The sequence below is a fragment of the Polypterus senegalus genome, chromosome 1, assembly GCF_016835505.1.
Source record: "Polypterus senegalus isolate Bchr_013 chromosome 1, ASM1683550v1, whole genome shotgun sequence".
NCBI lineage: Eukaryota > Metazoa > Chordata > Cladistia > Polypteriformes > Polypteridae > Polypterus > Polypterus senegalus.
The window spans coordinates 33526555-33670733 of record NC_053154.1 but is presented as its reverse complement, the minus strand read 5'-3'; the positions used below and the strand labels follow the sequence as shown (position 1 = coordinate 33670733).

The window sequence follows — 144179 nt, the reverse complement described above, 5'->3', positions numbered from 1 at the left end:
GCTCAAAAGTAATTGGAGAAATTAAATAACTGGAAATAAAATGTTCATTTCTAATACTTGGCTGAAAACCCTTTGCTGGCAGTGACAGCCTGAAGTCTTGAACTCATGGACATCACCATATGTTGGGTTTCCTCCTTTTTAATGCTCTGCCAGGCCTTTACTGCAGTGGCTTTTATTTGCTGTTTGTTTGTGGGCCTTTCTGTCCAAAGTTTAGTCTTCAACAAGTGAAATTCATGCTCAATTGGGTTAAGATCAGGTCACTGACTTGGCCATTCAAGAATGTTCCACTTCTTTGCTTTAATAAACTCCTGGGTTGCTTTGGCTGTATGTTTTGGGTCATTGTCCATCTGTATCATGAAACGCCGGCGAATCAATTTGACTGCATTTAGCTGGATTTTAGCAGACAGTATGTCTCTGAACACCTCAGAATTCATTTGGCTGCTTCTGTCCTGTGTCACATCATTAATAAACACTAATGTCCCAGTGCCACTGACAGCCATGCACGCCCATGCCATCACACTGACTCCACTGTGTTTTACAGATGATGTGGTATGTTTTGGATAATGAGCTGTTCCACGCCTTCTCCATACTTTTTTCTTGCCATCATTCTGGTTGAGGTTGATCTTGGTTTCATCTATCCAAAGAATGTTTTTCCATAACTGTGCTGGCTTTTTTAGATGTTCTTTAGCAAAGTCCAATCTAGACTTTCTATTCTTGAGGCTTATGAGTGGCTTGCACCTTGCAGTGCACCCTCTGTATTTACTTTCATGCAGTCTTCTCTTTATGGTAGACTTGGATATCGATACGCCTACCCCCTGGAGAGTGTTGTTCACTTGGCTGATTGTTGTGAAGCGGTTTCTCTTCACCATGGAAATGATTCTGCGATCATCCACCACTGTTGTCTTCCGTGGACGTCCAGGTCTTTTTGTGTTGCTGAGTTCACCAGTGCTTGCTTTCTCTCAGGATGTACCAAACTGTAGATTTTGCCACTCATAATATTGTTGCATGGAGAGCTACTTTGACCGCATGTTGTCTGTTCACAGCAAAATCTTCCACTTTCAAGCACCACACCTCAAATCAACTCTTTTATCTTTTATCTTCTTAATTGATAAGACATAACGACTTGAACACACCTTCCCATGAAATAGTCTTTGAGTCAATTGTCCAATTACTTTTGAGCCTCTGAAATGAAGGAATTGTTTTAAAAAAATGCTTTAGTTGCCTCACATTTTTATGCAATCTTTTTGTTCAACCCACTGAATTAAAGCTACAAGTCTGCACTTCAACTGCATCTGAGTTGTTTCATTTAAAATTCATTGTGGTAATGTACAGAACCAAAATTAGAAAAAAGTTGTCTCTGTCCAAATATTTATGGACCTAACTGTACATTGACTTTTATATACAGGTATATATAGATTGAGGTGACCATTCAACGGTGACATGAACTTGGCCCAATGAGCATGACAGAGTTTTGCCACCCTGTAATGGACAGGCGCTCCATCCATGTTTTTTTTTTTTGTATTTTTTACCTGGTGTCTCAAGAATAGAAAACATACCCCCACAACTCTGAACTTGACTGAGAGGGTTGTGAATTGAAATGGATTGGTGGATTGTTGCATTTTTAATGGTGTGCCACACTGTCTGTGTTTTACAATGTGAAAACAGCATGTTAGGGGTGTGCAACCTTTTTAAATCTTGAATCCTTTCATCATATGACTGCCCCATAATTGAAGTTGACAGACAACCAAATGAGATGAGGTGCTTAAGAGTCCAAAGGCATGCAATATGACTGTTGGCAGACTGGCAAGTTGCCGGGATTACTTTATACTTTGTACCCGATGCTACTAGTACTAGGGTGTTGGACTGTGTTAGCCTTTATGGATGTAGTGAAAAGTCAAGCAAAATGACACCTTTTATTTGCTAACTGAACAAATTACAATATGCAAGCTTTTTCAGGCCCCTTTTTCAGGCAACATGTAATACAGAAACTGGAGTTCCCTGTGTTTATATACACACTAGGACAGTGAGAACATTGGAAAACCTTTACATGAGACATCTTAAATGTAAAAAATGAATTGACCTCTGGGAAGTTAAACTCATACTAAAATGTAACTCACTACAACATGGTTTACATAGAGACAAGAGTTTTATGGCCATATATGAGGATTGTTTGCATCTCTTGGACTGACACAGATAACCTGACCACATCTCCACATTGTATGGAAGAACTCATCAGAAACTTCAAAAGGACGGTTATCTTATCCAAAGATCTCAACTATATATTGTTCTCCTCTCTTGCTAAAAGAATCTGAAGAGGTCCTGGAAGAAATAATCCATCTCAATATTTGTAAAATTGCTAAATTTAGGCTGGTGAGCTGAATGTACAGTGCTAAACTCAGCAACACATTCTTGAGAGCAGTAGGGTAACACGTAAAGAAACATACATTATATTTTCTGCTAACTTTTTAAAGTAGTGAGTAACCTAATGAAAATCTAATTGAAGTAATAATACTTGCATTATTATTATTCTAGCAGCACTGGGTGCAAAACAAAAAGACATGTATTGTGTCCTTTACGGGGTGCAGTTGCACAGCCAGGCAGAAAAGAGTGAGCCGTACTCAATCCAGTAACAGGAACCTATAAATAAAGCATCTGTTTGACTAAACATAACTATAAGACACAAGAATATAATCACGTGTGTTGTGCATATTTCCAGATTCATGGTACCTGATGATGATATCATTTTCTAGTGAGAAGTTTTTCCATCCATCCATTATCCAACCCGCTACATCCTAACTACAGGGTCACGGGGGTCTGCTGGAGCCAATCCCAGCCAACACAGGGCGCAAGGCAGGAACAAACCCCGGGAAGGGCACCAGCCCACCACAGGGCACACACATACACACACCAGGGACAATTCAGAATCACCAATGCACCTAACCTGCATGTCTTTGGACTGTGGGAGGAAACCCACACAGACACGAGGAGGACATGCAAACTCCACGCAGGGAGGACCCGGGAAGTGAACCCAGGTCTCCTTACTGCAAGGAAGCTGCACTACCCACTGCGCCACCGTGTGTTTATATATTTATTTAGGTATTGTGGACCCCAGGGGGTGCTCCAGCTCCCCAAATACCTGACACAAAGGCTCGGATACAAGTTTAAAATGAACAAGAGGAATTTAATTTGAGAAGCGTTTCCCACAGCACAGTTACAGTACAAAGCACCAGCAATAAAATACAATACTGCAGCTCTATATCTTCTTCCTCTCTCTCTTCCACTGGTCACTGCCTCCACCTCCTCCACTCCTCCTCTCAAGCTTCATCCACCTTCCTCCTGACTCTAGCTCACTAGAACTGAGACAGGCAGCACCTTTTATCTACCACCCAGAAGTACTTCTGGTGTTCCGTACATGTGGTCTGAAAGCACTTCCAGAGTGAGGCAGAAGCCCAGTCAATGTGGGCTCCCCAGTCACTGCAGCTCCTTCAGAACTCAATGGGGCTGAGTTGAAGAACTCCATGTCCCATGATGCCCTGTGGCAAACTGAGGCACTGCTAAATCCCAAGGGGGGTTATCCAGGTGAGATAATGCCCTGTGCATACTCTTTCCCCCGGGCTTTCCATCTTGATGGAGTCCCAGCTGAATAAGGACGCAGACTCTCCCTCACAGAATTGATTTATTTAAAGAACTTCTGTTTAACTCTTTTTATTTGCAGTTTAATGATGTCACATTTCAGTGCAGCAACTCAAAATCATACTCAGTAGTTTGTATGGCCCCCACATGCTTGTATGCATGCAACGTTGGGGGGTGGAGGGACATGCTCCTAATGAAACGACAGATGGTGTCCTGGGGGATCTCATCCCAGATCTGGACCAGGGCATCACTGAGCTCCTGGAGAGTCTGAGGTACTACCTGGCGGCGTCAGATGGACCAAAACATAATGTCCCAGGGGTATTCTATTGGATTGAGGTCAGGCGAGTGTGGGGGCCAGTCAATGGTATCAAATCCTTCATTGTCCAGGAACTACCTGCATACTCTCACCACATGAGGCCAGGCATTGTTGTGCACCAGGAGGAACCCAGGGTCTGACAATGGGTCCAAGGATTTCATCCCAATACTTAATGGCAGTCAAGGTGCCATTGTCTAGCCTGTAAAAGTCTGTGCATTCCTCCGTGGATATGCCTCCCCAGACCATCTCTGACACACTACCAAACCAGTCATGCTGATCGATGTTACAGGCAGCCCAACATTCTCCATGGCTACTCCAGACCCTTTCACATCTGTCACATGGTGAACCTGCTATCATCTGTGAAAAGCACAGTCCGTCAGTGGTGGACCTGCCAATTCTGGTATTCTATGGCAAATGCCAATTGAGCTCCATGGTACCGGGAAGTGAGCACAGGGCCTACTAGAGGATGTTGGGCCCTCAGGCCATCCTCATGAAGTCTGTTTCTGATTGTTTGGTCAGAGGCATTTACACCACTGGCCTGCTGGAGGTCAATTTATAGGGCTTTGGCAGTGCGCATCCTGTTCTTCCTTGCCCAAAGGAGCAGATGCCAGCCCTGTTGATGGGTTAAGGACCTTCTATGGCGCTGTCCAGCTCTCCTAGAGTAACTGCCTGTCTCCTGAAATCTCTTCCATGCCCTTGAGACTGTGCTGGGAGACATAGCAAACCTTCTGGCAATGGTACGTATTGATGTGCCATCCTGGAGAAGCTGGACTACCTGTGCTAACTCTGTAGGGTTCAGGTTTTGTCTCACGTTACCAGTAGTGACACTGACCATAGCCAAATGCAAAACTAGTGAAAAAACAGATGAGGAGGGAAAAATGTCAAACCATTCATTCCTGTTTTAGGGGTCATCTCATTGTTGCCCCTCTAGTGCCTCTGTTATTTATTTCATTAACACCAAAGCAGCAGAAACTGATTAACAACCCCCTCTGCTAGTGTGGTATATGGCCGGCCATTCATCCTGGCCAATACCCCCAGGCCACCAGATGGAGCCCTCCCTGCAGCATGGAGGTGCCCTGACTGCCAGCAGGGAATCCTGGACAATGGAGTCTTTATCCACAGCCCTGCTGGATACCATGGGGGCTGCTAGAGGACGCTGCAGGGAGGAACAAGGAATATTTTCCCTACAGCTGGGAAGTACGTCCCAGTCACATGGACAGAAGAAATGACCGGGATGAAGAAAAGGAGTTTTCATCTGACCTGGAAGTGTTGCCAGTTACATGGACAGAAAGAGAGAAACACTTCCGGGTCAAGGACTAGAAAGGATTGTGGGAAACCCAGAGTGTCGAGCTGAGTTGGGAGGAAGGGAACAACGCATCTGGGAGAGGAGGATTATTGCGTTGATTGAGATTATTGATTTATTATTGTGTTTATTGGGTTTATGAATATAGTGGAGTGGAGGGTGCTTTGTGCACTGTATAGTACAAATAAATTAATTATTTGGACTTTTATCTGGTGCCTGGCATCTGATCCAAGGGTTTAAGGGTTTAACTGACCAGATCAATAGCCCAGAAGTTTCATTGACTTGATGTTATACTCTGATTAAAAAGTGTTCCTTTAATTGTTTTGAGCAGTATATAATAGGCTACCTAGCAGGACAGAATAGATCAAGAAAATCTGAACTCAGCCTGTGTCACTGTACAGCAAGAGTCCTTTTAAAATCAGTAGCCTATTGGTATTTTACAAACCTGTTACTACCTATTCATTGTTATGTATGGCGCATATTATGGATCTAAGTAAAAGGTTCTTCCATAAAGTTTCATATGCATAGTCCTTTTGGGAACCAAAAATGGATGTTCTATATCATTGTTCTGAAGATCCACTCTGGGACCTTCATTATGATGAATGTGGTCCAGTTCAGTCTGATGTAGAATTCTTCTTAAAAGAACAACACTGGGAAGAGGGAAGAAAACCTTGTAAAAAAAAAAAAAAGAACACAGGGAGAATATGCAAACTCCACATAGACAGTAACCTGGCCTGAGATTTAAACCCATGGCACTGAAACTGTGAGGTAGCAACCCTAACCTCTATGCCCCATGACTTGCTCTGTTGATCGTATGGGCTTTATTATTATGTATTGTATGTGCTATTATTTTATATTTGTCCACTGGATTGCTTCTTGTCAAACTGGAACTTCTAATATCTTTTCCTTGAAAGAAACTCTAAATTGATTCATTGATTGGCATATTTAAAGTGAGCCAACCCAGCAATGCCAGAAACAGCCATCTGCTAGCTGCATAAGTAGGATGTAAGCAGGATGACAACGACTCTGCTCACATTCAGGTGCGCCGATCGCCGACATGTAATATTTTATGGAGATACAAGAGCAGATGAAGTGAAGGTAAACGTCACCATGCTGAGAGAATTGCTTTTGTGCTGCTGGGAGACTTAAAGCCGTCTTTGGGAGACGTCGGTTGGCAGCCTTGTACTGTGTTACCATGTAACTAATGCATTGGTTTAAACAATGAAAAATGACAGGTGTCTGGGCTAATCTCCGCCAGCAGGCCAGACACACTCTGCATTTATTTGGCGCCGTGAGTTGAACTACTGGGCTGATTTAATTTCTCCTAAGTGTCCTGCATAGAATAAGGTTTGAATGAGTTGATTATGAGGTATCAAGTATATTTAAAATACAAATGACATGTGAACAGGGACATTAGAAAATAAGCCTCCCTCATCATTTTTGAAAGCACAAGATGCAAGAGGTGACACAGAGCACTATTATTTAGGGAGGCATGGAAATATAAATTATCCAGTGGGTGACGGTTACATCATCCTGTGGTCAGTGTCCTTCAAGGAACCCATCCACCTAATCTGTGCAGGCGTGCAGTGTCATCAGTGGCTGGAGAGATTGGTTGTACTGGCCTTACTTACTGAGGAGATCGCAAACAGGAATCACCATTCGAATATCCATCTATAGGTTCTTCTGGTTTCTGAAATCATCTACCGTACAACCCAAAAGCACTGAAGGCAAGGTAGGAAACTGTCCTGGATGGGATGTGTAGCATGCGGCTGGGGCTCTTGCCCGGCTGGGATGTCTCCACGCTGGGAGGAAGCGTGGCCAGAGCATTACCTCCCCCAGGACGCTAAATGGCAACCCCCTGGGTTGCAGAAGTGCCTCCTACTCCCGCAGGGCTTCATGGGAGTTGGAGTGTGGTGCAGCCCTGTTGGGATCCGCAGGTGCCGCCAGGGGGTGCTGCAGCAGGAGCTGCTGAGCCCTTATGGCCAGTTCTTCCGTCACACCTGGAAGTGCTGCCGGAAACGAGTAATCAAGCACCTGGAGCACGTTATAAAAGGAGCCAGCAGCCACTACTCGGGGAGCCAGAGTTGGGAGGAGTAGCGACGAAGTTTGACCCGAGGAATGAAGGAGGAGAAGGAAAAGAGTAAAAGAAGGGATTAATTGTTTGTGCTGTGCTTGTGCTTGGACTGTGTCATGCTTGTGGGGAGCAGGGAAGGTGTTTCCCACAAGGGGAAAAGAAAAAATAAACCGAGTGTGCATTGAACTTGTGTCCCACACGTGTCTGTGTCGGGTTCAGTTGGCAGTGCCAGCCTGGTGGGCCACAGATGCTAAACCACTCAGTTGCGCTGTTTTATGTAGTGCCTTCCTCTGTCGACTTTGTCTGTCCAGCCACCCATTTTCTGAAGCTGTTTTTACCATCACATAATGTCAACATCAGGCACAAGACCAGAACATTTTCCAGATGGCATATCACACCATTCTAGGTTGCTGCTTTATGTAGTGCCTTTCATTTTGCACATTGTCTGCGTAGCCGGCATTTACTAATCCCACTATTTACACAGGGAGTCACAGTTAACCACTACAGCCTCAGATGCCAGCAGGAAGCCATCTCAGATGGTATAGTGAGCAGGTGGGTGAGGCACCCGGGCGATATCATGTGGCATCTTGGTCAGGGCAGCATTTTCATACAAGTATATTTTTTTTAACATTACAAAAAATAACACAAAAAATTACAGTTAAGTATAAACCATAAGAGTTACATACGTATGAATTGCCTTTAAAAATTATAACTAATATTTTCCTGGTAAAGGTTTCAGATATCTCACAACTGCAGTTTATACCATTTTGCTGCACTGTGAGTATTCAAGCATCAAGACGGCATAATTAGTAACTAACACTGGCGTTCCTTTGCCTTTTGTTTCACATGCTGTATCATGTTGTATACATATATTGATTATCAATTTGTAAAATGTTCTGGAATGTTATTAAGGTGTCAGTTACAAGTACAATATCTCTTTATGTCTTGTAACACACATGTTTAGTTAGCTAGGGCAGGAGCCTTTTTACCTTGACAGACAGAGTTGAAAACTGCCAAGAGGACCGGCCAGGATGAGCGATAACTGCTGAGCTTCATTTTGTGCTCAATTTCATATACAATACAATACAGTTTACTTTTGTATTGCCCAAAATCACACAGGAAGTGCCGCAATGGGCTTTAAAAGGCCTTGACTTTTGACAGCCCCCCAGCCTTGACTCTCTAAGAAGACAAAGAAAAACTACCAAAAAAACCTTGTAGGGAAAAATGGAAGAAACCTCGGGAGCGGCAGTTCAAAGAGAGACCCCTTTCCAGGTAGGTTGGGCGTGCAGTGGGTTTTAAAAGAAGGGGTCATTTCCAAAAGTAAATGAAAAAACATATTTGGGTCAAACAAAGGAAATGAGAAATGTATACATGTGTACTGTTTTTAACGTCTATTTAATGATAGATTTAATGATTTTAAGTTAATTTTTTTTCCAAAAAGCTAAATCATTTATTATTTTGCCCATTGTTCTAAAGAAGTACTGTGTCATGGGAGTGCTGTAGCACTTTATAGCAATACTTATCGTGTGTGGATTAAGTGTGTTGGCTCATGCCTGGTAACGATATTAGTAGTAAACTGTACCTTGCCTCAGGTGACTTTATTTAACAACTCGGCCATATTGCTGATCCACTCAGTCTCGCTATTGAATATTCTGCATTGAGCTGTGAACGCTGTCTATCTTAAGGCAGGAACTCAATCCAGATGGGATGCCATGCCATTCTATATTGCTGTTTGTAGTGGACAGCAAAAAAATAGTAATAGTTAGCATATCTAGTGATGAATATGTTGTAGGATTGTCTTTATTTCTGGAGAAGAGGGATACTTGGTATATTTGGATAAGGATGCTAAGGATAGAGCTGCCGGGTAAAAGGAAAAGAGGAAGGCCTAAGCAAAGGTTTATGGATGTGGTGAGAGAGGACATACAGGTGATGGGTGTAACAGAACAAGATGATGAGGACAGAAAGATATGGAAGAAGATGATCCGCTGTGGCAACCCCTAATGGGAGCAGATGAAAGAAGAAGAAAGAAAGTCTTTATTTGTTAAATTGTCTTTAGACATTTATTTTGATTTTACCGGCTCATTTATCAGATCAAACTTCCACATGCAGATAGGTCTTAGCTGATGCAGGCAGTCCCCGGGTTACGTACGAGATAGGGACTGTAGGTTTGTTCTTAAGTTGTCAGAACAGGTACATTATTTTAATAAATGCTGTTGTTGACTGACTGTAACCAAGTGCTCTGCCAATGAATGATGGAGTTTCACCTTTGTCTGAACTTTTTATTACACTGCACAACAAAGTTTTTGCTTCTTGAACACTGTTGGTTGTTTCTTATAGATTTTTGGGTGCTGCTCACGAATATCACATCAAAATTTACCCATCACGTACCGTTTCAGTTTTGTCATGATTTTTTTCTTATATTTGTATCTAAACATTTTTGCTCCCATAAGTGACTTATCAACAATGGTTAGTGCAGCCTGGGCATATCCAGACATCGAATCAGGCGAGGTTGGAAGCTGTTCTGTGGAAGTTGACATCCTGGGCAGGTCTGAATGAGCTTGACGCTGTCTCAGCATTCTATAAAGGTGGCTTGCATACACCGATCCTTCTCGTTTGGTTTATATAGGTAGTCAGTGTACATGTATAGCATCAGTACAGTAAAGTATAGTAACTGTAGCAATATAACAGTAAGTAAGCTTGATGCTATAAACATTTTTGTGTCAGGTGATATGTCTCGTCAATGTCGTAACAGCCACGATACATTCTGCTATATCTGTGGCGAATATACACTTGTGCCTCAGAGACACTGGATGACTGCTCTTGTGAAGAAAGCTTATCATCTGTATTTTAGCTGCAAAACTGGTGTAGCTGCGTTTTTCCAAAATTACCAAAGTTCAGCAGCTCTAACTCAAAAAATGGGATTCAACAAAAACCTGACGTGCAGAAATGATTCCACAGACAAAATATCTTCATTTTTAAAAGTTTAGTTAAGTTTCAAAGTAAAACAGTTCACACAAAAAAGAAAATTAAAATAGCAAAAAAAAAAAGAAAAAATTCATGTTAAGAAAAGTTCAGTTCAAAGCTTAATCTTATTACATCTCAAATCATTACTATTTACTTAACATTTCTGAACCATTTCAAAACGGTCAGAAAACTTTATGCTTATCCCATTTCTGAGTTGAAAATGGGTCTTTCAAGTCCCTCTTTACTGGGACCTGCTCTAAACACAACCGAATCTATTATCACAATGTTTCTGAGTTATAGTAAGAAGGTTCTATCTCTTACTAACTTATAGAGGGAAAAGACCATACCATTGTCTATGACTATGGAAGAAATTTATATTCTATTCAAATCAAGCAAACAGTAATTTGAGTTTAACTCAAAACTTTAACTTTCTAAAATTGGCTCTTACAATTGGTGATCAAGACAAGGAATGGGCACCTCACATTTGCTGTGTGACATGTGCTGTCAGTCTGAGAGCCTGGCTCAGAGGCACTCGAAAGACGATGCCGTTTGCTGTTCCGATGATATAGCGAGAACAGACAGACCATGTGACGGACTGTTACTTCTGTTTGACTAATGTGTCTGATTTCTCTGCCAAAAACAAGAAGTAAATTGGATATCCTAATCTGCCTTCAGCAATGAGACCTTTGCCACATGACGACAGTCTTCCAGTTCTGAAACCACCACAGGATTGGACCTCAGACGAACAAGATGAAGAAACTGCAATGCAGGGTACTGACAGTGACACTGGCCCGGATTTTGAACCTGAAGAGCACTGAATCCTATAACACAGTCCGAATTTAATGATTTGGTCAGAGATTTGGGTCTGTCAAAAGCAAAAGCCGAGCTGCTGGGTTCAAGACTGAAGAAATTGTGTTTGCTGTTCACCAGGTACGAAAATTTCTGTGATTCGAAGCCGACATCATGATATAACCAACTTTTTTGCACAAGTTGACAGTCTCTGTTTCTGTTGTGATGTTAAATGATTGTTCTTGGCCTTGGGTTGTGATCACAACCCAGAAGAGTGGCGTCTCTTCATAGATTCATCAATGTTAAGCCTGAAAGGTGTTCTGCTACACAATTGGCAATGTACCTTCAGTACCTGTTGGCTATGCAGCACACATGAAAGAAACATATGAGAATATGGAACTGTTGCTGAAGCACATCCAGTATAGCAGGTACAACTGGAATATCTGTGGAGATCTTAAAGTCGTTGTTCTGTTACTAGGACTACAGCTCGGCTATACAAAGTACTGTTGTTTTATCACACTATTCTCGACAGAACTGGCCACTCCGTAAAAAGCTAATTCCAGGACAGAAAAATGTGGCACATGAATCACTTGTCGACCGAGCAAAGATATTTTTTGCCTCCTCTTCACCTAAAACTAGGACTCATGAAGAATTTCCTGAAAGCACTAAACAAGGAAGGTGAAGGTTTTTGTTATTTAAGACAGATGTTCCCAAGAATAACTGACGCCAAGATCAAAGAGGGCATTTTTGTTGGCCCCCAGATCAGACATGTTATGAGTGACAAGTGGTTTGAAGATCTGTTAGTTGGGCTGGAAAAAATTGCCTGGAAAGCCTTCAAAGATGTTGTTGACACTTTTCTGGGCAATTAAAGAGCCCCAAACTACATTCAGCTGGTAGACAAACTTCTGAAAGCATACAAGACAATGAAGTGCAACATGTCACTCAAGATTCATTTCCTACACTCACACTTGGACTTCTTCCACCCAAATCTCAGTGCTGTCAGTGATACACACAGTGAAAGGTTTCACCAGGACATTGCTACGAGGGAGAAACGATACCAGGGCAACTGGAATCCGCCAATGCTTGCTAACTACTGTTGGACACTGCAACGTGATGCACCGGACATTGAATACAAAAGAAAATCAGGTGCAAAATACTTTTAATTCTGTTGAATTTAATAGCTTAAGCAAAACATAAACGTGACTAAATACGTTATTATCAGTAAACATTTAAATGTCTATTTGTCAGAGTACCTACGTGATGCAGTAAAACCAAAACTATATTTGTGCATACCCAGTAGGTACCTGTCACAACCAGCAAAATCTTTTCAGGACGCAAGACTTTTCAAAAAATTGTTGTGCAGTTATTTCTACTTTATTTTCAATGGTGATGGTTTTTCTCTTCTTTACTGTATCACCAGCACTTGAATCAGATTTGTGTTCCAGAGACATTGTTGAAGGGTGAAGACAGAAAGTTAAGATGAGCTCTTCTGCACAGCACTGTACACGCTATCACAAAAGGTTAAGATGAGCTCTTCTGCACAGCACTGTACACACTATCACAGCAGGATGGCACCCCTCGTCAGCACATCTAGCGTACTGGACGAGAGACAGCTTCCTGCTATGTGCGTAATAGTACAATCAGACTTGCTGTTGAGAATGAATGGGGGCGGCGAGGGGTGATTCACCATTCACCCACCACATAATCACCTCCACTTGCATACAGTATGCTGCCTGCATCGTCTGCCTACCAAGAACGAACAAGGCGGGTAGTGAATTGCCCACCACTGCCCCCATTCAACAGGCAGCCACCTGAGGCACACTACAATGCTGCCCCCACCACCCCATTCACCCTCAATGGCCTCCGTTTGGTCACAACAGGGTCACTGCTTGCAGCATCACCAGTCACCCAGCAAGAACGAACAGGGCAGTCAGGAGCAGTAGCTGCGGCGGCGTGGTGGGTGGGCAGCGAACTGCCCCATCAAGCCTCCGTCCTGTACACGAGTGGTAGCTGTGGCCCCGGTGACTATGGACCCTGGGTCACCACTTGCTGTGCACCCAGCCTCCCACTGAGAATGAATGAGGTGTGGATCCCACCACCCCATTCATCAACTGGAGCCGCTCGAGGGACACTACACTGCATGAGCAGCAAAATCACCCCCTCCAGCCACCGCTTGAAGCATCCCCAGGCCAAAGATGATGGAGCGACAGTTACTGAGGAGCCTGCGTCGCATCCCCCAAACAGATGAAGGAGCGGCTGCAGCCCCGTTCATAAGTCGTATGTCGAATGTCCGGAACTTGGGGACTACATGTATTCCAAAATAAGAACTGACTCATAGCAAACCTGAAGGAATAGAGGTAACTGAGATGAAATGACATGGTGCTGACCAGTAGATGAATTTAGAGGGTTGAGTCTAATTCTGCCTGAACTGAGTCATTGGGAACTACACACTCACTGGTATAAGAAGAATGTCAAAGACTGTTAGAAATTGATAAAACTAAGGTCTGCAGAAGCATGTGGTGTCCCTCTCTCAACTGCATATACTATACAGATGGCCATGCCATCTGTTTCTACCGTTCCATGCAAGTGCCATGCTGGACCAAGTTGGACCAGAAACCAATAAACATACTAAGACAGAGAATCCCCTGCTAGCCTATTATTCAGGTTCCATAAGAACAAAAGAAATTTGACAAACAACAGGAAACCCTTCAGTCCATCAAGCTCATTTGTTAATAGCTACACAGTCTCAAAATCTCTGCTTCTTAAAGGTTGTGAAGGTTTCTGTTTCAACCACATGTTTCAGTAGTCTGTTCCAGGTCCCCACAACTTCAACAAATGCACTTCCCCTTAGTTTCCACTGGTGTCCCCAAGGATGTGATTATTGCTAAAATTGAAAAAATTCTGCTGGATCTACTTCATTGATGCCTTCAAGGATTTCAAAGATGTGGATTAGGTCCTAGACTAGACTCCTAGACTGAACAGGTTTAGTTCTCTGTGCCTGTCAGAGTAGGACATATCCTTTGTGCTGGATGCTCTCCTCTGCACAGCTTGAACAGCTGCCATGTCTTTCTTGTAGCGCGGTGACACACAGTACTCCAGATGTGGTCTGATATAGTCTGACCATAATGTCTCTTGACTTCTATTTTACAGTTTTTTATAGTATAACCTAATATTATATTTGCCATTTTAATTTCTTCTAAACATTAGATTATGAAAATAGTGTGTCAACATAATCCCTTAAATCCTTTCTGTAAGAGCCAATCTTAGAAAGTTAATGCTTTAAGTTAAACTCGTATTAGTGTTTATTAATTTGAATAGAATAGAATTTTCTTTTATAGCTATAGATTATGGTATAGTCATAGTTAACTTGGCTATATCTGTAATACAGTGTGGTAATTAAGTCAGTTTGGAATAGGCACATTGCTAGCAGGGACTGAAAGATCCATTTGTAGTACATAAATGGGATAGGCATACAGTTTTCTGACCATTTAGAAATGGTTCGACTGAATGAGCAAACTTAAGAAACAGACAAGATGAAAGCCATGAACTAAATTTTCTTTAAACAAGGACTTTTCTTTATTTTGCAATACCCTTTCTCTATTTTTGTGTGAACCGTTTTACTCTGAATCTTTACTAAAGCTTTTAAAACAAAGATATTTTGTCTGTGGACCATTTCAGTGTGTCATACTTTTGCCAGAATCCCATTCAGCAAACTAGAGCTGCAGAACTTTGGTAATTTTAGGTAAACGCAGCTACGCTTTTAGAGCAGTGTCTCCCATCTTGCATTTATAATTGTTGTTTCATTTGTCCACATATCGCATGTTGCACTTTTCTATCTAAAAATGCATGTTCCAAGTGTTCACCTAGTTCTAAAGCTTGTCCAGGTCTTCTTGAATTGTTTTAATTGTCTCTGCAGTGCTTGCCATTCCTTCAATTTTATTGTCATCTATGAATTTCTGAAGTCATTAATACAAATCAGGTAAAGTAACAGGTCTTGGACAGACCCCTGAGGGACTCCACTGATGAACACACTCCACGTGGAGCATTCTCCTTGTATATGAACTCTTTGAAGGTAAGAGGCAGATGGTTGTATTGGTATTATTTGCCAACATTGCTACTTGAATATGAGCACATCTCTCCAGTTTTGATGTCACTACATTGGTTACCTGTTTCATTTCGAATTGACTTTAAAATGCTGCTTATGGTTTGCAAAGCCTTAAATAATCTCTGCTCAGAGTGATCTGAGACAGAAAGCAGGAGGTAATGTCATAGGCCAGGCTATTATTATTAATGTTATTATCATTATTTTGCATGACCTTTCACTGTCCACATCCCAAAGACATGCGTGTTAGTGGTGATTCCATATTAGCCACCTGTGTTGCCAGTGGACCCTGTGATGGACTGGACACCAAGCCTAGTCTGCTTTGTGCCTTTCTTCTGATTTTTCCACCCCTGGAGGAGATTAGGTGGGTTTGGTTAAGTTACAGTATGTTATGTTATGGTATGTTTCAGCTGTTTCTGCGAACACCACTTTAGTGCAAAATACACAAAGAGTTGCAGTAAATATTTTTAATAAAGCCTTACAGCCAAGAAAAGTGAGTCTCAGACTCAGCAGGGGGATTCAGGGTCGTGTCTTTGTCATTCTGAGTGTGACCTCTCAGTGCACCACTTATCCCAGTCTAATCCTTAGTTCTGTCTGTGCCATTTGCCATCTTCTAGTTCTGTCAACATTTGTCTGCAATTTCACCTGTCAGTGCCCTTCTGTTTCAAATATATTGGAACACAAAAATTACTCAAGAATAAAGCTTTCCAGTAGGCCTCAGAAAATAAATCCTGCCAGTGTAGTTAGCCTTAGAATAATGTAACCTCTATAGGCAGCCACTGGAGAAAATGTCTTACGAGCAGGGCATTATTTTAGCCTAATTGTGGACTTTTGTAAGGCCAGCTTGCTTACTTATTTTAGAGAGGGAGAGTGAAGAGCAGAAGACCAATACTCAGTGCTTCCTGCCAGTTTGAAAAATCACCCACTGGATAACAAGTGGAAAATACACCTTCATATGAAGACAGAATCTTTGTTGTAGAGTATCCATCAGCTTTTATGTTACACCATTCAGATATCAAGTCAAGTCAAGCTGGGGAGCATGCACTGGTACAGTCCGTTGCCACATCCACTACACGTAGAAACAGCTCAGGATCCCAGTTGGTAACCCCCTAGGCAGACATGCGATCCACTCCCACCCTCCGCAAATGGCCCTCTATCTGCCGCAGCCAGGTGTTACGTGGGTGACCACTTGGCCTGGTCCAATAATGAGGATCCTACAAGTTGGATCACCCTCAGGGAAATGCGCCACATAGCCATAGTGCCGTAACTGACACTCCCTCACAATGCAGGTAATGTGCCTCATTCGGGACACAAAGTAAAACCAATGGTACCCAAGGATTTTCCGGAGAGATACAGTACCAAAGGAGTTCAGTCTTCGTCTCAGGTAACTGGATAGCGTCCATGTCTCACAACTATATAGCAGAACAGGAAGCACCAGGACTCTAAAGACTTGGACCTTCGTCCTTTTGCATGGATATCAAGAGTGTCACACACCCCTTTCCAGCGACTTCATGTCCCCCCATGCTCACCCAATCCATCTACTGACTTCACAGGAAGAGTCACCAGAGACATGAATGTCACTGCTGAGGTAAGTAAACCTCTCAACAAGGTTGACACTCTTTCCGCAAACAGACACACTGCTAATGGCTGTGCCTAAGAAGTCATTAAAGGCCTGGATCTTAGTTTTTATCAGGACACTTGTAAGCCCAGACACTCAGACTCCTCACTCAGTCTCTCAAGCGCCCCGATCAGAGCCTCCATTGACTCCGCGAAGATCACAGCATCATCAGCAAAGTCAAGATCTGTGAATCTTTCTTCACCAACAGATGCCCCCCACAACCTTGCCCAACACCCAGTCCATACAGGCAATGAACAGAGTAGGAGCAAGAACACACCACTGACGAACCCCAGAATCAACTGGGAAAAATGCAGAGGTCCTGCCTCCACTCTGCACAGCTCTCATAGTACCAGTGTACAGGCCTGCCATAAAATATCCAGCAACCTCGAGGGCATCCCGCAAACCCTCAGGATTTCCCACAGGGCAGCTCGAACACTTTGCGAAAATCAACAAAGATTCAGATATCAGATTCAGATATCAAAATCGCAAAATGTTTACATTGTCACACACGTGTGATTGGGGGACAGCTGAAAGGCCTTAAGTATACTAATACCATGCCAGACCAGTGGGTGGTGAGCTGCACTAACTCTTTTTCTCAATCTTCTACAGACATCCATGGGAAATCTCATTAGGTCCTGACAGCAGTGAAGACGTCACTTCCAGTACCAGCACCATAGATGACATCACTTCCGCCCAATTAACCCCTCATGATTCCAGTGATGACATCACTTCCATTCAAGAAGACATCAGTTCCGACGGCAGTGATGATGTTACTTCCGGTCCACAAGGCGTCATTTCGGTCCCTATGACATCGGACATCAGACTTTAAAGTCACCATCATTTTACAATCAGTTCTGTTTTGGACTCAAACCTGTGAACATCACAACCAAATCAACCCATTTGCAGCCAAGGCATAATATACAGGTGGCTGCCCAAATCTTTTCGATATCTGCGGTCTGCTTTTGTGACATGTATCTTGTTAAAAATATTCATCGTGACATCCATCGGTTTTCTGTACCCAGGTCAGGGTTATGAAGCAACAGGGTAGTGCTCCAAGCAGGGATTATCCATGAAGAGGTAACCAGCCGACTGAAATGGGTGTCAAAAAGAAGGGGATCAATACAATACAATACACAGAACAGAACAAAAGTAATCGTCAATACAGTATAAAAATAAAAATGTTACAAGTACGGAGCAGAATTTAAGAGTAGATGATTTGTATTTGTTTAGAGTTCTGGAGACCTCAGCCATCAAGCTGCCTTCGCCAACATCTCAACAGAAGACTCATGGGAGACTCTGATGTCAGCCGAGATAGTGTTCCGAGACCAAAATTGAGCATTTGGCCATCAATCAAAATGTCATGTTTAGGGTAAGCCAAACAGCAAAAATTATAAAAACACACACCATTGCGAATGTGAAGCATTGTGGGGGCAGCATCAGGCTATGGGGGAATGATGTTGTGCAGCAGGCCCTGGTGCACTTTTGAGAGTAACATGAATGGAGTAAAATATGGGGAAATTCTGGAGGAAAACCTGATGCGGTCTGCAAGAAACCTGCCCCTTAGGAGAAGATGTGTTTTCCAGCAAGACAACCGCCCCAACGGTAAAGCCAAAGGTAGACAGGAATGGCTTAAAAGTAACAACGTCAATGTCCTGGAGTGGCCAAGTCAGAGTCCAGATCTCCATCTAATGCGGAGTTTGTAGCTGGATTTGAAAAAGGCTGTCTATTCACAACCTCCATTCATTCTGACAGAACCTTAGTAGTTTTACAAAGAAGAATGGAAAAAAAATGGCCAGAAATGCAAAGCTGATAGAGTCAGAGAGAAACCTGTGCACACAGATACAGATGGCTGCCATAGCGGTCAAAGGTGCACCTACTAAATACTAACTTGAAAGGGAGTAAATATTTTGTATTTATAACATTTGTAATTCATTTAGATAACTTTGAACAGATCTGTTTCTTGCTTTCACATTATTCTGTTCAGTTGTCTCTCAGTGACACAGAAGTCAAACTAAATCCACCGTGATTGAGTGTTGTATAAGAATAAAATCTGAAACCTTCCAAGGGGTGCTGAGGGGGGTGAACACTTTTATAGCACTTGTATTTACTAACTAGAGGGCTTTGCCCCGTGCTCGCTTCGCTCACCAACCCCTGGGCGGGCGCTACGCACTAGCCACTTTATGGATCTGCAGCTTGCATATGGGGAAGCAGATATACAATTTAAACAGATTGTTATTTTCATGGGAATTGTTACATATGCATAACAGAACTATTTTACACTGCAGTGAGTAATTAAACATAGTAAAAAAACACACAAATACTTTTTAAACTTACACTTTTACTGTAAAACATTTTTTGAATGAACTTTTTGACAATATTGCATTGAATTTTGATTCCATGTTTGGACTTACATTGTAACAATGCAACGTATAACTAGTTGCCCATGAATGAATATTGTTTTTTTCTCTCTAATAAATAAACCAACTTTTTCAAATGTTTGTCCTTGTGATTTGTTAATTGTCATAGCAAAAGCTATTCTAACTGGATACTGTAAATGTTTTAATATGAATAGCATATCAAGTTCCCCTTTGGTGTCTAATGTTATTCGTGGAGGATGTACTACATTACCTTTTTTGCCGCCTGTTAAAATTTTACATGTCAGAATTGTTCAACCAATTTTGAATACAACTAATCTTGTCCAATTTCATAGCCCATCACTCAGACATAAATTACACAATGACATTATGATACATCCTTCTTTCAAAAGTAATTTGTGGGGTGGAAAACCGGATGGTGTTAATAGTTGCAGATATTCTTTGGAATATTGCAAGTTGATGTTTTCATCATCCACAACATCAGCACCAACTGTTTCAGCATAGTCTATTGATACGTACTTAACCAATTTGCTGTGTAACCGATCGATAATTTTTGCATTAATTCGTTTGACTTCATTGTTTCTCGGCGCTAGGATTGCCCGTGTACTCATTTCTTCTGTTGATAACCCTTTGGGATGAAATTCTTCAATAAGATTTGGACATAATACGTCTTCTTTTATTTGGAACTTAAAGTGAGGAAAACGTGAAAATTTATAAGAGCTGAAAGCACAGGAACTGTGTCTGACAAAAGCAATCACACGAATGAGAGGTGAGAGGACCGCGGGCGTGGTTGAATATGGTTGAGAGAAGAAACATGAAAAAATCTCTTGGCAATAGTCTCGTCTTGTCTCAAGATTTTCTTTTATAATAGAGAGGTATATTTTGAAGCAAAGGTAGGCTATGTGACATGGCCTAAAAAGTTGTTAGCTGCTTGGTTAAGTACTCTGAAACTGTGTCAAATCTCTCATCCATCCAAAATGCAGTAGTTCAGTCTATAAATCTCAGCATGCAAGTATCCTGTTTATTGGAAAGCCTTTCTCTAAAGCGCAGCAATATCCTTAATGAGACATCATCCACTTGGTTTTGGGCCAACATCCGTGCTGTAACTAACCTAAATTTTCATAGCAATGAGAAAACTGCAAAAATAAATGGTCAAACTTGCAAAAGATACTATTCAAGACACTGACAGTACACAAATATACTTTCTTCCATTTCTTTTTATTTTTATGATCCTGATAATTCAAAATATCAATAATGGGTGATGGCCTCAAAAACAAAATCCAGTTCTGCACTCTCACACTGGCCTGAACTAAAAGTGAAGGCCTCACCACTGCGAATCAGTCTTGTCTCTAACTCTACTGGCAGACTTATGGCCTGCACAGGCCCACAACTGAGGCAAAGGCTTTAAAATGACAAACTGTTCTCAAAGGGTGAGAAGAAAGCCATAACAAAAACATCTCAACTATAAAAATGAAACAGAGTTCCTTTAATATTTACATATTTATTATAAACATTCAAAAATTATTCCAAAAGCAACTTAACAATAATACAAAATAGGTTAGTCTAACGGGTTTATCTAATAGGCAAACAAATTTAAATGCAATCAATTGAAACATAACATGTCATGCTAGTGACCTGGGGCCTCATGTATAAACGGTGCGTACGCACAGAAATGTTGTGTAAGAACGTTTCCACATTCAAATCACGATGTATAAAACCTAAACTTGGCATAAAACCACGCACATTTCCACGGTACCTCATACCTTGTCGTATGCAAGTTCTTTGCTCAGTTTTGCAGACTGGCGGCACCCATCGTCAAAACAGTGCTACTGTTCCTGTGTGGTTATCCTTTCTTTTCCTGACACGGCTTTATAAATACACTGAAATTAATCGCATATTGTTTATTAGTGTAATGCATCTGATTGTAATTAACTTGTAACAATATAATGGTCCAGGGAATAGCCATAGTATTCCAAATACCATAACTGCTTTAGCGTTGTTACTCTCACTGCACCTTCTTCTTCTTCTTCTTTCAGCTGCTCCCTTTAAGGGTTACCACTACGGATCATCTTTTTCCATATTACTCTCACTGCACCACTCGGAGTATTTATATCACTGTATCTGAGTGTGAATCACAGCAGCAGTTGATCGTAAAGAGAATTATCGGTATACAGTATCAAGCACACGCTGTCTCAGCCATGGCAAAACATTTCAAAGCCTTTCCTGTATGGACCTCATGAGTCAGAAACAGTTTCATCCCAAGAACTATAAACGCACTCTATCAAGTGTTCCTTGTAGAACTGTTAGTACTTATAAGTACAATTACCCCACTGTAAACTACAGTTATAATATTACACAACCTGCGCCACTTTATAAAGAGTGTATTTACATATGATGACAATATCATTTTTAAGATGAAATGCAGCAAAATATGGTTATTATATTATACAGATAAAACTTTAACTTCATTTAAATAATCTATATTCTTCACTGGGACTGGCGTTAAGGACAGAACAATTAAACATGTACTACGAAGATATTTCAATGTTCCTTAAACGTTTTGAAGAATCGGCGCTCTACGCTTACAGATGGCTTAACGTCTGTTACAGAGCTGATTGTGTGGTGATCGGTTACTTGGGGAATGAAAGGCAAGGACTGCAGGGACGGCCACGCCAACATATATTGAATATAAAACAGAAAGAGAAAATAACGACACAGCTAAAAACGCAGCGGCAAAGTTAAACGCTTGTGTCATGATCACGAGGTGGCTATGCAGTGTACGCAATGGACGTGGCCATCCACCATGCATAAGATACCATGTTGACATTGGCGGGTGAAGGGGCCAATGATTCTTTCTCTGCCCAGGGCCGCCACAAGCCTTGAGCTGCCCCTGAGTACTGCTGCAATAAATGATTTCATTGAAGGTGGCGCACAATCACTGTGCCGTGAAACCCATGTTTAATAACGTGCTTTAACTCCTACTATCATGAAAATGATATCACGTATACATCTCAGTATTTTAATTATTCAGAGGACTGTAATATCACAAATGTAATGGATTCTGTGTCCCGTCAGAGGAAGAGAGCCTGTTTAAGAAGCACATAGTGATTCACACACATAGAGCACATAGAAGATCACATACAAAACAAAGCATTTAACGTGCTACTTTAATTACAATGGGATTTGAAAATAATGTTAAATTAAACGATTTTAAGATGAAGTTTATGATGTTCTGCTTTAATGACAAAATAAACTACGTGATTAAAGTGGAAATTTCGAGACTGAAGTTGACATTTCGTGCTTTTTCCCCACTGTGTGCCTTTTTTTCTCTGTATCCTAATGAGCTTCCATATGACACTCAGATGGTGGGTGACGACTCGCCTTTTCACGGCGACTTTGATATTTGACAACTTCTTTTTTATTTTGGGCACTGGGTGACTTTGTGAACGTGAGCTTTCAAGTTTCTCCAACATGCTATGTCACTCGATCAACTTCCTTTTGTTAATTATACCATGGTTTATTTGAACAAATAGTATGTTTTTCCTTTGCCTCCACTTGGTATTCGCTGAAATTCTTATATTTTCCCCCGTTCTTTTCCAATTGTCTTTTCAGAGAAGGCTGAGCTTAAGGGCGATTTATATTGATTTGGATATTCAAAGAGGCGTAATTCTGAGAGGAGTTGGGGCGGGAAAGCACACACGTGCACGAGAGTTACTTTTCATGCTGACCGGGATTTATGTAGCGGAAGAACGCCGATGTTGGAGTACGCACAGATTCCTGCATCTGGATTTTTCTGTCCGTAAGCACATTTCGGCTTTTGTGATACGTCATGTTATAGTGCGAATTCTACACACGGCGTTATACATGAGGCCCCTGAAGAATATTTTTTTGAGTGAACCTGAACATTTACATCTTTTAAACAGACAAAAATAGGAGATTAAACACATTTTGACACAAAATGAGAGACAAAAGTCTCAGTCAAACATTTCTATTGCAAAAGTCAAAACCAGAAGGATTTTAAATAAAAGAAGATCATAACAAAGTGCTTTCAAAACGGGTTTTTCTGAGAAAGTGAACACTTGGCTGACCATTTTATCCGTTGAATCATGCTGAAAAGAGGACATGCCCCTGCCAACGTGGGGCATCACCTTAATGACAGGAAATACAAAATGAAATTCCAATATGCAGTCAATAAAAAGAAAAGACACCTTTTATAGTACAGTATACTTAACATATGGTTGACATTTTCTGTGGAAAACATAGTCAGCAAATTCCAATGACAGTTTGTAGTAAAACAGTTTACAGACTGATTACATGTAAAGATATAGATTGGTTTAAAACAGACAATAGTTTAAAACCTAAATGGAGCCCAGCCACATCTACTGTATCCAATAATAAATAGTTATTCTGTGGTCAATTGACAACAGGGTTTATCTTGTCAGAGTTAGGCTTTAAAGCTGACAAAGAAAAATACTCAATGGAGACGTATATTCACATAGATAAGCACAGACTCTTCCGCATCACCTCACTCCCTCCTTTTATGATATCTTGTTCTAAGCCCACCTTGCCAAACTGTAGATGACACAGTAGTATTCACTGCTGCCCCTCTGTGTTCAAATCGTGTTCCTGGTTCAGAGCCATCATAGTGTAAGGGCACAAGTGGCACTGGCAGGCGGTCCCAGGAGCACAGGGGCCCATGATGTTTCTGATGCCTATACATGTTTCTGTTTTGCTATCAAAACAGGGACCCCAGCACGTTACTTTACCTGCGGGCCTATGATGCTGGTAAGACGACCCGGATTTGTTTTCCTCCTCTTGTCCCACTGGTTTCCTGACACATCCCAAACATGTGCCATTTAGGTGTACTGGTGACTCTAAATTGGCTTGGCATCGACTTGTGTTTGAGCATGCCCTGTGACCCCATCTTAGGTTGACTGCAGCTTTGTGTTAGCCAGGCTTTCCATTACTTGCAAAAAGTGGAATGAGCTGACAGTTTAATTGAAACCAAATAACAAATAAATGATAAAAAAAAATAGCAAAATAAGGTGTGATGTGAGATTCTGGGAGTGCCCCTTCCTGCTTTTGAAACATAAAATAACCTAAATCTCAGTAACTTTTCATATTGCATTTCATGGGGATAAACTAAAAATCTGAAAAGAGTTTAGGGATGGGGGCGGTGAACAGTTTTCTTTGCAATTTCAGATATACAATCATTTTTAAAAGAAAAAATGATAAATGATCATATTTTTAAAGCATTTTTCACATCTGAGTTAATAAAAAATGGTTTGTGTTGCACCACAACACAAGAATAGTCACATTAATCAAAAGTGCCAAAAAAGAATATAAATGAAGTTATGAATTAATTTTACAATGAAACAACGTTGGGTGTGGCAATGCACTGTACCAGTGCATGCTCCCCAACACTTTACTATGGTGAACACAATCCCAAAATGTTTAAAATGTACCGCAATATAATACAATTTTTTGCTGCTGCACTTGAGATAGCGAGCCACTGGAAGGGCTGATCTGCCGGCTGGGAGGTTTAAAATGACAGCTGAATAAAATTGGACTGAAGAGTTTCAGTAAATGAATGGATGGATAATACCGCATTTACTCGTGTACCACGCGCCCTCATGTAAGACGCGCACCCTAATTTTTACAAAGAAAATCGCGAAAATCGTTTTGGCCCGTGTACGACACACGTTGTGATTGTATAGGAAGTGCTTAGAGATAGAGAGAGCGCGAGTGCGTGAGCAAGCGAGTGAGAGAGAGTGCGAGTAAGTGAGCGAGAGAGAGAGCACGAGCAAGTGAGCCCAAGCAGAAGAAGTAAAAATGACAGAATTACATTTCCTCGTATATGACGTGCACCTGATTTTCTAATGCTAATTTTCGGGAAAAAATGTGCGCATGGTACACGCGTAAATACGGTAATTAAAACCTTGGGCACTGGGTCATTCTTCAGAACGCTCTCAACCATGGGCACTGACTTGTTTTAAACACTGGGGTGAAAAATTATAGGCTACAATATACAGAATATAATAATCTAATGACTACAATATTATTAATCATTAAACTGCTATGGCAAAGGAGACACAAATATAGTAAAATAAAATTAAATGATTTAAACAAAAGCAGGACTGCAAGTCTAGGCTTCAGCTGCATTGCTGAAAGATGATTAAATTAAAAGTAAATAGGCGTTTTTAAAATAGGCTTAAAGTAATACTTATGTTACAACTCCATAAATACTGTATTATCCACCATTATTCACCACCACATGTGACTTGATGGTTAGATTCTTCACATTTCACTTTCAGTGTGCTACAAAAGGTCTACAATACAATTATACAATACAATTTATTTTTGTATAGCCCAAAATCATACACTGTGGTGGGTTGGCACCCTGCCCAGGATTGGTTCCTGCTTTGTGCCCTGTGTTGGCTGGGATTGGCTCCAGCAGACCCCCGTGACCCTGTATTCGGATTCAGAGGGTTAGAAAATGGATGGATGGATGGAAAATCATACAAGGAATGCTGCAATGGGCTTTAAAGGCCCTGCCTCTTGACAGTCCCCCAACCTTGACTCTCTAAGAAGACAATGAAAAACTCCCCTGTTGGGAAAAACTGGAAGAAATCGTGCAAAAGGCAGTTCAAAGAGAGATCCCTTTCCAGGTAGGTGTCAAAAAAAGGGGGTAAATACAATACAATACACACAAGAGAACACAAGTAATCCTCAATGCAATATAATAGTGTAATAGAAATAGTTCAAGTACAGAGCAAAATTCAACAGTAGATGATATCACATAATATAAGTTTGGATTTGAGTCCTGGAGACCTTGGCCATCAAGCTACCTCCCCCTATTGGCCATTCTACAGTTGAGTCAGCGCTGGGCCAGCCAATCCCATGAAAGGACCCCTCTACCCAATAATTCCTGTGATCCTCCATCATAGATGACTTTACCTTTGGCAGGCAGACAACTTGGCAGGTGGGCAGTGGAACCAAGTGTCACATTTGGGTACCGAGAAGAGAAACAGAATAGGTGAGGGTTAGTAACAAATTATAACTATCATGTTACTTATGTTTTAGTGCTTAATACAAACAACAGAAATGCAGTCTGCACAGCTAATCATCAGCTCTAGTCAGGATATGCTAAACTGAAGTAGTGAGTCTTCAGCCGGGATTTGAAAGCTGAGAACGAAGGGGCATCTCTCACAGTAGCAGGCAGTTAGGTAACTGTAACTAGAAGCTTGACCTCCCGTTCTTATTTTATTAATCCTTGGAATCATAAGCAGACCAGTATGTTGAGATCTTAATATGTGCTCTGGTTTGTAAGTCAAGATAAGTTCAGATAAGTAAGCTGGACTTTGGCCATTTAAGGATTAATGAGGATTTTTAAATACTTCCAGTGAAACCTGTGAGAACATTGCTGTATTTTTCACTCAAAAAATTAATGATATTAGAGATAACATAGTATATCTCCCGAACACTGCAGAACCTCCAAAGCCCCGGTACTCCGTTATAAACAAATTAAATGCTTTCACCAGGATAGATTTACCTGAATTACATAGTATAATCTCTCAACTGAAATCCTCCACCTGCGTCCTTGACCCAATACCAACCAGGTTTTTCAAAAAAATATCAGGCGTTCTAATTGACAATATTCTGTACATAGTAAATTCGTCATTAGATACGGGGGTCTTTCCAGACTGTCTTAAGACTGCTGTAGTTAAACCCCTTCTTAAGAAACATAATCTTGACCCCTCTGCCTTTGAAAATTTTAGACCCATTTCTAACCTGCCCTTCTTAAATAAAATTTTAGAGAAGGCAGTCATTATGCAGTTAAATGACCACCTAAATAAACATGCTATTCTTGATACTTTTCAGTCAGGCTTCAGAACAAATCACAGTACAGAAACTGCACTTGTTAAAGTAGTAAATGACTTGCGGGTAAATGCAGACAGAGGCCATTTATCTGTTCTCATCCTCTTAGATCTGAGTGCTGCATTTGACACCATTGATCATAATATTCTTAGAAATCGCCTTAGTCAATGGGTGGGCCTCTCTGGCAGTGTCTTAAATTGGTTTGAATCCTACCTGGCAGGGAGAAAATTCTTTGTGAGTTGTGGTAATCAAATCTCAAAGACACATGATATCCGATATGGTGTTCCACAAGGCTCTATCCTGGGTCCGCTGTTATTCTCAATCTATATGCTTCCGTTAGGTCAGATTATCTCAGGTTACAATGTGAGCTACCACAGCTATGCTGATGACACACAGCTGTACTTATCTATAGCACCTGATGACTCCGACTCTTTCGATACACTAACACAATGTCTTACTGGTATTTCTGAATGGATGAATAGTAATTTTCTCAAACTAAATAAAGAGAAACTTAAATTTTGGTAATTGGCAATAATGGATTCAGCGAGGTTATCAGAAATAAACTTAATGCACTAGGATTAAAAGTTAAGACGGAAGTAAAAAATTTAGGGGTAACCGTTGACTGTAATCTGAATTTTAAATCGCATATTCATCAGACCACTAGGACAGCATTTTTCATTTAAGAAACATAGCTAAAGTTAGACCTCTTATATCATTGAAAGATGCTGAGAAATTAATTCACGCTTTTGTTTTCAGTAGACTAGATTACTGTAACGCACTCCTCTCAGGACTACCCAAAAAGACATAAATCATTTGCAACGAGTGCAGAATGCAGCTGCTAGAATCCTAACTGGGAAAAGAAAATCCGAACACATTTCTCCAGTTTTGATGTCACTACACTGGTTGCCTGTGTCATTCAGGATTGACTTTAAAATACTGCTTATGGTTTATAAAGCCTTAAATAATCTCGCTCCATCTTATATATCGGAATGCCTGACACGTTATATTCCAAATCGTAACCTTAGATCTTCAAATGAATGTCTCCTTATAATTCCAAAAGCTAAACTTAAAAGAAGTGGTGAGGCGGCCTTCTGCTGCTATGCACCTAAAATCTGGAATAGCCTGCCGATAGGAATTCGCCAGGCAAATACAGTGGAGCAGTTTAAAACACTGCTGAAAACACATTACTTTAACATGGCCTTTTTATAACTTCACTTTAACTTAATACTGATACTCTGTATGTTCAATTCTTCATAATAACTATTCATGGTGGCTCTAAAATCCGTACTGACCCCTACTCTCTCTTCTGTTTCTTTTTCCGGTTTCTTTGTGGTGGCGGCCTGCGCCACCACCACCTACTCAAAGCATCATGATGCTCCAACAATGATGGACTGAAAGCCAGAAGTCTACGTGACCATCATCATCAGGTCCTTCCATGAAAATATGATGATTTATGTTAGGTAGAATGCCCAGAGGGGACTGGGCGGTCTCTTGGTCTGGAACCCCTACAGATTTTATTTTTTTCTCCAGCTTTTGGAGTTTTTTTTTGTTTTTTCTGTCCACCCTGGCCATCGGACCTTACTCTTATTCTATGTTAATTAATGTTGACTTATGTTTATTTTTTATTGTGTCTTCTATTTTTCTATTCATTTTGTAAAGCACTTTGAGCTACATTTTTTTTGTATGAATATGTGCTATATAAATAAATGTTGATTGATTGATTGATTGATTAAATCTGTCCTAAACTTAACAGAGAGCCAGTGTAAGGATTTAAGAACTGAAGTTATATGTTCATATTTTCTTGTTCTTGAAAAAATTTTTGCAGGAGCATTTTGGATTAACTGGAAGCTGTATAAAGAACAATCTGAACATCAAGTGAACACAGCATTGCAGTAGTCAATCCTACTAGAAATTAATACATGAATGAGTTTCTCAGAATCCCAATTATTATGGAAATGCTTTAATTTCCCAACATTTTTAAGATGGAAGAAACATGACTTAGACAGCTTCGTAATGTGCACTCTAAATGACATGCTAGAGTCAAAGATAACTCCTAGATTGCTGGCTGATTCAGTATAATTAATCGTGATTCTATCTGAGTTAAATGATGACAGAATATTGTTGTGATCAGAATCACACCCTCCAATAATTAGCATCTTTGTTTTGCCTGTATTACCTTACCTTAGCAAATGGGTCTTTCCTACTCCTTGTCTATCTGTCCTTCCTTCCTCCTGCCTGAAAAACTCTCAACCAAGACAGCAACCACTCTCTAGCTTTGGTCTGATAAGACTTTAAAGCCCTGGCCCAAAAGTACCTCCAGATATAGGCTGAGATCTCTTCTAATGTCAGAAAGGCTCTGATGCCAATCCAGATGAGTATCCTCCAGGGACACCAGGGGCCTCATGTATAATGCCGTGCGTAGAACTCGCACTATAACATGGCGTAAGCTCAAAAGCCGAAATGTGCTTACGCACAGAAAAATCCAGATGCAGGAATCTGTGCGTACTCCAACTTCCACGTTCTTCCGCTACATAAATCAGCGTGAAAACTAACGCTCGTGCACGCGCATTTTGTAACGCCCCAAATCCTCCCAGAATTACGCCTATTTGAATATGCAAATCAATATAAATCGCCCTTAAGCTCAGCCTTCTGTGAAAAGACAATGGGAAAAGCACGGGGAAAATATAAGAATTTCAGCGAATACCAAGTGGAGGCAAAGGAAAAGCATACTATTTGTTCAAATAAACCGTAGTATAATTAACAAAATGAAGTTGATCGAGTGACATAGCGTGTTGGAGAAACTTGAAAGCTCACATTCACAAAATCGCACAGTGCCGGAAATAAAAAAGAAGTCACATATCAAAGTTGCCAGAAAAGAAGAGTTGTAAGCCCACTGTCTGAGTGTCATATGAAAGTTTATTAGGGTACAGAGAAAAAAGGCACACGGTGGGGAAAAAGCACGAAATGTCAACTTTAATCTCGAATTTTCCACTTTAATCACGTAGTTTATTTTGTCATTTAGTAGAACATCATAAACTTCATCTTAAAATCGTTTAATTAACCAGTTTCTCAAAATTACATCGTAATTAAAGTAGCACGTTAAATGCTTTGTTTTGTATTTGATCTTCTACTTGTATGTGATCTATGTGTGTGAATCACTACTTGCTTCTTAAACTGGCTCTCTTCCTCCAACTGGACACAGCGTCCATTACATTTGTGATATTACAGCTCTCTGAATAACTAAAATACTGAGATGTATACGTGATGTCATTGTCATGATGATAGGAGCTAAAGCACATTATTAAACATGTGTTTCATGAGCCTCGTGCTCATGACAAGCATTTATCTTTTGTCGAAATTTGTCGCTGTGTTTTTAGCTGTGTTGTTATTTTCTCTTTCTGTTTTATATTCAATATATATTGGCGTGGCCGCCCCAATAGTCCTTGCTTTTCTTTCCACAAGTAACCGATCGCCACACAATCAGCTCTGTAATAGAAGTTAAGCCATCTGTAAGCTTAGCGCCGATTCTTCAAAACGTTTAAAGAACATTGAAATATCTTCTTAGTACATGTTTAATTATTCTATCCTTCACGACACTCCCAGTGAAGAATATAGATTATTTAAATGAAGTTAAAGTTTTATGTGTATAATTTAATAAACATATTTTGCTGTATTTCACCTTAAAAATGATATTGTCATCATATGTAAATACGCGCTTTATAAAGTGGCCCAGGTTGTGAGATATTATAACTGTAGTGCAAGTTTACAGTGGGGTGATTGTACTTATAAGTCCTAACAGTTCTACAAGGAGCACTTGATTGAGTGCATTTAAAGTTCTTGGGATGAAACAGTTACTGAACCGCGAGGTCCGTACAGGAAAGGCTTTAAAACGTTTTGCAGTGGCTGAGACAGCGTGTCCTTAAAGCTGTATACCGATAATTCTCTTTCCGATCAGCTGCTGCTGTGATTCACACTCAGATACAGTGATATAAATACTCCGAGTCGTGCAGTGAGAGCAATATGGAAAAAGATGATCCGCTGTGGCAACTCCTAACGGGAGGAGCTGAAAGAAGAAGAAGAAGAAGAAGAAGAAGAAGAAGAAGAAGAAGAAGAAGAAGAAGTGAGAGTAACAACGCTAAAGCAGTTATGGTATTTGGAATACTATGGCTGTTCCCTGGACCATTATATTGTTACGAGTTAATTACAATCAGATGCATTACACTAATAAACAATATGCGGTTAGTTTCTGTGTATTTATAAAGCCGCGTCATGAAAATAATGAGTAATCACACAAGAACAGTACCATTGCTTTGACGCTGGGTGCCGCCAGTTTGCAAAACCGAGCGGAGAACTTGCGTACGACAAGGCATGAGGTACCGTGGAAAAGTGCGTGGCTTTACGCCAAGTGTAGGTTTTATACATCGCGATTTGAACATGGAAAAGTTCTTACGCAACATTTCTGTGCGTACGCACCGTTTATACATGAGGCCCCAGGTGCTTCTACACTCTCAAAGCATAAAAATTCCACTGGATTCCAGACAGGCTCAGGAGCCCATCCAAACTTCATGATTGGCTGACAGCCTCAATAACACAACCGAATGGACAGGACAGAGGCTTTGAGTTTCTGGCTAATAACCCTGATTGAATGAGGAAGGAGAAACTGCTTCTTAAGCATCCTTATTCCATAAACTTGAGATGAAAATGAAAAGTGGGTGGGCATAAAAGGCTCCAGAAACAGTAAGGAGCAGGTGTTAAGGTAAGATATTGTAAAATGGACTCAAAACAAATTGAAAGGTTTGGGGATCCATCCCATATACTTGGAGGAAGGTCGTTGGAGATATGTGTTTACAGATGTGAGCTTAAAACAGAACTGAGAACAAAAAGAAAAAAGGTAACATATATAGCATATCAGAGCTCTCTAGACCTTGAACTGGGCTGAAGATTCACCTTTAGCAGGACAATGACCCTAAGCACAAAGCAAAGACAACATAGGAGTGGCTTAGTGACAGCTCTGTGAATGCTCTTGAGTGACTCAGCCAAAGCCAGGACTTGAACCCAATTGAATATCTCTTGTGAGACCTGACAATAGCTGCTCACCAGTGGTTTCCATCCCTCCTGACAGAGCGTGTGTGGATCTGCAGAGAAGAATGGCAGAAAATCCAAAAATCCAGACTGGAATCAATGCCAAATGGGCTTCAACTAAGTAGTGAGTAAAGGGTCTGAACACTTGTGTCAATGGAATATTTCAGTTTTCTACTAAAATCTTGAGTTCTCTTTGTCATTGTGGAATATTCAGTGCTGCTTGATGAGACAAAAATATAATTTAAATAATGTTAGCACAAGGCTGCAACATAAGAAAATGTGAAAAACATGAGGGAGTCTGAATACTTTCTGAAGGCACAGTACGTATGTATATGCTGTCCTACTCCTATACATATAATGTATCTATACCGTATATAAATATTGTAAGAGATAGCCCGGCCACAGACAGACATGACACTAGAATGTCCAAACACACACGTTTTATTTACACTCTTTACAAATTTTTGCTCGGTCCCTGTTCCTTCAGCCACCTCCACTCCCCTCTACCACCTGACATCTGGCTCAACGAATGGAGTGAGGCAGCCCCTTTTATCTTGCCCCGGATGTGCTCCAGGTTCACGATGATGAACTTCCGGCAGCACTCCCCAAGTGTGGCAGAAGTACTGCCCTTGCACCCGGAAGCACTCCGGGCTTACACCATCCCTGGTCCGGCAGCACTTCCTGGGAAGAATAGTGCTGCTCTCCCATTTCGTCCTTCCTCCAGGCATCGCGGTGGGGCAGGGTCCCTGGTTGCCTGCCACAGTATATATGCAAATGTATGCATATATATAGAAACATGGGGAGTGTTACACCAGCGTTTCACAACCTAGTATTTGCGACCCGAGTTTTCATAACAGTTTTAATTGCGCCCCCCCCTAACATTTTTTTGAAATGTAGGTGCATATTTTATTATACCAACTTAACTTTTATCGACATTTATCTAACTCTATATTTATTGTTCTTGTATCAGAATGTAGTTTAAGTTCATTTGTTTTGGTTTCAACAGATGTTTTTTTCATATTTTTGATTCTTGTTTCCTTTTTTTCATATCTTCGTGCCCCCCTTTTTGTTACTTCGCGCCCTACAGGTTGAGAACCACTGTGTTACATGGATGCCTGTCTGGGATGTAATCAGAGAACATCTCAGAGTATTGCACAGTTCTTAATGCCTTCTCCAGTTCCACTCTTTGATTGGAGTAGGACACCACAGAGGATGGGTGACATCACTCTTACCTTGCCCTCACAACTCCTGATCCCTTCTGGGATCTGTGGTATCCTGGGTGAACTTCTCCAGGCTGGTGGTAAGGCTATCCTCCAGGCATTGCAAGGAATCTTTGCTTCCATTTGGGAGACGTGTGTCTTACCAACTGACTGAAAAACAGGACTTGTTATTCCTATCTGGAAAGGGAAGAATGATCGCCTGGATTGTGATACCTACAGGGGGATAACACTGCTCTCAATGCCTGGTAAGGTCTTTGCTAGGGTCATCCTCAATAGGATGCGTGATCATTTGCTCACCTACCAGCAACCGGAGCAGTCAGGTATTACTCCTAAGAAGTCTACCATCGATCACATCCTGGTACACATTTGACTAGGTTGATTGAGCTGCCCTGTGGGACATCCTGAGACTTTGGTGGATCCCCTCAAAGTTTCTGGATATTATGGCCAGCTTGTACACTGGTACAGTGAGTGCTGTGCAGAGTGGAGGGAAAACCTCTGCATTTTTCCCAGTTGATTCTAGAGTTCCTCAGGGGTGTGTTCTTGCTCCTACTTTGTTCAATGCTTGTATGGACTGGGTGTTGAGCAGGGTCATGGGGTTCAGCAGCTGTAGGGCATCTGTTGGTGAAGAAAGATTCACTGATCTTGACTTTGCTGATGATCCTGTGATCTTCACAGAGTCAATGGAGGCTTTGCTTGGGGCTCTTGAGAAACTGAGCCAGGAGTCTGAGTGTATGGGCTTATGACTGTCCTGGATAAAAACCAAGATCCAGGCCTTTAATGACCTCTTAGGCACAACCATCAGCAGTGTTGGTGCGGCAACATGCTCTACCAGTGCATACTCCTTGACCTGACCTGAACTGCCCAGTTTCTGGAAGCCACTATTCACTGTTGGACCTGCTTGCAAGTAGGGCTGTCTCAGAAGCATCATAGGCCCCCAGGCAAAGTTGTGCATTGGGACCATTGTTTTGGTAGCAAAACAGAAACATACATACTGTAGGCATCAGAAACATCATAGGCCCCTATGCTCCTGGTGTCCCCTGCCAGTTCCCATTGTGGCCATACGTTACAATGGCCTTGCTTGCAAGCAGGACTTATCTCTCTAAAGAGCAGCCTTCAAAGCCTGCTAACTCATTGTAGCTATTTATTGGTGTTCTTGTGTGGTACCACACATTAAATGGTGCACCCTCAGTTTTTGAACTGTTATTTCATCTTGTTATTTACAACATACTGTGACACATGTAGCAGCAGAGAGGTTACAAATGAAATGCATTTTTCTTACAAGCCTAAGTCAGGTAAATGCTGGAGCAGCTAAATATCAACTGCCTTAACACACAAGTCTCAAACTGTATGATAATTAAAGTCCTTATATTTTTTTTTCTCTAATCCAAGACATGTTTACCCATCTGGGATGCTTCTCTTTTTCAGATTGGTCTCGAATTCGTCATTCGCACCCCTCTCCAGAAGAGCAGCTTGTTGAAAACTATGGAGTGCAAGTATGATCATTCTTCATGAGAGTCAAAGACACAGTATGACTTCTATCAGTGCATCTTTGTTATTTTAGTGCCACTGTCCAAACAACAGGAAAGTTCATTTAGTGCCTATTTAGATTAACATAATAAATGCATCCGTTCTTGCAGCTGATGAACTGCTCCTTCTCTGTGGTGTTTCTGCGTCTTCCATCTTGGTGCTCATTGCAATATAAAGAGAATGAGTGTGGAGTAAATGAGACGGAGAGGAGACACATCAGCCCACCTATTATCTCTCCTTTCTTCACATATTTAACAACTGAATTAGAATTTGTTACACTTTTTCTGAGCTTAGCCATTTGTCAAGTCATTTGCAGATTTCCGAGGCTCTAATCAATGACATTTCATTCACATATTTATCTTCAAAAGTACAGATCATTAAATTAGGGATGGCATTTTAGTGGTCCAAAATTTGCATTCTGCAATCAGTCTCAAAATGCACTTTGATGAGCTTGAGGCACACAAGGGATGGGGAGATGATCATTTATTGCTCTTGCAAGCAGGCCTGCAATATTATTGGTAACTCTTTTTAATGTAGCAACACTTCCCCAAGTTATTAAAGTTTAATTATTAAATGTATGGCAGTTAAAGCTAAAGCAGAAAGCGAACACAATTAAAGTCAAAAAGCCAGAGACTCAGTCAAAAGTTGCACCCAGCATGCACTTAACTGATTCAGTAAAATAACTGGGATTGGATTTATCTGTTGAAGATGACCCCGAAATATCCTTTGGCTATCCTATTGTGTTAATTGAAGGGGCTGCCACAAATAGGTTGTGTTCATTTGCAGTTGATCCACAACATTCTAATGAAGCAGGGGGACATATGATAAAAGTGAGACCATCATTACATCGTAATGAGCCTTTAAGCGGTGTTTTTAAATCCGAGTTTTTAATGAAGTCTGCCTTTTGATCTTCCTGTAGGCAAACTCATTTTGAAATCATCTAAAAACAAACTGCCCTGATGGAGGGATGAGTCCCAGTCTCCCTAAATAAAACAGATAGGAGGTTGTAAAAGGTAGATGCATGGAGGCTCTGTGCACATTATGTTCTAGTTATGTTGGTTTTGTGAATTTGGAAAAGCTGTTAGGGAATTCATTTAGATAATAATTCTTTGCATTTACATAGCGCTTTTCTAACTACTCAAAGCGCTCAGCAATTGCAGGTTAACTGCCTTGCTCAAGGGCCCAACAGAGCAGAGTCCCTTTTGGCATTTACAGGATTCGAACCGGCAACCTTTCGATATAGGGGAGCTACGAGAACTGACCATACATGTGGCGTCTAGCACTGGCAGAATTTGGATGTCATTTTTTGAAGAGAATCCAGTCCACAGATGGTCTCCACTTTGTACCCAGTGATGCTGGGATGGTCTCCAACCTCAAAACCATGACCTGGATTAGCAAAATAGAAAACAGTTGGGTACATTTGGAATATTTATAACCAATCCTTAACTTTGTAGTGTTCTTAATCCCTCATACAACCTAAATGTGGTATACTTTTAATTATTATAATGACTACTGAGGTGAGAGAGACATAGTCACCCCAAAGAATAAACAGTTCAACCTCTTCAAGAACATTTATTGTTTTTCTAAACACTAGTACACATTTAACATTGGACACCTAAGCAGACTCCCCTGATTTTTGTGGCACAAAGGTTAGGGTTAGTGTTAGGGGTAGGGCTAGGGTTGCCAAAATAGACAATCGAGAGCCAGACACTGCAGAAGGCTCCATCTAACCTCAGCATGCCCCCCCTTACATATACTCATGATGGTCACAGCTTCACTTTGCCTTACCTGAATACTCCTCGTGATCTCTGCTATACAACACTGTCTCTCCTTGAGTTGATGTCACATTACATGACTTCTATTCGGAGGGAATGTCAAAGTTGACAGCTTCAGTTGCTGAGGATGTCGGATTACACAACTAAAAACTGCACAAAATGTCAAAATTAGACAACTGCTGGTCTTCGGGGCACCTCCATACTACAGGAAGGGCTCCACCTGGCGGCGTGGGGGTATTGGCCGGGATGAACGGCCGGCCATACATCACAGTACTCCTCCCCCAACGAAGAATTATAATTCGGAGCGGCCTGACCCAAGAGGGAAGTCATTCTCCAAGAGGAGTTTCCGGTCGAGCCTTGGCTGATTCTTGTTTCTTGTTCCCTGGAGAATCTAGGGGGAATTTTAGTCCAATTCGACATCTGGTCCTCCGTTCTCCAAGGACAGTTTCGCCAAATGTGGCCCAACCTTCGGCATCCGTAGCACTGCCTCCGACCTCCTGTTATTCTCCGGCTGCGGGACTGAAAACAATTGGGAAAAATTAAGTCCGCCCGTTTTCTTGCTGAGAAGGAGACTCCTGTCGCCTCTAAAGGTTCTTTCTCGCCTTTTCTTTCTTTCTCAGGAGACCCCTGTTTCATTTTTGGGATCTCCTGTTTGCTTTGGGGGTTTTCCACAGTCTCAGTCTCTCTATTTAATAAAGAGAGACTCTTTCCTGTCTGCACTCCTCTAGACTTATTTTTTAAACGGTTCGGTGTCTTCAGGACCGAATTGCTCTGAAAGACAGCACCATCCAGCGCCCTTCTCCCGACCACTCGGTCAACGTTCCTGCCTCTCTTGTAGGGCACGCAGTGATTTGGCACCCGCTACTTATTAAAAGCAGGCCCGGATCACACTGCGTCCCTATTTCATTATTTACGGTACCGGCATTACTCACCTGTACCGCCACATCATATAACACGGGAGGCTCCCTTCCGATTCGCTGCAGCTACTCATTTACCTTCCGGATGGGCGCCTCAGCCTTTTCTCCCAGATCCCTGACGATCTTCTGAATCGCCGCCAGCATCTGAAATATACCTTGCACGAGCTTGATTAATTTCTTGAGTTCCAGCACGTTAAAAGAGTTCATTAATTCGGCCGGAGGTATACTCACTTCCTGGTTCACGTTACCCTCCAGCCGGGAGCCAATGAATATGCCTGCTGTCAGCACGTGCTCTGACGGGACTCGTGGAGGCTGCTGGGAAGTGGAGTTTTTTTGGGAGGACCGGGCGGCCATCTTTGGCTGACTGCGATCCACCTGTGTCAATTTGTCGGCGGATCGATCAGTCACTTCCCGGCCCTCCTTACCATTTTGCGTGGTGAGCGGTGCTTCGCTCGCCTCCCCCTTCCCCTTCGGAATGTCCAAGTTCGTCTTTTCTAGGAAACAGCAATAAGCAGTAGGATGTGGACCTCCTCCTTCCCGCAATGCTTTGGGTTGAGTCACGTGTCCCTTGCCGGCCGCCGAAATGCGGAAGTCCTTCTGGCTTGTCTGCTGGATGGAGAATGGAGCCCCTTCGTCAGGTTTATTGTCTGCATCCCGCAGGACCGCCGGAGGATCTTCCTTGAGGTTTGTGCATGGAACAAAATGGGATATTTCAAAGATATTTGTAATAGAATCCCCGGCACATACCTCGTGGTAGTCGTCCTCCTTCAGGAGGCCTTTCCGACACGTGCAGCCGCTCTTCAGCTCATCCCGAGCGTCCTCTGTGATGAGCATGGAACCTCCGCCGATGTTGTCGCTCTGCTTACCCTTCTTTTTTCCCATAATGGACTTGGTAAATGTGGGTTCTGGCAATGTTGTTGTGTGACCTGTACAGGTCCTCTGCCAAAAGGATGACCAGAGAATCCTGCCGGCTACGCCACTGTGACAGATAGCGGGCACTATCGCTCCCTTGAACCCTTGTCCAAGACTCCAGACACCAGATAAAAGTCCAAATAGTTGACTTTTTATTAACACAAATTGCACAAAGCACCCTCCTCTCCACAATACTCATAAATTAAACTCAATACTCTACAATAAACAATTCCTCCACTCCCATATGCATTGCCACCCTTCCACCCAGCTCAGCTCGCCATCTGGGAGTTCCCACAATCCTTTTATACTCCCTGATCTGGAAGTGTTCCAATCCCCAGTCCATGTGATCTCCTATCACTTCCGGGTCAGCTCAAAAGTCCTTTTCTTCTCCCCGGAAGCACATCGTTCCCCTTGTCCATGTGACTCGGACATACTTCTGGGGCATAAAGCAAATAAACGTCATTCCTCCCGGCAGCATCTCCTAGCGGCCTTCATGGTATCCAGCAGGGCTGTGCATAAAGACTCCAATGTCCATGATGCCCTACTGGTCTTCGGTGCACCTCCATACTGTAGGGAGGGCTCCACCTGGTGGTGTGGGGGTGTTGGCTGGGATGAACGGTTGGCCATACATCACAATATATATATATATATATACTGTATATAAAGGCTATATATAGGAGAGGACAGCTGCCCTGGTTGCTATGGGAGTCATGGGAACCGAGCTATAGGGGCCTGTGGCCACCTTCAGGGACGGGTTCTAGTTCCTGAAGCCCTGGAAGCCAACACTTCCACCACACCAGGAAGTGCCGGCGGAAGTTCATCAAGGGGCACCTGGACCATATCTGGGACAGCATAAAAGGGGCTGCCTTCCAACAGTCAGGGAGTTGGTGTCGGGTGGAGGAAGGCAAGGCTTCAGAGTGTGGAGAGAAGGTGGCCCGAAGAGGACTATTGTGAAGCCAGAAAGGAGGGTGATTGGTGCTGGAGCACCGTGTGCTCTGCGGAACTGTGGTGAACTTTGTATATGGTGTAAATAATGTGACCGGGATATTTCTTACATGACATCCCAAATGGGACTCTCCTCTTGGTGCAAGGCAGGGACCCGTTATTAAATAATTTGTAAGAATAGCCGGCACAACACCGTGAGATGCATGTGATTTCAGCGTGGCATGGAGAAGCTCGCTCCCACGACACACACACATGTTAGGGAAGAGAAGCAGACCTGTGGTTGGTTGCACTAAGACCCTGGGGACACCGCACCTCCCGATGGGCAAGAAGACGGACAGGTGCAACCTGACGACAGTGGGTGGCCTAAAGAAGCCCTTTGCTGATGAAAGGATCGGCGGGCCTACAGAACTGGGCAGGGCATGGAAGCTGCCTCTGGACGCGAGGTTTCCAGAGGTAGGTACCGGACCCAGGCAAGGGTCGTCCTGGGGCGTGTATCTCGTTGTTACGGGTGCCTATCTTGTAGTGGGAAACCATCGGAGGTGTTTGGCTGGCCAGAGGACGTCACTCCTGGAGGAGTCCGAGGAGGACTGGAGCCCGCTGTTGCGGAGAAGATCCCCATTTGATAAGGAGCACCTGGAGTTCCAGCTCGTGGGGAGTGACCTGAGGTCCCGTCCGACGCAGGTAAGGGGGCAGGGGGTGTGTACCGGGCCCCTGAACGTAGCATAATGCGAGCAGGGGCGGTGAACCTTTCCCCCTCTTCAGAAAACCTGCCCAAGTCTGCACGGGTAGCACAGTGTGGGTGTGGCTCACAGCTGGCTGGTAAGGGAAAGCAGTATGCGAGTCCGCTGCCGGCAGACTTTCTTTCTGTGTTTGCAGCTGTACGTGAGCTGGAGGAGGTCCTTCAGCCCATCCAGTCATTTTCGCAGGTGATCCGCGGCCTCCGAGACACCATCCAGAAGCTGGAGGAGAAGGTGCTCGAGCCTCTGAGAACGCTGCGAGAGTGTGCAGAGTGGCACAGCGCTGAATTCTCCAGGCGGAGTGATGCGGCTGTACAGGTAAGAGAGACCTGTACCGTATATGAAAGAAGATGACTGAGTAAAGTGGGGCCGGTATCATTTCATCTCAGTCACCAATTAGCCAGGCCTCTTACAGTGGACACAGGGCGAGTGGCCGATCGTGCCATAGGGGCGAGTCCGTTGTGGGGGTGTGCAAGGAACCGGCTGATGAGTGCTGGTTGCTGAAGCATACCGCCCAAAAAGCCGGCAGCTGCCTCACTGAGGTCCACAGGGACACAAACGGCGCGGGATCTCTTTTAATCCCATAAGGAGACCCAGACCGTCCTTGCGTCCCAGTTAGAACTGAACAGTGTCATCTCCAGACAGAGGAGTAGCTTCAGTGACAGACTGCTGTCACTGTCTTGCTCAACTGACAGACTGAGGAGATCATTCCTCCCCCACACTATGTGAGTCTTCAATTCCACCTGGGGGGGGGTAAACGCTAACATTATTCAGTTATTTATAACATTATTCATTATTAAGTTATTGTCTGTTTTTACATGCATTTTTATTACTCTTTAATTTAATATTGTGTTTTTTTTTTGTATCAGTATACTGCTGCTGGATTATGTGAATTTCCCCTTGGCATTAATAAAGTATCTATCTATCTATCTTCTATCTGTCTAGAAGGAGGAGAAATGGGAGACAGAGGTCCAGTCCTCCTGACAAGGGGCAGGCTGGGCCTGTGCGGCCAGCTGTTGTCGAGAGCCGCCTTCTGCAAGTGCAGAGGGAAGCCCCAAGCCTGGCTGGGGTCCAGACAGAAACCCATCCTGTTGCCATGTCCGGAGAGCACGGGGACATGGAGGGAAGCGCCGGTGCTTTACTTGCAATGACAGTGGTCACAGTTGGATGCCCTCTTCGTATACACTGATGGATGACGCCATGGAGTGGCGTTGTGGACGTGCCTCCCCACCCTTGTTCTGCTTATCTTTTTCCGTATGGAACTGTGACCAAGGACAGGCCAGCACCCAAACCTGTCGAAGGACAGCCCTCGTGGGACGGGCCGCTTCATCCGCCGGGATGCCTGGAGGAAGGAGGAACCAGGAGAGTGGCACTTCTTTTCCCTGGGTACCCGGCCGGTCCTTGATCCCTGGGGGACAGCACTTCTGGGACACCAGGAAGTGCTGACTGACCAGGGATGGTTTATGCCTGGAGTGCTTCCGGGTGCAAGGGTAGCACTTCTGCCACACTGGGGAGTGCTGCCAGAAGTCCTTCATCAGGCACCTGGAGCACATCCGGGACAGGATAAAAGGGGCCACCTCACTCCAATCAAGGAGCTGCCGTCGGGTGGAAGAAGGATGGAGCTTGCAAGACAGGAGTGGAGGCGGCTAGGAGAACCGTTGGTAGGGGAAGTGATGGCGAAGGTGGTAGGGATGAGAATAAACGTGTGTGTTGTGGATGCTGCAAGCATATATAGTGTAGAAATACCCAGTAATACCTGGTGTGATACAAAGCAGGACATCAGCGAGCCCAAAACCCCAACACGAACACACTAAGAATACCGGGTTCAAATTAAGGTGTGTTTATTACACCAAAATACACAATACCTCCACTACTTAACAAAAGCACATGTTTCTCTCACCACAAACCAATTCTTCTCCCCAATTCCTCTCACCACTTCCGGTGAGTACTTCCGGTTTCAGGGTCACTGCCCGATGGAAGCACATCATGTGAAAGTCCATTATAGCAGGGAGCTTGTGCCCTCTTGCAGCACCCAGTTACCCAGTAGGGCTGCTCTGCTGAAATACATCTCCCAGCATGCCCTGCTGATTCCCACAGGACACTGATAAATGTGGCCGCTGCCATCTAGCATGGTGAGAGAGTAAAAAGGCTTTCCTTTTCAGTGGGCTGTCTATCCATCCATGTTGGTCCTTCCTTCCAGGTCTGATCCCCTTCTCCTGCCTAGCCAGGATGCCTACCTGTCTGTTAGGAGCCTCCCATCCGGATAAGGAACCATCCCGTCTTCTGGCCGGGATGTCCGTCCAGTCCATGTGGCATCTACACTGGGTACATTTGTATTGTGGGTTAAGGTAAAAAACATATATATATATATTTCTGTACTTTTTAAAAGTTGACCATTTTGTCACTTGCTGGCTGAAATGCAAGAATCCAAATTGTCATTTATACTTCCCCTCTACCAATTTCTCTGCTCTCGTGAGTTAAATATTTGTTCTTGTTGTGCCTGATTAGATTTTATAATTGCCGTAACTCCTCACTGGGTCAGAACCATGAACGGTATTTTGTATGTCCCGATTTTATGTGGTTTAACAGATAGAAGTTTAATTACTTTAATTACTTGCATAGCTTGTTGAATAATTGAATCCATGGACCTCAGAAAGACTATACAATGGGGGGGCTAGGGGGATTGTGGTTCACTGACATTGTTGCAGGTCTACGTATTGCTACAGATGTCAGTTGGTGGTAATTCAAAAGTGGATTAATTCAGTGTTGATTTAAAATTGTTACAAATCATGACACTGTATTGGCACCAAAGCCTAAAATGATAATTAACTCATCATAAAATGGACTTGAATGTATGTATCCTATTAAGAAACAATAAATGTGCTCAGCTGTTCTCTGTCTATCATACCCTAAATAACAGCATGGAAATGTCATGCTACATTCTCTAGATAGATAGATAGATAGATAGATAGATAGATAGATAGATAGATAGATAGATAGATAGATAGATAGATAGATAGATAGATAGAAAAATAGATAGATACACAGTATGGTGTGAACACACATCAAAATGACTAAAAAGGAAAAAAAAAAACAAAAAAAAACTTCTGACTTGGCTGTCACAGTCCCAGTAAGGCATTAAGCAGACATATTGCTGTTGGTATAAAGGAGCCCCTACAGAGTTTCTTGACACACTTCTACTGAATAATTTGTCGTCTGAAATTCCTCGGTGTGTCAGAGAGAGGATGTGCAGCATTGTTCATAATGGCACTCAGTTTTGTTTCAATTCTCTCCTTTGCTATGACCTCCAGGGGGCCCAGAGTGCATCCTATAAATGAGCCTGCCCTTTTAATTATCTTGATGATTCGGTTGGTCACTGTTGAAGCGAAGTTACCAGCCCAGCACACCACAGCATAGAAAATTGCACTGGCCGTCACAGAGTTGTAGAAGATGTGAAGGATGTCACTTCCCATATTAAAGGAATGCAGTCTCCTAAGGAAAAAGAGCCTGTTCTGCACTTTCATATCCAGTTCCTCTGTGTTATGAGCTTACTACAGCCTGTCAGTGCTGTGGACCCCCAAGTACTTGTAGGAGTAGATCACTTCTACATGAATTTCCAGAATAGTCACCGGACATGGAGACCTTCTAGTGTGTTGAAAGTCAATAACCAGTTCTGTGTTTTTTCTAATGTTAAGATGAAGACAATTCTCTTTGCACCTAAAAACAAACTTCTCCACCTGACACCTCTCCTCCCTTTCATCCCCCTTATTAAAGTACCCCATACGTGCAAAATCATCAGATAATTTATGGAAGTGTCACGGCCTGCTGTTATAATAATAGTCTGAGGAGTACAAAGAGAAAAGAATGAGTCAGGACTGACCTTGTGGTGCTTCAGTGTTGCTCACATCCGTATCAGAAACACAGACCTTGAGTCTCACAAACTACGGTCTGCCTGACAGACAGTCCACTATCATCTCATTGAGGCTTATCTTTATCAAACTTAACTAATGATATGCATGTATACAGTAACATTGTTTTTTTAATGTAAGGCTTTGCTTTGATAAAAAATGGAGTGTCATCAGGTCATTTCATTTATTGTCACGTGTGCACAGTACAATGAAATTCCAATCTGCATGTTTGACCAGCACGAAGCAGCAGGCCACCACTCTCCTTGCTTGCTATAATATCACGTAATAATAGGTAGTGGTGAACAAAATAGCCGAGTTTCCAACCGGTTTTGCCAAACTGATGCTAAACTTCATTTCACATTAGATTTTGCAACATGAAACTCACTATAAAGGGTGTTTTGGAATTTTAAAAAGCCTTTGGGAGTTATATTGATCCTTAAGGTTCAGGCAGCATTGTACACTGCTTTGGAAAATTACATATCTCAGAAAACGTGTGTAGATGAAAATAAAAAAAAGAGTTTTGAAAATTTAACACAGTTAAACATAGCTTACAATGAGACAAAATGATGTCACCTTAGACAACAAAATTGTAATGTAAATTACTGTACCCGATGAGAAAATGCAGTACCTGTGCTCTTAAATGAATTCCACTTTGGCTGGTACAAAACTCAAAGATTGTGGGCTGATTCAGTAAAATTAATAGTGATTCCCGCTGAGTTAAATAGTGACAATATATTGTTGTGATCAGCATCATTTCCTCCAATAATTAACATCTCTGTTTTAGCTGTGTTTAAAGACAAGTAGTTCTCATCCATCCACTCCTTTAACGCACTAACACAACTAATTAAAGAGATTACTGCACTCATTAGTGCCATTTCTGTACTATGACCGGTGCAGAAGCCAGACTGGAATTTCTCAAATAAATTGTGATGCATAAGGTATGACTGAAGCTGACCGATGACTGCTTTTCAAGTATTTTAGGGAGAAAGGGTACATTTGAAATGGGTCTATAGTTATTAAGTGTATGTGAGTCTAGGTCTGACTTTTGAAGTAATGATACTTAAATACTGTGCCATGCAATAATGAACTGTCGATAATGCTAAGAATAGGCTCTGCAAGAACACTCTTTACTAGTTTTATTGCCACCGGATCTAGGGAACAAGTAGTAGGATTCATTTTAGAAATTAAAGACAAGATATCCTGTTCTGTTATAGGATTAAAATTTCTAAAATGTTGAATGCAAGGTGAGTCAGGGTTTGCCAAGCTAGTAAGAGGCTTGCACTGTCATGTTGAGATCTGAGATCTTATAGTTTTAAATTTCTCATTAAAGACGTTCATAAAGTCTGTACTGCTAATGTCTGTTGATATTTTGCACTGTAGATCTGAATTCCCATTTGTTAAGTTAGACTCTTCTCTAAACAGTACACAAGAATTATTTTTATTGTTATATATTATTTTAGAATAGTAGTCTAAGCAAGCTTTAATGAGAGCTTTTTTATAATTTTTAACGCTCTTTGTCCATGCAATCTGAAAGACCTGCAGCTTTGTTATATACATGGTCCTGAGTGACTCCTAAATCAGTTATATGAAAATTCAAACAACATACTAGTTTATTAACAGAAGCTGTTCATAATGGATGGAAAACATCTAAATTACATATATAAATAAATTACCCTTTTTCAGTCTAAGTAGACACAAAAAACAATTTGCTTCATCTTTGCCTCACTCTAGATCTCTAGTTATTCCTTTCCTCTCCTGGACAGGTGAGCCTGAGCCTTTTCTCTGCTCTTCTCTCTAAACTCCAAGCTCACCATGCTAAGGAGTTTGTGTTCCTTTTAAAGAGAAACTAATGAAGAGTTCTGAGGCACTAAACCAGCCAGCAGGAAGCACTTTCTGAATAAAGTAAAGTCCTTCAGAAGTGTGCAGCTGACCTGTTAAAAGGCCACACCCACAGCCGTTGGTGGAGTATAGCAACAGCCTTTTGTTGCATCTGACAGGCCCGGTGGACTAAACCCTGACCAGATTCTCTCCTCTATCAGTCCCACCTAGTCCTGGGTGTGATTTGGAATCAACTCCTGGAGAGCTCCATGGCATCCCATCCAAGCTTTCGTCCATTCCAAACCCAGATGGGACTGATGGCCTTCCTGCTGTCTTTCACAATACATACTGTGAATATATAGACTACTGTATATCTTTATATATAATACGCTACCGTGGCTGTCTGTTTGTCTGTCCAGGATTTTAAATCACCTGTAGCTCACAAACCGTTTGAACTCTTGACCTGAAATTTGGTATACATATACTACATGACATCTCCTATCTGCTTTTGGGGTGACGATTGACCTCCAAGGTTATTCCTCTTTTTATTTTTATTTTATTGTAGAATCAACTCTCGGCTGCAGGGTGGCCATGCAGTGCATGCGTACGGGCGCTCTTCTCATCCCTACCACCTTCGCCATCACTTCCCCTACCACTTCATATATTAAATCAATCTTGAGTCAGATTGAAGACTTAAGTGCCAGCTTAAGTGAAAAATGAAAGTAAGTAATTGCAACACAAACACTGACTTAATCAGTTTTAACGTGAAAAGATGCCAACGAAAGGAAAGAAGAAGTGGGCTGCTAGGGAGGAGAAAAGAAGAGCTGCTCAGGAAGCAGCAAGCACATCAACCTCTGAGCAAACAAATGCTAAATGTACATAGAAAGAGGATGAAAACGATGAATGCTCAAGTCAAGTGTATTCAATGCACGTTATCGTGCAATGTGCCAATACTGGTATTATATATACAGTAATATAAAATGTAACAACTTAGACTTGATTATGAATTTTGAACACTGTTACGTATGTGCATCACTGGGTCACCTTCTGGGCTTGTCCAAGGTAAGCAATACCACTCCAGGACACGAGGGGCACTGTCACTAACTGTATTGTCTCCTTCTCCATCCACAGCTCAGAGACAACATACAATGAGGGCAATTGACTTCACTCCTTCCAGCCAGGGGGTTCTAAAACTGAGAAGCTTCTTAGGTGACATCTCATTTTGGTACTGGGCCACCTGGGAGATGGAGCTCTACACCAAAAACAGACCATTCAGCTGAGCTTACTTGAATCCCTTTGTGAGGCACTGCAGTCTGCAGCTTTGTGTTTTATTTAGTGTGCCTTTTTATTTTGATGTTTATTGCGCCATTTTTAAAAGGGGTGACTAGGTTGGCAACCCAACATTTATTATTTATACTCAGCTCATCGTGTGCTTGGGAATTACCAATAGATAGATAGATAGATATTTTAGTTACATGAAGACAGGAGATCATTTCATTTCATATTAATGTTTTCTGCTGTAACATCATAAATGATTTTTTGTTCGTATCAAATGCATTATTAGGTAGATTACCAATCTTAAAAAATACATACATATTGCAATTAGTGACAGTATTTGGCTTGAAGTAGTATTAGTCATTGCACTGGCCATAACCATCCTGAGATTTTGCACATATTTTGCCCCACGGCTGGACAGCTAGCAGGTCCTGTGCTTTACACGCGCCTCATATGTCTCCTGCAGCCTGGTAATAACGCTCGGGGTTTCTTTCTTAATTAAAGTGTATTTTGAAATATTTACAATTCACTCCCAGCAGTCTAGTGTCAGACTCTCTGTGTATTTAATTACACTTCTGTTGACAAACAGCGGCCTGTACAGTGAATTTGCTCTACTGTACTGCGGTTCGTCTCCCGCTCAGCTTATGTCATTTAGTCACTTGTGTGTCGGCCTGTCTATCATTCTCATCTGCTTATTTTGCAGATCTGCTGCCAAAGATCCCAGAGGGGAATTTCAGGTTGTAAGCAAATTAATATGCTACTAATTAATGAAAACCTCATTAAATACGAATTGCTCTTTTTAATTTACCAATTTACAGACGTGATTATATTTAGAAAACGTTCAGGTTTGGGAATTTGCTTACGTGTCTGTTAACAGAGAACAGTTGTGAAGGTGGTTCAGTATGCACTCTTTCAATAATGAGCCACAGAGGCCATACTGTGTGTGCCTGATTATGCACATTTTTCGAACTTGAGAGGCTACGTTGACTTCTGTTAGTATTGGAAGGCCAGCTTGCATTAGCAGCTTCAGTATCATTTCTTTGGCGTAATGTCCCTTAAATAGGACATACAGTAAACAATAAGGAGCCACAATGGGCAATTCCCCTAAGACAGAAATTAAAGTTCATAGGCTCCATATATCTGAGGTATCTGCACAGAAGCAGCCCTGCAATGTAAAATGTCATTCACATTTGACTACAGTCCATAGTCTGGAGATGAGTTACACAAGGAAGCTTTTTAAAATTATTCAGAGGCTCATGCAGTGGTGCTCTGGGACAGCTCTGAGAGCAGACAGAAATTGCTTATGTTGCCTCCACATCTTTCAAGCTGCTGATCATTGTTTTCACACTAGGGTAAGACAGATATTAGACAAGGGGCCTTACAGTATCTGAAGTTACAGCTGCCAGCCAAACAGATTTATTAAGTGTTTAGCATGGTGTGCATGCGGTGTGGCGAAGTGTCCGCATAGATGGGTTTGCAAGGTGAAACTTCACAGCAAGGTTTTCAGGAGTCCCTGAGCAAGCCACTTATCCAGCCTAAGTTTCATTTGCAAGAATATGGTACGTTATCTGCTTTATTCTGCATAAATGGTGATATACAATACGAGGATTAACAGAAAAAAACAGGAAAAGCAGTTAAAGGATACGAAGAGTCTTCTGAGGAACACATGACATGAGGCGGCTGGCTGCTCTTTGTGTCAGTGAAGAGAAGAACAGGGACCTGTGAGCACACAGACATGCTGAGAATGCAAAGACTTTTTCAAGTATCAATTTATCACAAAAACTTTCTTTAACTTCAGCTCAGCAAACAATAACAGTTGAGCCTTATCAATGGGGGCCACACTGTGAAATGGGCAAAGGGAAAAGAAGATATAAGAGGAGGAAAAAGCTGAATGAAAGAAGGATTCACAATTGTGACATGAGAGACGAGAAGGTAGCATCAATCCCTACCACTTTAAGCAGTACTCACAAGGCAGAGATCGATTTATTTCTTGGGATGATAATAAAGAGAAGGCAAAGCCAAAGGTCAGTCAGTCATTTCCCAACCCTCTATATCCTAACTCAGGGTCACGGGGGTCTGCTGGAGCCAAACCCAGCGAGCACAGGGCAGGAACAAATCCCTGGGCAGGGTGCCAGCCAACTGCAGGGCACACACACCAAGCACACTCTAGGATCACCAATGCACCTAACCTGCATGTCTTTGGACTGTGGGAGGAAACCCACTCAGACATGGGGAGAACGTGAAAACTCCACGCAGGGAGGACCCGGGAAGTGAACCCGGGTCTCCTAACTGTGAGGCAGCAGCGCTACCACTGTGCCACCCAAGCCAAAGGTCTCTACATAAAAAAGATGAAATCATTAGTGTTGAAGGACAATACAAAAAGAATACTGAGAATGAAGCTAAGATTAAAACTAGATCATTATGATTTAATTCACTAGCATCATCATTTACTAGCCAATGGAAAAAAATGCCTTGTGTATTCTGTTCAAAGCAAACCTTTTTATAAGTTGCTCCTTTAAACAGTTAGATTTAATTTTTAGACACATGCAGTTGAGGATGAACATCTTTTAAATCATCCAAATGCCATGGGTTACTTGGTACGTGCAACAAAATACAGTGACCCAAAGCACAAAATGGCTGCACAAGCAAATAATGGCAATGTGATGACCTACCAAATAATATTAAAAATATATAAAAAATGAAATCTAAATATTAATAATAAAAAATGGATGATACACACATGTTCTTGTCAATGAGTTATTTAAAAAGCCTGGGTAATAAAACAAGTATTATTAATTACTACCAGACAGGAAGGCCTAACCTGTAACAATATCTTTTCAAACTCAATCTTTATTTTAATTAATGTAAATTAAAGAATGAATTCGGAATTCAAAATTCTCATTATAAGGAAGAATATAAATAAAAAAAAAGGAATTATTCAAAAGCACCTTCTTCTCCTTCTTTCGGCTGATCCTGTTAGGGGTTGCCACAGTGGATCATTTTCCATATCTTTCTTTCCTCTACATCTTGCTCTGTTTCACCTATCACTTGCATGTCCTCTTTCACCACATCCATAAAACTTCTCTTAAGCTTTCCTCTTCTCCTCTGGCCTGGCAGCTCTGTCTTTAACATCCTTTAACCAATATACCCAGCATCTCGCCTCTCTGACTTTGACTCCAAACCATCCAACTTGAGCTGACCGTCTAATGTCCTCATTTCTAATCCTGTCCATCCTCGTCACACTCAATGCAAATCTTAGCATCTTTAACTCTGCCACCTCCAGCTCTGTCTCCTGCTTTCTGGCCAGTGCCACCGTCTCCAACCCATATAACATAGCTGGTCTCACTACCGTCCTGTAGATCTTCCCTTTAACTCTTGCTGATATCCATCTGTCACAAATTACTCCTGACACTCTTCTCCACCCATTCCACCCTGCCTGCACTCTCTTTTTCACTTCTCTTCTACAGTCCACATTACTCTGTACTGTTGATCCCAAGTATTTAAACTCATGCACCTTTACCATCTCTACTCCCTGCATCCTCACCATTCCACTGACCTCCCTCTCATTTAGACACATGTATTCTGTCTTGTTCCTACTGACCTTCATTCCTCTCCTCTCTACAGCATATTTCCACCTCTCCAGGGTCTCCTCAACCTGCTCCCTACTATCGCTACAGATCACACTGTCATCAGCAAACATCATAGTCTATGAGGACTCCTGTCTAATCTCATCTGTCAACCTGTGCATCACCATTGCAAATAAGAAAGGGCTCAGAGCCGATCCCTGATGTAATGCCACCTCCACCTTGAATGTACCCGTCACTGCTACCACAAACCTCACCACGGTCACACTTCCCTCGTACATATCCTGTACAACTCTTACGTACTTCTCTGCCACTCCCGACTTCCTCATACAATACCACAGCTCCTCTCGAGGCACATGTTCATATGCTTTCTCCAGGTCCACAAAGACACAATGCAACTCCTTCTGAACTTTTCTATACTTCTCCATCAACATAATTAGAGCAAACATTGCATCTGTGGACAACAATACAGATTCAAAGGCACTAATAAGACATAAATCAAGAATTCAATTCTATAAATACATCAAACAGCTAAACAAGAAAATACAGCTAAGTCTCAGGTTACTGCAGCTTCACATGTACAAATGATCACATGAAACCAAAAAAGGCTTCTTTTCAACTGAATTTCACTTAATATTTCATTAGTGACTTCTATTTTCTATTTACAAAGAAAGCAGACTAGTTCTGATGCAGATGAATGTGTATCAGGACACCTTTAAAGCTGAGGCATAGCACCAGGGTTGGGGGTAACACGTTAAAAGTAACACATTATGTAGTCAGATTACTTTTCAAAGTAATTTGTAACTTAATGCAATTGTTATTTTACTAATTTAAAAATACCTGCTCTACTTAAAAGAAAAGCATATGTGTTACTGAGTTACTATGGAAGCTTATTTCACAGAAGTTTTGAATTTTTTTTGCAAAGACATTGCCTGCTTGGGTTGGTGTTATCACACATGCGTGTGCTCCAGGTGTGTGGTGACAGTTAACAAGGAATAGGTTAAGTACATGCGTAATGTGCAATCAAATTGAAAGAACTGAACAAAAGTAATCATAGGCATACATTTAATCCTGTGTCTGCCAAAGGGTAAGTATAGTCGGCCCAGTGTCTGGTCACAAGGACTCAGTGATCATCGCAGCAGCACTGCGTGTGAGGCAAGAAGCAAATGTTGTGGACGGTACAGCCAAGCAGACAAGAGTGCTCATCATGCCATTCGGATTCAGAAACATACTGTATAAATTAAGTGTTACTTTATCCAGTTATTTGCCATAAATATGTCGAAAAAGTGTGATGTGCAGGAACAGCGGCAAATGTTCATAGCGCAAATTTTCAAGGGCTCCAGTTGGGGATAGAAAAGAAGATAGATAGATAGATAGATAGATAGATAGATAGATAGATAGATAGATAGATAGATAGATAGATAGATAGATACTTTATTAATCCCAATTTCACATACTCCAGCAGCAGCATACTGATAAAGAACATCATTAAATTAAAGAGTGATAAAAATGCAGGTATAACAGACAGACAATAACTTTGTATAATATTGTTTACCACCCCAGGTGGAACTGAAGAGTCGCATAGTGTGGGGGAGGAACGATCTCCTCAGTCTGTCAGTGGAGCAGGACGGTGACAGCAGTCTGTCGCTGAAGCTGCTCCTCTGTCTGGAGATGATCCTGTTCAGTGGATGCAGTGAATTCTCCATGATTGACAGAAGCCTGCTCAGTGCCCATCACTCTGCCATGGATGTCAAACTGTCCAGCTCCGTGCCTACAATAGAGCCTGCCTTCCTCACCAGTTTGTTCAGGTGTGAGGTGTCCTTCTTCTTTATGCTGCCTCCCCAGCACACCACCGCGTAGAAGAGGGCGCTCACACCAACCGTCTGATAGAACATCTGCAGCATATTATTGCAGATGTTGAAAGACGCTGGCCTTCTAAGGAAGTATAGTCGGCTCTGTCCTCTCTTGCACAGAGCATAAGTATTGGCAGTCCAGTCCAATTTATCATCCAGCTGCACTCCCAGGTATTTATAGGTCAGCACCCTCTGCAGACAGTCACCTCTGATGATCACGGGATCCATGAAGGGCCTGGGCCTCCTAAAATCCACCACCAGCTCCTTGGTTTTGCTGATGTTCAGTTGTAGGTGGTTTGAATCGCACCATTTAAAAAAGTCCTTGATTAGCTTCCTATACTCCTCCTCTTGCCCACTCCTGATGCAGCCCACGATAGCAGTGTTGTGTGGAAAAATAATAAATAGTTTGATCAGTTTGATCAATCTGGTATACATGATAGAGCCACACAGAACCTGTCTTTATAGTGCAAGTGCAACTTCTTGTTTCTCCTAACGAACAAAAAACCACAAGTGACCAACTGATGAACTTAAAGGATGTGGTAAATGCTGATCCAAGCAAAATGTTGTAAGATGTAACAGTTTGAAATTCTTGTGCAACCAAAGTCATAAGACAAAGGCCCTATAAAAGATTTGGAATACCGACCCATCGAGGCAGATGAAGGGCAGGTGTCCTAGGACTGTGCTTCTCTGTCATCTTACCCTTGCCTGGTGTGTGTTAATAAAAGATTTTTTACTAACTTTAATTAATATCTCTCTGTCTTCAGTCACAAGAAACGATAATATAGAAAACGTGCCCACAGTTGTCTGCAAACTTTTGCATGTGGCAGGACTCTGAGTTGTATAAAGGCTGAACAGGACCAGAGAAAGTACAGTCCCCTGCGGAGCTCCAGTGTTGCTGACCAGAATGTCAGACCTGCAGTTCCCGAAATGCACATACTGAGGGTCTGTCTGTAAGATAGTCCACGATCCATACCACCAGGTATGAATCTACTCCCATCTCTGTCAACTTGTCCATAGGGAGCAGAGGTTGGATGGTGTTGAAGGCGCTAGAGAAGTCCAGAAACATAATTCTTACAGCACCACTGCCTCTGTCCATATTTAGTTACATATTTTGTAAGTAACAAGTAATGTAACTAAGTTACTTCTAAAAGTAATGTTCCTCAAATATAACTGACAGAGTGCGTAGCCACTGAAATTAGCTCAGACATGCAGCTGGACTGATAGCTGGCTCTTTAGTTGAGTGGTACATGGCTTGCAATTCCCAGTGCCCTAAGTACGAATCCATGCTCTGCAGTCTCAGTGAATACTGAGAGGGGTAGCCGACACTCTCATGGATTCCTCATCAAAGACAGCATGTACTCATAATAATCACTGAGTGGTAGCTGTTTATGCCATCTTTATGTCTTTTTCAACTCCATGAGGTTCTGAATCAGTGTCAGAAACTACAGGACATGTAAGCAGAAGGTTGGAACATAAGAACATAAGAAATTTGACAAATGAGAGGAGACCATTCAGTCCTGTTAATTTAGTTAATAGCTAAGCAGTCCCATGTTGATTTCTTTTTAACAAACTACGGGGATCTGCCCCCTGCTCGCCACCCCCTGGGCCTGTGCTGCGCGCTAGCCTCTTTGTGGTTCTGCCGCTCGCGTATGGGGAAGCGGATGTACAATTTAAACAGATTGTTATTTTCATGGGAATTGGTACATATGCATAATAGAACTAATTATTTTTTTATATTACAGCACGTAATTAACCGTAATAAAAAATAGTTAAACGTAATAAATTGAAAGTTGCATTTGAGGTATTCGTTGCGTTATACGTTTTTGTTCTTTTTGGCTTTGAAATTAACACCCAAATACTTTTTAAACTTACACTTTTACTGTAAAAACAATTTTTTTAATTAACTTTTCGTCAATACCACATTGAATTTTGATTCTGTGTTTGGACTTACATTGTGACAATGCAATGTATAACTGCCTGTGAGTGAATATCATTTCTTCCTCTCTAATAAATAAACCGACTTTTTTGAATGTTTGTCCCTGTGATTTGTTAATTGGCATAGCAAAAGCTATCGCAACAGGAAACTGTAAACGTTTTAATATGAATGTCATATCAAGATCTCCTTTGGTATCTAATGTTATCCGCAGATGTACTACATTACCTTTCTTGTTGCCTGCTAAAATTTTACATGTTATTGCTGTGTAACCGATCGACAGTTTTGTTAATTCATTTAACTTCATCATTTCTTGGTGCTAGGATTGCCCGTGTACTCATTTCTTTTGTTGATAACCCTTCGGGATGAAATTCATCAATAAGGTTTCAACATAATAAGTCTTTTTAATTGGGAACTTAAAGTGAGGAAAATATAAAAATTTATGAGCTGAGAGCGCAGGAACTGTGTCTGACAAAAGCATTCACACGAATGAGAGGTGAGAGGACCGTGAGCGTGGTTGAATATGGTTGTGAGGAGGGCAGGACTTGACAAAATCTCTTTGCAAAAGTCTCATCTCAAGATTTTCTTTTATAATAGAAAGACATGTTTCAGTGCTGATTCTGACTTGAAAATAAAATTGAGTTATGAACATCTCCAGGAATGGAACTCATCTGTAATTTACTACTAATGCCAAAATACTACTTTTATGATAAGTGGGTGAAGGCCTCTAAAAACATTCACACACAGGCTCTACTCTAGCAGTTTGACCTCTGAACTTCATTGGTCTACTAAGGCCTAAAAGCATCCCTGGATTTTAAAGTTCAATTTACTTCCAAAATATAATAAAAATCCCCTTTAGGGGGAGGAACTGAAAAACTTCTGGCTAGCATGGTATTTATTAATATTATTGCAAATAAGTACAAAAATGGCAAAAAGGGTAGAAATAAGGCAAAATGGTTTCCTTAGAAAGGCAACCCAGAGGAAAGGACTCCCCAAAGAACTAAGGAACTTCATGGATCAATAAAGGTTCTGTCTTCTGTTTCAAAATATAAAAGTTGAGGGCGGTGCTTCATTGTGAAATCAAGATGGCCCCGCCTCTTTGGGTTCCACCCAAAAAGTACAAGACACATAGCAGAATAGGCTGAAATACATGGAAACTCAATAGTTACAAATGACATAATTTAAGGAAGCATAATAAAAACACGGGACCTTAAATAAATCAAGAAAAGTACCACGAACATAATCAATAACATAAAAAGGCAAATTGTGTTTACAAAATAACAAAAACATTGGTAACCTTTTACTAGAGATACTGCAAAAATGCATCTTTTACTGATTTATTATTATGTAGCAAGACCTTAAGAAAGGCTTCTTTGGGTCTTCATAACTCATATTTGCATCAATTAAGTTTATGCATCTCTGCAATGTGACTACTAACAAAACTTTACATTTGAGTGGTCTGAGGGGGCTTAACTGAGACACATTTCTCTTGATGTTACATATTTGGTGTATGACCTGTGACTCCTTCATATTAACAAGTCATTTTATGATCATGTCAATATGTAACTGCACAGAGTTGAATAACCGATCTACTGATGTTTTATAAGTGTTATGAAGACCACAGGAAGACTTTGTTAAGGTTTTGTTACATAATAGTACATGAGTAACAGATGCATTTTTGCAGCACCTAAACTAAAATGTTACCAAACCATTCAATAAAAAAAACAATAAACTTGCCATAACAACTACACCATACTGAAACAACATTTATTTCTGTAGCACATTTTAATGCACATGCAAATAGTTACAAGAAAAGAAAAACAAGCAAAAAGTAACAAAAAATAAATCAACACAGGCTTACATAACATAGATATATAATCAGTAGAAACTAGAGTAGACTAATATATAATATCATATTCTAAGCCTCAAAAGATGAGTATGATGATACGGTCAGATGGCCACGAAAACAGAAACAAAAGAAGGATAAAGCAAATAACCAAAGAATGAGACTCAAAAGCGGAACATGATAGATCTAAAGAATCCAAAGAACAGAACTGAAGAATAAATAATAAAGAAAAGTAGTTTACTAAAGACAAAAGTATAACTCACATTACTTAATATCATAAACTGAAGTTCAAACATCAGGAAATCCAAAACTAAAGTTATCTTTAAACCACAGAAAAGTGAATAAAAAAGGGGCAGGATAACAGAAAACTGACAAATTAATAATGAAACGGACTGCTAAAAAGGGCCAGAAGATGATCCGATGGAAATCCATAAAGAGTAGTCGGAAGACAGACAAAGGTTGATAGAGAGATCAAGTGGAGTTAATAAAGATATCAAAATGATGGTGCTGTCTCAACAAAAATGAAGGGAAAAATCGAAATGAGAAAATGATGTCCCAAACTATAGGATGAAAAATACTCTAGAATAAACCCCAAAGCACAGAATCATGAGGTATTGTTAGAGAATTTGTTCAAAAATGTATGACCGACACCACCATGTTTTATACCAGCAGTGTCATGATATCTGACACCATTCAGACGATAGTGATGTGCATGGCAGCCACAGTATCAACAATCAGCAAAAGAACAACAGAGGGGCAGTGATCACAAAAATAGAAAAGAATGACACATAAAACAAAAATGAATAACAAAAATAAACAAACAATACATAGAGAATATGTGGAATTAATTCAGAATAACCCAGAGAATCATGGCAGGGATGAAAAACACAGATACTATGCTTGCTAATGCTGCAGGAGTCTTGTGGAGGACTCTCAGGTAACTGCAAAAAAAAAATTACCACAGTTACCTGAGACTCCTAATTGCCAATAAACCCTTCATCATGCAGACACTGAACACAATTGAGGGTAAAAGACCACATTAAAACTAGAAACAAAAACCAATGCAAAAAAAGAGGAAATTGTTGAGGAAATAGGGAAAAATCTAATTAAAGTGTAACTGGTGGTGTGTGCAGTCTGAAAGCGAGTCTGTCTAAGAGTGAGAGCAACTGCATGAGTAGGAAGCATAAAAGGGTAAGTGGCCACATAAGCAGGGTAAGTGGCCAAACCAGCTGCTGGCTGATATACAGTACATCCTTTTTAATAAATTAGTAAAATTAGTCGCTCTGATTTCAGCAGTTTGTCAGCTCACATCCCACCTCTGCTGTCTCAGGGACTCAAGAGAAAGTGGGATCATCACCACAAGCAATTCTTCACTAGCAACAAGGGAGGCCTTAAAAATTAAACAAACAAACAAACAAAACTAACCCAGGAAAGAATTGCCATCTCCTAAATGGAGCCAGTACTGAACAGCAGGTTCTCTTAAGGTTTTTTATCAAACAAAAAAGTTTGCTGAAGAAAGCAATCCCTGACAATGCACCTCACCTCTATCAGGATCAACATTTAAAAATATGGCCATCAGATTCTCAGTGAAAGAGCAGGGAAGGAAATGTAAGAGAGAAGCACTTGTATCCTTCCATTATGACTGATATGCATCAATGACTCAATGGCATCAGATCTTGTTTCCTAGTTTTCTCATTTAATTTATTGTGCCTCCTATGGTTTGATTATTTCTCTTCTGTTCTTTTTGACAGCTGTGGCATTGGTTTTGTTTTATTAGTTATTTTCTTTTCCTTACCTGAATGGCCCTAGTTCAGACTTATTCCACTAACCTCTCACTGTTTGAGTCCAGATTTCAAATAGCTCTTGGTTAAGTTTTACTGACTTGACCATGTTGTATTAGTGACCCAATCTAGCTGAAACAATAACCCTGAAATGGAATAGTGTAATGTTCTTTACTTGGTCTGTCAGTACCAGCTGAAAACAACAGATTAAAAATATGAATAAAAGGACCAAAGACTGGTGTCCAGCATGGTCATGGCCTCTGTTGAGCTGCCTTATTCTCTGACTGCACGCATGGTTATGTTCAGGATTTCTCTATATACTCAAGGATATGAATGTTAAGTGAATCCCTGCCTTGTGATCCTGCATTGGAAAGTGTAGATATGAACAACAGATGACTGGATGGAAATGTGGAAGAAACAGCAAGGCTGGTGAGAATAAGAAGTTCACACAAATATCCAAAAGATCACAAAGACATGTTAGAATTTGTTTACGAAGGATCATGGAAAATAAGGAATTCAAACGTAAGATACACATTCCTGTAAGTGTAACATGGATTCACATAGCAGAACATACTGTAAAATAACATTTTAAAGGAGCATACACAGTATAGCCACTGTGTAACACATTAAACATCCATAGGTGATAGGGATTTTAGGAACTTGAAAAGAAAGTGCTGAATATACAGTGGAGAATGATACCATTCTATTGAACTTCCTACACATATCTGTCTATCTATCTAACATGCTAATGTCTGTCCATCTGTAATGTGATTACTTGAGAAATAATGTGGCTAGAATTATGATCTTGGTCTGAATCAAAATATAATGACCTGATATGTTCTGGAATTTCAAAAATTTTAAGGAGCAGCAACCTGGTGAGCACTTTAACCATTGATCTGGAAACTTTATTGTAATTAAAGCATGGTCCCCATGAGCCCATCTATTGGTAATTCCCAAGCACACGATGAGCTGAGTATAAATGATAAATGTTGGGTTGCCAACCTAGTCACTCCTTTTAAAAATGGTGCAATAAACATCAAAATAAAAAGGCATACTAAATAAAACACAAAGTTGCAGACTGCAGTGCCTCACAAAGGGATTCAAGTAAGCTCGGCTGAATGGTCTGTTTTTGGTGTAGAGCTCTGTATCCCAGGTGGCCCAGTACCAAAATAAGATCCCACCTAAGGAGTTTCTCGGTTTTAGAACCCCCTGGCTGGAAGGAGTGAAGTCAGTTGTCCTCATTGTGTGGTTTCTCTGAGCTGTGGATGGAGAAGGAGACAATACAATGAGTGACAGTGCCCCCTCGTGTCCTGGAGTGGTTCTGCTTACCTCGGATGAGCCTGGAAGGTGACCCACTGATGCACATGCGTGACAGTGTTTAGAATTCATAATCAGGTGTAAGTTGTTACCTTTGTAAACAGCTGGTGGATACTTTACTGTAGCTTATATCTAACCTTTTGCAACATCTCATTTTAGGACTGTAGGTCTTATGGCCTGCGTTGGACTGGGGTGGTTCCTGCCTTGTGTCCACTGCTGGCATAGGCTCCAATGACACACAACATTAAACTTTTTTAATTAATATTGAGGTCATGATGATTAGCGCTGCTGCTGCGCACTTCCAGGAGACTAGATGACAATCCGGTCATTGTTTATATGAACTTTGAAAGATCTCCCTGTAGGTTTTTCTTGTAGGCACCGCAGATTTTCTTCCTCATGCCATTATTGGTCCATGAATATGCCCCGCAAAAGGATGTTTCAGTCTTCATTTTGCTTCAATGCTTGCACCTGATACTGTACATATAAAAATGTGTGCCCATGAACTGGCCAAAAAATCATTTTCATTAGGCAGGTCATTTGCATTATATTAGATTAGAGTGGATTAGGTCAGATTATAAAACTCATTTAGTTCATTTCAAGGTTGTGAGGAAGCAATGTCTTTCTGGGCCATGCTGGAATTAGGGAAGAAACCAAATATGGAAGAGTTGGTAGTCAATGTGAGTGTGCACAAAACAATCCAGATTTATAAATTTATGTGTACGCCAACTTCCATGTTCTTCCGCTATATAAATCCCGGTCAGCATGAAGAGTAATGCTCGTGCACGTGCCTGTCGCCCCAACCAGACTCCTCCCAGAATTATGCTTGAAAATATGCAAATCAATATAAATGGCCCTTAAATTCAGCGTTCTGTAAAAATAACAACGGCAAAGGCACAGGGAAAAAGAAGAATTTCAACGAATACCAAGTGGAGGCAAGAACAACTGTACTATTTGGTGGGTTAAGCAATGGTATAAACAACAAAAGAAAGTTGATCGAGTGACATAGTGTGGTGGAGAAACTCCAAAGTTCAAGTTCAGAAAGTCGTACAGTGCTCAAAATAAAAAAGAAGTGGTCAGATATCAAAGTTGTCATGAAAAGGCGAGTCGTAGCCCAACGTCAGAGTGTCATATGGAAGCGTATTAGAGTACAGAGAAAAGAAAATAAACGGACACAGTGGAAACAAAGGTCAAAATTTCCACTTTAATCATGTAGTTTATTTTGTCATTAAAGAAGAACGTCATAAACTCCATCTTAAAATCGTTTAATTTACTAGTTTCTAGTTTTAAGTAGCACGTTAAATGCTTCATATTCTGTATGTTCTTCTATGTTCTCTATGTTTGTGAATCATTATGCGCTTCTTAAAAATGGGCTTTCTCTTACGCCGACAGGACACAAAATACATTATATTCATGATATTACAGCTCTCTGAACAATTTAAATACTAAGATGTATACTTGATATCATTTTCATGATGACAGGAATTAAAGCATGTATTAAACAAGGAAGCGTATTGGTGCAGTGGTAGCAAAAGAGCTGGCGCGACGTCCAGAGATTCCTGCCTCCTGCAAGATGCTTTCTGCGCCGTGCGTGACCCTTGATGAAATAATTTATTCCAGCAGTGCTGTCTCTTTCAAACATACTAACCCCTAATTCCTGTCCTTCCTTTTCTTTATCCAAGTGACCAATCACCACACAATTGGCTCTTTAATAAATGTCAAGCCATCTGTAAGCTTAGAATGTCAATTCTTGAAACTTTTAAGGAACATTGAAATATCTTCAGGTTTAATTATTCCATCCATCTATCCATCCAGGGTTGCGCCAGCTGCAGCAAGAATACAGCGCGAGGCAGAAACAATCCCTGAACGGGGCGCCAGTTCAAAACTACCTCTGTCCACAGTATACCTTATTTAAATGAAGTTAAAAATTTATCTGTATAATGTAATATACTGTATATACTTTACTGCATTTCATCTTAAAAATGATATCAAGAGCTCCCAGAAGATAATGCTGCTAAATCTAAATCGACTTAGAAGCCAGTTGTCAGCATCTGTAAATATGGGCTCTCTTCTACTGAATTGAATTGAATTCCATTATTGTTATTGTATGATACAATGAGATTCAATATCCAAATCCTCCATAACTTATTTGCCTAGAAAATGGTAAAATAACAACAACAATAATAATAATAATCATACCGTTAAAAACAATGAAAAATATACAATATGAAAGCATAAGTGGCTCAGATTGTGCAATATTATAATTGCAATGCAAGTTTACAGTGAGGTAATTGTACTTATAAGTACAAACAGTTCTACAAGGAGCACTTGATGGACTGATTGAGTGCATTTTGAGCTCTTGGGATGAAACTGCCTCTTAAAAGTGAGGTCCCTACAGGAAAGGCTCTGAAATGTTTGCCAAATGGGAGAAGTTCAAATAGACTGTGCTCATGGCTGATGCAGCATGTGCTAGAAGCTGTATCCAGATAATTCTCTTAGCTCTTGATTCAATCTGCACTAGAGCTTTGCAATCAGCTACTGTAAAGTTGTGATTCCACACTCAGATACAGTGGGTTAAAATACTCTGAGTGGTGAACTGAGAGTAACAATGCTAAAGCAGCAATAGTATTTGGAATAGTTTGGCCATTCTATGCACCATTATATGGTTACAAGTTGATTATGATCAGATGCTAAAAAACAATATGCGGTTAATTTCAATGTATTTGATAAAGCCGCATCAAGGATGTGAATCTAAAAAATAAAGAGAAACCACACAGGAAGTGTAGCATTGCTTTGACGCTGGATGCTGCCAGTTTGCAAAATCAAGGAGAAAACTTGTGTACACAATGGTTTGAGCTGGTGTGAGAATGTGGGTGGCTTTACACCAAGTTTAGATTTTATACATTACGATGTGAGTGTGGAACTGGGCATACACAACATTTTTGTGCATACTCACTGTTTATACATGAGGCCCCTGAACACCAATCAATCATTTCTATTTATGCCTCTCATTCACATGACTGTAGAAAAGCAGTGTATTTTCTAAAAACATGACGTGCTGCATATTTCCCACACAAAGACACACTTAAATGTGCCATCATGCATATTACTGTTCTTTCTTCACAATAAAAAAGATACTAAATGGAATGTTGCCCCTGGCAATTTTGCATAAATTGTTTTGCTCATCATTAGTAGTTATAATATAATATCATATAATATAATAAACTTGTTTAGAGCAATTCAGGAAATTGGGGGGCAGAAACCAACTGCATGGGTTACCAGCCAATCACTGGGCACATTCTTGCTTATATGGTGCCAGTTTAGAGTAGCTAATTAGAATATATGGCATTTTTAAAACTTCGAAGATGGATATGTGTAGAATTTGAAACATCGTTCACTGTTCAGGAATCAGGAACTGTGGGACAGCAATGTTAATTGCTGTGCTATCCTGCTGTATATTATATTATATTATATTATATTATATTATATTGTAAGAAAGCAAGCGTTTATGAGTACACCAAGCAGCTTTCCTTAGGTAAAGCGATTGTCACCAGGCTCTTAGTTAAGTTTGTAAAATTTTATTTCCAGCCTGATGTGACAGAGGACTTTCTATCAGATTCAACATGAATACCTTACAATTTGTCGATATTTCACACTAGAATTTGCTTTTAGGCAGCATACGTTCAAACTCCTCTAAACCAGTACCCTCATCTCCTAGTGCCTCTGAACTTTCTTAGTGTCGTAACCCAGTGAGATGAGTATCGCACCCTCTGATGGTTTCACATTTCACAGTCCAATCCTGTGGATGTCCGAGTATCTCTGATATTTGACATTTGTATTTCTTACTGACATCCTGAGGCTCTGTAATTATTGGTAGTCTTTGATAACTGAGACAGATCACACTACAATTCTATTTACTTTATTTATTTTATTTCACTTTGATTACCCAATCCTGGTGGCAGAACTAAAATAAACATTATATGGCTTTAAAGGTGTAGAAATTTAATATTTAGACATGGGAAAGTTTACTATCAATGTATACATTTGTTGTACAGATTATTCATTATTGCACAGAATTCATGAAAAACTTTTTTGCTTTTACGAGAAGCAAAGATGCTAATCATTTTTTTAGAAATGAAAACCTAATAACTGGACAAATTTCCTGTGCCTTTCAATGAAATAAATTTTATGTTCAAATCTAAAAGAATGTCACATAAGATTCTGCTGATAAATGTACATTGAAGAATGTAACTGGAAACTTGAAACAGAGTGGGTGCCTTAGAAGCACTCCATAGATTTGAACAGATGTAACCTAAAAGATACAGTAATACTGATTTATACAAAGTTGGAGAAAACATGGAAACAGCATTTAACAGAATGACAAAACATTACTGTTCTTTTCTTAATTCATTTGAAATAAAGCAGTTAACATTTTCCTTTTTTGATTTTACCACTGGTATTCATGTCAATGTAGTATAGGTTGGGAGGTGGCAAGGGTTAAAAATGTATTTTATGCCAATTTCAGCCGATTGATCAAAAAGAGAATTATTATGATTCCTGTACTTTCTCATTCTCCCCTGAAATGAATTCCTGGCTACACCCCTACAATGTACACTTTAAGTAGTAGGCTTGTTACTAGTGTTAGAAAGACCTCACCTTTCTGCTTCAGTCCCGAGCAGATGTCCCATCATATACCCGTGTGGCAGGCATCCCTTCAGAAGTATAACAAATCATGCATTGTACATATAATCAACAATGGAGCAATGAAAGACATCTATAAATCACATGAAATATGAGGAGCTTGTGATTTAGAAGATTACATTTTACTTACAATTAAGCACTAAATATACATAAAACAATTCAAATGTTCACCAGATGCACCAGCCTGTATGAAAAGATCCAATACTTGATTCAACAAGACACAAATGTGGCAACAGAAACATGTCTATTCATGGGCGTTACAGGGCCTTTGGTGCCAGCAGTACCCACACATTTGAATAAGTGGTATATGCGAAGGATGCCAGTGAGATGTCTGTGATGTGTTCATTTTAAACCTGACAGATGGGTGAGTGACCATTTGTTGATAACCTGACTGACAATGAGAGCAAAAGACACACAAGGTAAGCAAAGGATTGCAGTCTTAGGTTTGAGCGGGAGAGCAGAGACACGTCATGAGCAATGCTAGGCCGCTCAATTCAGATCTCACTTTCCATGTCTATCTAGCATATTGGCTCTCTCAGTAACAATAAATAACCATTTACCTGTAATTTATTCATTTATTGAATTTGAAAGATAGATAGATAGATAGATAGATAGATAGATAGATAGATAGATAGATAGATAGATAGATAGATAGATAGATAGATCTAACTTACTCTGTTGATGAAAATTTGATTAATTTAATATTTACTTTGAAATCTTTCCATATTTGTGCTCAGTCTTGTCTCCCTTTACTTCTTCCAATGGTGTGTCAAATGCATGGGTACATTAAGGCACAATAAAAAAAATGCAGGGAAATAATTTAAGATAAATGATCATAAAGATATTTTTTGCCTAATAAAAGGAGTCAACTGTCCATACACCTGGGTTGATAATTCAGGACTGGTGAGTTACAAGCAAAACTTATGGACATGAGCTTCATTTAGAGAAAAAAGAAAAAAAAGGCAAGAAGACTCCACTGAAGAATGGTCTGCTAGTGGGCATGTTAAATACTGGAACATTCAGCCCTCAAGTTAAAACTTTCTTTAGCTTGAGAAGAGATAACTCACTGCCATATTTTGGGGTAAGCGACGAGAGCCTTCCATACTTTGACATGAAGCTTGTAACACATACAATACTGCCTTTAAAATAAATAAGAATTGCTCTCCTTTTGCAGAGAGAGTAGCTGTCTTATAATGGACATCTGTTCTTTCTTTCTTTTTTAAGGGTTGCAACATGGCACTGTGGTCAGCTTTCAGACTAGAGGTGTACTCTTCTGGATTCTTTAAAGAGGGAAGACAAGGAAACCCGAGAATGTGGAAAACTTCCATCCTCCCATGAGGTTGCCTCTTTCTAGCTTGAGATAAGCCTTGTCTCCCTTCTCCATCATGATCAGCCCTGCGTTTGTTGCAGCCTCTCTTGTCACATCCTGATCCCCGGCAAAGGCTGAGATCACGGGCCAACCATTAAGCACCAGGCTCACCTGTGGAATGGAAAAGGGCAACCTTTAATCACAGAGCAAAATCAATAGGGGGAAACTCCAATGTGAACCCGTAGATTTACAAATGTAGTTTCCACTGAAAATGTTTCTCAAAATTTTCAACATTGGTTGCTTGAAAACAAACAATAATGTGGTAAAAATTTTAGCTAAGTATTCCCAAAAGATAGATAGATAGACTCCTCCTACTCCACACAATACTAAGAACATGTTGTTGATGCCCACCAATACTTTTCATTTCCAGTTCACCCCCCCTCCACAGCACACAGTACCTGTCCTGTCCCCCACTTGTCGTTGAACATTTCTAAATTGTTCATTAGCTTGTGGTACATAAATTCAAGTTTCAGTCAACTTTTAATTAAAACCTTGAAGAGCAGCAGAGTGTCGGTCTGCATGAGGTTTTTTCTTTATTTCTCCTCATTTTTAAGATTGCCAACTTGGCGTGTCCTAAGAGGAAATTCCCAATTCTAGATAGATAGATAGATAGATAGATATGAAAGGCACTATATAATAGATAGATAGATAGATAGATAGATAGATAGATAGATAGATAGATAGATAGATAGATAGATAGATAGACAGATATGAAAGGCACTATATAATAGATAGATAGATAGATATAAAAGGCACTATATAATTAGATAGATAGATAAATAGATAGATAGATAGATATGAAAGGCACTATATAATAGATAGATGTTTCTCTACCTTCTTTATTAATAGCATATGCAAAAATTATTTTTTCATCTGTTACCTAACCCATGTTGTTTGTACTGATGGCCAAGAAATTTTTCTACTCACGCTTTCATGCAGAATAGAGATAACAATATTCCTGATATAACTGACGTCTTTTGTGAGCCGCAATGGACAATAGCAAACAATATCAAATAAAATGATAAAACCCACATGTCTAGTCTTCCACGCATATGCTCGCCACATTCCAAACTCATGTATTTTTCTAAAATATTATAAAATTAACCACTTCAGGAAAATTGTCTTGTTAAAAAAAAGGAACGCACTCAGACATGGCCGAGCATTTCAGTTGAAGGTGTTTATTGCTCAGGAGTCCAGTCCAATAGCAGTTTACCGTTTGGCTAACATTTTGCTTCATGAAATATCAACACTGCAGTATGAGCTGAGAGATGAGGACAACTGCAAATTACAAGTTAAAGAGAAGCCAGTGAAAACAACAGAAGAGAATATGCCTCAGATTTGTGTATATCTGAGGGGCTTCAACAAGCAGAAGGTCAATTCACCCATTCAGTTTCACAGACTGACGCTAAATAATCCTGTGGCACTCCAGTTGTGAATATGAATTTAAATATAAATGTAATGACAGGAGGAAGGTCTTGTTCGTATCTGAGTGTGTTCAACTTTTGCTCACAAGTGTATTTTTACAGAAGTTGCTTATTTAAGAATTGTCACTCACATGCGGTTAGGAGGAAGCTGAATGGACGAAGTGGAGGTAATTACCCGCCAGGCCAGGGGGTGGCTGGGTGCACTAAACTTACTTCTGTTGTCTCTGCAGGCCAGATATGGGGAAAATCTACCTGATGTAACAACAACTACGTCACATGCTGTTCCAGTGCCCAGAACGACGTCACTTCTGGTTCCGACCTCAGATGACATCACATCCGGTTTTGGCCTTTAAATCCACCACCTTTTCATGTATGCCTTTGGTAAGATTTTTTTACTTGCATTCTGGATGAAAACATGAACTTAAAAATTTCTCTTGGTCATCACTACAAACTACATGGGATAAGTACCACTTAAAAAAATAATTTTAGGGTAGAGTATTCCATACCAGGAAGGTGTCTTTAAAATATTAATTAAAATTTCTATGAAAGCCTTATCAGCTGCTTAAATAACATAAATTAATGACAGGTACAGACTCAATGCAGATATCAGAGCAGAAAACAAAATGATTTTTTATTTCTATGTTCCTTTGAAATCTTTCTCACTTTTATATTTAGACATATGACCATCATCAAATCAAAGCCTTTTTTTAAATGGTTTTAAATTTAAATCTTTTGTAACCCTGATAAACCAGAATGATTGAAATCAGCCCTGTACAAAAGCATAATTAAAGAGTGTGGCTAAATCAAACACGTAATACTCCTGAGTATTGTACATATACACATGTACACCAACACACTCACACATATAACAGCTCATCAAAAACATATCCAAGGTGTCAATGCATAATATTTCAGTAAAATTAGGACACATACTGTACCAATACTGTTAGTGTTTAAAAACTCTTTAATCACTGCATTACGTCTGTGAAGTTATTTCCACATGGCCTGTAAACAAGCATTACGAACCCTAAGCCTGACCCTACCCAAACCGCTGAGGCTCAACTCCAACATACTAAGCCATCACAAGAGTAGACACAAACAATATAAACACACAATTGTTGAAAATATTAATTATGGGAAGAAGGTTAAGGGCCAGCAGGGTTAGCAATTGCACACAATATCTTGCTGGGCTATAAATGGGCTATAAATGACATTAAATGTTGGGATATTTTATCTATTTTCTTAAAATCTAGAATTGCATTGGTTGTGTACTTATACACATTACACACATACGTATAAGTAGAATAATGTCATACATAAAAATTCAAAACTGGGAATCCAATACAAAAATAATAAGATTTTTTTGTTTATTACAAGACAACGGATAATACAATAATTGAAAACAACATAAAGGATTAAGAAGAGGGTATAACAGAAATAGAAAAATCTTTTGAGGACAACAATATGTATGTACCTCAGTTACTTGTAATAATAATAATAATACATTTTATTTTTAAAGCACCTTCCTCATGCTCAAGGCACGTATTGCATTTACAGTAACAGTGTATCCAAGGGAAAAAGGAGAAGGCCCAGGGTGCAAACCCTATGTATTTTCCCAGCCACCCCATCTTCTTCAGCATCTTCCTCAGGGTCTAAATGTGAGTCAAAGAATGTTTGCCAAAACAGGCCATCCAAAAAGAACAGAAGAACCCAAACAATGTTATATCTGAAATAAAGATGACATATGATATCAAGAAAAAGATGTACTTAAAGTTGAAACCTGACTAATATATAAAAATCTACACGTGGAAGTGTGTGTGTCTGTCAGTCCTGGAAGTGAGAGGTGGAGTCGGGGTAGTCACTAATAGCACTAGTGAGGCGAGCACGTCAGCAAAACGAAACCTCAGAAGAAAGACAAAGTCGCTTAACCGCTAACATCAGCAAAACGGTATCCCTTTTACTTTTCCTCCCGCCGCTAATGCACAAGTGATGTGAGCACATCGGCAAAACGAATCCTCCTAGGAGAGAGATGCCCAGAGTAGTGCCTTTCAATTACCTGACATCTCTACATTTCTTTTTTTTCCTGACAATTTCAATAGTTTCTAGGACCCTGTGTTTTGTACAGCACAGTCTTACACTGCTAGTATCTATAAAGACTTATGTATATTTAACGTTGGAGATTTCAAAGAATGTCAGGAGGTGCCTGTAACAAATACGCACACATTGGCTGCAAAAACAAACAGACATGGTAATGTGAAACATTTCTACAAAGAAAGAAAGAACAAAGAAAAGAACCCCTACAGCATTCAGTCCTGTCACGTAGAACACTGGAATAATTAATAAAGGATCTTGTGTACTAACCTTTCAGATGACATATCAGTAGAAACCAAGAGAAAAGAATAAGAAGAAATTTCTCTGTACAGCCTAAAAACTATTGTCCAGTACCCAAGAGCGGAAATGCTAAAGGAACAGTGTGGGGGGGATTTGGCACACTAATCAGATTTATAGAGTACCAGTCGAAAGGTTGGACATACCCAGAAATATTCAAGCTTTTCATTGAAATTAATCATTTTAACAATATAAATGTTATTATCGCACATGTGTTGCAAATGGCTAATACTGCTTGAAATGACAGATTTTTTAAATTTATTAATTGACTGCAAAGCCCCATTTTCAGTAGCCACTCCTTCGGTGTCATACCTTAGCTTTTACTTAACTAGTCATGAGTAAATACAAATCGGTTATTAGAGAAACCTTTGTAATTGCATTAGCACCGCTGAACCTTGTTATTCTGTTCACTGTTGTGTCACACACGTGCGATTAGGAGACAGCTAAAGGGCTTGAGTAAGCGTAATACTACATCATACCAGGGAGTGGCGGAGTGTGCGGACTGTCTGTCTCAGTCTCTTACAGACCATTCCTGGGAAATCCCGGCAAGTCCCGGTGCCTCTGATGACATCACTTCCGGTTCCAGCATCTTTGATGACATCACTTCATGTCCCGGCTCATCTGATGATGTCACTTCCAGTCCCTGAAGATGTCACTTCTGGTTCCAGCATAGATGATATAATTTCCTCTGCTAGTCCTTAAAACTGTCATCTTACCTCCACATATTCAGTTCTGTTTTGGACTCAGTCTTATCAACAACTCATTCAGTACTAACCTTTTGCAGCCAGGATCATATTATATGGGTGGCTGCCCCAAACCTTTGTGATTGTCTGGAGTCTTCTGTGACAGTTGCAAGGTACTGGCATTCCTAAAGTTCAATTCTGAGTTCAAATGTAGAGAGAATTAAACAATTTTCTCAAAAAGCACATCAGTCCATTGTTTTTGTTTTGTTTTTTTCAGAATGAAGGCTATTGATGAAGATTTCATACAATGGTGTCACTTACTGTCTTGAGAGAAGAAGGCAAATTGAATCTAACCAGGATAGAAAAAGAAGGCAAAGGCTCAGATGTGCAACTGCACAAGAGGATAAGGACATGAGAGTGTGTAGTCCTCAGTTGACTCCTTCCCTAAGTATACACCAAATGCCCGTGTCACCTGAAACAGCATGTTGACCACATTAGACTTTTCCAGTCATGTTGTGTCCAATATCTGAGGTCTTGTGCCCATTTTAACTTTTTCTTTTTATTTGCCTATTTCAGTTATGACTGCCTCTTAGGCCTGCATCCCAGAATCACTTCTAACAGTAACAGCCATTACAAACATAAATTATGTTTTGATTGTTTTTTTTTAATCAATTTAATGGTATCTTTATACAAAAAAAACTTAATTCCTATCAAAAACATAAAACATTCTGGGTGTGTCCAAAATTTTGACGGGTACTGTATGGAAGAGCAAGGATTATCAAGAAAAGTAACGAGCATATGCCTGACACCATTGAAATACACAGTATTGCAATTCTTTCACACATGAATGACAAAGGTGTCACCTGCCTCAGTTATGTGTTATCAATTCAGTGTGAGAAAATGGCTGACAAGGTGCTCGTATTCACACGCAAGCTCAGGATGCTTATGGAGATGAAAGGTTAAAGCACTTTTAATGACAGGAACAGAGACATCATGGACTAGCTCTACTAAGATAGCCACGTAAAAGGATTGATGAGACAACTGGCAAGTGACAATCAAAGAGATAGCAGCGCACATTGGAGTAACGCACTTAGTGGTCCAGATATGAACAATGGCTGAAAGAGAGCTTAAATGCAACAGAACTTCTAGAACAATGGCAAACAAAGATTGATTCTGATGAGGACTTTGAATAGAAATAAAAGAGGTACGTAGATTTGAATGTCATATAGTAATATTCTATTAATATGTTAAATAGATTTAGTATGACCATTATGGAAATATTCAAAAATGTTCAGTCTTAGGCCACACAAAAAAAATATTTCAGGACATTAAAAGAAGCAGAGTTTGAGATCCACCTCTACTTTGTAAACTGTTTGGGACAAAGACCCATTTTTTCCTTGATTTACTCCTCTGCTCTACAGTTTAAAATTACAAATCAGCCTATTCGGACATAATTAAAGTGCACACTGCAGACTTTCATTTAAGGGGTGTGAACGCTGGCCCGGACACACACAGAAGGACAACATAGTTCCATCCAACATACGTTTATTTTCACAATATTTACAATTGGTGCACTCACAAACCCCAGTGCCTCCAGCACCGATTCCCCCAATGTCCAGGCCACACAGTCCTGTGCCTCTCTTTCTCCTGGCCACCTCCAGTCCTCACTCCAGCTCCGTCCTCTTCCACCCTACTTCCGCTGACTGGAGGGAGGCGGCCCCTTTTATAGGAACAAGGATGGGCTCCAGCTGCTTCCCGGCAATGTCCCGCGGACACACCCCCGTGTGGCGGAAGTGCCGGCTGCGCCCCGGAAGCCGTCCGGGTGTCCCCTGTCATCTTCCCCCCGGCACTTCCAGGTGTGGCGGAAGTGCCGGGCTCCCGGGATAATCAGGCACTGGGGCGCTGGCCACGGGTCCCTACTGGGCTGAGCTTCCAAGCCCTTTACCCGAGGCCCCCAACACAACCAGGACGGACGCCCCCTCGCGGTCTGGGGGAGGCACAAGCCCTCCTCTGGTCCTCCCGGGCGTCCAAGCCGGGCTCCAGCCTCGGCCGGGGACCACAGGGGATTTGCAAACATTTTGGTCATACCATGTAGAAATGACAACACTTCTTCTACTCAGTCCCCCCATTATGGTTCAGGGCACCATAATGTTTGGGACACAGCTATGGCAAGTCTATTAAAGCAGTCATATTTAGTACTTTGTCGCATACCCCTTGCAGTCTGCAATTCATAGACATCACTAGGTGCTGAGGATCTTCTCTGGTGATGCTCCACGAAGCCTCTAATGCAGCCGTCTTTAGCTCCTGCTTGTTTTGAAGACTTGTCCCCTTACATTTTCTCTTCAGTAAATAGAAGGCGTGCTCATTTGGATTTAAATTGGATGACTGGCTTGGCCATTCAAGAAGGCGCAATTTTGTAACTTTGAAAAACTCCTGTGTGGCCTTAGCCTTATGTCTGGGATGGTTATGTTGTTGTAGAGCAAATTGCCATTTAATGAGTTTGGAGGCATTTACCAGAACCTGAGGATATAAGCTGTTTCTCCACACCTCAAAATTCATTGTGTGGCTGCCATCAGCAGCTCCATCATCAATAAAGAGAAGTGTGTCAGTACCTGTGGCAGCCATACATGCCCAAGACATAACACCCAGACCACCATGTTTAACAGATGAGGTGGTATGCTCTGGATCTTGGGCTGTTCCTTTTCATCTCCAAAATCTTTTCAGCTCTTGCCATCACACTGTTGCAGGTTCATCTTTGTCTTTTTCATCCACAAAACCCTTTTCCAGAATTCTGCAGGCTCATGTAAGTCCTTTTTTCCAAACAGTAATCTGGCCATCCTGTTTTTGTGGCTAACTAGTGGTTTGCATCTTGCAGCATGGCCTCTGTGTTTCTGTTCATGAAGCCTTCTGCCAATAGTCGTTTCTGACACATACTGTACATACCTGCTTCCTGAAGACTGTTTCTGATGTCTTGGACATGCATTTGGAGTTTTTTCTTTACCATAGTGAGAACTCTTCTATCATTAACAGTGGAGGTCTTCCTTGGCCTACCAGTCTCTTAGCGATTACTGAACTCATAGTTGTGTTCTTTCTTTTTAATAATATCCCAGGCAGCTGATTTAGATCATTCTAAGGTTTTACTGATGTCTCTAATGTTTTATACTTCTTTTTCAGCCTCATAATGGCTTCTTTGACTTTCATTGGCACAGCACTTGCCCTCATATTGAACATTGGTATCTACAGACTCCAAAGGGTAGAATCAAGCTAAGGTATCTCATGAAGCAATGAAACACACCTGAGGAATCACAAACACCTGTGACACCAACTGTCCCAAACATTATGGTGCCCTGAAATGGAGAAGCATATATAAAAAGTGTTATCATTTCTATCTGGTGTGACTGAAATGTATGCAAATCCCATTAAATGAAAGTCTGCAATGTGCACTTTAATCACATCTGAATTGTCTGACTTCTAATTTCACACTGTGGAGCTTTAAGGGATAAGTCAAGGAGAGGTGTGTCCTTGTCCCAAATATTATGGTGGGCACTGAACTGTATGTTTTTTAAACGTTCTTTTGATTGACTGTTCAGCAACCTTACGACCTATGAAGAGAAACTGCCCCTGAATCTGGTCCTGCACCCTTTGTCAGAAGGAAGTATTGATAAAAGCAACTGTGCAGGATGGCTAAGGGCTTTATATATATATATATATATATATATATATATATATTGTGGAGCCAACCCGGACACAGACAGGCGGACATGTTGTTTTTCACCACCACACATTTATTATATACACTATTTACACTTATTCTATAGGTCACACAGACCCCAGTCAATGGTCACTCAGACCCAGTTCAGTACACAATACCCCAAATCCAAAGTCCTGGCCACAAATGCCTTTCTTCGGGCCGTCTCCACACCTCCTCTGTGCTTCGTTCTTCCTCCTCCCGACTCCAGCCACGAATGAAGGGAGATGGCCCCTTTTATATATGACCCGGATGAGCTCCAGGTGCTTCTGACACTCCCCCGTTGGCCACGCCCCAGCGTGGCGGAAGTGTCGGATGTTCTCCCGGCAGCTCTCCGGGTATCCTCCAAAGTCTTCCCCCCAGCACTTCCTGGTGTGGCGGAAGTGCTGGGGTAACAGGTCCCCAAGGCATTGGGGCACCTCCTAGCGGTGACCACGGGCCCCTACAGGGTGGAGCTTCCATGCCCTGTTCCCGTGGCCCCCAGAGCAACCAGGAAGGCGACCCCCACGTGATCCAGGGTGGGCGCAGACCCACATCCGGTCCCTCATGACGTCCTGGCTGGGTCATGGCCCCTGGCATCCCTGACAATATATATATATCTTCTACAACTCTGTGATGAGCAGTGTGATTTTCTATGCTGTGGTGTGGTGGACTTTTAACATCACTTCAAGAAAGGCCTGCAGTGATTAACAAACTACCGTATATACTCACGTATAAGTCATGTCTTGAAACCCAAAAAAATGGTGATAAAATCAGACCCTGGCTTATGCACCCGTTCAAAAATGCGACGCTTCAATATTTTTTTTTTTTTTACATCTTCTTACTTCCTCCAAACTTGCGCCAGTTTCTCAAGCGCATCAAAGTTTGTTGCAGCAGCACGGTTACCAATTTCTTTCGCTACTTCAACGAAGTTTAATTTAAAACCAGCTTCTTATTTTCTTCTGATCGAACGATCTATAATAGATAAGGGATGAGGGTGTGAGATACAAAAACACAAAACAGTGCAAACGTTGCTTCATAATAGTTTGGATATTACTGTGTGGTCACGTAGGCATAATACATAGATAAAAAAAAGGGCAGTGTGCCACGTGGTTACTCTCTCAGGTGGGCGTTAGCATATCATAATCTCTTGGACCAATAGCGTGAGTTTTCCAGATTCGACTTATACGACCAACATTAGAAAATACCGAAATTATACGTTAAAATCAACTCCCGACTTATTCATAGGAGAACTTATCCTTGAGGATATGGTAATTAAAAGGACACAGTCCAGTTAGGAGACACAGTCTGGACACCCTGGAGGTCATAGCAAAGTACAGAATTAAAACAAAACTGAGTTCCATTATGAACAATGCTGCACATCCTATCTCTGACTTTCAGCCAATCAATTATTTAGCAGAAGTGTGTCAGGAAATGCTATGGGGCTTCATAGGCAAGACTTCTGCATAATGTCTCACTGTGACCTGACAGGCAAGCCAGAAGTGTTCCTTCTTTTTCATTTTCCAGCTTTATAATCATTCTAGTGTGTGTTCAGACCAAAGAGCGTGTGAGTATTTATTTAATGACTTACTTATAATTACTGTACATATTTACAGTATGTATTTATTTATTTAAAGAGATTCTGTAAAAAGCCAACTATCCCCCTGGGGACAAATAAAGATCTGTAATAAAATTCTATAAATGGTGCTAACTGTGTGTGCCTGCTTGTGAATTCAAGTCCAGCCAATCTCCCCATCCAATCCCCAGGGCTTCTTGTTCATGTCACTGAGAACACCTACACTCGTCCAGACCCGGAGCGCACTGTTTTTATAAACTGAAGCCATCACAATGCCATGATGCATTTTACCAAACATGTATGGCATGTTATATTTTAAGAGGAGAAGGAAATAACACATGTTACAGAGACTGGAGGAATGACAGGACGTGAAGTCAAAAATCGCATTTAGCTGACATTATTCTAGCATAAACCTTCACTTACATGTAGACTAAAGAGTAAACAGCAGGTCAAAGGCAACAATACACCTAGACAGTGCTGCCTGTAACTATACTACACTTGTTCCCGTTCATTCTTTCCATCTCTATCTGTATATCAGCTTTATAAAAGAAAAATATGAAAAACAAAAAAAGAGTTTTGGGTTGGGCAGAATCAATAATGGAAAGTCCTGACATCCAGCTGGATGACAGGGTTGCTGTGACTCGGATCACGAGAGCTGATGTCGATGTTTTGTCGCAGAAGTGGTGCATTTGAATCAAACACTTTCATCTCTGTAACTGTTTCCTAAAGTTATTGCCTACTATATTAAAATCCTGAAACAGGTAATGGTATGGATAAAGTACACTATTTGCAGCTAGTTAGTGGTGAACATTAAGTGAAGTTATTCTGAGACTCTTCTCCACTGATAAATGATATTCTCCAATGAGATCATTTGAAAACGTCAGAAAACTGATTGATGGTTCCATTCATCACCTTGTTGCTCTGCTTCTGCTGCCGTATTATTAATTATTTCTTCTATTTCATCTGTTCTCAGCTCCTCTTCAGATATTCAAGGCTTTTTCATTCTTCATGGGCCACCAGGTCACTTAGTTCTGTTAAAGTAAACTTGACGTGCGTGACTGCAGGCCTTATTTCATGTTTAAGACTTTTTATTCCAATAATGCTGCTTTTATTTGCTCCATATTTATTTGCCACATCCATCACTGCCAGACTACTATACACGAAGTCCAAAATCTCCAGCGCTTGACTTAACTTAGAAACAAATCACTGCTATTTTTTTTGAGTATCAGAAGTATTTGATGCTGGACTCCATGACACCATTTATTGGCTAACTGAACAGATTACAATATGCAAGCTTTTGAGGCAAATAAGACCCCTTTATTAGGTAAGATCTTACCTAAAGAAGGGGCCTTCGCTGCTTTGAAAGCTTGCATATTGTAATCTGTTCAATTGCCAATAAAAGGGGCCATTTTGTTTGACTTCTCATTACATTCATAATGGCTAACACGGTACAACATCCTAGTACTACATGCTGGACTCTTGAGAAAAACGTGAGATGTGCAAGCGAGTGAATCTCAGCAAAGCTCAGTTAGTGTGCACTGCGTTTTTCTTTATGTCCCGCATAAGCTGACTTGAGTTATACTAGATGTTGTGAACATGTAATGTTATTATATGTTAAAAAAGGTAACATGCAAAAGGCATGTGTGAGAATAAAATAAATAAATAAATACACATCCTTCAGGCTGCCGTATCATTTGACAGATTTCATGGGGGAAAGATTATCATTGAAAGAAGTGAAGAATGAACGCAGTGACAACAACCAGCAGTCCTTGTTTTGCCTAGCAGACCAAGGGGTGAGCCAGAACTATTTAATAAACGGTTAAGGAGGTTGTGGTCTGGGAAAAACTGGACCCTCTTGGCTTCACAGAACAAAATGAACAGAAGAGAAAGAGAAGAAAAATAAAAAAGGTGAACCTTAAAACCGGAACTTGGCAGCTGCTGGTAGATGGTTAACCAGCTCACAGCAGTAACACTTCTCTTATTTTTTTATAATCTAAACTAATTTGAACCACAAACCAGAGCACCTTATATCAGTGAGTTATAATGAAGCAGTGACGGTTGCGTTACACCAGTCACAGACAGCGCAAGGTTCCAAAACTTTAAAAAAGCGATAAAAAGGAGAGGCATTCATCTGGGATTAGATTTCAAAGCCTAGTGCGACTTCTTCAATTTGGACTCATTTCAGTTTCAAGGCAAACGATAAAAGAAAGTCGGAAAACTTTAAAGAGGCTCTTTGCTGATGTTGCTTCAATAAAGGTAGTCGTTAAATCGTTGAACGCGCTTAAAACCCAAACACCCCAATGCTTCTGCTCAGTTGATGTCCTCCACCGCTTTTGTATTCAACTTCACCAATCACGTCCAAGTGCCTTGGGTTTTCTAAAATTTCTGATTGTGCTTTTGTTATGATTCATTTTTATAGTGAGCACAACTTGTAGTCCTTTATGTATTTTTGGTACCTTTTTAGTTTAGGTAGGGCAAAAAAATGCATCTATTACTCATGTACTCTTATACGTACCAAAGAGCGTACCAAGGGCTTCTTGTGGTCTTCATACCCCTTATAGAACATCAGTAGGTTGGTTATTCATCTCTGTACAGTGTGGAATATTAACATGATGGTAAAACGACTTGTGAATATGAAGAAGGTCATGCAGTAAGTATGTAATATCAAGAGAAATATATCTCAATTAAGCCACCTCAGGCCAGTCCAAAGGGAAGTTGAAGGGAGATGAAGAAACACTTAACTGATGCTCTGTAAGTGTTACGAAGACTCAGCAAAGCCTTTGTTAAGATCTTGTTACAATAAAAAATGAGTGATAGTTGCATTTTTTATTTACAAGGCACCATTTGCAGTATAGGATGACCAGGGTTTTCATTCTGGGTTCTCCCTGTGTGGAGTTTGCATGTCCTTCCCATATCTGGATGGGTTTCCTCCAGGTGTTCCCGATTTCTCCTACTGTCTAAAAGACATGCCGGTTAGGTAGACTGGCCAGTGTGTGTCTGGTGTGCGTGTTTTTAGTGTATTTATTTGCTCTGTACAGGGTTTGTTCCTGCCTTACACCCTACACTAGCTGGGAGAGGCTTCAATTACCCCGTGATGCTGGTCTGGATTATGTTCGTTAGAAAATGACACATTTGCAGCAAAAGGTTTCTATAAATAAAAAAATAGCACCATTTGTTTAAATGGAAAAATGAGCCAATACAGTATTTCTGCATATTTTATAGGCCACTAATGGTAGTGCTTGTTTAAAAAACATCATTTATAAGAAAGAGAATGCTTGTAGTAGTACCTTAAACCCCAAACCAAATAGCAACACTGGTATTTTTTTGGTGTTTTAATAAAAAAGAAACTTACCAGAACTGAGGAATAGCTACTCTCTTGAAAACAGCAAAACACAGAGTGTTAAGTTTGCGTTTTTGGTTTATTTTTCTACTTTTCTTCTTTGCCTTTTTTTTTTAAGGTGTCTGACAGTGCAGACCATAATAGTCTTTATATGTGTTGCATGTAGGTTAGCATTTGCAAAGAACATTTTCCCTTTACCCTATAAACTTATAAACATACTGTAGATAGTGTATTATCAATACACTCTAAAAAAAATTGTTTTGAGCCAACCAAAAAAATTAACGCAATGCTCGGCATCAAGCTTTTTAAGTGACTACAACTTCTGGTTAAAATTACGTAGAATCAACCCACAACATTGAGTAACTGGAAAAGATTTTTCCCTTCAGTTCTTAAATTACTTTTAAGTACCATCTACTTAAAAAAGTATAGGATACAGACAACTTTTTAAATTCACTGCACATAAAAATTAAGTTGTCCCAACTAATTTATGTTACATTGTTAAAGACACTTTTAAGTTTTAAATACTTAATTATTCATATATTTTAAAGTTGTGATGATGTAAAAAATGAAGTTGGTGTAATTTGTGTTTTCTGCCTATAATTGTAAGGTTTATCAAGTTTAATTACTTATTACATTATTAAAACTACAGCCACTTAAAGAATGAAAGTGTTGCAAAATTTACTTTTTTTACTTACATTTTTCAACATCTTTGCCTAACAAATAGCCTCACTACAGCAGCAATAGGCCTCAATGTAATATTCAACTGCCAAATATATCAAACCTGACTTCTATTGCAAGATGCAAAAACATTTTACATTACAGCTTCGGAGTACTGTATACTCTAAACCTTACAACTGGAAAATAAGTAAAGTCAAAGAAAGATTATTACAATTAATGAAGTATCTTCTCAATATGCCATCAGGCTTACATCCAGTAAAGTAATATTGCATCTAAAATCCTTAACCAACATACAAACGCACGTTAGAAATCATTAGCGGCAGGAACAAAAAAGTAATGTTCAGAAAATATGGCAAGATGGACAGCACTAACTTTCACTAGCGCTATTCAACCTGTTATGCAAAATAAGTAAATGATATTTACTATATTAGAGCAATGTAAATAATTATTAGCTTGAAATTGGTCCTCTATCACTAAAATATCTGTTTTATCACTCACCATAGTTGTTTGTTTCACTTGCAGTATGGTGTACTGATGTTGTCACAGCATGTTAAGTGGGAGGAGTTTCACACTCATGAAGCAGAGAAATTAAGTAGCCATAGAGTTAGATTAGGTTAGACGAACTTAAATTTTGTTTTTCAATAAATGAAAAAAGGAATTTGGGTTTAGATTACTTGCAAGTCTAAGCTAAAGTATGTACTAATATAATTCTTTCACGTCAACACTTTAAATAATGTTTTCAAATTAAAATATTTAACAAAATCATCGAACTTGAATTTCTAACCTAATGGCATGCATTTGATTAAGTGATAGTTAGCGGTCCCTTGAATTGCTTTTTACAGTGTACGAATTAGTTACTTAACATATTCTTTTATAGGCAAATTTCTTTAAGTTTTTGGCTTGAATCCTTCACTGCCACCTAAATTGTAATTTATAGCTCCCAGAGGTGCATTTTAAATATAGTGACCGATGACTCTGTGACCCTGAGTAAAAGCTGCTAGACCGAAAATGCGTATTTATATATTTCTTGAATAAGAGATGTTTTACAAAAACAAAAAAATAATCATAGGAAAAGAGTAAACGGCCATCAGCTCCAATTTAAAGATTCAAACAAATGAGACAGAACGTTAAATGAGCTGAGAGTAAAATACCCTCAACGTTCATAAGCCAAGAATCAAACTGAAATTTCATAAAAATCCAGAAATTTTGCTAAAAACAATGGTAACGTCTGAGTAAAACAAAAATCAGAATCACACGCCGTCTTTTACAGTAAAATGCCCTGTGAAAGCATTCATCCACCTCTGTGTTTGTTATGTTTTGTCACATTACAATCTGGAATTAAAATGGATTTTAGTTGGATTTTATGTAATGGACTTATCAATATAATCCAAATTATTGAAGTGGAATGAAAATAAAATACCTGATATGGAAATAAAAAAACAAGAAAAACAGAAAAGTTGTGAGTGCACAAATATTCCTACCCTTTGCTATGAAAACTCTAAATAAGATTTGGTCCAACTAATTCACTTCAGAAGTCACATACGATTAGAGTCCACCTGTGTGTAATCAAAGTGTCACATGATCTGTCACATGATGTCTGTATAAACAGAACTGTTTCTGAAAGGCACCTGACTCTGCAACACCACTAACCAAGTAACATGAAGACCAAGGAGCACTCCAAACAGGTCCGAGGCTAAGTTGTAGGGACTAAAAGATCAGAGTTGGCTTATTATAAAACTATCCCATTATAACAAAATGGAAAGAATATAGCACCATTACAGACCTGACAAGAGAAGGATGCCCACCCAAACTCACAGACTGAGCAAACAGGGCATTAATCAGAGATGCAACAAAGACACCGAGGATAGCACTGAAGAAGCTGCAAAGATCCACAGTGGTGATGGGAGTTTCTGTCCATAGGACAACTTTAAGCCGTATACCGTAGATACTCGCATATTAGTCGATCTCGCAGATAAGTCGAGTGTATTTTTAAGCCAAAAATTACGAAATGGGTTATGACCCGTGTATAAGTCAAGGGTAAAACTTGGGTTTTTTCATGGCCCGTTGTCTTAATAAGTATGGTCTTCTCACCAATACCTGCTACAGTTCGATTCCCCGGCATATCAAATGTCATTGGCGTTTCATCCGTGTTACCAATGTTACTGAGTTCAAAGTCATGCCTTTGTCTTTGCTTGATAATAAATTTATGAAAGGAACTGACCTTTTCTTCTAGATCTTTCGGCAGCTTCTGCGCGATTTTTGTTTGCTGGCGAAGGCACAGCCCATATCTGTTTATAAACCGCGTACACCAGCCAGCCGATGCTTGAAATTCCAGCAAAGGCTTATGTGGTGTTATGGGTCCACAGCTCTCTTAGCAAAGGCCGTTTTAGTTTTTAAATAAATAAATCACAGCGCTCGCGGCTATTGCACAGGTGAGGGAATGCCCACATCCGTGATTGTTCCTGTGGCTAATGTGCTGCAGCTGCTATGTCCTCTCTGCATATAAAGAGAAGCGCGAGTCAGTTAGAGAGGAAGGAAAAATAGAGTAAAAAAAAAAAAACAAGGAAGAGAAAGAAAGAAGGAGGTGGCTGGAGAAAGCAGGAGAGAGAGAGACAGTGCGAGTGGGCGAGCGAGCGAACGAACGAGGCAGCTGTGTGGAAGCCTGGGTGTTAGGCCGACACCCGGGAGTTGAAGTATAAGTCGCTGAGCGATCATGTAGCAGGAGTGACCAAAGAAGAAAAGACTGTACACGTAAGGCCAGGACGGCAGCGGGAGTCGGGAGGCTTGGAGGTGAAGTCCTTGGTGTGGGCGTCCTGGATGCCAAGGTTCCAAGTCTCAGGCCTGGGATGATTGCCAGACCGAAGCCAGGATCGGGTGGACTCCAGACCTGTGTGTGTGTGTGAGAGAGCATCTCGCCTGCTGTAAAGCCCAACTGGGAGATCCAGGTGAGATGCTAGTTTAAAAAAGGCACCGGGCTTATTGATTTTAAAGACTGCTTCCAGCACCGTTTTAACCTCAGGTTTTTAAAGGATTGTTTTTCTATTTTATTGATTTTTAAACCTCCATGTTTGCTTTATGGATTATTTATTTAATGTAGAGTTCTTTTGAATCACTGCACTGTTTACTTTGAACACTGATTTTGATTGACTGTTTTAAATAAAAGCACTGTGCACTGTGCCATTACCCAAATTCTATGGAAAATTGTGTTGTCCCTGTTTTTTTGAATGAATTTTAAGGCATACATTTTTCGACTTATACGCAAGTATCTACAGTAATCCTCAGAGCAGGGCTTTATGGAAGAGTGGCCAGAAGAAAGCCATTGCTTAAAAAAGAAAAATAAAGCACATTTTGAGTTTGCCCAACATCATGTTGCGAACTCACCAAACACATGGAGGAAGGTTCTCTGATGAGATGAGACTAAAATTAAACTTTTCAGCCATCATGGTAAAAACGCCATGTGTGGCGCAAACCCAACACTTCCCAAAACCTCGAGAACAACATTTGCACAGTGAACCATGATGGTGGCAGCATTATTCTGTGGGGATATTTTTCATCAGCAAGGACAGTAAAACTAGTCTGAATTAAAAGAAAGATGGATGGCACTAAATACAGGGCAATTCTTGAGGGAAAAGTGTTTAAGTCTGCCAGAGATTTGAGACTGGGATGAAGGCTTACCTTCCAGCAGGACAATGAATGACCTTAAACTTACTGCTAAAGCAAAACAGGAGTAGTTTAAAGAAAAACATTTAAAGGTCTTGGAATGGCCCAGTCAAAGTCCAGACCTCAATCTAACTGGCAATCTGTGGCATGACTTGAAGATGTCAGTACACCAACACTACCCACCTAACCTGACGGAACTGGAGCAGTTTTACCCCGAGGAATTGGGGAAAATCCCAGTGGTGGGAAGTGCTATCCATCCATCCATCCTCTTCCGCTTATCCGAGGTCGGGTCGCGGGGGGTAGCAGCTTAAGCAGAGAGGCCCAGACTTCACTCTCCCCGGCCACTTCTTCCAGCTCTTCCGGGAGAATCCCAAGGCGTTCCCAGGCCAGCCGGGAGACATAGTCCCTCCAGTGTGTCCTGGGTCTTCCCCGGGGCCTCCTCCCAGTTGGACGTGCCCGGAACACCTCACCAGGGAGGCGTCCAGGAGGCATCCTGATCAGATGCCTGAGCCACCTCATCTGACTCCTCTTGATGCGGAGGAGCAGCGGCTCTACTCTGAGCCCCTCCTGGATGACTGAGCTTCTCACCCTATCTTTAAGGGAAAGCTCAGACACCCTGCGGAGGAAACTCATTTCAGCCGCTTGTATTCGCAATCTCGTTCTTTCGGTCACTACCCATAGCTCATGACCATAGGTGAGGGTAGGAGCGTAGATCGACTGGTAAATTGAGAGCTTTGCCTTACGGCTCAGCTCCTTTTTCACCACGACCGACCGATGCAGAGCCCGCATCACTGTGGATGCCGCACCGATCCGCCTGTCGATCTCACGCTGCAACTGGAAATGCAGCAAAAGTGGGCTTTACAAAGTATTAGTTTTGGGGGGTGAATACCTATGCACATTCAGGATTTCTGACTTTTTCTCTCAATTATTGTTTGTGTTAGGTCAGGTCAGGTCAGGTTGGGGAGCATTCACTGGTACAGTGTGTTGCCACAAACACCTTATGATGAAAGAGCTCAAGATCCTGGTTGGCAACCCCTCTTGCAGACACGTGGTCCAGTCCCACCTTCCAAAAATGACACTCTATCTGCCTCATCTAGGCATTGCGTGGGCGTCCCCTTGGCCTGGTCCAGCCACTCGGGTCCTCAACAATGAGGATCCTGCGAACCGCATCACCCTCGGGGAATCACGCCACATGTTTGTAATGCAATAGCTGATGCTCACTCACAATGCAGGTAATGTCTGGGACACTGTGATCACATAACACAAAGTGAAACCGGCGGTACCCAAGGATTCTCCTAAGAGACACACTACTGATTGTGTCCAGTCTTCATCTCTGGACATTCTATCTCTCAGTCTTCTATCTCTACTGGATAGCATCCATGTCTCGCAACCAACAAAATAAAAATATTTTGCACCTTCAAAATAGTTGGCATGTTGTGTAAATCAAATGGTGATAACCCCCCAAAAAATCCATTTTAATGCCAGATTTTAATGCAAGAAAACAGGACAGACACTGAGGGGGGTACTTTCGCAAGGCATTGCATTATCAGCAAACCCAAATGATTCTGGAAGTAAATGAACTTTATATGGTCCTGTCAATGATGTGATGTTCAGCACATCTGTACAGACACCAGCACTACAGATACAGGTAATAATGGTGTTACCTGTGAAAAAAACAATATGACCAACTATGTTAAATGAAATTTTGCATAGAAATGTTGAGATATTTGAAATCTCTATAGTGTTAAAACTCAGGCTGGATAGCAAACATTCATAAACACACAAAGCTGAAATCATTACAGCAATACAGCTACTCAGCCACAAGGATGGTGCCGTATCTCTCTGTGGAGAAGTGTGCCTGCTCTTGTATGTCCACCCTCTTCTTCTCACTCTTTTATTTTTCTGTTACTCTTCTAAATTCTTGCTCAAAATGCCATTCTATTTTTAGTAAAGCCTGGCATACTGCAGTCAATAGTAGCCAAACAAGGTACTGGCATCAACAGTGTGTTCCTGGAACAAACATACAGGTTGAGGCATCCACTGGGCTTTCTGCCATTTCTAGTTATCCATATTTTCCTGTCAAGGCTACATGCTGCCCTGTCCTACCCTGAGAAAAATAGTGTGCTCTCCCATGAGGTGCTGAGGTCCTCTGGCATCATGTAACGTCTGTGACATCAGAAAACCTAAGGAGCTAAATTATAAACCACTGGGTTACTGTTCCTAGTGGCCATCTGTTCTGGTCAGATACCATTGAGGTTTTTGTCCTTTCCTGATAGACACCTCAGTTTAGGAAACACTCCATTCCTCTTACTAGCTTTTCTCCTTTTCTTGCCTGATCAGTTTTTGTTGTAATATGGACTACCTTCCTCTACGCTAACCATAAACAAATGTGCTCAGGTTACATCCATGGGGCAGGACTACCCTTATCTAACAAAAGTAAAAGAATTGGAGGAAGACAGATTTGCAGATCGGTAGGCCATACCACTATGTAAAGTGTTGTTTGGACCGCACACATCCGCAACCACTCATACAAGATTAATTCAGAGTCAGGAAGGTGCCTTTGTCCAGCTTATCTGTTCGTACCAACTGCGGATAAGTCAGAGGTTCATTTTCTCCAGTAATGCTGTTGACTTCAGTTTACATTTGCCCCTCATGTCAGTATGTGTTTGAAAGAGGGAGGTGCAACATGCTGGAATTTTATTAGGAAGCAACTAAAGGATAGGATCAAGGTGGAGTATATGATGGTATGTATCCTTATTTCCAAAAAGCTTTTGATAAGGTGCCACATGAGAGGTTGGGCATCAAACTAAAAGAAGTGGATTTTTGGGGATGATCTTTGCTGATGGATGCAAAATTGGCTAAAATATACGAAGCCAAAGGTGATGGTGTGAGGAATCTCATCAGAACTGGCCTATGTTAAGAGTGGTGTTCCACAGTGGTCAGTGCTAGGGTCGCTGCTATTTTTAATATATATAAATGAATTGAATATAAGTAACAAGCTGGTTAAGTTTGAAGATGATACCAAGATAAGTACAGTAATCCCTCGCAATATCGCGCTTCGACTTTCGCGGATTCACTCTATCGCGGATTTTAAATGTAAGCATATCTAAATATATATCACGGATTTTTCGCTGGTTCGCGGATTTCTGTGGACAATGGGTCTTTTAATTTATGGTACATGCTTCCTCAGTTTGTTTGCCCAGTTGATTTCATACAAGGGACGCTATTGGCGGATGGCTTAGAAGCTACCCAATCAGAGCATGTATTACATATTAACTAAAACTCCTCAATGATTTAAGATATGCATCCCGCGCGGTGCTTGATTGTTTGCTTGTCTCTGCCTCTCTCTCACCCTTCTCTGACATTCTCTGCGCCTGACGGAGGGGGTGTGAGCAGATGGGCTGTTTGCGCAGAGGCTGTTTGCCTAGTGGATACGGACGCTCCTCTAAGAAATGCCGCTTTATCGCGGTGCTTCGGCATATTTAAAAGCACAAAAGCACACGTATTGATTTTTTGATTGTTTGCTTTAATCTCTCGCGCGCTCTCTCTCTCTCTCTCTCTCTCTGACGTTCTCTGCGCCTGACAGAGGAGATGTGAGCAGAGGGGCTGTTTGCTTAGAAGATACTGACGCTCCTCTAAAAAATGCGCTTTATTGCGGTGCTTCGGAATACTTAAAAGCACACGTATTGATTTTTTGATTGTTTGCTTTTCTTTGTGAGCGCTCTCTCTCTCTCACTCTGAAATTCTCTGTTACTGATGCGGGCATTCCTTTGAAGAGAAGATATATTTGCATTCATTTAATTGTGATAAAGAAGAAAGAAGATCTCTGTCTTGTCATGGAGCACAGTTTAAACTTTTGACTAAAGGGTGTTATTTCATGTCTAGAGGGCTCTAGTAATGTTAACAGTGTGGGAGAGTTTATAAGGGCTTAAAATATATAAAAATAACCATACAAACATATGGTTTCTACTTCGCGGATTTTCACCTATCGTGGGGGGTTCTGGAACACAACCCCCGCGATCGAGGAGGGATTACTGTAGATTGGCAGATAATCTAGAGTCATTACAGAGGGACTTGGAAAGCATACAGGCTTGGGCAGATTTGTGGCAGATGAAATTTTAAGTCAGAAAAATGTAAAGTATTACACATAGGAAGTAAAAATGTTAGGTTTGAAGACACAATAGAAGGTCTGAAAATCCAAACTACACCTTACGAGAAGGATTTAGGAGTCGCAGTGAACTCTATGCTATCAACTTCCCAATAGTGTTCAGAAGCCATTAAGGAGGCAAACAAGTCCACGGAGGTTCTGCTTAAGCTTTATAACACACTGGTGAGGCTTCATCTCGAGTACTGTGTGTAGTTTTGGTCTCCAGGTTACAAAAAGGACATAGCAGCACTAGAAAAGGTCCAGAGAAGAGCGACTAGGCTGATTCCAGGGCTACAGGGGATGAATTATAAAGAAAGATTAAAACAGCTGAGCCTATACAGTTGAGATGACATGATTGAAGTGTTTAAAATTATGAAGGGAATAAGTCCAGTGAATCGAGACTGTTATTTTAAAATGAGTTCAGCAAGAACACGGGGACACAGTTCGAAACTTGATCAGGGTAAATTTTGCACAAACATTAGGAAGTTTTTGTTTACACAAAGAACAATAGACACTTGGAATAAGCGACCAAGTAGCGTGGTCGACAGTAAGATTTTAGGGACTTTCAAAACTCGACTTGATGTTTTTTTAGAAGAATTAAGTGGACTGGTGAGCTTTGTTGGGCTGAACAGCCTGTTCTCGTGTAGATTGTTCTAATATTCTAATCAGATATGAGCTGGCCATATATCAGTTATGAAGGACTTGATGTTCTCATGATTTGTTTATAATGATCAAATTGAAATTATTCCATTTTGCTGTGTGTTTAAAATAAGATGGAAGTGTTGTAGGGGTTAGCACAGTGGCTACAAAGTTCAGGGACTGCTGGCTTTAAATCCAACCAATTTCCCTATCAGCGTGTCATTGTTACTTTTTAATTGGTCTCACTGTTTTGTCAGCTGTCCTTTTATTCTGTCAGTCTTTCTAAAAAATGTCATTGAAGTCAGTGCTCCTCTTTATTATTATTTATTCAGCCAATGCCTGTATCTAAGGTGACTTACAAAGAAAGTTATATTACAAGAATAATTAGAAGGTGCAAGTATCGAAAGCAACAGAGAATGAGATACAATCTGAGCAGAGGGACTGTACTACTATATAATTATACCTGCAGCTAGACTAAGACAAACATTGACATCTTAAACTCTTCGTCAGTACAACAGCAGCTATCCTGTACAAGACACCAAGCAGTTCCAATATATTTAAAGACACCTAAATATAAATAATGGAGAACTCTCGATGGGATAAACGGAGAGCCAAAAGACTGTAGATAATGAGGAGGAGAACTGTGGGTCAATATAAAAGATCTGAAGGGGATCCTTGCAGCGACAGGAATGCAGTGAAGAGACTGAAGCAGAGGAGAAGTGAAATGGGGAACCGAGAACTCGAAAAACTGGAGAGGTCTGATAGCAGTAGAAGAAAGCCCCGCCAGAAGAGAGTTGCAGTAGTCCAGCCAGCTGGGAAAGAACCAGTGCTTGAAGAAAGGTTTGCATGGTGTAATTTAGTAGGGAAGGCTCAGACCCTTTGAATATTATGAAGAAAGTAATGATTGGGTCAATGAAGAAATATCATCAATGAATGAAAGCCATGAGTTCAGAGACACACCAAGACTCCTGACCATGACTTGATGGTGAAAGGGTGACATCTTCATGGGCATTTCATGTTATTTGTACCCATGTCTGCACTGCTCATTGCTAATCATCTACAGTTGGACACCATTAAGATTGGTTTTAATGTTTGAAGCAATTAAGGGTGAATTAAAAAGAAAACTGAAAAAGAAGCATAATCTTTTTATATGACAAACAATACAAATTTGTATGAATGTCTATGGAACATTTATAGGTTCGGTAATAATGATGAAGTAATAAGACCAATTAATATTACGGATGATGAAGTGGTTGTAAAATTGATTGCGTTTGACAACCTCGAGCCATGAGGATCTCCCAGGGCAAAAATTGAAAACCACTTGCTTAGAAATGTTCTGTTAATACACTGTAGATGTGAATGGCGCTACAAAATAAACAGAATATCAATTTAAATCAATCTTTTTAAATTTAATTATAGGCTTTGATTCAAACCCATTCATCTAGAGCTATGAGGCTGCTCACTGTGCCACAATAAAATCAATCAATTAGTCTCCATTTTAGGTAGCATACCACTGCAATGTGATTTACAAACAACTTAAGAAAGCAATTTAAAGGAAATCTGATATTGAAAAGGAATATGACAGCTAATAACCTATTAGGAAATCATTAATCAGTTAAAACAAAAGCATAGGGGTACATGGTTTTCAACTCTTTGACGGCTGAATATGTTTTCCAAAAAACCCTGTTTTCTGAAAAGCACACAAAGCAGTGGTTTCACACATATATCAACATAAAGCGTCTGTTGCTGCGTGTTGTGGCTGCTGTTGACGCATGTTCAGCATCTCTGGCAGCAGTGGCGTCTTGATAGTCAGCAGGAATGCACGGTAAGCCAGCTGCCCACCGGTCTTCACACAGTAGGTGAGCAGCGGTGGAGGTCGCAGTGTGACGCCTCTTGTCATCATAAGTGGTTGTCCTCCCAGGTGAGCCCTGCTGTAGGCCATCAGCTACATGAAAGTGTTCAGTACCACGATCTGCTGGCAACGAATCAGATGATGCTGGTACCTCACTTTCGTTTTCAATATCCATCTCCAGATCACTTGCATCAAACTCGGAGTCCGACAAGTAAGAGTCCTAGTCAACAAAATTATGTAAAACGTCCATGGAGTATTTTGCTTTGTACATTCGCTTTGGTCCCTTGCCAGATGTTGATGCCATTTTAGAGGCTGTTTGTTCTACTTACGCACACATAGGGAATCAAGGTTAAATCATCAAAGCTATGTAACTTTCATTCAAGCAAAGAGAGTCAAGCTAAAAAGTAAGGGCGAGTTTCATCACAGTCTACCCCTGAAAGAGTTAATGATTGTGAAAATTTGCAACAAGACACCTAAGATGGCTGCCGAATTTCAGAAATCACTCATTTTTATACAGAGGTAAAAATAAAATGAGGTTAAAAAACAAACCCTTTTTCCTGCTCGACTGCATGTGTGGCTCGGCTCTTCACATAAACCTCCAAACTGAAGGGTCTAAGTGCAGGCAGCTAAATGGAAGGCCAGAAAAGCAGATTAAAGTGTTTCTGCAATTAGATAAATGGCAGCATAGTTTGAATCCTGCCACTTTAAATTGGCATCACTCCTTAGCTGATAAATGCAAGGTGGGAAGAAGCTACCCAGGGGTGTGCGGCTAATGACTTTATTTGTGCAAAGCCCACATTCCAATACCCACCATTTTCTTAATCACTCTCACATTAAAGCCAGGGGCTCTTTATGTATCTGCTGAAAGAAAATCTGTTAAAATGCCTTAAAAGATTAAACACACCGATTTTTTAGCATGGAAGAAAACAGGTTTACCAAGAAAGGGCTGGGTGTAATGCAGCATGAAGAAACGTGAAAAGAAGATGACACAACAGATCACCTGCCTTCTATTTTCTTTAGGACTCTTCTGTTCTGGGGCCTCACACGTAAAATGTGCTTACATTTGAAAACATGGACAAGCTACAGTATTAAATTTGCAAAAGTTGGAGAACTTTCTTGTGAAAATTGGCTTAACATTTCTTCAAATTTCAACCACCTGTAAGTCCCATGTACACTTTTTTTAGTGTTAGCACTCGATGATAGGACAAACAGAAAATCCCATTTCATTGCACATTTCAATGACACATCAGTCACATTTCGATGTTCTTGAACTAATTATATCGCAGCAAACTGACATGTTCTCTTAATAGAATTGTCTTCAGTGTTGGTAACAGCACATAATGCATACGCTAATTGTTAAGTGCTGTTGTGTTTAGCTGATCTATTTTGTCTATAAAAAGGGTGTGCTGTGTGTGTGAGACATAACTGGAAATGACAGAGTTAGCTGTTTCAGATGACATGGCAGCCTACACAAGGAGTGCTTTATTACGCATCACAATGATTTTTTGGCTCAAAGCTCAAGCCGATTTAGATCTTGGATTTGTGTGCTGAATTGGAGCCTACAGACAGAGACCATCATGCATAAATCACGGAGTCCCTGTTCTGTTACATATTTTAAGGGTATTGGACGATGGGAGCTTTTCGGCGTGAACTGGCTGACCACTCAAGAAACCTAAAGCCATCTCAGAGCCGTGTCATGCCATCTGTATGGGATGGTATATTTAAGATACTACCCAGATATATCTAGTTTCCTTAATGTCAGGATGAGCAGGCCAAGACAAAAAGGATATTTGCAGCGATTGCTGATTTTCCTAATGTAATTGATGCAATTGACTACACACATGTTGCAAAAGACACCATCACCAAATGAATTTGCTTTCGTAAACAGAAAGTACTTTGATTCAATAACACGTAATGTACAACTAATAGGTGATGCTCAAATGTGTTGTTGTGAGGTATCCTGACTGAACCCATGATTGTTTTATTTTATCAAATAGTGGTGTGGGAACTAATATCTCAAGTTCACATTCATTGAAGTTTCATCTTCTGTGTTTTCCCATGATTTGTAGTAAAATACGTCACTCAAGAACATGGCCAAGTTTATGTTGTGACTCAATCAATACTAATAAAAGGCAAAGCCCTCACTCACTGACTGACTGACTGACTCTCACTCACTCACTCACTCACTCACTCACTCACTCACTCACTCACTCACTCACTCACTCACTAATTCTCCAACTTCCCGTGTAGGTAGAAGGCTGAAATTTCTCAGGCTCATTCCATACAGCTTACTTACAAAAGTTAAAGGCGTTTTATTTCGAAATTCTACGCGTAACGGTCATAATGGTCGATAACGGTCGACAACATTCGCCATGTTGAATTTTCCAAACGTCACTAATTCTCCAACTTCCCGTGGAGGTAGAAGGCTGATATTTTGCAGGCTCATTCCTTACAGCTTACTTACAAAAGTTAAGCAGGTTTCATTTCGAAATTCTATGCATAACGGTCATAACGGTCAACAACATCCGCCATGTTGAACTTTCTCATTTATGGCCCCATCTTCACGAAATTTGGTAGGCGGCTTCCCTGCGCTAACAGAAACCAATGTACATACTTATTTCGGTGGTATGACGCCACTGTCAGCCGCCATATTGAACTTTACAAGGTCACTAATTCTCCAACTTCCCATGTAGGTAGAAAGCTGAAATTTAGAAGGCTCATTCCTTACAGCTTACTTACAAAAGTTAAGCAGGTTTAATTTCGAAATTCTACGCATAATGGTCCTAACGGTCAACAACGTCCGCCATGTTGAACTTCCTTATTTATGGCCCCATCTTCACAAAATTTGGTAGGCGGCTTCCCTGTGCTAACCAAAACCGATTTACGTACTTATTTCGGTGGTATGACACCACTGTCAGCCGCCATATTGAACTTTCCAATGTCACTAATTCTCCAAATTCCCGTGTAGGTAGAAGGCTGAAATTTGGTACTTATTTCAGTGGTATGATGCCACTGTCGGCCGCCATATTGAACTTTTCAACAGTCTTTGTTACTTATGGGCCCATCTTCAAGAAATTTGGTATGCGGGTTCCCAACGCTAACTGAATCCTGCTTACGTACAGTACATATATACGTCCATAGCCTGCAGCTCAGTCACCGTGTGAGGCGGCGTTGGGTCCCCCATCCCAACGCCTCCCACGTTGTTGGCTGCCTGCCTATATAAGGCTGTCCGTTGCTCCAGTCTCTTCATTCCCTTCCTTGCTTCGACACGGGATTCACGTCTCCCTGCTGATAACTACAGCCTTTTTATTTAATCCACGGCTTCTCCGCTGTTTTATTGTTCATTTATTACGATAATAGTTATTGTTTAGGTATTTTAGACTTACTTTACATTGTTCAGGTACCCATTTCCTTTATCATTCCAACTGTACCCACATTAACATGTCTATCGAGGTGATCACCATCGATCAAAGAACTGTCACTTACTGAGTGGTTTCCATGCCTGGAGATGGCACCTGCCTTTTCCATTCTCTGTGTTACATATTGCACGGCCATATCAGGCTCACTCTTGATATCTGGAGAAACATTGTGTCTTATGTATTGAATGACTGGGACAGGTTCAACGTGTGGACTGATGACGGTACAGGAGATAATTATACTACACAGGAGCACTAGAAGAGTGAAATGCTTAAGCCCTTCACCTATGGTTCTGCATGTGAGTTGATGGCTGCGGCTGAATTGTTCGGTTGTCATTTTCAAGTGTAGCGAAATGGCCAAATATTTTACACCTTTGGACAACCGCCAATGCCTCTTAAACATCTTAGATTCACAGGTGACGATTTCAGTAGTGGACACTTTGATGTTTATGAATGTTTAAACTCTCAAAAGCTGGATGTGAAGTTATCGATGAAACTGGTTGTATACTTACAACGCTTGACAGATGCCGAATGTCTCTTCAACATAAGTCCTACAAATACTGTCGTAATTGAAACAAACCATGAAACTCAAACTGATTATGACAGCAGTAATCCATGCTGTGAGATTTGAAACAAGATTACTGTTCACATGGCCAACTGTACGTTGCAAGCTTAAGAGTAAGCTCAGCGCACAGCTTGGTCATATTACAACCGGAGGGCCGAACTCAAAATGTGGTATACAAAGAGATCCTTAACAAATAATTATTGGTATATTTTCCCTCAGTTTAAAAGGGTTTAATTTTCTTCTTAATAAAAAAGGCAGTACTTCACTGCTGCAAAGTGCGGGTATTTTGCTATATATATATAGACAATATATAGATATAGATATAATGTGTGTGTGTGTGTATCTATGTACAGTATGTATGTGTATATATATATATAGAGAGAGAGATAGATATAGATATATAGATAAATATATAGATATTATATATAAATATATAGATATAGATATATATATACTGTATATACAATGTATGTGTATGTATGTATGTGTATATATATATATATATATATGACAGCAACACTCAAAACAGTGACAAAACAATTACATTGACAATCATGTTACGTTATTTTCAAAATGTTTCCATTAATTTTTTACTTCTTTAACACACTACTTCTCTGCTGCGAAGCGCAGGTATTTTGCTAGTCATAAATATTCAAAGAAGGGGTTTTTATGCCATAAATGGTTACTGGTGGGAGGTGATGGACAGTCACTCAAAGCTTCTGCATGCACATCATGTTAAGCTGGTTGGAGATTTATAAAGGAACTTACTACGGCATGAGGCATATGCATGGTTTGCATGGTTTCATAAATCTAATTTTGTTTTGTGTACGCTGTTTTTGCCTATTCTGAGCATAAACAAAATTTTAGTATGAAATCTAAGCAAAGTTTATACATATAGCCAAGTGAAGGTGGCTTACTAAGTAGTACTGCTTTTCTGTAAGAACGTGATGGGTGATAGGTGAGGCACTCCAGCATTAGTTTGCAGGCGCAAGTATGAACAGCAGGAGTCCTTGTAAGGCATGAGTTAGTGTGGCATGCTAGGAAACAAGGAAGAATGCTTCCTCCAAGTTTGATGTATCAAACCGTGGTGCATTTCATTCGTACATAGCGCAGTGTGCAGGTGTTTGCACAAGAGTATGTATTGCTATTTACTTGTCTCGTAATTCACATTCTTCTTCTTCCTCCTCTTTCAGCTGCTCCCGTTACGGGTAACCACAGAGGATCATCTTCTTCCATATCTTTCTGTCCTCTGCATCTTGTTCTGTTACACCCATCACCTGCATGTCCTCTCTCACCACATCCATAAACCTTCTCTTATTCCTTCCTCTTTTCCTCTATCCTTAGCATCCTTCTCCCAATATACTCAGCATCTCTCCTCTGCACATGTCCAAATCAAATTCAAACCAAATTCGTAAGTCACCTAATGATTGCTATTCTATTCTGAAGCAGCAATCAGAATGAAGACCCCAAAAATAGACCCTTGCGTCCTATGTGGATCTGAGTGTGACTGGACAGCTTACAGACATAAAGGCCCTGGTCGATAATTTTCCACTTGAGACGGTTTGCACTTTCCTTATTGCTACTTCACTTTCCGGGGTATAAATCTCTGTACGCTCTACAGCACCTTTATAACAATAAAAATAAACATCAGCTTGTTCTATTTGGTGGCTTACCTGAATGGTCTGTCTGTTGTACACCTTGACCACATGGAAATTGAAACTGTAGATTCCTTTGCGGGGGGCGATGAACATGCTCCTGGCAGGGTCAAAATGGTTTCCAACGTTAACCAGGATCTGCAGGCAATTTAGAAGAGCAAGGACAAAACATCAGACTCCATTATAGCTGAGAAGACTGAAAGAAATCCAAGCAAGAAGAGTAAGCTCCATTCAGTTCTGTAGATGCAAAATGCTAAAATGTCTCACATCAAGAGCTACAGTAGGTGTGAGACTCTTGGTTTAATATGAGTTCTGAAAACTTGAGGTGGGTAGAAAATGCGGCAACATGGCAGGCATAAGGTTTGATCAGTTTAAGTTTGATGTTAGTAGACCTGGAATCACCAACTGTGGCTGTGCAGTCACCTATCCTTTGATCATTGATCCCTAAATATATCAAATTAAGAGAACATGAAGTGACGTTTAAGCCAAAATCCCAAACACGATCTCCTGATTTCCTGAATTCTTACCTGAACTCATTAAATAAACCTATTTAAAACGGACACCCCCTTTCACTGATACACTTGTTAAGTGACATCACAGCAGTCCTTACCTGGTCAAAGTAGATGGTCATGGTCCGGTTGCTCATCTCTGAAGGTTCATGGTTGGTGTTTCGAATAGCCGAAAAGGCCACTTTGCCAGTCCCGGATCGTACAGACATTCCGAGGGCAGTTCCAGCTGGCTCAGTGGCGGGAGTTGAATCACAGACCACCAGACATTTGCCCTCCAGTACAATGGGGTCTGTATCATTTTGAGATAATGTTCCTCTTATTGCCAAGAAAAAGGCAAACATCACTGCAAAAAACTGTCCTTCCATAGGGCCGCTGACGTTTAATGACTTGGTTAATGTCTGATTAGTCTCTTTCTCTACAGTAGCTTTGGGTGGGATTTGCTTCTTGGAGTGGTTAGGGATAACAATCAACACTCAGGTTTCTTTTAAATAAAAGGGAACACTTCTGACATGTGGACCTCCCGGCGTATATGTTCTGATGTCCTAGATGATAACTAACAGAGTAGACAATATTCAAAGTCAGCTTCAATAAAAAGAGTCACCAGACCTACTAGACCATTTATTAAGGACCTGTGCGGTCTTCAGTTATTTTTCAATGTGAAATTCTACCACACTTCAATGCTTGTTAGTGTGATGTTGGGTATTCTAAACAATACTGTTACTCCAAAGAGGACAAGTCGATAAGTTGCACGGCTTGGAAAAATTAACAGTGCTTAGGCTGGTTACTTGGAATCTTCTATAATCGCCATCTGAACCGTATTGAATGTAGCAGATTAGACATCATTTGAAGAAGTTACCTGGAAATAAAATGAGAGAAACAGCAACATTAAGGATCTTTTTCAATCACTTTGCTTTGTCTGGTGTTCTACACATCAAACTGTAATAAAATATATGAGGTACAGTATACCTTATAATGATAGCATACAGTACACCTCAGTACATTTCATTGATTAGCCAGTGCATTTCCAATAAATGTACTGTGACTGATGTGCTGAAAATGAAAATAATCAGACAAAGTGTATTACAGCACTGGAATAAAGCAAGGAAACTCCTCAGTACCAAATTAAGGCACAAACCGTTTACATAAATGACAAAGTATTTAATATCTAAAATAATAAAAAAGGTCAGGTGAATGAGTGAGGTGATGTGCACTGAAAAAAGTATAACATTGATTTTGATCATTTAACGTAAATTTTCGCTTTCAAGCAAATTAAGAATAGTCATTTAGTGTTGTAGCTTGAAATATTTGGTTTCAGATCTCAATCATAGTAAAAAAAATTGTTTGTACCAAAGTAAGTTATGGTGGAGGGAATAAACGTAAAAATCCTATTTCAGTTAACCTGATATTTTAGGTTGTTCGTGTGCTGTGTTTGAGGGGCTGTTTGTATATTCTTCCGATGAAACTTTCCAGCGTGATGGCTTTCCAACTGCCAAAAAAGAAAAAGAACTTAAAAAATAGATTTACTTCAGTATAAAACAAGTGAATTGCACCCATCACTCATTGTGGAATCAATAAGCTAAAAAGAATTATATTGGTTCAGCTTGAAAATATTAAGTGTGAATCATTACCTTAATTATTTTAAGTTGAACGGAGGTTATAATGTTTTCAGTGTGTGTGAGTCTGCCCTGTAGATGGACAGAGTTGGCTCCTGCCTCTTGTTCAGTGCTGCCAGACTCTGCTCATCATGGTCACCATGGTCCAGACTGGACAAGCTAATAGATGAATAATAATAATAATAATTATTATCATTATTACATTTTATATAGTGCTTTTCTCACTACTCAAAGCGCTCTCCACAGAAGGAGGACGGACCTAGGACGTGAACCCACTGATAAATATACAGTATAAGAAATGCATCTGACAAAGAAAAATAAATAATAGTTTATACTTTGGCACACTCGCATAATCAATCATAAGGTAATACTTTAAAAAAAATTAAATAAAATAATTAAATAAATGACCATTTTTTAATCTGTTACTTACCCCTTATGGTTTATAGTGATGGCTGAGCAATTTGTTTTGGTCTTTTTTCTCAAAGAACAGAGATAACAACATTTCTGATAGAACAGTCTTTATTGGGGCAGCAGGAGGACAACACTATACAACAGCAACAAAATTTAAACTTTATAAAAAAATTCTTAAGTTACTTGTGTTGTATAATCTACATGGCAATTATCAAGTTGTTTGCTTGAAACATCTAAAACATGAGCAGTTTTTCTAAAATATTGTTAAATAAATACTTCAAGAAATCCAAGTAGTTAATTGAAGTGAAGTGCGCTCAAGCGGGATTAAAGCTTTGAATTGAAGACCCACCCTCCCTCATTTATTGGTCAAGAGTTCTGTGAGTTTTGAGTGGAGTATTCTTATAAAGAGTAAAGGAAGGAAGGTTTTCTCAATGTGATGGACATACAATATCTGTTGCCGAGATCTTAGCATCTAGTGGTTTATCTTACTGTGATCCCAGAAGACTTTATCAGGGAACCAAATAGTAAATATTTCTGTTTTATGAGTAGTATGAATGTTTATTATAACTATTCATTCATCCATCCATTATCCAACCTGCTATATCCTAACTACAGGGTCATGGGGGTCTGCTGGAGCCAAACTCAGCCAACACAGGGCGCAAGGCAGGAAACAAACCCCAGGCAGGGCGCGCCAGCCCACTGCAGCATTATAACTATATACTGTATATATTGTATATGTATGTACTGCTCAAAAAATTAAGGGAAAACTTCATCATCCCAGTCTACCACCAAGTCAATGAAGCTTCAAGGATTTCAGTGTTTCCAGTTAGGAAACGTAAGCGATTGTGAATCCGCATCACCTGCTTTGGTGCAAATGAAAGAGACAACTGATGCACTGGAGAGGCAACAGCAAGACAAACCCCAAAAAAGGAATGGTTTTGCAGTTGATGGCCACAGTCAGTTGCTCTCTCCTTATCCTTCCTGACTGAGTCTTCTCTAGTTGCTAGTGTCCTCGTCACTACTGGTAGCATGAGGCGGTTCCTGCAGCTGATTCAGGTTGCACAGGTAGTCCAGCTCCTCCAGGATGGCACATCCGTATGCACCATCATCCCTGTACGAGGCTGGTTCCTACATTGCATGCAATGCTGCAAGAATAAACTCTTACACCTCTCAACCTGGAATTGACCAACAGTAAGTGGGTTTTGATATTTTCCTCATTAAATTCATCAGCAAAGACGTAATTTTCCTTTAGCAAGCAAGGCACAAACAGTGAATTTGCAATCGCACTTCAACCTGCACTTTCATGTGCCTGCTAATGATGTTTGTAGCAGCACGTATTTTAATGATGTCATTTTCATAACACAATTATCAGAAAAGCATGAAAAAATGTTTTTATGGAAAGTAATTTAATTTAAAATATGCACAAATTCTTCAATCGACTGAATACATGTAAACCACACTTCTAAGTATGTGTCACAAACAAATCCCATCACCTTTCTGTAGACTTGTTTTTCATGGGCCTTTCCATTTTGTATGTTTATTCTTCCAGGCACAGCCATTTTGCTATGCATTTTGCGTGATCCATGATATTATTACTAACATTCTGTAAAGGATGACTGCCAGCAGAAAATTGCACCCAGAGTCTAATTATTTAAAATAAAGTTTTTGAGGAGCACTGGCACCTGAGCACTCATTTTGACTTCAGCTTTCATTTTACCCAAAACACTCTAGCATGTGTTTATTGTGAGAGTGAAAAAACAAATTATGCTATTCGGTTGATGTATTTGTATTATTCATGCATTCTTCCTTCGCTTACAAGTTTTATTATCTGTTGTGTTCTTACTTGTGAGGAGTTGCTCTGTTCTGAATTTGTTCTGTTTATTGATTTCTGGTTTTGATTGATTGGTGAGAATTGGAAATGGGGGAGAGGAAAAAAATGCAATGAAGGAAGAGAAGGGTTGGGGCATAAATAAAACACATAAGAAGAAAGATGTGTTTGGTACCTGAATGTCTATTAATCCACGCCATGCTACTCATCGATGATACTGTATAAAGTACAGTCATGGTCAGAAGAAATATTAATTTTCACAAAGCCTGCTGCCTCAGTTTTTATGATGGTAATTTGCGTATACCACAGAATGTTATGAAAAGCGATCAGATGAATTGCAATTAATTGCAAAGTCCCACTTTGCCATGAAAATGAACTTAATCCTGTAATCAGAATATAAGTTTAATATGTCACTGTGCTCAGTGCAAATATTTTTAATCTGCTTTTCTTTTCTTCTCACATGTACAGCTAACACAAAGACACATGTTGTACAGGACCCCAAGATTTAGAACTGCTAGGCAAGCATTAGAAGACAAGACAGAGACAACTGTGAAATGGGCATTGTACTTTTCCTGTGTGACAAAGTTAGCATGAAATTTGATCTTCTTTTCCTTGTTTGGAATGGCATGATTTACCCAAGTAGGGCTCTGCACATGGAGAAAGAGTATAAAGCCTTGGAACATTGCCCGGCACACCTTTGAAGCCGACAGACGGACGGGAGATAACCTCATCCGAGACGGAAAATCCTTCCAACGCAGTAACGAAAATGGCAGACTCTATACATTGGGCCCCCACTACCCAAAAGGTCTTGTCATGGCCTCCTCGTCTGTTATGCCGCGTAAACTTTCGTTAAAGAAAGTGAAGTTATTACTCCTATGTGATTTCTTATCACTAAGGGAGGGGTATCGCATTTTATTATTATATCTATATATAGTTTCAGGTTATGTAACAAGCCGCAATTACTAAAGAACTTATTCCAATAAAGGAGCTAGCACCCCTTGCTGGATACAAATCCCCAAAAAAACATTTCCGCTGCTGTTGTGAAGAAGCCTTCAAGGTGCCCAAGAAAGTCCAGCGAGCACCAGGACCGTCTCCTAAAGTTGATTCAGCAGGGTGTTCAGGAGTGGCAGCAGGCAGGTGTGAGTGAGGTGAAGATTTTTGGAGGATGGCCTGGTGTCAAGAAGGGCAGCAAGGAAGCCAAAAAAAACATCAGGGACAGACTGATATTCTGCAAAAGGTACAGGGATTGGACTGCTGAGGACTGCTGGGGTTAAGTCATTTTCTCTGATGAATCCCCTTTCTGATTGTTTGGGGCATCCGGAAAAAAAGAAAAGGTGAGCGCTACCCTCAGTCCTGTGTCATGCCAACAATAATGTATCCTGAGACCATTCATGTGTGGGGTTTCTTCTCAGCCAAGGCAGTGGGCTCATTCACAATTTTGCCTAAGAACACAGCCATGAATAAAAAATGGGACCAAAACCTCCTCCGAGAGCTACTTCTCCCAACCATCCAAGAACAGTTTAGTGATGAACAATGCCCTTTCTAGCATGATGGATCACCAGGCCATGTAGCAAAAGTGATAACTTAGTGGCTCGGGAAACAAAACATCGAAATTTTGGGTCCATGGCGAGGAAACTCCCCAGCCCTTAATCCCTTTGAGAACTTGCAGTAATTCCTCAAGAGGCGGGGGGACAAACAAAAACCCAGAAATTCTGACAAACTCCAAGCATTGATTATACAAGAATGGGCTGCCATCAGTCAGGATTTGGCCCAGAAGCTGATGGACAGCATGTCAGGACCAGAGGTCTTGAAAAAGAAAGAAGAGCCAACACTGCAAATGTTGACTCTACACATAAACTTCATGTCATTGTCAATAAAAGCCTTTGAAACGTATGAAATGCTTGTCATTATCCTTCAGTATACCATAGAAACATCTGACAAAAAGATCTAAAAACACTGAAGCAGCAAACTTTGTGAAAACCAATACTTGTGTCATTCTCAAAACTTTTGGCCACAAGTGTACTATACTGTCTTCTTTAGTAAATGTCTTCCACTATGCTTTGGAGAAACATTAAATGAAATATCTCTTCCACTTGTCTAGAATGTGTACCCGGGTTTAGAATTAAATTTTTAGTATTAATTATTGTTGTAAAATTATGTTATGTTAAGTTTCTCACCAACATTTGGTTTTGATGGGCTGCTCCAGTATGGAGTGTTTAGGCATAAGTGCCCACATTTGATGCCCATTGCCACTCACATGGATGATTTGTGTTAATTCACACAAGCGGTATTTACAAAGTCAGTGGGCCTAACATATCAGCATGATCCAAATCTTTGGATTTCTCAATGAAAAGATTGCAGAGGATTTCTTAACCCAGGGAAAGGCTCATTTGATATGCTGCAGAACATTTAAATACAATTCTGGATTTTCTGTTAATGCTTTGAAGCCCAGTTGCCTTTTCAATATTTTTGGTTAACAGTCTTTAGGCTTCCTCTCGATCCACAAATTCAATCTTCTGTTTAACTTTTCATTACATGATTTGTCAAAAAAAAAACTCAATACATGACTAATACATGGTAATCTGGTACTATTAAGCATAATATCTACTGTCACAGACGTGCACTTGGGAGACAGTTTATGGGCTTGAATACCTGTATGTCCCCACCAGACCAGGGGTTGGCGCTACCCTCTAACTCTTTCTCCTCTTTTCCTGCAGATCAGCCGATGAACTCTCATCCTAAAGCCACTGCCGGTACTCAGAAGAAAGCCAACATCACTTCCTCTACCGGTCCTCAAGATCCCACCTCCTTCTGATGTCATTCCCAGAATTCCGTCATCCCATTACATCAGTTCCTGTCTACCAGCTATATATGGCAGCCATTTTTCCTTTTTCTCTCAGTTCTGTTTTGAGCTCATGTCTACAGAAACCTGCCTAACCAACTATACGGGGTGGATCCCCAAACCTTTCACTTTGTCGTGTGTATTCTTTGACACTGCTCATCATTCATAAACACTTCTCCTCTATAATAATACAAGAGTATGAAAAGGCATACAGAATAAATGCAAAATACAAAACCAATACTTTTGATAAATACAGACATTAATAGAAAATTAAAATTAAGCTTTTCTCTGTGTATTGCCAGTAAGAGATGCTGTACCTTTAAAAAGGTTAATATTCATGTTTCTTCCATTAAACTGCTCAGATCTTTACACACTGGTATCTATCTAGAAAACACCACACGCTTTGAAAAAAAAACAGAAGTTGATCTGTGGTTGGAAATTTTTGATACAATCAAAAATATTGTCAAGTTTATATTGAAAGGGCCTAAATGCGAACAGCACACAGCAGAACCCTTATTAGACAGTACGTTCACATTACCACTGCAGTGACTCAATTTTTTTTACTTTTAATGGGCACACATCTCTAATGTTTTCAGGGCTGTGTGGACACAGAAGTCTAATCTTTTCAAATCAGATTTGAGTTACTTTCACATGTGGTCCTAGACTGAATCTGATTTATGGCCATGTGTCATGAATGAGAACAGTCAGATCAGAATTCAGGTGTTTTTTTGCCAAAATGCTTGGGCTGAATGTTGTCATCATCAGCCTGCACTGGCAGCGTGGCAAAAAACAACAATGGAAGAGAGCTACAGCCGTGACAAGTCCCACCATTGCTCGCTCCTTTCTCATACCCACACATCTCTTGGTGCAGCAGTGGTGTGAAAACTGCTAAAGCTTGCCATGTGGCTTTTTTTCACCTTCTCAGCCTAATCGTGTTTAGCTCATGAACTGTTTGCTGTCCTCCAGAGCAGCATGCGATGAATACACTAGCTACTAGTGCGTCCAGTTTTTCAGTTTTAATACCATGAGTCATCTCACAAATACAACGTCTTTTGTTGGTAGTGACACAGATGACTCATGTACATTTGTATCAATGTGTTCATGCGTGCCATTTCCTAAGACAGAAGTGTTCACTTTACAGGTCTCTTGTACTTGTGGTGTGAACCATAAGATAGGCAAATCTGAGCACAAAATCGGAATTAAGCAATGAGGCTTGCAATATGAATGTAGCATTAGACACTTCTCTGTCCTTAGCATTGAATTTTCCACCATAAGATCTGCTTTAATGTGATTGAAGAAAGGGTATTGTACTCAGAGTGTTCAAGCTATCATACCTTTAGCCAGCAGCTGGTCCTCTACTTTAAAAGAATGGCTTTTACCCTGTAGGTAAAGAATGGTCTGCTCATCCCAAGTGAAGGAATGAGTTGCAAAAACTAGGGGTCTTGTTCATAAATGAGAGTCGATTTTATTGTGCGACTGACAAACATATTGGTATTGTGGTAGCCGTTTTGTTTCAGAATCATGTGGATGAGCAGGATCTAGACCTTCAGACAATAATTTTGATTAACCAGTCAGTCTACATCCCCACCCACACCCGTGATCACAAGTTCCAGATAGCGACTAAAATACTAAGTACAAGTGATCCAAATGAGGCACAAGTGAAGGACTGTTGGACACACTCTCTGTGAGCACATTGATCTCTGGATCACATGAGCCATGTAATGTGGTTTTGGCATGGACTTAGAGCGATTCCTAGACACCTACCTTGGTTTACCAAACACCCTCATAGGAACTTGACTACCTTGAAATTTTCTGCGAAGTACCCAATAAGATCCACAAGAACTTGCTAGCAACAGGATAACCTACTCTGTCAAGCTCAGGATTTTTGGACTAAACATGATGTGAGATTAAATGAAATGAATAATTCAAACGAGTGCCACAAAGATGATTTATCAGAACTAAGAAGTATATCATGCAACCTCTATTCTTAAGTTTCTAGTTTTATTTTAGGTAGATGTTAAAATCCTCTCTGTAACATATAAAGTTCTAAATGGCTTTGCTCTCCTTTACTTAACTCTGTGAACGATAGGGGGCGCCCTCGCTCCCTTGAACCCCTGTCCACGACTCCAGACACCAGGTAAAAGTCCTCAAGTTGACTTTATTTTTCTCCCACAGTGCACAAAGCACACTCTCCTCCACAATACTCATTAACAAACAAATACTCAATAATAAACAATCCTCCAGGTCCCAGACGCGTTGCCACCCTTCCACCCAGCTCAGCTCGTTGTCTGGGAGTTCCCATAGTCCTTTTATAATCCCTGACCCGGAAGTGTTCTCAATCCCCAGTCCATGTGATCCTCAATCACTTCCGGGTCAGGTAAAAGCTCTTTTCTTCAACCCGGAAGTCCGTCGCTCTTCCTGTGACGAACCTCCGGGTCACAGGGCACGAAGAAGCCCTCGGTCCTCCCTGCAGCTCCCTCCTGTGGCCCCCACGGCATCCAGCAGGGCTTTGCATAAAAACTCCAATGTCCATGATGCCCTGCTGGTCTTCTGGGGACCTCCACACTGCAAGGAGGGCTCCACCTGGCGGCTTGGGGGTATTGGCCGGGATAAATGGCCGGCCATCCATTACAACTCTTAAATACTTGTGCTGGGGTATTTTGTTCACCAATTTCAGTTATTTTTGTCCAACGTCCTTTCACTTGAACCTACCGGCAGCATCCACCATCTATCCTCAGCTTGATTCACTACAAGTACAGTGTCGCAATGGTTACCATCCAGTGTGCCTTCAGCCGGTTTTATGAGTGGACGCACAGTCGCAAGATCCATATGGTGCATTTGGTACACCACGCAGGCACATACTTATGTGTGACAACGATGAGATGTTCTTCTTGCATTAACTTTGTCTGCAAAGAACATTCAACAACTGAAGTGAAATGTGAAACGTGTGCTGATCCTGCAGTGGATGAAAGTGTGACCAGTAACAAATGAGCTCTGGAAAAGTGGATCAGGTTTATTATCAGATAGTCCTAGACTGTGTTATACTATTCAGTAATATGGTATTAAATTACATTAAAAACATGTATAATTTAAAATGATTACAATATTTTATATTACAAACTCACAGCGTGCATATAAATAGCAAATTTAACACTGGTGCATACAGTACTTATAAGATGAGAAATGGAGCTAGGAGTTAACAAAAGTTATTAATTCCTTTCATTCTAGTACACACAGTAGAACCTCGAGAACATAAGAGGTTTTACAAATGAGAAGCGACCATTCAGTCTATCCAACTCTTTTGTTTAGTTAATGACTGAGTTGTCCCAGTATCTCATCAAGACACTTCTTAAAAGTTGGCAAGGTTTCTGCTTCATCTACATGGCTTGGTAATTTATTGCAAATTCCCACAACACTTTGAGTAAAGAAGTGCTAGGACCTTAATTGCCACCGGTGACCTTGCATATTTAATTCACTATTTACGTAGCTGAAAGAATTCTGTTGGATTCACTTTATCAACTATTTTGAAAATTTTAAAGCACTTCCTTATTTTTCACCCGTGTCCTTGCATACATGATTCACTAATTAGATGAAAGAATGCTGCCAGAATTAACTTTATCAATGATTTTGAAAATTCTAAAGACCTAAATTAGGTCCTCACAAAGCCTCTTCTGCTCAAGACAAATGACTTTTAATTACCTGAACCTGATGTAGATCTAAGTTGGACTTCGTTGCCTTATTCTGCACAGCTTCTACTATACAACCTTACATTGTATTTGCCTTTTTAATTTCATTTTCTGCACATCGCTTAGACAATGAAAATGTTGTATGAACATAAACCCCTAAATCCTTTTCAGAGGTTGCTTCCTTTAGGAAATTGTCTCCCATTTTATATTTATAACCAACTTTCCTTGTGCCTATGTACGTGTAACACTTTGGATTTTTCTTCATTAAACTTAATTTTCCAAATTTTCAAACAGTTCTGAATATCGTTTAGGTCTTTTTGAATTATTTTACTGCCTCCTAAGTATCTGCTATACCCTTAGTTTTAATAACATCTGTGAATTTTTAAAGTTTACTAACTATACCAGGATTAATGTCATTAATATAAATTTGAAAAAGTAAGGGTCCTAAGACAGACCCCTGAGGGGATTCAGACACTGATCATTCTCTTCATATCTATACTCTTTATCTAATGCCGGTTAGACAATTAGAGGTCAATGTTTGTAGGATGCCTCTGATGCCAAGAGCTTCTAGTTGCAAAGTAAATTTTGAATGTGGGAATGTATCAAAGGCTTTTTTTTCCCTAAGAAAATTGAGTCACGTTAGGATTTTTTGGCCGAATCTTACCCTCATAAACCCATGGTAGCTCTTTTTTAGTACACCATTTCCATACCAGTATTGTTCTAATTTATTGCTTATTATAGTATCCTTTATATTGCCTGATATAAAAGTATAACTCATTGGTCTTCTCTAATTATGCCATTCTTCCCAAAATAAATATAAATATAAATGAAAAACAAATAATATCAATAAAATTATAGAAGGAGATTCAGCCTTTAGCTACAGGGTCGCCAAATTCTATACAATAAGCCTGCTAATGTAAAGGATGCCTCCATTGCATTGACCACATAAATCTAGAGTGAGAACTTCAGTTTTCCATATTTATTACGGATGCTAGTGTGCTAAACTGCTAAATTTTTCATTGCTTCTTGTTAAAAATAAAAATTGTGTTCATCATCAGAACAACTTCTCACTATGTATGGGACTAACAAGACTAAAACTGACCTCACAGATGCATACATTTCAACTAAACAGATTTTGTAGGCGTCACAAATTAGAAGGAAGCTTCAGGAGGCTCAAAACATTCCACTAAGTGGCAAATAATTGTGGCAACATCATAGACACAAAGAAAAAAAAGCACATGCTGTTCAAACCACACCAGATCATGTCACCTACCTGAAAAAGAACTAAATGTCAAACCAGCAAGGGTTTGCTGCACTCACGTGTTGTAACATGGGAGGCTGAGAGTGCCTGTCAACATTTAAATAGCAAATAAGGAGCAAACAAAAATAAAACACAACAGGGTCCATACTTGGAAAAGTAAAAATGACTTGAATTAAATCAGATAAACAGGAGCACTTATGATCAGCATATTTATGGATTGATCGTCTGAGTACTGACAGAATAGAGCCAGAGTCTAGAAACAATGTTTAAAAACCAGCAAGAGAAATAATATGCAAAATGGACAGAAAAAGACACAAATAACACTTCAAAATCTAAGTCAGACAGAGCCTAAAAAACATGACAGTCTTATCATACTTTAATGTTGCTTTGTAGAGAAGGGAATTACTAGGCCTATAAATCAGTGTGGCCACACCCCATCATCTCAACAGGAGTACAACACTAAAAAACAATAAAAATATGTAATTGGGTAAAAACACACGTGTAATATCACAATTGATACGGTGATTGATTAAGAAAAGACCAGCCATTAATCATGCCAGAGTGTATTTCCCTTCCAATCATCTGATTTATTTTTAAGCAAAACCAAAATGTTAACCATAATTCAAAAATTAAAGAATGTAACAAGTATCAAAGCCGTAAAAGCTTTGTACTATTTTGTTTAGTTTACAAGTTGTTTAAATAAAACAGATCTTTATTTTCACACACTACCGTTTGATGTGACATAGTGGCCACGATCTCATCGGTCACACAGCGCATGTAACACTTAATAAAAGCTAATAACATTTGTCACACACGTGCGAGTAGGAGGCAGCTAAAGGGCCTGAGTAATTGTAATAAAACATCCGACCAGGGGGTGGCGGAGTGCGCTGACTGTCTTTCTCAGTTCCCTACAGAAATCCTGCAAGGTTCCGGCGCCTCAGAAGACGTCACTTCCGAAGCCGGCCTCTTTGATGACGTCACTTCCGAAGCCAGCCCCTTTGATGGCATCATTTCTGGTTCCGGCCCCTTTGGTGACATCAGTTCCTCCCCAGACCTTTAAGGCCTCCATCTTGGGCTATTATAGCCAGTTCTGTTTTGGACTCTGTGATATGCACATTGTGTATTTGATCCATAAAACCCTTTTGCAGCTGGGATAAACAATATATGGGTGGCTGCCCCAAACCTTTACAATGTCTTGAACTTGTATTTATGACACCTCATATTCTTTAATAAAACCCTTGTGTGCGTCCAGGTGTCCTTGTGTGTCTTCTGGTGAAGTGCGCATGCGCGGGGCCAAACAGCACGTGTTCAGTCTCTTCCTGTGCATTCCCTGTGCAGAGAGAGAAACAGACACACACACAGGCGCGCGTGAGTCACACACACACAGGCGCGCACAAGTCACGCACAAGTCACGCACACACACAGGCGCGTGCGATTCACGCACACACACAGGCACGCGCGAGTCACACACACACACACACACACACACACACACACACACACACACACACACACACACACACACACACACACACACACACACACACAGGCATGCGCGGTGTCTGTGTGTGTCTTCTGGAGAAGTACGCATGCGTGGGGCCACACAGCACGTGTTCAGTCTCTTCCTGTGCATTCCCTGTGCAGAGAGAGAGACAGACACACACACAGGCGCGCACAAATCACGCACACACACAGGCACGCGCAAGTTACACACACACACACAGGCGCGCGAACGTCACACACGAGACACACACACACACGCACGCACGCACACACACACACACACCCCACACACACACACACACACGCGCGAGACACACACAAAGGCACGCGCGACCGACCGACCGACAGACAGACAGACACACACACACACACACACACACACAGACGCGCATGCGTCACACACACACAGGCGCAAACGCACGTCACACACACACACACACGCCGCGCACACACACACACACACACGCACGCGAGACGCGAGACACACACACAGGCACGCACGACAGACAGACAGACACACACACAGGCACGCACGACAGACAGACAGACAGACACACACACAGGCACGTGCTTCCACAGGGTTTTATGGGACCTGTAGTTCAGCAGGGCAACCCTTTAGATACCTGGGTGCTGCCAGACGGCGCTGCAGGAAAGAAGGTCTCCCTACTTTGGGGAGATTCTGCATGACTTGGAAGTGCTTCTGTCATGGTAGGCTGTGACATTGGAAGTACCCCCGGATCCAATATAAAAGGCGCCATCTTGTCTCACTTAGGGGTGTCAGACTCAGGAACAGAGGGGACAAAGCTCACCAGAGGAGTGAAAGGAGAGGAAGGAAACTTATCAATGGTGGTGATTAAACTTTGGACTGTGATTTGTCTGTTTAGTGCATTGTATAAATAAATAACCATCATTTAAATCTATGACTGTGTTGGGTGTAAATGAGTGTGGGATTTGGAGATCAGTGGTCACTAAACATATACAGTATATATACGTTAATTCATTAGCTGTATTGCAGAGTGGTAAATCAACACATATTCTACTTGAGCCACTCTGATCAGACATTCCCAAATGTATTTAACCATAGATAAGAAACGACAGCCAAATAGCAGGTAATTATATCCTACAGACTGTGGAAAGTAAGAAATTTAGGGTGAACAACTTATCACATGGTCAAACCTACACCATCATTAGAAGAAATCCTTTGCTCTAAAGCATCATGTTTTCTGAATATTTATACAGCAGGTATATTACAAAAATTAAAATGAAAGTATAATAAAACTCTGTATGCACTCTTTTAACTACGCTGCTACTCACTATGAATCTTGTTCTGTTAGCCTTGTTAAATAACAACACCAAATGTACTGGGTGAAAAGTAAGTGCTGTCTCTCTATTATAAAAAAAAAATCCTGCGGAATGGATGACTAGGAGACGATACGTGATCTTCACGTTAAGATCATGAAAGACAAATAAAAGAACAGTGAGTCGAAAGAGAATGGGCAAAAAAAAAATCAGTAGTGCAAAGGGAAGCAGCACACACAGATACAGGTGTCTCAGTGCATATGAAGCGTATAAAGGACAATACGTTATAAACGTCGATGAATGAAAGATCGCATTAGCACAAAAAAAAGGAAATTAATCATCAGGATCAGGTGTAATTGAAAAAATAGCAGGACAAAGCGAGGTCAGAAATAAAATAGAAATGAGCAGAAAACAAAGTCTTTTCGCATTCGCATCATTCAATGCACAAAACGTAGATTTACACAATAATGGAACATACGTTGTGAGAATCTGTAGACCCGCAACAGTTAAAGCAACGACAAGTTTAATTTCAAAGAAAACACAATTCAATCAGGTGTATATTTATGATCACGAAGAAGCGATCACAACGTGAGCAGCAGAGACACAAAATGGCAAAAAGGACAGCGGCGGTACAGGCTTTAAAAAGATCGAAGGGCAGCGCAACAGCAGCCCCCTCATCCTGACAACAAGCGCAGCGCTATACGTCCTGCAAAAAAGAATTTAACCACGCCTGGGGCTGGAAATAAAGGAGAAATATTGTTTTTACAACGTCACGTGAGACCAGGCAATGACCCATCATTTAAAACAAGTCCACAGACATCTAACCTAGCAGTTGTGGGATTGCTTTTACCAGACAAGCATCATGTGCTCCCAGCTCTTAAAACAATGAGCAGAACAAGCAGCTCACCAGCAGCAGAAAGACAGCAGATGATCCAACAGCATATCCTTAGCATGCGTTCAGCCGCCCCCCCCAACGCCCCCAACTTCACAACACGAGCAGCATTATACGTCTGGCAAGAAAGAAATATAACCACGCACAGGGCCGGAAATAATGTTTAAAAAACAAATGTCTTTAAAGTAAAAGTGAAAATAATACATATGTAACAATTCCCAAAAAAATAACAATCTCTTTAAATTGTAAATTGCCTGCCTAAGGTAAAGTTATCCCTGATGGAGGATCGCAGGAATCGTGGGAAAGAGGGGTCCTTTCATTGGATTAGCACTATTTCAGATGTGGAATGGCCAATTGGGAGAGGCAGCTTGATGAATGAGGTCTCCAGGACTTAAAACAAATCCAAATCATATTATGTGATATTATCTCATGTGAAATTCTACTCCGTACTTCTAGAATTTTAATTTTTATACTGTATTGAGGATTTATTCTGTTCTATGTATTGTACTGTATTGTATTGACACCCTTCTTTTTGACACCCACTGCACGCCCAACCTACCTGGAAAGGGGTCTCTCTTTGAACTGCCTTTCCCAAAGTTTCTTCGAGTTTTTCCCTACAAGGATTTTTTTTGGGGAGTTTTTCTGGTCTTCTTAGAGGGTCAAGGCTGAGGGGCTGTCAGGAGGCAGGGCCTGTTAAAGCCCACTGCAGCACTTCTTGTGTGATTTTGGGCTATAGAAAAAATAAATTGTATTGTATTGTATATCCGGTAAACCAAACACGGCGGTGGGAGAGCGAAGCGAACAGGGGGCAGAGCCCCCTAGTTTAGGAAAAAATAATCATAATTTTGAACACTCATCTGTCTGCTATTACCAACTTCATTGCATTATATAACCATTGAAAAACTAGAATTGCAGAGGCAAAAGTAGGAGGATAAGTAGAATAGAACTTGACGCGGGGGGCTTGTCAGATTGTCATTACCCCATCCACGATGGCAGCTGTGAGTAGAGAAGTGAACAGGAAATGTATTTATCTAGGATAAAATCATCATTTCAAGTTTTCTTTGTCTATCACAAGGATGTTGCATAAATGTGACAGTTATTTCTTCATAAATCAAAACCTCTGCTACTTCACAGTTGACATGTTCTGTAGGTTTTAAGGCTTTTGTTTTCTAGCTGTGCCCATGCCCCATGCATTCCAATGTAAAGCACCAGTGCAACATATTTATTTAATTTACAGAAGATGCTTCACTTTGGAACACAATTTCATGTGGCAAATGCATATTGCATATACTCGCGTATAAGTCAGGTCTTGAAACCTGAAAAATTGATCATAAAGTCAGACTCAGACTTATACGCCCATTCAAAAATACATCTTCTTGCCTCCTCTAATCTCGCATCAGTTTCTCTGACACATCAAATTTTGTTGCAGCAAGACTTATGGTATTGTATGAGGAAGTCGGGAATGGCAGAGAAGTACATAAGAGTTGTGCAGGATATGTACGAGGGAAGTGTGACAGTGGTGACATTGTGATCTGTAGCGATAGTAGGGAGCAGGTTGAGGAGACCCTGGAGAGGTGGAGATATGCTCTAGAGAGGAGAGGAATGAAGGTCAATAGGAACAAGACAGAAAGATGTGTGTGAATGAGAGGGAGGTCAGAGGAATGGTGAGGATGCAGGGAGTAGAGTTGGCGAAGGTGGATGAGTTTAAATACTTGGGATCAACAGTACAGAGTAATGGGGATTGTGGAAGAGAGGTGAAGAAGAGAGTGCAGGCAGGGTGGAATGTGTGGAGAAGAGTGTCAGGAGTAATTTGTGACAGATGGGTATTAGCAAGAGTGAAAGGGAAGGTCTACAGGCGGTAGTGAGACCAGCTATGTTATATGGGTTGGAGACGGTGGCGCTGACCAGAAAGCAGGAGACAGAGCTGGAGGTGGCAGAGTTAAAGATGTTAAGAGTTGCATTGAGTGTGACGAGGATGGATAGGATTAGAAATGAGTACATTTAGAGGATCAGCTCAAGTTGGATGGTTGGGAGACAAAGTCAAAGAGGCGAGATTGTGTTGGTTTGGACATGTGCAGAGGAGAGATGCTGGGTGCATTGGGAGAAGGATATTAAGGATAGAGCTGCCAGGCAAGAGAAAAAGAGGAAGGCCTAAGAGAAGGTTTAAGAATGTGGTGAGAGAAGACATGCAGGTAGTGGGTGTAACAGAACAAAATGCAGAGGACAGAAAGATATGGAAGGAGACGATCCGTTGTGGCAACCCCTAACGGGAGCAGCCGAAAGAAGAAGAACTGCAGTTGCCAATTTCTTTCGCCACTTCAACAACTTTTAATTTAAAGCCAGCTTCTTATTTTCTTCTAATCAGATGCTCCATTGTAGATATGGGATGCTCTTATGATAAACGTGTATCAGGAAGTGAGATACAAAAAACACAAATCAGTGCAAACGTCACTTCGGAATAGTTCGGATATTACCGTGTGGTGACGTAGGCACCATACATAAACAAAAAAAAAGGTATTGTGCTCCGTGGTTACTCTCTCTGAGGTGGGCATTAGCATATCATAATCTCTTGGATCAATAGTACCAGTTTTCCACATTTGACTTATACAACCAACATTACAAAATAGCAGGAATTATATGGTAAAATCCATGGGAGAACTTAAATGCGAGTTTATACGGTAGATGACATCTCTGTGAAGAAATAACTGAATTGAAATATAACAAAGTAATTCTTTAAGAGCAGATTTCGCACAAAAGTTAATGCAGAGAAAAATAAACCAAGCAGTGTGATACCCAAAAAAGATATAAATCGTTTGCAACTAGTGCAGAATGCAGCTGCTAGAATCCTAACTAGGAAAAGAAAATCCGAACACATCACACCAGTCTTAGCGTCACTACACTGGTTACCTGTGTCATTCAGAATTGACTTTAAAATTCTGCTTATGGTTTATAAAGCCTTAAATAATCTCGCCCCATCTTATATATCGGAATGTCTGACACCCTATATTCCAAATCGTAACCTCAGATCCTCAAATGAGTGTCTCCTTAGAATTCCAAGAACAAAACTTAAAAGAAGTGGTGAGGCGGCCTTCTGCTGCTATGCACCTAAAATCTGGAATAGCCTGCCAATAGGAATTCGCCAGGCTGATACAGTAGAGCACTTTAAAACACTGCTGAAAACACATTACTTTAACATGGCCTTTTTATAACTTCACTTTAACTTAATACTGATACTCTGTATGTTCAATTCATCATAACAACTATTCATGGTGGCACTAAAATCGGTACTGACCCCTACTCTCTTTTCTGTTTCTTTTTCCGGTTTCTTTGTGGTGGTGGCCTGCGCCACCTCCACCTACTCAAAGCTTCATGATGCTCCAACAATGATGGACGGACTAAAAGGAAGAAGTCTACGTGACCATCATCATCATCAAGCCCTTCCGTGAGAATCCTAAATCCAAAGAGGACTGTTTCATTTATGTTAGGTAGAATGCCCAGAGGGGACTGGGCGGTCTCATGGTCTGGAATCCCTACAGATTTTAATTTTTCTCCAGCCGTCTGGAGTTTTTTGTTTTTTCTGTCCCCTGGCCATTGAACCTTACTCTTATTCGATGTTAATGTTGATTTATTTTGTTTTATAATTATGTCTTTCATTTTTCTATTCTTTAATATGTAAAGCACTTTGAGCTACTGTTTGTATGAAAATGTGCTATATAAATAAATGTTGTTGTTGTTGTTGGTAGGGAGCAGGACTTTCAGATCTCAACTTGATGTTAGTTTAGGTAATCAAGATGAATAGGATGGATGAGCTGGTTGGGCTGATTGGCCTTTTCTCATCGCAATTGTTCTAATGTTCTAATGGTTGTTTTTAGCAGAGAATAAACTCTACACATTTCAAAACATGTGAAGAGACACAAAGAACATGAAATAGACACTAAATAAATCCATAAAAAGTTAAAGGAAAACAGAATCCATCAGCAACGTCTACATACTGACAATGCTAACATTGTTTCTTCATGTTAGTAGGATTGGATTAATAGCAATGTCATGAAATAAAACACAAATCAGACCAGATTTTCTTTGCCTAACTGCTGTCTTTCTTAATGTTGTTTCTGTGCTTGACTATCTAGTCAAGTGGTCAGCTTTTGGATGCTTGTGCACTGCCGTCTTTCGTGGTGCCAGTATGCCATCATAAATGTGTGTGATGTTGGGCAGAAAAGAGCTGAGTTTTGGTTTGCAACCAAAATATGGAGAATGATTTAAAAAAATCAAACGTCAGGGAATAAAAGTTAATAACACATCAAAACAAAGCAAAAACATCAGAATTGAAATGCTACTTAAATAATGCTGAAAGCCAATAACTAATTATAATAAAAATGAACACACATAATAAATCAAGGGGCCTTTTCAGCTTCTTTCATATTGCCTCCTCCTCCTCATCCCTATTCGTCTTCTTCCACAGATTCATCGTTATTCATGATCCTTCTACTCCCACTTCACCTGTTGCTCCCTTCTCACTATTTAAGAAGAATCCAGAACCGCAGAAAGCAAAGGAACAAAAGGAGTGTAATCCCACTAAAGAGGGGGGCACACCTACTGATGATGTCCACGTGAGAGGGGGCATAAGGGGGAACAGTTGGAGAAAAAGACAGGTCCCAGTTAGACCACAAGGTGTGAAGAAGTCATCTCTAAAAGCTCTCCCAGGTTATCTGGAAGGAGTGAGATGCTGAACTGTGATCCACAAGGGAGCGAGCCATTATTAGGTCTACTGAGACTTTGACTTTACACTATGTATTTGTAAAGAAGTTAAAATGAAGACATCCACTGTAACTGCAATTACCTGCAATGCTTCTGTCTCGTTTACTAAGTGGCCCCTAGTGGTCTTGCCATCAAATATTCCATGTTATTCTTGTAGAAGGCATGGAAGCTGGCAGTTTAAGTTTAAGTTAGTTAAGTTTCAAGTTGCATCTTCTTAGCAGCCATTGATTTTATTTTTCACTTTCTCAGCAGCCTGATTTTTAGGATGTTCCTATAATTTTCTACTATGTCAGCCCCAACAGAATGTAATCACAAGGATCCTAAACTCAGTCAGGATTGATGATGCACCAAAACAAGATCATGACACCTTTGACTCCAATACATGCCCTTCTAAAGATAACGCCATGTCTGCTTCCTCAATAAATTAACAGAGGGAGCATATACTATACCAATATATCTGCTCTAGCAGATTAAGGCATCAAACAGATAACAACATACTGTAAGTGTTTAAAAAATATTTTGTGAAGACCCATTAAAAACATGCAGTTATAATTAGGCATCTAAGGTCAGGTTTGTGAGTGAGCCTAACTACTTATTAGAACAATTTGAATCCCAATCTATATCTGTGCCCACTCAGCCAGGTCACCATGTCCATCTTGGCAGAACGGGGGTAGGACACGACTAAGTCAGGACTATGACAGGGCACAATCCGTCAGGGGATCACAATCAACTGCCTTGAATATACTTGGACATGTCCTTTGTTGTTGCTATTGACTTGCACAGCGTATTCTCCAAAGATGATCGGATTCCTCCCGCCATGTAAGCAATCTGTCATTTAACAAGATGCATGGCCCCCTGCTGGCATATTAAAAATTCACAAAGTGGGCTCTTGTTTCAATGTGTCTCTCTCCTTACTAAGACTGTAGAGCAGGGGGTCTCTGATATGATCCTGAGGAACCCCCGAGGCAGGCAGATTTCATTTCAACCAGTTTAACTGAGCTGAGGCAAATTTAGCTCTTTAATTGGACGTCTTCTTTTTCTGCCTCTGACCTCACCTTGTAGATTCGAGTTGAAGTAAGTTAACAAAGTGTTCTGTTCCGCCTTAGTTTGGGCTTGTGTTACTTTCATATTCCTGCACACATTCACACATGGATGGGATAAATAATTTCAGATCCAGATGAGGCCCAACATGGTCCATGCTACTCTGTTTCCTGATATGCTGATTTGTTGTACAGCTACCGCCAGAATTAAAAAGACAGGACAAGGTTGAATCTGAATCTTAAAATATGAAAGAATAAATTTCTAGTCCTGGCATCATGTTAATGATGATAAATGTCAAATGCTCCTAAACCCATGAAGTAACCTCGAATCTTACTTGCTGCGCGCAACCAACCCTTTTTGAAAGATTTATTCATTTAACACTACATACTGAAGTTCTGTTGGTAATGTAATTGATAATACAATCTATGTAAATAAAATTGTAATCTGTTTTTTTATCTGTCTGCTGTCTGAATTTTGGGGTGACTGTTGACTCTGACCTGAATTTTAAATCACATATTCATCAGACCACTAGGACAGCATTTTTCCACTTAAGAAATATAGCAAAAGTTAGTCCCCTTATAACATTGCAAGATGCTGAGAAATTAATCCACGCTTTTGTTTTCAGTCGATTAGATTACTGCAACCCACTCCTCTCAGGACTACCCAAAAAAGACATAAATCATTTGCAACAAGTGCAGAATGCAGCTGCTAGAATCTTAACTAGGAAAAGAAAATCCGAGTACATCTCTCCAGTTTGGATGTCACTACACTGGTTACCTGTGTCATTCATTGACTTTAAAATACTGCTTATGGTTTACAAAGCCTTAAATAATCTCGCTCCATCTTATATGTCAGAATGTTTGACACCTTACACTCCAAATTGTAACCTTAGATCTTCAAATGAGTGTCTGCTTAGAACTCCAAGAGCTTAAAAGAAGTGGTGAGGCGGCCTTCTGCTGTTATGCACCTAAAATCTCGAATAGCTTGCCAATAGGAATCTGCCAGGCTAATACAGTAGAGCACTTTAAAACACTGCTGAAAACACATTACTTTAACATGGCTTTCTCATAACTTCATTTTAGTTTAATCTTGATGCTCTGTATATTCAATTAATTACCATGATTATTCGTGGTGGTTCCAAAATCCATACAAACCCCTACTTTCTCTTTTGTTCTTTTTCAGGGTTTCTGGGGTGGAAACCTGCACCACCACCACCTAATCAAAGAACCAGGATGTCCCTACATTGATGGATTAAAGGTCAGAAGTCCACATGACCGTCATCATCAAGTTCTTCCATGAGATCCCTGAATACAATGAAGACTGATTGAGGTCATTTATGTGAGGTAGAACGCCAAGAGGGGGCCGTGTGGTCTTGTGGTCTGGAACCCTTGCAGATTTTATTTTTTCTACAGCCGTCAGGAGTTTGTGTGGGTTTGTCCGGGTTGGGTTGTTTCCTCCTACAGTCCAAAGACATGCAGGTTAGGTGCATTGGCGATTCTAAATTGTCCCTAGTGTGTTTTTGGTGTGTGGGTGTGTGTGCCCTGCAGTGGGCTGCCACCCTGCCCGAGGTTTATTCCTGGCTTGCACCCTGTGCTGGCTGGGATTTGCTCCAGCAGACCCCCGTGACCCTGTGTTAGGAAATAGCAGGTTGGACGATGACTGACTGACAATTCTTAAATTGAAGCTATGCTGCTGTCATTGCAGACACAGACATGAGCGGTCAGCTCATACCAACTACTTTTTGGATGAGGTGGGAACTTGAAATTCTGATGAATCTGATGGCTACCTATGTCTATATTAACAATGTAGGAGACTCTGAGCATGTGAAGAGGCGAATATTAAATGCCCACCTACTCAACTTGTAGTTCTGTGATCACTGCTCACTGTTGCACCTTATTGCAGAAGAAGCTCATCCAAAGATGAAAAGAATATGGAGCAAGGATAAAAGTAAGAACTGGGCTGTCACCATAAATGTGGAATGTTTGATTGCTTTTAAATAAGTCGGCTGAACTTGTGTGTGTTATGGTGAGTCACGAACTGTTCTTGGTACTGTGGCACTTGTTTATTGCAGAGAACCGGCTTAAACATATTTCAGATGCTATTTAATGATATGATCAGACAGAGTAGTTAAAGCAGGAGAGCGCCTGGAGACGTACGAAGAGGATACAGGCACACTACAATTAAAACTGATAAGTGCGATCCAGACTTTGAAAAACTGACTGAATTTGTCCATTTTACTGTCTATCTTGTTGACGTTTATTTTTAAACTCGGTATCCAAATGACGAGTACTTCTGAACCAACGTCTAACAGCATGTTCCTTTTTTGGACGCAGCAAGCTGGATCTACTTTATTCAGATGTTAACGCCATGAAATGAACATCTGGACAGGTCTGACCATCTTACTGCCACCTATAGCCTTGTGACTGATTGCTCCAATATCCAAGCCAGACGTTGTTACGTGTTTAGGGGGTTGTTGATTTATTATTTACAGTATATATTATTTATATATTTCTCTTTCTCTCACTCAAGCTTCGCCAAAGTTCTAATTTCCCCTTGGGGACATGAAAAGTACATCTATCTATCTATCTACAGCATCTATCGTCACACATGTGCTCATGGGAGACGGTTTGCAGGCTAAAATGTAAGTGCTTCTCTGCTAAACCAGGGGTTGGTGCTGTCCTCTAATGCTTCTTCCTTTTCTCCCTCTGCAGATCATCAGAAGAATCAACATCCTGATGACATAATTTCCACCTCCGAAGATCCCTCCTCTTCCTGCTGCTTGACTATTAATCTGTAATTTTTTTCCTAACACATTCAGTTCTGTTTTGGACTCCAGTCTGTAAGGCCTGTCATTAACCATTTGCATTCTTAAGTATACAGGGACGGTTTCCCCAAACCTTTATGCTTCTTGTTGTCTCTCATTACACTATCTATCTATCTATCTAATAGTATTATAGTAATTTTAAATCAACATGGAATAAACCAATTTTGAAACACCTTGTTAACAAATAACACCACTGCTGCTGTCTCCTGTAATTATATGGAGATCTACAGCGATATATATGAACGAAAATCCCTTCTGCAAACCCCCCACTGATGTTGCTTTCCATGGTCCCTGGATTCAGTCATTGAACAAGCTATGTAGTTTATTAACATGGTAATAAATACCAATTCGCAAAACCACATTAAACAAGGAAATACAGCATTTATGGTTCCAACCCAACAAAGATTTTCATTATGGCATCCAATCATAGACAAAAAAGAATAAATTCTTGATTCATGAAAGCAAATAAATTAACAGAGAGGTGAGACAGCCAGCAACAACAAAAGGGTCAACATTTAAAAAGCTAATTTTTGCATTCCTTTCTCATCATACAGTACAAATATACCTCACAACACTGGGTACTTTGGCTAACATACCATACCATTTTCTAAGCCTGCTTATTCCTAAACAGGCCGTGGAGGACTGAAGCCTAACCCATCAATCATAGGCAGGTACAATCCCTGGACAGGGTGCCAGTCCATCAGAGTAATTTGGATAATATAATATAATATAATATAATATAATATAATATAATATAGGGCATAAAAATAAGTTCTGATTTGTGTTTTTCACCAAATACCAATACCAAAGACGACATTCTGTATGGTGGCTAGTTATATCAAAGCAAAGTTCCGATGGATTGAATGACAATTCTGCTATGCTATAATAAAAGAAACATTAAAACAATCTTTTGTAAAAACACAATACATTATGAGGAATCATTTTTAAATCTAGAAAATGAGGAACAGATAAAGCTTAAAAGGCTACTTGATCTGCCTCTGATCAAGTCATCACCTAGCTGACAAGATCACGGCTGGCCAGCTCTCCCAGTCAAGTGTTGCAGTGTCTGTCAGTTTTCTTTTAGGCTGTCAGGTGAGAAAACAGCTCGACTGAAATTGCAAAAACTGCTGAATTCAGACTGCCTTTTTCATCTTCAATAAATGTGCACTTTGTGAGCAGATACAATACTGTACATACGGAAGATTCAAATGGCTTCAGTTGAAAGTAAGAAATCCTCAGAAGAAGAAAAGCATGGCCACCCGCTTGACTTCCTGAGATGGTGAAGAATGGGATGAAGAGATTTAAGTGACAGCAGCGCTCTTTTCTGTAACCTATCACTATCTCTGTTTATGGTTGTACAATGCCTCGGCTCATCTATAAATAAAGAAAATAATGTGCTGGGGTTTTAGAGTAAATATCACTCGCTCGTAAAAAGGCACTCAGTATAAAAAATTGAAGCCATAAAATAACTGCTTCAAGGAAAATTGGTGGTTAGACTTCATTCAGTGTGAAAAGAGGCCAAAATGCAAGGGTAGAAATTTCACCAATACTAGACACTGTAATTAGGCTGAGCCGGGCTTCCAGTATAAATAGGCCATTATTGAACTGCAATGGGATTGTTGTCTGCCGGGTGACGTGCAGCTAGTGGGTAAAGAAAAACTGTGCCAAACATGCCCAAATATACATATACTGTACATAAATATGCATTGGGTGTTTGTGGACCCAGTAGAGCAGAGCATGCATCTTGAAGGAGCAGTGATAGATAGATAGATAGATAGATAGATAGATAGATAGATAGATAGATAGATAGATAGATAGATAATAATCGTATTATGTATTATTATCTACTGTTGAATTCTGCTCTGTACTTGTAATATTTCTATTGCACTATTATATTATATTGAGGATTACTTGTGTTCTGTTCTGTGTATTGTATTGTATTTACCCCATTTTGTGACACCCACTGCACGCCCAACCTACCTGAAAAGGGGTCTCTGAACTGCTGTTCCCAAAATTTCTTCCATTTTTTTTTCCTATAAGGGTTTTTTGGGAGTTGTTTCTCATATTTTTAGTACTAGGGTGTTGTACCGTGTTAGCCATTATGAATGTAGAGAAGAGCCAAGCAAAATGACACCTTTTATTGGCTAACTAAAAAGATTACAATATGCAAGCTTTCGAGGCAACTCAGGCCCCTTCTTCAGGCAAGTTTGCTTGGCTCTTCTCTACACTCATATTCTTAGAGAGACAAGGCTAGGGGGCTATCAAAAGGCAGGTCTTGTTAAAGCCCATTAAGGTACTTCTTGTGTCATTTCGGGCAATATAAAAATAAACTGTATTGTATTGTGTTGTATAAATAAATAGGAAAGGCACTATATAATAGATAGATAGATAGATAGATAGATAGATAGATAGATAGATAGATAGATAGATAGAAAAGGCACTATATAATAGATAGATAGATAGATAGATAGATAGATAGATAGATAGATAGATAGATAGATAGATAGAAAAGGCACTATATAATAGATAGATAGATAGATAGATAGATAGATAGATAGATAGATAGATAGATAGATAGATAGAAAAGGCACTATATAATAGATAGATAGATAGATAGATAGATAGATAGATAGATAGATAGATAGAAAAGGCACTATATAATAGATAGATAGATAGATAGATAGATAGATAGATAGATAGATAGATAGATAGATAGATAGATAGATAGATAGCATGTTGGTCAACTTTTAGTTGTTTTTAATGTGCTATATAAATAATTAAAAACATAAAACTATAGTTGTTATCAAAATCCAATTAGTATGACTTTATACTGTGCTTCATATGTGCCATTGACTCAGAAACACCAGATTTGTATTTAATTAAAGAATTTAACTTTCCCTGTATGGAATATAACCAGAGCGTAATACAATCATTACAAAACATGATCACCCTTCATCACTCTGCAGGATCACAATGTTGAGGATAGCAGGTGAGATGGTTTTGTAGTCTCCTAGTTAGATTTGCTTTTCTTTAATCCTTATTCCTCTCTAATTTTCTTTCTCTAGCATTCATCACTCCTTCCCGCCAGAAGCTACCATCCTCTGAAAATTACCCCATTGGTCTGTTGATGGATAACACACTTTGTTTTCTCCACTCAATTTTCAGTTAAATGTCCAGGCAGCCTAGCTATGGAATAGCATTTACTGTATGTCAATTTGAAATAATTAAAATGGAAATTACGTATGAAACAAATAATTACATGAAAAAGTGCAGTGATATATATACAGTATAAATGAGTCATTCGATTGTGAACAAAATGCATAATTAAGTAAAAGTAACTTAATTATTATGAATTTCAGTGTCATTGTTTTATTTTATTTCAACAGTGTACTTACCTTACTGTATTTTAATTATTATTAAATGACCTACTTATTGCAACTTTCTGAACAGCTTTTTTAGAGCCAATGTTATAACATCTCTTTTCACGATGGTTTTGTCACCTGCAATTGCTCCATCCTGGGTATGACGTTAACCAGCATCCAGCAATACAAGCAGGTCCTCCAACCTTGGGGGTTGGTGGCATGATTGGCACTCCAACCGCTGTTAAAAACCTCCCACTGTTCAGTGTGGTGCTGAGGGGCCACCTGCTGCATGGCTTCCCTCGGATCCCAATCCGGGTGGTTTGTCATGTGGTGGGTCAGGCACCGCTCTGTAATCAGCGCATGTTCCCAACCACCTCCTCCTCCTCCTCCTCCTCCTTTGTTACTTGTCAATCAAGACCAAAGGGCTGGACCTCTTTCTATTGGTTAACGCATTGCTGTGGAGTACTTTTCCCTGATTGTAGGTGGGAAGCTACTAAAGATCATTAGTGTTACTTGCCTTCCAACCAGCAAGGATGAGGAAGCAATTTAGAGTTGGGATAGCTATTCTTGCAGACAAAATAGAAAGAAATCAATTAACACAGGACACTATTTTGAGACAAATTGACGATACTCTGGAAATGCTCTAGACAGATAAGCGCCCTGATAAAGAAGTTGTTAGTAGTTTTAGATTGATTAAGCACCATGTCCGCAGAGAAGGTGCCCATGAAGAAACCTCATAGACTGACCACAGCTAAAATTCCAGGTAACATGCTTTCAGGTGACTTTCTATGCAGAAAGCATGCTCAATTGCCTTTAACCCCATTAGAACATCATCATCAAAGTGAATATTTTGAAGAGCACTTATCTGTATGAGCATTCCCAACATATCATCAGTTCATTTTAGAAGAGCAGCTGACTATTTATCAGATTGGTGGGGTTAAATGTTTGAGTGCTAGTAACTCATCAGACAGGGACAGGGAATCCCTGTATTCTACGGACCTTGGCAACATTCAAGACAGCAAGTGGAGACATTCAGAAAGAGGACAGATAGTAGCCATATGCAGGAGATGTGGTTTGTGGATGTTGAAAGTGACAGAGAGAGATAGCGACAGTGAGGACAGTGATCAAATATATTATGTTAAGGAGCGTGAGATGAGGATTGTCTCATCTTTGGTGCACATTTGTTACTTCATGAGTCATTTCCTGTGGATTGTTAGCAACAGAAAAGTTTAAGTGAGTCATTAGGTTTTTAGAGTACAGTTTATTATTGATTAATAAAAGCACCCATTGCTTGGTAACACGTTGCCATATGTCTATATATCTGTCTATAGCAGTAGAGTGTTGTACCGTGTTAGCCATAGACTGATACAGGAGAAAGTAGGGTGAAATGGCACCTTTTATTGGTGCCTGATGAAGGGGCCTTAACTGCCTCGAAAGCTTGCATTTGTAATCTATTTATCCATCCATCTATCCATTATCTAACCCGCTATATCCTAACACAGGGTCACAGGGGTCTGCTGGAGCCAATCCCAGCCAACACAGGGCATAAGCCAGGAAACAAACCACGGGCAGGGTGCCAGACCACCGTAGGGCACACATACCCACACACCAAACACACACTGGGGACAATTCAGAATCGCCAATGCGCCTAACATGCATGTCTTTGGACTGTGGGAGGAAACTGGAGCACCCGGACAAAACCCACACAGACACGGGGAGAACACGCAAACTCCACGCAGGGAGGACCCTGGAAGTGAACCCGAGTCTCCTTACTGTGAGGCGGCAGCGCTTGCCCAGAGGGGACTGGGCGGTCTCGTGGTCTGGAATCCCTACAGATTTTATTTTTTTTTTCTCTAGCCTTTGGAGTTTTTTTTTTTGTTTTTTCTGTCCACCCTGGCCATCGGACCTTACTTATTCTATGTTAATTAATGTTGACTTATGTTTATTTTTTATTGTGTCTTCTATTCTTCATTTTGTAGAGCACTTTGAGCTACATTTTTTTTGTATGAAAATGTGCTATATAAATAAATGTTGTTGTTGTTGTACCCATTGCGCCACCGTGTCACCCCGTAATCTATTTAGTTAGCCAATAAAAGGTGTCATTTCACCCCACTTTCTCCTATATTTCTGTCTGCAAAACTGTCGCAGTTCTTACTGCCTTGACGTTTTCCAGTTTGAATGCTGAAAAACACTGCGGTGGGTTGGCACCCTGCCCAGGATTGGTTCCTGCCTTGTGCTCTGTGTTGGCTGGGATTGGCTCCAGCAGACCCCCGTGACCCTGTGTTCGGATTCAGCGGGTTGGAAGATGGATGGCTGGATGCTGAAAACCAATGAGGCAAAAGTAATCGACAGGAAATGTTTAACCAATAGGAACAGGTTTAACTCTTTGGCCTTAATTGTCAAGCGATGAAATCATCTTGAAAAGAGGAAGGTTGAAATAAATAGCAATGGTATTAAAATGGCCATTCAATTATTCATTGTTAAATAAAACCAGTCTTAAAAACAAGGCCATGTTGAAAAGAAGCCTGTAACAATGAAATATAAGGTAACTACAAATATTGGACTGAAATAAAATGTTATTGCTTTTCATAATAACTGACTTTTAAATTTAATGACTCATGTATGCATCAATGTACTTTTTCATGTGATTTTTTCATTTCACAATTTCTATTTTATTTATTTAATTTTTGCACATATGACATTCCACACCTGGCCATGCAGCTCATGTCAATGCACCTAAATCTTCTTCTGGTGCTCCTTGCTGCCATCTACTGCTAAATGGAATGAATTGACATTGCTCTGTTTTGCATTTAGTATGGTTTAGCAAATTATTCTTATTTCTTAAACTGAATTTTAAAAATTAAACTTAACTGATGAAACCTGTGTCAGTCTATTGGCAGAATTCCTCATAAGCTTAGGCTTTTGCCCCCTGCCTAAAGGCTCGACACACAGGATCTACCCACTACAGCTTACAGATATGCTGTTCCCTAGTGCCTCTCTGCCAAGGACCAACTCTCCCAGGCCTGAATTAAACCGTTCTATCAACAATTCTTGACTTTCATTACTCACTAACAACACTCTTCTCCTGTCTGAAATGTATCTGAGTGATACTTCCAGGTTTGGGACTCAAATGCCACAAAATCTAATAACAAATTGGATTTATTGAAAGTTAAAGGTTTTTGGGAAGATACAAGTGCCTCGGAATAAACACAAAGGGAAAAGAGCAAACACTAAGCCATCCAAGGGCCTGACTATATACCAGAGCTCTGCTCATGACTACCTTCCTCCACCTCCTTGTCTTTCTATATCATTAGTATATCCTCCTCTGCCTCCTTGTATCTTCTCTATTCCCATCTCCAAGATAGTCTGCCAGAGGAATGCAAGGTCCCTGTAAGGGGTAGCCAGGGAGCAATCCCGGTGCTTGACTTGGTCTCAGATGTTCAATTTCAGGTAATCCATACTGAATTCAGAGGAGTATATTTCTATGCCAGGAGGTCTCCTAGGTACCACTACCACTCCAGTTGATCCCATCCTCTTAGAGGGACAGGACTGGGACATGGCTGCAAATCTCTGTCCCTGCCCTGTAGCTCTTTAAAAGACCAGACCTTTAACAGCTCTCCTGTAAAACACCAGTAGTACCAACCAAGGAGTGTTCAAAATAACTTCATGGATATAAGTTCACCCTGGTAATGTTCAGGACAACACCTTAGACCAGAATGAAGATCTCCTCAAAATATGGCTTGATGTCCAGCATACCGAATCACAGAAAATACAGTGATGGGTCTACCAGGGCAGAAGAGGCACTAAAGTTCGTAGGATAGAAACGGCACAATGTCTAATGTACGGGTCAGATAAAGCTATTGGGATGTGACTTAGACTGTCCAGTGGGTGTATACTCTGAGACTTCAGAAGATATAGGATAGGAAACTAAAAATTGGCAAGAACCTAACATGGGACTAACAACAGCAAGAGGAGATAAGAAGAGAATGCTCTATGTGAAGTGAGGACATTGGTCTAACAATGATAACTGGAGATCAGAGGAGAATGCTCCATGTTGAGTGAGGTCAGTGTGTTAATCAGGTGACTCAGAGACCAATAACTCATTTTCTCTAACCAGAATAAGGGTTTACAATGTCTAACTGGAATAAGGGTTTGCATTACATTTTTTAAAAAACAGGTTTTTATGAATAACTAATTTTTTTTTAATTTTATTTCAGGAACGTAACAGTGTACAATACAACAAATAACTTGAAAATGCATCTTGAGAAAAAGAAACACCATAAAATTAAAATAAAAACAAAACCTAACAGAACAAGAATAACTGGGTTACTGAAGCGCAAGTAAACGCACAACGTCAGATTATGTCGATTGTATGAGCTGCCTAAGGGAGTGAGCCACCACACTAGGAAGCCAGTAAAATCCAATGGGAGAGCGGACATGTGTTAATCTTCAGTACTTCTGTAGCGCTTTCTGTTTTTTGTGTTCTCGAGCCTTACGTTTTTTGTCTGCTTCAGTTATTTTAATTCTCCGTAGGCTTCTAATATTTTTCAGCTAATCTAGATTGACTGCATTCTGAAAAGTTAATTCAATCATGGAATAAAATGTGGAGAAAAAGTTGATCAATTAGAATGCACTGATATTTGTTAGAACATCGAAATAACTTTAATGTGAACATACCATACCACTAAAGAAGCCTGTCAATCGTATTCTTGTCGATTTTCCAAAATAACATGAAGTTGAAATTTGAAGATCCCTAAAACCCTAATCTCCTTCACAATATTGTGAGATTTATTACGTGTCTATGTTTCCTTGTGTGAAGAAAACTTTGTAACATTTGTGTAAATTTTACCCTTATAAAATGTCCATCTGTGTTCCTGATTCTAAAATAACTACCCTAAATATTTGGCTTTGCCTGTCCTTCCTAAATTCCTGTCTACCCATTTATGTTAAACTCCAGCCCAGGTCTGTTGTTCAGCCGGGTTTCTGTTATTGCGATGATGTCCTAATTATGTGCAGCTACGTTAAGATTCATCTCTCTTTGATTTCAGAAAGCATCACACCGGGGTGAGCCCGTGGAAACAGTCAACAGTTTTATATTCCTGGGGGTTAACCATCCCCTATGACCTTAAGTGGAGAGAACACACCACAGCAGTCATCAGAAAGTCCCATCAGCTACTTTACTTTCACAGACGTCTCTGGCAGCCCTCATTAGCTATAACTGCACATGTAGAGTCCATCCTGACATGCTGCATGGTGTGCTGGTATGCTAAGGGCCGTAAGGAACTGCAGAGGGTGGTGAGAACAGCACAGGTCATCAATGGCACATGGATACCATCCTTGAAGGCCATGTTTGCCAAACGCTGTATCAGAAAGTGAATCCTGAAGGACCCTGGTCACCATGCACGGTTATTTTTCTATTTTTATAGAACTAATAACACTGGAACTGTGAGATTTAAGAACAGTTTCTAACCGTAGGTATTCAAGCTGCTCAACTGTCATATGTGATAAACTGAGCAAATTAAATGCCACATCTTTTGTGATTCTAGTGAACGCCATAATATGTTTAGCGTTATTTACTGTGATTATTATTAATATTAGATACAAGTTTGAGGTGCTTTTGTCTCCTGATGCTTTACAATATGTTCATTATTGCGTCTACAAGGACATTATACAAGTAAGAATTTCACTGTGCATTGTACATCTAACAATAAGACAGACTTTCAGTGTATTAAGAGTAAAATAAGATCAAGGTGAGAGTTGGATATTTGTAATGTATTATTTACTTTATTTTAGCTTTTTAACACTAGTCCACTAGACCTTTCAGGGATATCTTGTATATTTGCATTTATACGGTATATTTTTCTTGTGTAGTAACATGAAGCAGGCTCTTTACACAGTAAGAGGTGCCCACCACAAGTCCTTGGTGCCAGTTATCTGCTGTATAGGCGAGCCATTTGCATCATCATCCCACATGGAGGTAGGCAAATAAAGAAAGAGACAGCTAATTGCAGCACTTTAAATGACGCGACCCAATACTTTTACTGCTTTAATTTAAATATTGTTCTGAATTTAGATTATAAATCTTTCTAAAGTGGCAGGCAGACTTGCTAAGAATCCTGCATTTTTAATAAAGCCGCAGTGAAAACACTTTTCGGCTGAAGGAAAGCTTCCTTTAAGCACTGAACAAATTGATAGTCATTTCTAAATGAATGCAGTGTGCAGATGATGGAGTCCATGGGAATTCTAATTCAACATGTTTTTTTTGTCAATTATTTAAGAATATTAAACTTCAAGGCTGAAGGCAGAGGTGTGAGAGTGATAATTAGTGAATACAAGTATATTTTAGCACTTCTAATAAATGGGAAAGGCTCAGCCAGTATTTTAAGAGTTCAACAAACATTTGTCAAGTTAAACACCTTGCTGTATGACATTTCAACAGATATGGAGCATGGAGGGTTGATGCCGAAGCTTCAGTTTCAGGAATAAACTTTGCTGCATCCTTCATTGAGCCCATTTATTCAGGGATGAGGGTGCTAGAGCCTTTCCTAGTGACACTGAGCCCAAGACTGGATGGTGCCAGTCTACTGCATGGCACAATCAGTAATGCCAAGCAAATTAATTATCAGAATGTGAGAAGAACTTTGAGAAAACCAACACGGGCATTGGCAGAACGTGCAAGCCTACACACAAATGGTCTGACAGGACTCTGCAGCTTTGTTAGCCACTGTGCTGCCATGCCATCAGGTCAAAATATTTAAAGCAAAATGTTTTCTGTGGTCATAATGTCACACATTCCTGTTTTTTTTGAAGTGTTATTTTTGGCTATTTAAATTAGTTTGTCTATTTCTGCTTAGCTGCCAAGCTGCTGTGCCCAAGCAAGTTTTGCTGTGGGTATGGAAGACTTGAATTCCTTCAAAGAACACGATCAGAAGCAGCGAATTAGTGGCATGCCACTTCATCGGATTAGCACTCCAGAACACTGCAGATTGAACCAGCGCCTCACCTGTGGTGCCATATACCACGAATAGCCAATCTGGACAGATTGAGATGCCAGTCTCTTGCAGTGATGCCATCTGGTCTGTAAAGCACTGTCATGTTCCCCCGCCCTTCTAAAAAAAAACTCAGTCCCATAGACATTGGGGGCTTTCTTTCATAGTGATAGCATTCGATTTTACATCGCCTAAAATAATGAACAATATAAGTTTACTAATAAAAATAAGACTTTTAAAATTGGTGTTTATCTCCACCACCAAGATCATCTGGCCAGTGCTCATCACTGGCACTTCTACAGGACCAGTCTATTGCCTGAGTTTAAGGGGAAGTGGTTCATGCTGTTGTTCATTCCTTTTTCTCTTTCATTTTTTTTTCCAAAATGGGGGGCTCACTGCTCCATTATTCTGGGTGATTGGTCATGCTCTGTGTGGAGCCTACATGTTCTCCCATTGTGCTGTTCGTAAGGTCCTCCCAAAGGGGCACACGTTTGGTAAATTAGTCTGTGGCACCCCATCCAAGAATGTTCTTAGCCTGTAACCCTGAACTGGATCAAGTAAATCAGGGAATGTTATGTTACGTGTATTCTAATATAGGGTTGTATAGCAGCATTAGGCACAATGTCGGAATAAAACCTGAGAAGGACAGCAGCCCCTCATAAGACACAGATACTCAATTTCCATCCTTATTTTTCAGAGCCTGCACATTCCAATAAAGGGGTGCAAAGAGCTAGAGTCTATTGTGACATCTCCAGCTCGGGAGGTGGGCTTCAGTGCATTGTAGGGCACACAGATATTTATGACCAGTTGAATATTTGAGCACACTCAAGTTTAGGGTTCATTTCGAAGTGACCAATGAACCTGACAAGCTGTTATTTGAGATGTTGCCACATACCAAGGGAAAAACTTGCATATCAGGAGAAGACACCCAGATCCAGAAATTTGAGCCCAGAACTCAGGAGTTGCGAGGCAGAAGTACTTAACACCATGCTACCTCAAAGTTATTGTGCGTTTACAATTAAAAGCACATGTAAATGACAACACTACAAAAACGTCCCTTTCTACCTGCCTCCTTAGAGCATGAAAAGGCTCTATTATCATATTTAGATATTGTACATTCACATAGGATGAAAAAAGCACCTACTGCAAATTCCAAGTCTGTCTGTCCATCTGTCTGCCTGTCTGTCCACATAAAATAACTCAGCTCTGTTGAAACCTGGCTGATTCTTTTAAAAGCTGACACAGTTATTCAAGGGCAATGCATCAAAATGAACATGTCTGTGGAAGACAAGCAGCCGGAAGATAAGTGATGTTGATTCCAGTACAATCAGCTCAAGCCTCACCCCTTCTGTTCTCCTGATTACTTAATTCAGCCTACAATCAGAACCTGGCATTCTTTGTTGGGTCTCCTTCAGAACAGGACTGAGCGCCACCACAGAACTACTTTAAAGTATCAGCACCAGGATGGAAAACCTTGACTCAATGATGATCTTCTAGGAATATATTTTTATTTTCTTTCATTTCAGTTCATGACATTAAAAGAGGCCACTGGATGGAGACCCAACTCTTTTTCTTTTGTTCTTTGTTCCTTTCTCACTCCCCCTCTCTCTCTCCCTTTTTATATATAAATATACAGTATGTATATATATAGTGGCGGGCGGCCAGGACGCCCTAAAGAAGAAAAGGATGAGGGAAGGCAGCTACTGAGGGTCACTGCCTCCCCCAAGACGCCAGATGATGAGTTCCCTGCAGCAAAGCGGTGCCACAGATTCCCACAGGGCATCATGGGATTTGTACTTCAGCATCACAGCCCTGCTGGGTATCATGGGTGCCACCAGGAGACACTGCAGGAAGATCTGGGGATTTTTATTTTCTGCACAGCCTGGATGTACCCCCAAATCACTGGGTCAGAAGCCCCAAAATACTTCTGGGCTGAAGAAAACCTTAAGTCCTCCATCTGACCCGGAAGTGCTGGCAAGTCACGAGGACAGAAGAACGGAAGCACTTGCGGGTCAAGGACTATATAAAAGCCTAATGAAGACCCAGCAAGTGAGCCGGAGTTGGGAGGTAGAGGACAGAGCTTGCTGGGAGGTGTGGAGGAGAGATTTCAAGAATTAAATATTATTGTGTTTATTTGTTTATTGTGGTGAAGATGTTTTGGGCACTATTTATTTAAAGAAAAGAAATGAAACAACTTCTTGGTGCTTTTAAAACGTGTTGTCAGTGTCTTTGTGTCAGGTGAAACACTGGTATAGCTCCATCTAGTGTTACTATATACATATATATATACTGTATATATATACACACACACATACACAGTATATATATAGTATATATATATATATATATATATAAATGGTGAATGTCATGCTGGATGGTCCGGTGTGCTGACCAGGATAGAAGCAGGTTCCTTGCCAGGACAGGAAGCTGTATTATAGGGACAGAGACTGACTGGCATCCCAGGGTGATGGGTACTGTTTCCTTGCTGGGATGAGTGGGAGGCCTACTCAGAAAGACATTGGGTAGCTGCTTCCCTAGGCTATGTTCTTTCCAAATGCACACGATGGCAACATCCCACCTGTGAAACTCCGATATGGATAAGCGCAGTTCAGGCTGGAAATTGTAGTCCCATAGGACAGCCCTGTAGGGTTTTTGGGAGCCACTAGGAGGGTTTACAGGGGAACATTATGCCTTCTTTGAAGGGCTTCCACTTGACCCAGAAGTGTTTCTGACAAGCAGAACTATGGCACCCGAATTACTCCCAGGTCTGACATAAAAGGAGCCAGTGGTCCTGCCTCAACAGTGACGTGTTCAATACTTATTTCTGCTACTGTATATGTACATTTTTTCTTTTGATTAGCAGTTCAAATTCAAGTTTTTTTCCGCACGTGATACTATCCAACAATTTTCTAAACTTTATTTTTACACCATATGGTCGATAGGAGCTGGAATCTTAATCCTTGTAGTCAATTCAGACACACTGAGATCATCAAAAATGAGCCCCATGGCTTCAATGACTGGATGGGACATCAGATTCGGCTCTGTTGATCTGTGCAGCAGCAGTGTTAATCATTGTGCCAGCGCTGCCCTTTCAATTTAAATTTATTTGCTTAGTAGGTGATTTTATCCAAAGCAACTTACAAAACATGCCAGAATAATCAGGTGAGCATCAGTCTGGGAGACTGTTTGATCATTACAAGTGAAGAGCTCAGAACAAATTAGAAGCGAGTAATAAATCCTGATAGTTAATACCAGTTAGACAGAAATTCACCAATCCAGAGAGTCTTCAAACATTACTTAAACCAGCTGAGGAAGTCAGAAGTTCAAATGGAGGTGGGCAGCTCATTGCACCAGCTAGGAGCTACAGGGTGATACATTTATGAAAGCTAATAAGAACTGCCATAGAATTTTAAAATGAGAAACACCAGACGGATATTTCTGATTTCTATTTCTGATTCAGATAGAGTCTGAATTCTGGCCTGTTTAATGTACTTGGTATGTTCTGCTGGGCCCTGATGGTTTCTCTCAAATGCCCTGGCGTTCCCCTACAATCTTTACATGTACTTGTTTGGTTTATTGCCCACTCTTAGTTGGCCCACTTTGAGTGAGTGTTAAGTGTTGCCCGAGTTGCACTGGCACTGCCCTCCTGCCTGATCTTGTCATGAAAGGCTCCACACTTCTAAAATTAATGGTTGGGTTGCGTGGTACATCAGGGTACCATTGCTTGAGAAAGAGCCATTTCATTCCGAGAAGCGTTCTTCTCATATAAAAATAGTTCTTTAGAATTTGAAGGGTTTAAAGGGTATGTAGACAGAGCTCTTCATTGTACAGTAGCCTACTAACTGGTCAAGAAGACCTGAACTACGCCCGAGTCCACTGTACATAGCAAGAGTCCTGTTTAGATCACAAACACACTGATATTTTAGAAATCTGTTATCATCTGTGCATGGCTATTTTTGGGACCTCTTCAGATCTAAATAAAAGGTTCTTTCTAGTACCTTCATGTGGCTGCTTCCCCTACATTCTTAAAAATAATAGTTATTTAATGGCATTTTCAGGTTTTTTACTGGATTGTATGGTTCCTATAAAACTATTGGTTGGCAAAGAAATACTTCATTCTGGGAAGGGTTCTTTGAATATGAAGTTGGTTCTTTGTGCTTTGAAAAACTTTCTAATATGTCAAAAACATGAATACTAACAAATTAAGAAAATCTTGACTTGGCCTGTGTTACTGTACGCAGCGAGAGGTCCGGTCAGCTCAGGTTGGGGAGCATGCACTGGTAGAGCGCGTTGCTGCACCCACCACACCAAACAGCTCTGGATCCCGGTTGCCAACCCTCCCAGGTAGACACACGGTCCAGTCCCACCCTCCAGAAAAGACCCTCTATCTGCCGCAGCCAGGTGTTACGTGGGCATGCCCTTGGCTTGGTCCAGCTATTTGGATCCTCAACAATGAGGATACTGCGAGCCGGATCACCCTCGGGGAATCGAGACATGGCCGTAATGCCGTAACTGACGCTCCCTGACAATGCAAGTAATGTGCCTCATTTAGGACTCCGTGAGCAACCGCTCATTTAACACAAAGTCAAACCAACGCTACTCAAGGATTCTCCGAAGAGACACAGTAGTTAAAGAGTCCAGTTTTCGTCTCAGATCACTGGATAGCGTCCATGTGTTGCAACCATGAGGCAAGACAGGAAGCACCAGGACTCTAAAGACTTGGACCTTCGTCCTTTTGCATAGATATCGGGAGCGCCACACACCCCTTTCCTGTGACCTCATGACCCCCCATGCTCTCCCAATCCGTCTACTGACTTCATAGGAAGAGTCACAAGAGACATGAATGTCACTACCAAGGTAAGTAAATCTCTCGACAAGGTCAACACTCTCTCCGCAGACAGACACACTGTTGATGGCTGTGCCCAAGAGGTCATTAAAGGCCTGGATCTTGGTTTTTATCTAGGACACTCGCAAGCCCAGACACTCAGACTCCTCACTCAGTCTCTCGAGCACCCCGATCAGAGCCTCCATTGACTCCGTGATCACAGCATCGTCAGCAAAGTCAAGATCAGTGAATCTTCCTTCGCCAACTGATGCCCCACAGCAGCTGGACCCCATGACCTTGCCCATCACCCAGTCCATACAAGCATTGAACAGAGTAGAGTATGTAGAGTTTGCAGTAAGAGCCCTTTCAAAATCACGACCCATTGGTATTTCACAAATCTGTTCCAAACTGTTCTTTATGTCACCTGTAATGGATCATAAAAGTTGTTTCTTGAACATTCATGTGGATGGTTCTCTTAGAAACCAAAAATGGCTTCCCTGTGGCATTACTCTGAAGAACAACTCTGGCACCTTTAGTTTTAAGAGTGCATGGTATCATTTTGAAGAACAGCTTTGGCACTATTATATTTATAATATTTATTTTTATAATATTAATAATGTAATAATGTTAATATATAACAGAGAGGACTGGGCGGTCTCATGGTCTGGAATCCCTACAGATTTTTTTTTCTCCAGCCGTCTGGAGTTTTTTTTGTTTTTTCTGTCCCCCCTGGCCATTGAACCTTACTCTTATTCGAAGTTAATGTTGATTTATTTTGTTTTATAATTGTGTCTTTCATTTTTCTATTCTTTAATATGTAAAGCACTTTGAGCTACTGTTTGTATGAAAATGTGCTAAATAAATAAATGTTGTTGTTGTTGTTGTTGTTGTTAAGGGTGCAGTTAGTGTTCCTTGTGATTAACTGGTGCCCACCCCAGGGCTCATTTGTGATGTGGACAGTACAGGCTACAAGTCACCATAACCTTAAAAGTGGATGGCTCAGTGAATAGATAAATGAATGAACATTCAGACATTGCATCATTTTATTCATTCATTCATTCATTCTCTGAATTCACTTAGTCCTGTACAGGATAACAGGCAACCACCATCTTCCCTGGCAACATCTGGTGCAAGGCAGGAATCATGGAATAGGATGCTTTACATCACCAAAAAATTTGCTCATTTTTTGGGGGTGGTAGAAGGTAAAAAAAAAAACCTACACAACTTAGAATACAAGTCCATAAAGCATCACCCACTGTGTCAGTAAAATGAATTCTCAGTATCAAAAATAACCAGGATTAAAAAAATAAATAAAAATACAATATATCACACTCTTTAATAAATGATAAATGTCAGAGTGTGCTTTTGTGATTTGATTACAATACTACAGAAAAATATCTACTTTACTTGGTAGCATTAAGAAGATGGATTTGAGCAATCATTTTGAAAAGACGACAAAAATCAGCCTTCCGATGTACAGCCTCTAAGGGCTCTTCTGACTCCGACCAAGTTTTGAGCTGACACGACAGATCGCTGCATTGACTTAAGCTTGTCAGCATTTAAAACTCACAAGGATGATAAAAAATAAATAAATAAAAATAATAATAGTCGAAGGAGAAAAAAAAAAGCAGTTCTGCTGTGAAGTGGGCTCACCAAGCGGATCTAGGAAGCGAATGATTGGACGTTAGCGGCCGCTGGATCGACACCGCCTCAGAACCGGTTCTGTCCAGATCCACTTGCGGGCTCCACTTTAAGGGGGCGGGGACTGGGGCGTCGGCTTTACTTAACAGTCTGCGGGTGTCGCGCTCACCTGTGACCTACGAGCGCCCGTCTTGAATTGTCGATGATTGATTGCTTACTCCACCTGGGGGTTATTAAGAGATTTGACATGACATTTAAAAAGTATTGCGGACTCCCCCGTGGGACTTGAGAAGGAATCTTTCCTAATTGTCTAATATTTTCAAAAGTGTCTGACGTTTTCAAATACGGACTTAAAAGAAAAAAAAGCGATCTTATTCGTATGTGCTCTTTTGTTTGGTTACCGTGCCAGCTTTAAACTCTGCTCTGTGATACGGTTTTGTCTCTTCATTGAAGCAGCTGAAAATTGTGCATTTGTCCTTGGGATGTCAAAACAGCTAGAAGGGGGAGTGTGGGCGTGTTTAGGGATAACCTGGCCGTGATCCCGCATCCCAGCATGTCGCAGACTGGTAAAGAACACCACATAAAAAACAGGAGTTGAATAGAAGAAGAGGAAGAATGGGAGGAAAATGCGCTTGACTGAGTCAGAGACATGAGTGAGAGCGGGATGGGGAGGCATGCAGAGGCGAAGCAAATAAAGGAAAAGTGATAAGAAGAGACGGCACGGGGGGGTCAAACGGGGACCGGAGCTACTTAGATTGTTATTTAGGGACTGAGCTCATCGGGGTATAGGGGTAGAAATAATACTGTGCTACAAGAAGGAATATTATTTGAAGGTTCCATTTTCTGGTTAGTAAGAGATGTGTTACTGTGGCGCAGGGGTTAGCATTTTCACAGACGCTTATTTAGCCTTTTCATTTTAAGCTCCTCGGGTGAACGTGCACTCTCAAAATTAAAAGTGGCAAAAGGTTTTCTTCAGAGTTATACCATAGGCGAACCATTTTTACTTCTCAAAAGAACCATCCACATGAAGAATGCAGAAAGAGCGTTTGTTTATTTACAGGATCCATAATTAACCATGGGCAGATGATAACAAATTTGTGAAATACCGATGGGTTTCAGATTTAAAAAGGACTCGCCCTGCATTCAATAACGCAAACTACGTTCAGGCTTTTTTGATCTTTCAGTATCCTGCATGCACTCTTAAAAATAACGGTGCCAGGGTAGTTCTTCAAAGCGATGCCACAGAGGGACCCTTTTAGGTTCCCAAGAGACCCATCCGTATGAGGGTTCCAGAAATACCCTTTATTTATTTAGATCACTAACAATCTCCACATGAACATAACCTGGATGGTAACAGATTTGTGAAATACCAGTGGGTCCTGATTTCAAATGGACTCTCACTGCATGCAATAACTCATTCAAGTGTTCTTAATCTGTTAGTGCCCTGCAGCCCACCATACATTAATTTTTTTTCTTCTAAATATTCGGAAGTTTTTTGAAGCACAAAGTACCAACTTCATATGCAAAGATCCCTTTCCAGAATGAAATGGTGCTGTCAAGCAATGTTTCCACGATGATCCACACATCCCAGTAAAGAACCATTAAGTGCCATTAAAGAACTGGTATTTGTAAGAGTGTAGAACCCACTATATAAAAGTTTATGTTTCGTCTACATCTCACGAATCTCTTCAAAATCCAAAAATTAGTTATATGCAAAGAGCCTTTTTCAAAATGGAAGCTTTCTTTGTCAAGCAAGGGCTCAAAGAGGAACGCACAAACATTAAAGGGCCATTACAGATCCAGTATTTTTAAGAGAGTGGGTTTCCATCGGAGTAATTAATCTGTCCACCCAAATCCCAAAGGACACATTTGTTGCTGCTTTTCCAAATTGGCCCTGTGCTAGTGTGTGTTAGAATAGGGTTTTCCAATGGACCGAAATCCTGCCCAGGGATGTTTCCTACCCTTTTCCCCAAAGTTACAGGGGCATTCTGTATACCCCTGAGACCCTATATTGGATTACGTGAGTTTGAGAAGTCTGCATCCATCCATCCATTCATCCATTTCCTTAAACCACTTATCCAGAACAGGGTTGCAGGGCAGCTGGAGCCTATCCAAGCAAGCTTTGGGCAGAAGGTGGGAAGAATCCTTAAAGAGGGTGCCAGTCCATCACAGTGGCCAGTTAAACATCGCCAATCCACCAAACCTGCATGTGTCTGGAAGGAAATCAGAGCAGCTGCAGAAAACCAAGGAGAGAACATTCACACTCCACACAGGGAGCACAAAGGAAGGTAAACCCCAGTCTCCATGTTGTGAGGCAGCCGCGCTGCAGTTCTGCCACTGTGCCAATGTAAATGTTATGTCATTTTAGAAATATTATTAATAATAATAATAATAATTGTCTGATTCCTTTATCCAAGGCGGCTTACAACATTCGAGATACAATTGGTTGCATATATTTCGTTTTTTCCAGTTGGATTATATGCTCGTGGTCATCCAGTGTTAGTCGAGTTATTTGAACGCAAAACCTCGGGGTTTGAAATCGAAACTTCACAGATTACAATATTTTTGATTGGTTAGTAAACATTTCTATTCTGAAGTATACAGCTAAATTCAGACTTAAATACGAATTTAATATTTAATATCTTTCTGAACATTAGCATTATTTGCTATGGCAGCGTAAATGATCCAGTCCACCATATTTGTAAAACCGGTTGTCTTAAACCCTGTGGTCTGTGCAACGGCTTCCAGAAATATATCGATGGTTATTAACACATTACACTTTAAACGTTTATACTGATTCACTTCCATATATCTATTACAGTAGTAATTTACTACACCGCCTAAATTGTACAGAATTGTCACATCGTATATTAGAATCTATTTACTTATTTGACTGATGCCTTAATCCAAAGCGATTTACAACGTTTACGATAAAACTGATTCACTTTCGACTCGATCATGTTCACACAGTCTCAGTGTCAGTGGCGGGATTTGAACCCACAACCTCAGGGTTTGACTGAGTCAGGTAGCTTTATGACACCAATCTTCCGCGTTAACAGAGATTAATCGTTTACCGAAGTGAAGTCGACTGCATTTTAGCCTTGATTGATCCATAATAAACCATGTGCATTGCAGAATAACACTATAGACCTTTATCTTTCGGGAATTTGCAGCATACTGAAAAATGACGCAAAATGATACCTTTTATTGACTAACTAGAAACATTGCAATATGCAAGCTTTCGAGGCAACTCGGGTCCCTTCTTCAGGCAAGACGGAATCAATAATCAATCAAATGATTACATCTGACCTCAAGAGGGGGCCTGAGTTGCCTCGAAAGCTTGCATATTGTAATATGTGTAGTTAGCCAATAAAATTTGTCATTTACTTCTCACTACATCCATAATGGCTAACATGGCACAACACCCTATACAATGCATACGGAAGAAAACGTGTTTCCTAGAGTCAGATGTTTGTTTTTGCGTTGTTTGATTTTAACGTTACCGTTACATGAGAGCCTTCGGTGTTTAGCGCGTGTAGTCATCTGCGCAACTGAAGCTCTTCCTGTTAATTGGTTCGGAGAAGGCGTCCCGTCCAGAGTTAGTCCCTTTGCTGTTGGGTTAGACTGCGATGGATCGAGCGAGTAAAGTGAATGGGAGAGTGGAGCAGGAACCAACGGACACTGAGTGAAAAAAGACACCGATATGCATGTACGGAAAGTCACTACCGCCACAGTAATTTATCGTTGATTTATTGCATATATTCTGTATAAATAAATACGTACCTAAAGGAAGATAATACTTTATCGTCAGGACAGGTGAAAGAAATTGGATTTGAATACATGTGTTCACCTTTCATTGCCAAAGGCTGCATTTGAAAAAGCTCGTTACCATTTCAAGAACTTTAGGTCAATGACATTCGCAGAACGGAGTGTTGACGAGATGAATACATCAACTCACAGAAATAAATTTTGTTTAGATTGTTTTGGCCATGAACAGATAACATTATTCTCAGTCCACGTCCCGGCTCTAAAGGTGTATGTTACACACCCTTGAACACGAGCAAAGGGCGCTTCACAAAGTTTGTTTTTTTTTTTCTCTTCAACTCTAGTTACCACATAATTAAAAAATCATTCAACATACACGCTTTGCATTTCTCCAGAAGCATTATTACATTCTCTCTCTCCCTCTCTCTCTATTTCATCAGCTCCGCCAACGCGGTTCAGAAAGACAAAAACGTTCTGGCATTCAGCGAGATCGGGGGCTTTTAAACGCATTCTATCAAGTTCTTCTGTCATTTAAAACGCTTTCTCGTGTGTCAGCTCGATCTGAAAGGCGAATCTGAAAATAGAATAAAATACGAAATTAAAAGGTCTGGAGGGAAATGTCTACCACGCAATGAAGTAACGAGCTTAAATATTGCTCAATAAGAAAACGACATTTAACCTGCATTAAAAAGCTTAATAGTGCCACAAACAGGCGGACAGAAATGAAAGACCCCTGTGATACATAGATGGAGAGAAAAGATTCTAGCATAGGCGTCCAAATGGTGGTCTTTTAACTTCAACTGACATTTTGACGTCTAAAGTTTCCATGACAAGGTTGCGAAAGTATCTTGGACTCTGTGGCTTCTTATTAAACATCGACATCGCACAGAATAAAGTGACCGTTTAATTTTGATCAAAACAAAAGAAACTACGTGAAATAAATGAAGTAAGCTCGTACAAGAGTGACCTGTTAATTCTAGAGTCTAACATTATTTGGCCGATGTCTTTCAAAATTATTCAAAATTAAAGTGGCACACAGACAGGTGAAGTGACTTCCTTCCTGCCTGCCTGCCTGCCTGTACACCATGTCCTAATATCCCATCAAGAAGACGCAGTCCCAAATCCCGGAAAGCGATTTGGCTGCATGTTAGGCTTCAGATGTTTGGGTGGGTTTCTGCTTGCGACTCAGCTGACTGCTCCCAGAACGCAAGGCGTTGTAGTGTGAATTGATTGGCGTCCCGTCCAGTTTGGCTTCTCTCTTGCATCTGTTGCTCCTTCTCCAGCCCTGTAGTTCCATTAAGTATAACTATTATATGTCCATCCGTTTTTTAACTTACTCTGTTCAGCTCAAGGACGCGAGTAGCCGTTCCTTATAATAACAGCATTGGACACAAGTCAGTCCAAGGGCTCATTCATATACCGACCCAGACAATGCCAATTTACAATTGCTAATTAGCTTAACGCAGAAGGAAAATAAATACATAAAATACGGAATAAGAGAAGACAGGCAAACACGGACAGACAGCAACATGGCTGAGATGGGAAGCCATGCAGTCTACTGGGGCAATGAGGCAGCAGCTCTACCAGCGGTGCCACCCATCCTATTGATAACACGTTCTCTAGACGTCAGGACAAAATTCAACAGCTGAATTTCTTCAGATATGCACTTAATAATCACACCGGTCCTCCATTCCTCAGTTCTCTTAAATCGCCTATCGCTCAAATCAGGCTGCCGAACCTCAGTGAATACATCAATTTAATCAGAATTCGAGGCTTTCATACGGGCATTACAGAGATTCAGTAGGCCGGCCAGTGGTTAGTGCTAATGCAGCATCCCCGGGAACGCCTGAGTTTTAGTGGCTCTCCATGTGCTCTGGTATTCTTTGTCCATGCAGGAACTTCTTTGTGTCCAACGACTTGCTAATTGGGTTAACTGGAGACACCAAACATTTATCGGCGTAAATATGTGCGTTCAATGTGCCTTGCGATGGACTGAAGTCCTGTCCGCAGGGTTGGCTCCTGCTATGCGCCTGATACCCCCTCCCGGGACAATCTCGGGCCCATTGACACCCTAATCATTTGGATGGCGCGGGCTCAGAAAATAAATGGATCTGTTGATTATTCCTCGTTTTGTGAGCTTGTTTCTAAACTCTTCAGCTGTATTGCAAAAAAAAAAAAAGGAAATCGGAAAACATGTTCATTATGCATTTTACCTTGATCATGCAACCATCGCAAACGAACCAAAGTGCCGGATCAATCTCGCATCTCGTCGCGCTAATGGAATCTTTTAAAAACCGCGACAGGAAAGAGAACACCGAAAAACAATCTGTCCACTTTACGGGAAATAAAACAAATTAATCGGTCCCATCAGCTGACGAGGTGCAACGAAAACATTCAGCTACCGTCAACACGAAAAGAATCGGGGACTTGACACCTCATTGATTTTGCCATTTGTATTTTTAAAAAAGCCAAAGTTTACCTTGCATGGTGATTAGAAGCAGGTTTTAGGATCCCAAACGAAGCCGCCCAGGAGAAGCTAAGAGCACGGCTGCGGGCTGCAGGCTATTCGGCTCGGTGTGAAGTGCGAGCTTCACTCGCTCTGCCTTTCTCTGTCAAGCACGTCAGCGCGGCAGGAGTCAAAGCTGCGCCGTTAACTCTTTCTCCTCAGTCTGAGCGCAGCGCTGATGCTGATGTGACTGGCGGTGCTTCGGCTAGCTCTGTTAATCATCTCCAGGATTCTGGGCAATGGTGCAAACGGAAGTCTGCTGCTCAACCTGAAGTTTGGGAAACACTTTTGCAGGTGAGTACACGCCGACGATCTAGCGTGTATGGCTGGGCTGCAGCGGCTGCAAACTCTTTAACAAACAAATAACCACGGTATTTGTATATACCTGTGTACAGTATATACAATGGGTATTATTGTTTTTTATTTTCTGCACACTACACATATAGTAGATCGATTTCAGGCCAGATATCTTTTCTAGGCACTACAGTAGGCACACGAGTGAGCCCACTGGCATGCGGACAGCCGCAGCGCCGTTACAGGTGGTATGGGCGTAGCATGCTGCTAATTTCCGCTACCGGAGTCCGGCTGTATTTTATTTTCTTCACATTTATTGTGAAGTTCCCCTCTGTTGTAATGAGTTAGTTACCCATTAATGCGTTTTTAACGGAAAACCATTTTTTTTTTAACTTTTAGATTTTGAATATGAGAATCACAGATTAGTTTCTGATGCAAACACCACATGGGCGTCATAAACACTTTAAAACACTTTTTAAAGTTCTGCATTCTGTAAGAAGTCTAATCTATGCTTGCAATTTAATTGAAAAATATTCAAAGTTTTCTGTGCCTGAACAAAAATAGGCTATAATTATAAGAAAGAAATATTCTAGCATTTTGTTTGTTGTAAATAATATCTAATGAGCGATATATAAAAATGCAAGGTATCACATATGCTCCCCACAAAAAGTGAGCCCAGGGTTCCGGGTGTGCAGTTTGCAGGTTCTCCCTGTGTCTTTGTGGGTTTCTTCCCACACTCTAAAGACCTGCAGGTTAGGTGGATTGGCGATGTGAAATTGGCCTTAATGAGTGTGTGTTCACCCTCTGATGGACTGGCACCCGGTCCTGGGATTTCTCCTACCTTGTGCCCTGTGCTTGCTAGAATAGGCTCCATCTTCCCCTAGACCCTGTAGACTTAACGGTTGGATGGCATAACATATGCTAATACACTGGTTCACATTCACTCTTAAAAATGGTTCATTGGTGGCATGTTATGGTTCTTTACTGGGTTGTGTGGTTCCTCGTACAGTTATTGTTTGACCAAACATCAT

At 40.6% G+C, this 144179-nt stretch overlaps 1 protein-coding gene across 1 annotated transcript; it reads right to left on the bottom strand.

The window, feature by feature from the left end:
* Positions 1-64815: 64815 nt before the first annotated feature.
* LOC120524007 (cerebellin-1-like) lies at positions 64816-142958 on the bottom strand. The gene is made up of 4 exons (XM_039745804.1): positions 142828-142958; positions 95910-96664; positions 95318-95437; positions 64816-65660 (listed from the first exon to the last, which is right to left on the bottom strand). The coding sequence occupies exons 2-4, from the start codon at positions 96171-96173 to the stop codon at positions 65463-65465; spliced, it is 582 nt and encodes a 193-aa protein (XP_039601738.1). The 5' UTR covers positions 96174-96664; positions 142828-142958; the 3' UTR covers positions 64816-65462.
* Between the last annotated feature and the right edge of the window lie 1221 nt (positions 142959-144179).

Bases quoted from the DNA above. Each gene is read 5' to 3' on its own strand.
- LOC120524007 (XM_039745804.1), bottom strand. From the start codon at position 96,173: ATGGAAGGACAGTTTTTTGCAGTGATGTTTGCCTTTTTCTTGGCAATA. The intron at 95,438-95,909 runs GTAAGGACTGCT...AATTGCCTGCAG, and splicing joins TGACCATCTACTTTGACCAG to ATCCTGGTTAACGTTGGAAA. The intron at 65,661-95,317 runs GTAAGCCACCAA...TCCATTCCACAG, and splicing joins ACAACAGACAGACCATTCAG to GTGAGCCTGGTGCTTAATGG.